The sequence below is a fragment of the Sylvia atricapilla genome, chromosome 22 (assembly GCF_009819655.1).
Source record: "Sylvia atricapilla isolate bSylAtr1 chromosome 22, bSylAtr1.pri, whole genome shotgun sequence".
Classification (NCBI taxonomy): domain Eukaryota; kingdom Metazoa; phylum Chordata; class Aves; order Passeriformes; family Sylviidae; genus Sylvia; species Sylvia atricapilla.
Genome location: NC_089161.1, coordinates 3,088,604 through 3,224,826, shown reverse-complemented (window position 1 = coordinate 3,224,826; position 136,223 = coordinate 3,088,604). Strand labels below are relative to the sequence as shown.

Sequence of the window (136,223 nt, the reverse complement as noted above, 5' to 3'; positions counted from 1 at the left end):
ATCGTCATCTACCAGGTAATTGAAATGGTTTTGCCTAAGCAGAATTTTTCGGAGATCAATTATTTACTTCCAGCAGAAGGGTCTGGTTTCAGGCTTGTTTATGATGCAGCTGTTGCTACCGCTGGTTCCTCAGCCTTGTTTATCCCTAAGCAGATAAAAGCTGGCTGATTGGAGATAAAGTTCTTGATTTTCCCAAAGTGCCTGATGGATCTTGTTGGCCACACTTGGAAATTGGGATGCAATGCCTTCATTACGCTGTTGTTTTCCCTCAATTGCTGTTCTGCAAAAGAGCAACAGGATGGTGGAATAAGTGAAGGAGAGCTGGTGTGGAGACAGGAAAATCCACTTTGATGTCTCACCCTGAAGAGCAGCAGCCATGGATGCATGAGGACATGCTTCTCTTACCTGGGGAAGCCCAAAATCCCCAGCTGGGAATCTCCCTGCTCTGGATTTGCCTCCACTTTTGTTGCCCCAAAGGCAAAGAGAGAAAAGTGGGAAGTCTGCCCGGGAGGGAGGGTGAAGTGCAAACAGATCTTTCTCTCTTTTCATGAATAATGTAATTACCAAGCAGGGCCAGCATGGGGAGGGTGAATGTTCATCGACACCAGGGAACTGCACAGGGTCTGAGGAGGGGGCTGGAGGCACGGCAGAGGCTGTGCCTGCTCAGCTCCACTCCTGGGCTTGCTGTGCTGAAAACAAGCTGTATTTGACCATATAAATGGTCTTATTCAAAGAGGAGAATTAAGGTAATAACAGTTCTCCAGGAAGGAAAAGGAATTCAATTTCAAAGCCAAATTAAACAAAGCTTCCAATTAGAGCAGATAATGTTTGCAGTGAGCTGAATGGCCTTTCTTCCAGCTCAGCCTGAGTTTAATTTTTCTAATCGGCTCTATTTTGCACCTCCGTTTCTTCAAGGTGGCCAATTTCTTAGGCAGCAGCAGATATTGACTGAGGATGCTGGGCTCAGAATTGGGGTGGTTTTTCTCCACCACTGAAGCCTTTGATCACTTGCATAGAGCTGGCACCCAGCTGGGCTTCCAGCAACAAACCCAGACTGGGATCCCAGCACCATCCCCCAGCTGGGATCCCAACACCAGACTCTGGACTGGATCCCAATGCTGGAACCTGCATTGATCCCAGACCCTGGCTGGGCATCCAAAACCAGAACCAGACTGGGATCCCAATGCTGGCACCCTGCTGGGCTTCCAACACCAAATCCTGGCTGGGATCTCAACACCACACCCTGGATGGGATCCCAGTGCTGGAACCGAGCAGGACTTCCAACACCAGACCCTGGCTGGCCTTCCAAAGCCAGACCCAGACTGGGATCCAACACTGTCACCCAGCTGGGATCCCAGTGCCACAATCCCTGTGGCACAGCCCCAGTCCCTTTGGCACAGCACAGCAGCTCCTTGCATGTGGCAGTTTTAACCCGTGCTGTGGGTCCCAGGGCTGCAGCAGGCAGCTGCCCTCACTCCTCCAGTCCACATGTGAACGGCCCAGATTTATGTTGTTACAAGTGACCCAAAGAGCTTACTGGGTTCATGTAGATGAAAATATTGATTTTTTGCTTTTAGGAAAAAGCCCAATCAAGAAGATCTAATGGAGACGCGACCCTTTATCCCCTCTCTGTCTTATCTACCAGGAGCCAATATTCCACTGTTTCAATGAAGGAGAAAATCTGATCATTTTTCCTCTATTTCCCTCTTACTGCTTGTGGCAAGAAAAACTTGCTGAGCATGAAGGAATTCACCCCAAGGACACCTGACCTGCTGACGGCTGTGCTGGGCTCCCAGTGGAGCTGCTGCCTGGAAAACACAGGTGGGATGGGAAAAAGCAGCTCCAGTGTAACTGGGTACCCCAGTTACCCCACAGCCATTCTCCCCCATTGCACAAACCAAGGCGTAACAGGAAAGACTCGTCAGGTTTGTCCGCTGCTCCCTGATTCGTTTTCTCATTGATTTCTCTCCAGATTACATGACAGAGATGCCACTTCCCAGTAAAGAAGGGCTCTCCTGAGAGCTCATCCACACTCCTGACACGATTAGAGCTTCCCGCTCTGGCCGTGCCGGGGGAAGCTGTCACGGGGGCAGGGCAGAGCAGACAACATGATTGCCTTAATACGCGTCTTTAAGCAACTGCGCTCGCTGGGGAATTGCGTGGGGCTGACAGCAGAAAGGATGATCAGCTACACTGGCTCTCCCACTGCGATTCTCCCAGTGGGAACCTGTGGCCAGGAATCTCATCCCAAATCCAAACGTCTTGCAGGGCTCCTGTTCATCAGCTTCCAAATCTCCCTGTGTTAAGCCAGCACCGGAGGGGCCATCTCAGGCTTGCTTGGTGCGAGGCTCTGCCCACCACAGCTTCTCTAAGGACCAGTTTGAGGGGTTTGCTGGATCCAAGGCTCTTCTCCCTGCTTCTGCTGCCTTGGGAAAGGCACGGAGCAATGATCCTCCACTGATGGAGCAATGCCAGAAGGAGGGCAAGCTCCAGGGCCCCCTTCCAGCCCCTTGATTAGGAGGAGGAGGGCTCGAGCCTGCAGTCCCAGCACTCGTTCTCATCCGTGGGACTGCAGCGCTTAAACCTTCCAGGGCCAATCTCTTCACTGGTTAATTATGTTGGAGGATTACACTTATTAAAACTTCCCACTTTGGCAGCTCATCTGAGATGAAATCCTCCGGCTTTGCAAAAATAATTCACATCGGATCTGCTGCCTCATATTCCGAGCTCGCTTGTTAACAGCGAGCTGGGCGGGTGCCAGCAGCCGTCATCCCGGACTCTCTGGGAAACGGATGATTTCCTGAGAATAAGCTGGTTTAATTTCTCCTGAATTGCTAAAGCACACACACTCCGAGAGTTTTCAGGCCACCTTCGGGGAGGCAAGGGAAGGTTGGTTTTCAGATGGATCTGCCTCCCGTGGGAGCGCTGGCAGCAGGAGCTGTGTGAGTGGAGGGACTGTGCTGTCCTGCTCCCACTCCAGGGGCATCTCCCCAGCCCACCGGGCAGGAGCCCTCCCAGCAGGGTGGCCGCAGTGTGTGTGGCATTGCCCTCTCCTGGGAGGAAACAGAACTCCGTGCAGGAGTTATCCACAAGTAAAGAGTGACAGTAAGTGCCAGGAATAGCCCAGCTCCTGGAGACACGGGCTCACTGCCTTTCCGCTCTTGGTCAGATGGTCACGGCTGGCACATGGATTGACTTCTGCCCGTGGATTCCGCCAGACAGGGAGCGGTGCTAACGGGGATCCCAACAGGATCAGGATCTGAGTGGCCCCAGCTCCTCATGCAGCTCACAAACCACATTCCGTGCTTGCCCACAGGTCAGATTCCTGGAGGGATTCGGCTGGGATGCCAGAAGCGAGCCAGGCTCCAAGCTGCAGCTGCCAGACCACCTGCCCACCTTCCACATCCCTTTTTTTTTTTTCCGTATCTTTTGCAATTCCAGCGCTGGCTCTGGTTCTTTGGAGCACGGGCTTGTGAGGACGGCAGGGCTGAGCAGCTGCACAGCGCATCCCAGCAAAGCTCTTCCCGAGGCTTCCCGACGGCAGAGCTCTGTGAGCCCCGTGCCAGGCATCTGCCTCCTTCGCCTCACCCACCGGGACGGAGCGGGAGCTGTGCCGGGAGAGGCGCCGGCACCTGGAGCAGCAGCTGCCGATGCCTCCAGACGGAGGCATCCCGTGGACAGGAGGATCTGCTCCTCACTCCTCACTCGGCTTTGCTTCCAAAGGATGGCACGGAGCCGGCTCCGAGCTGCCGTGCGGGAGGGAAAGCCGGGAGCGAGGAGTTTCTCCCGCTACAGATGTGGCGAGGACAGACACCGAAGGGCTCAGCCCAGGTTTATGCTGAGCTCTCTCCCTCCCGGGTGAGTTTCCCGGCACGTTCAGAGCCGCTGCCTGAGCGCACTGTTGTTCCAGCGAAGCCGCCCTCGCACGGCTCCTCCGCCGGGAAAAGTGATTTGCAATTAGTTCAAACGCAGGTTTATCTCCTCGCAGCACAAAGGGGGCTTCGCGCAGGGCTTTGAAATAAATATTGGAGAGAATAACCAGAGGCTGATAGAATAGAGCTGTCTACTCCGTATTTTACCTCTTTCAGGAGAAGAGTGTGAAATATGTTTATAGTGCCGACTCCCAGCCATCCCTAGGAGCGGCTCCGTTGGGCAAATGGAGCTGATGAGCAGCGGGGATAAATCACACTTCCCCACCGCAGTCAATAAAGCTCCATCTCGGGCTGCTTAAAGCCTAACGGGGGATGGAGCTCAGCTTAAATCCAATCTGGATCTGGCGGCTGGGAAAGCTGAAGGGATGTGAGCTGTATTGATTCTCAGGCTCTGCACTGGAAACACTGGGAATCTCAAAAAGACAAATGTCTGTTGGGGACAGATTTGGAAAGTGGAGGCCTGAAAACAATAAATATGCCTCATAAAAAAGGTTAAATGTGTTACTCATATCTGCATGAGGCAAACCAGTTTAGAACCTGCTTGGAAGGGGTGGCTGGCAGAGCAGAGCACGGCTGGAATATGGAAATTCCTGCTAAGAGACAGTGATGGATAGACCTGAAAGTGAAATGGAAGAAATTGGTGAAATATGGAGTTCCCCAAAGTCTTCAGGAGCAGTTTAGCTCCCAGGTGTGAAAGTTTTGAGAATGCAGCCAGCATGGCTGGTGCCAAGGCCTGGGCTCGATGAGATGGGAAAAAGCAGTTCCAGTAATGCAGGAGGGTGGGATGAGCTGAGATGAGCTGAGCTGAGATGAAATGAGATGAGACGAGACAAGATGAGATGAGATGAGACGAGATGACACAAGATGATGAGATATGACATATGAGATGCTCCTCATATGCTGGAGCAGAGGCAAGAACAAAAAACGGTGGCCTGGTGGCCTTGGGGTCAAGGTGTGACTCGCTGTGGCACTTCAGTCAGTGCCTTCTGCCTGTCACACGTCACTGCCATGAGATGAAGCTGTCTGGATGTCCTGAGGTCTCTCCTGTGCTCCATCATCCTCTCCTCCTCTGAAATGCTAATGGCATTAACATATTTATCATTAACAAATCTTTTAAGTCCCAGAACTGGATCAAACTGCTGAGTCGTAACACCTCATTTATAATTTTCGTCCCCGAGGATGCCTTTGGATTATAAATACACTCCCTGTTCCTAAAAGCACATGGAACTTTGGGAGCCTGATCCAGGCTCTCAGGAACACAGGGATGGCTTTGGGGAGTGAGGGGAGCTTGGAGTGCCCCAAGTGGAGCAGCAATGCCCAGTGCTGAGGTGAGATGAGGCTTCAGGCTGTGATGGATGAGTGACATGTTGGGGCTGAATTAAGAAGCAGGTAGGAATGAGAGCAGTTCAGCACAGTCATCCCTGATGTGCTGGTGGCACGAGAGGTCTGGGATTTCTCCTTTTTTGGGGTTTGCAGAGCAGCAACATACCCCTCCCTGTGCTTGAAAGTGGTCAGGTGATGCTCTTGGGATCAGTGGCGTGGCTGGTGTGGCCCCTGGGATAGGGCTGCTTCCATCACCCACCTCATGGGAAGGGGATTCCCTCCTACAGCAGCCTATCCCAGTGGGAATGCTGCTGGAAAGAGGCACCAGCACTGCAGCATCACCTCCTCCTTCTCCTCTCAGGATGCAGCTGGGTCACAGGGCTAAAGATGGGTTATATTTCCCGGGAGGGGTTATCAGGATGATCATCACTGCTCAGAATAATTGAGACAATGAGGAATAAGCACCGGATCTATGTATAGAAATTACAGAGAAATCTCGCTCGAGCCACAAACCCCCTTAATTGCGAATCTGCACAGATGTTTCCTTTGAATTCGAAAAGTGATTAATAAATAAATGAGAGTAATGCGTGTTTGGGCTGAAATAGAGTAATAAATAATGTCTGCAGCACTTCGTTACCAAAACATTCCCAGCACCGGGTGAGGGATCTGACCTGAGACAAACAAGAAGGAAACAATTAATTAAACCAGGCTCAAGCCAGGAATAAACTCAGTGTCACAAGTGGCAGTGCAGGAGTCCCTTGGGCCCTAGGGCACAGGCAGGACATGGCACCTGGATCCTGGCACCTCATGGCTTCACTCTGCCTCTGACTTCCACACCACAGGAACCTCCCCTGCACTCCCCCTCTTTGATCCCCCCTCTTCAAACCCCTGGCAAAGCCAACGTGTTTACTGTGCCGCTCGTGTTGACTTTTTTTAATTCATGCATAATTCAGGCTATATCTATAATTCCTGGGTAAACACAGACCTAACTTTTCTGTTGACTATTCCTTGACCCACTTACTGAACAAACATGCCTTGGAATGGAGCAGCACTGGAAAGGAGAGACCTTCAGAGGCATCAAGGGCTCCCAGGGGGCCGGGAGACTGCGGCCATGCAGCTCCAGTGCTGTGTCAGTGCTGTGCTGTGTTGGTGCCCTGAATCTGCCCACGGTGCCACTCTGTCCCTGTCAAAGCCAAGGCATTCCCAGTGCCGAGGGAATGACCAACCAGCCTGGCAACTTGCAAAACTGCTGTCAAATCCCTTCAGGTTTCCACTGAAATCGGAGCTTTTGTATTAATTTGTACTGTGATGAAAGCGTGTACCAGCACTGTATCGCAAACACAAACAGGGCAATCTTATAAAAATTTCATCTTTATCTATTTTGGGGAGAAATAGCCGTGTCTGCCTAATTGAAGCATCTGTCATTCTGACATTAAATAGTGCATCCACGGCTCTTTTATTATATTCCCTTGCATTTCCCATACACTGTTAAATTGAAATAACACCGGTGGCTCAGAGATAAAGGGAGATAATAGGTATTTTATAATGAGCAAAGAGCAGGATTCATCTTCAGTCGAAGCCCAGAATTGCTTTAGATTTTTTTTCTTTTGGTGTTGTTATTTTTGTCTGATGTTGTTATTTTGCCACCCTAAAGTGGGGATTCTGCCACTCAGCTTTCCCAGTGCAAGGAGGAGCATTTATCCACATGGGAAGGGACATGAGTGACAGCAGCTGCACATCAGCATCTGAAGTGACACCGTTTTGACTGTGCACAAAATTAAGTTTAGTGAGTGCCACTCCTGTCAAGCAGGAGCTGGGCCAAATCAATTCAGCTTTGCATGGAATAAATAAAAAGTGGATCCAAAAATCCACACAGTGCCTGCTCCACTCTCTGCACCAACACTTGTCACCTCCCCTCTGGGACAGGACTGCCCCAAGGACAGGGACACCTGGGCCAGACCTCCCCAGCTGCAGCTTCCCCCTGATGCAAACAAGCCCCAGAAAATTGAACTGTGCTGCGCTTTCCCCATGTGGATTCTGTAATTAAATCCCATGAAAAATGAAGCAATTACAAAAAAAAAAAAAAAAAGGCATTGTGTGAGTACAGATAATCATCAGCGCGGAGGCTCCCCAGGTAGCTGGCACAGAGGCTGTGACAGCCGCTTGCCCTGCCTGCTGCCCACCCACAGGGATGCTCCTGCTGCCAGAGAGGGGTGGCCTGGCCAGGTCACCTCACTGGCTTTGGGTGGCCCCCACTTCCAGAGCTCCCCGTGCATCCCTGTGGCTCCAGCTGGATCCAGTGGGCACAGGGAACCGTGGGGAAGGGAATGGTGCTTGGGGAAGTGAAGGAATAGCCACAGCTTGGAGTAAAAGCACAGATATCTAATTGAGATTTCCTCGAAACCCACTGGAAATAATTAAAATTGACTTCTAATACTTTACAAACTAATTAGGAGTATTGGACTGGATAACTACATTGAAGTATAAGTGGCGTTTAATTGGGATAAACTGAATCATAATTGGAAATAAATGTGGCCCAAAACAATAAACAGCTTGGTAGGAGAGGTTATGGGCAGCTTATTTCACTACAGGGAGTGTGGTGCTGGCTCAGAGGCTGTAAAAGCATTGGGACATCTCTCATCAAACCACAGAGTCTGCTGAGATAGAAGGGACCCACAAAGATCACCAAAGTTTGCCCCCAAGCCCTGCACAGACACCTCAGCAATCCCACCCTGGGAGTGGTGTCCAAACCTTCTGGAGCTCTGGCAGCCTCGGGGCTGTGCCCGTTCCCTGGGGAGCCTGGGCAGTGCCCAGCATCCTCTGAGGGAAGAATCTTTCCCCAAATCCAACCTAAACTGCCCTGATAAGCTCCAGCTATTCCCTGGGTTCTGTCCCTGCCACAGGGAGCAGAGGTTGGAGCTGTAGATCCTGATGAGCTCTGACCTCAGTCCCCTCCAGCTGAACACAGCAAGTGCCCTCAGCTCCAGCCCTTCCCCATCTGTGTAGCCTCCTTTGGATGTTCCTAAACGTGATCTCTGCTGGCATCTCCCCTGGCACACCTCTGCCAGCACAGGCACATCTCTCCTGGCACACCTCTGCCAGCACAGGCACATCTCTCCTGGCACACCCCGAGCAGAACACAGAGCCAGGGACCCCCACGCCAGGGCTGCCAGAGGCGCCAGGTTCAATCAGATCCATCACAACGCCCCCAGAGTTGCTGATCCCTCCCCAGAAGCCCCAAACTCCATATCCGGAGCCTGATGTGTGTAGAGCAGCCCCCAGCCCGTGCCTGCTGGGTTATTTATCCGAGCTTTAATAACACCACCTTTTCAGTGGTATCAAACAGCCGTCGCTGCCTCGAGCTTCTCATTCCCCTCAATGAGCTGGGAACAAATGAAGTGGGTGCAGAGCTGCCGGCCCTTTGTTCTCCCTCATCTGCTCCACTCATTACTTTGAGGAGCCCTATTTTCCTCTTCTTTACTGCTTTCTTCTCTCGAACAATGGGCTCTGAATGTATTCAAGTAACTCTTTTATCATTCACTTCTGCGGAGATCTTTAAGTTCTCCACCTGAACAGTTGGTATTTCTATTTATGAAAACTTTCTTGCTGACTGCCGAAATTGGGATTTTTACTCTTGAAACGACTGGTTAGCTCAATTATGGCCTGTTTCGTTCCCCCCATTTAGGTTTAATAGCTACAATTTATAAACGCCAGCCTTCCCTCTTGTTTCCTCCTCCCCCACACACCGTCAGCAAAGCCAGGAGCCTTCTGATCTCCCTCCGATGGGGATCCAAGGTGGCCAGGCCACTTTTTGTACATTTTTTTGCCCCACTAAAAGAAAACACAAAATAAATTCGGAAAACTCTCAATGCATTCCCTCCCTTTTCATCATTTTCCCAGCAGCAAACCTCACAAAGGGCTTTGTGGGATGCAGGAAAGCCCTCACTAGCCTGGGAGCCCCTCGGTTCCCTGGTAATTTAGAGGATGCTCCTTTTCACATGGTTGTTTGTTCTTCCAAGCCTGGTGCAAAATATTAAAAAGCTGAATGGCTTTTTCTACTCTCATTCACTTCAACAGCTCCTCTGAAGATAGTTCTGCTTCTTCCTGGCTCCTGGAAGTTTTCCCTCACCAGTAATTGCTGTTTGCACTTGTGGCTGGACAGCACTTGAGTACAAAACCTCCTGCCCTGCTTTTGGAACATCAGCTTTTTACAGGCTGTGCTGATGGCAGGTGCTGGATGCCCTGGGTGGCAGTGACACTAGGTGCTGGGTGCCCTGGGTGCTGGTGACTGGGGGTACTGGGTGACCTGCACACCCAGGGTAGCACTGGTGTCACATGCTGGGTGCCACAGGTGCCCTGGGTGACATTTCCAGAGGATGGTGTGTGCCCTGGGTGCCCTGGGTGGTGGTCACAGGGTGTTCTATATGCCCGCAGTGGCAGTGATGATGGCAGTGCTTGGTGGCAGCACTGGGTTTGCCCAGTGAAGGGGCATGTGGAGCCATGGATGGGATCACAGCATTCCCATCTCGGCGCCCCAGAGGCACTGAGAGGAGCTCCAGGGCTGCTCATACTGGCTCATGGGCCAGCCCAGCTCCTCAGCTGGAAATAATGTTCCTGTTAACTCCAGCCCATCTGTTATCCTTCTCCTTTGCCCGGGTTCTTTATGGTTTATTAATATTTATTTAGTCTGTTTGAAACCTAAGCCTTTTGCAGGAGACTTGGGATACATCTACAAAGATTTTATCTCCCAGCTCAGCTGCTGCTGCACCGTCAGAAGGTGCAGGGTGTGGCAAAGGGATTCCCCTTGGAGGTGACAGCTGGTGCTGAAACCCGAGTCCCTGGGGTCTGCTCCTGCACCGAGGGCACACACCACACCCCACCTGTCCCCAACGTCTGCTTCCCACCTTCCATGCCCTTCCATTTTTAGGCGTCTATTCTGGATAAAACCTCAGGGACAGCAGGGAGCTTGTTCCAGGACACAGAGGGAGCAGCATGCGGCAGGGTGACGAGACCCTGACCCAGAGCAGAGCAAGGTCACAGCATCAGTCTCCTTTAGAAAGAGCCCGTCAGTGCCCTGGGAAAGTCAAGGATGGGAAAGGAGATTAACAAAGGAGCTTTTCCATGAGTTTGATAAGCACATGCTGCAGGCTCGAGGTGAGCGGCGCAGACGTCGGCTATAACGAGCTGAGCGGCCTCTCAGGAGGCTACAGGAAATCAAGTTTAGCATCAATTTTTAACTCTTGCTCTGCATTATTTAATAAGTGGTTTGAAACCTGTCTGGCATCACGAGAGGTTGGAACTCGTTCCTGCACTGGAAGGAGAAAAAAAAAAAATTTGTTTTGCAATTAAAGGAGCGTCCCCTTGGCCGCAGAGGCGGCATCGATCGGCTCAGCAGCCCGGGGTTTATAAAGAGCCCGCGGCAAAGCTTTTCTTTCTGCTCCTTTAATGAGATCGAGCAAAGGTGCAAGATGCAGGAGCTAATCTCAAGCAGGGCGCCCTGTGCCTGTGTCCTTGGCTGGTGCACACAGCTGGAGAGGTTTGGAATGGCCGAAAAACGAGTGTCCTGTCCTGTCTGGTGCCCAGCGAATGGAAGCAGCCCTTGCTCTGTGTTTCACCTTCACATGCACTGGGACTAATACACATCCTCATTAATTTACCTCTGCCAAACTGTTACATCACCCAAAACTGCTCTCTGAATCATCATGTTGGGGTGTTTGATCTTTATTTTCCCCGGCTGATGGCTCTTCCCAGGAAGGAATGCCCAGCTCTTTGCTGTCTGCAGCTTGTCATTGCCAAAACCCCACGTGGAGAGTGCAGCAGTTCACAAAGGTGCTCAGTTGACCCCAAAACAGAGTGTTTTTGGCAAAGTGGCATTTTCCTGCTGATCAGACCAGGAATAGTGAGAGGAATCGTGTGCAGCATCACTGGTGTCCCCAGAAAGATGGGGTGTCTGTGTCTCTCTGTCACCAGGCAGGACACAGGCTTCTCTCCAGCTCCTGCATGTGAAAGGTTTGACTTTTCAAAGATCTCCAGGTATTTCCCAGTTGGAATAAAACTCACCTTTAATGTTTTATGGAGCCATGAAGCCGTTCGTGCTTTTCTATCCCTCTTTTAAGGGAAGTTTTATTAGGTCAGCCCATGGATTTTTCAGTTAAAATAATTGGTGTTTTACACCATGGGCATCAATACAAATGTAAACACAAGCAGAAAGAGCAGCAGCAGTGTTGCATGTCCTGGGTTGCCTCCCTGGGCTGAGCTGGTCTCCTGTTCTCTAAGTAGAGATAAAAGAGTGTATAATGGGACTGACCACCTCTCCATGGATCTTCAGCACCAAAGCCCACCCTGTGCTGATCCTGGAGTTCTCCTGTCCCTGCTGGGACCTGGGAGCTGTGACAGGACCCATCTGGTGGCAGGAGATACTCTGAACTGAGGGGACAGGGATGGGTACTGCAACTGCTCTCAGGTTGAGAGGGCTGAGTAGCTCTTCCATCCTCAGGAAGGAGCTGGATAATAGCTTCCAGCAGCTTCTGAAAGCACAATTCCAGTTGGAATGTCACACCAGGACATGGCATTCACACATACTGGTGCGTCCCTCCCTACCTGGGCAAGTGAACTCACACTGGGCTCTCTGGCAGAGGGGGAGGGAGGCTCTATATGCTATTCCATACTTCCTCCTCCATTTAGATGGATTAATTGACCTTTAAAAATGTGCCCAGAAAATAAATGACCTAATAAAATGAATTATCCTCTTCCACAGTGCTCGAAATCCACTGTAACTTGAGAGGAGACTAATGAAACATTGAAAGCATTGAAGAAACGACTAATGAAAGAAATAACCCTAATAAAGAATAATTGATTAGTCATTTGAAAGCACTGCAAAGGGTGGGGTGAAGGCTCAGCTGGGCCACAGGCCCAGGGTGGTGTGGACTGTCTGGGAGACCAATTTTCCCCCCATTTTCTGGTCCTCTGGTGGCAGGCAGGAAGGTAGGAGCTGCTGCTGAGGCTCATGTGGGACCCGAGTGCTACCAGCATGTCCTCATCTCAGATTATCCTTCCTTGCAAAAAATGGAGGGTTAAAGAAAAGCTGGATGAGACTTCTGGAACTGCTGCCACTTCTTTAATCATAGTTTCCAAGAATTTAGCAAATTGAATGTGGAAGAGGGAAGCTGGCACTGCTGCCACAGCCTCCTTGGGCTGCAGCAACTTTGTGCTTGGTTTTTGGCACCACAGAGCCTTTATCTCACTGACCTAAGCCTGTGCCTTAATTTTTATGAGCTCCTCGGCGAGGCTGGTGGAGCAGAACGACAGCAGTATATCCCGGTTCAGTGAGGGGATATTGTTCCCAGGATGGGAAATAAAGGTGGAAGTGTCCGCAGCGAATTTACAGCCAGCGATAAGCAAGGTTTCACCAACAGTCCCCCAGCAAATTCTGTTTATTGTCAGCTTCTCACTGCCTGGAGCTGCGTCCAGGACGGAGCAATTCAGTGGCACCACAATTGTCTCCCATCGACCTGCCCTGTGCTGCCTGGGAATGCTCCTGCTGCTCCCCTCGACCTCCCTGGAAAAAGATGCTCATCCTAATACTCATCTCTCTGGAGCAGTAACAGGAGCAGGGAGTCTCTCCCTGAATGCAATCTCTCATTCTTGATAACCCAGCTGAGCCGGGGGAAGAGAAGCATCTCCTCTGTCCTGACTCCCGTGGTGCTGGAGCTCCCTGCTAATGACACCTGACACCGCGTTCTCCTGGCACAAGATATTCCAAAATTGTGGGAGGAAACTGCAGACTCTGGCTTGGATTTAAACAACCCCACTGCTCCTGCCAGAGCCACCCCTGCAACGCTCCCACGGGCAGAGCCCTCGGTGTTACCAGCACAGGCTGCCAAAGCACGGACACATATTTACGTATTTTTTCAAACAGTCATTAGAAATTCTGCAAAAGGAGGTCCTGATGAAGCGCTCATTAATAATCCCCGGCCCGCAGGTTGGCGATGCAGTTGTTTGCACAAGCAGCCATGTTCCACAATCCCAGTAGGATGTTCTCCCACAATGGTGCCATCCATAACTCTGTATTAAAAGTGTCACACGCAGCGTGCTCTCGTTCCTCAAACCTGTGCCTTCTGTTTGTTTATTTGTTCTTCCAGCACAAAACAATTCAACCTCCGCAGTTATTTTAAGCAAATCAGGTTCCGCTCAGCGTTTCATTTCCATTTTAAAATATGTCCTTGCAGGAGCTGCGGGAGGTGAGGGCGTTTCCAGCAAATCCATCCATTCTGGTTGAACTGTTTTTGTTAAGGGTGTTATTAACACTGGCAGCCAGAGATGGGCTCCACAGGATGCCAGCCCGCTCTCCCACAAGATGCCAAGTGTGGCAGAAAGTGGGGGCACGGGAGCAGCCAAGGCAGGGAGCGGAGCCCTCACTGGAACACAGCTCCAGGCACAGCACTCATCATTTCCTCAGCCTGATTTTCTTCTTGTCCCAATCACAACTGCCAGATTAGCTGGAGGTGAAAGGAATATTAAAACTTTAATAAAGTCGTCAAGACTGAGCCACGTCTGGGCTCTGTCCTTGTCTCAGTGTTACCTTTGGTTGGGGTTTAAATTTTTATAAAATATGTCAGATCTGGATGGAGCTGGGAGGAAGAAATCAGTCTCTCATGTAGTTACTGGTATCCCAAAAGGGAGGTGCAGCAGCACGAATGAACTCTGTGCTGGTGGTGGGAATGCAGCTGGGTCTATCCAGGGATGCTTCTATGTGAGAAAAGGCTTTGCCCTCTGCCCTAAAGTGTCCACAAATCCCTGTAAATCTATACTTTCCATCATTCAGGGCTTCTGCTGGGAAGATCCATGGCCTGTCTGCACAAGGCCCCTGAGAATTGGCTACAGAAGGCATTGGGAAGCAGCTTCAGCTGCTGGATCAGTGTCCATAACTTCAGTTCTTGCCATTGATTTTCCTCCTGCCTGCTTGGCACATGATGTATCTGGCTAATAAAAGCCAAGTGGGAGCTACTGCTCATTCCACAGAGCCCTAGTGCTGGTATCCCTGGACATCCTCATCCCCAGCTCCTGATGACTCCACTGACATCTCCTGATCTCTCCCCAGGGCTGGCGAGAGGCATCACACTGCCAGTGATGGGGACCCTGGGGTCTCTCACAAGGTGCAGTGATTCCCCGAGGCTGTTATTACACCTGAAGGTCCTCACACCCTGCTTGGAACCAAAGCCCAGCCTTCCCCAGAGGGAAGGGAGCACTTCTCCTGCAGGTCTGGGATGTGTTGGCAGGGTTTGGGATGCAGCAGCTCCAGGTGCTCGAGATGCTGAGCTGTGCACCCAAACACTCTTCCCTAATTCCCCTCCACATCCCTGTTTGAGCAGCCCTGGATGTTCCAGGCTGGTGATTAATCACATGCGGAGTCTCAAATCACAACAAGCAAAAATTGAACCATAGTTCAAAACCAGCACTGAGGTCATGGTTCAAGGTATTGAAGAACTGTCTGCGAGGCACCATAAATCCTAATCTGGTTTTGTTAGGGCTTTATTAGGAGGGCACCGTCTTGGCTGGGGTGCTGTGGCTTTGCTGCTGCCCATGTGTCTGCTCTGGGCTCCCAGGGAGCAGGAGAATTCCCCAGCCCTTCAGAGCCAGCACCAGGCCCCCTCCTCGTGGCCTCAAGTGGAGACTCCTCATATTTCACACAGCAACTCGTCTTAAAATCTTAGCATGACGAGGGCACTTGGCACTAATGAAATGAAAAATGTTTCTGTTAAGCAGAGAAACTGTTAGGACAGCTTGAAGTATTGTGCTCCTCTGTCAACTCCAAAGTGGACCAATTTTCCACGAGGTTCTTATATATGTTTGTTCTTAACCTTAAGAATATGATTGCAGGGATAATAACTCAATCCTGCAAGCAGGAGGGAGAGCAAACAGAGAGCTGTCCCGCTGTTTGCCTTGGGAAGGAAGAGCCCAGAGCTGCAGCTGCCTTTGCCCTGGGCATCTCCTGAATGCAGAACTGGAGACCTGAAACAGCCTTTTTGGGGGTCTCTGGCTGTAGCCCCCCTTGGCTGAGTCTCTGGGGAAGAATGAGTGTGTTCTCTGTCCTGGAGTGAGTAATGCCATGACTGTAGGCACAGTGACAGAGCCTCGCTATAAATGAAACGAGATCATCCACCAGGTAGAGCGTGGGTAGGGAGTTCCTATTCATCACAACAGAAATGACATTCCAATGCAAATTTCCCAGCTCTGTTGGCAATTCTTAATTGGCCAGTCTATCAAAACAGGTATCAGTGCTGTTCCATCCTCGGGAATATGATACTTCCCTCCAGCTCTCAGAAGTGGTTTTATGTGTTTTCCAAATTCTTCTTCAGCTTTGAAAAACCTAATGTAGCCTGAACAGCTGAAATGAAGGGCTGCAAACACAGTGCTGCCTCCGTGCAGGATCCAAATCCCCGAGCAGCAGCATCCTGGTGGCTGGGGAGCAATAGCACAGAGCAAGGGTTATAAATTACCCAGGATCTCCTGCTTCTATTTTTTCCCCCTTTTTTTAGTAAAATGTGGATTTATGAACATGGACTTTGAATTATTACCCCAAAAAGGCACATTAGGTATTTTACAGCATATTTCATGTAGTTTCTCATCTAAAAAAGGCAGACAGGCAGAGGAGTGTAAAGAACAAACTGTTCTTCACTAATAAAGTGTCGCCAAAGATAATCGGCAATTTCCTTTCACTGTAGAGCCTGTGCATGGGCTGGATATTTATAGTTCCTTGTCCCAGGCTGGGCCCTTCTGTGTTCCCCCAGTTCCAGCCACCACCAGCCACTCAACCCCACTGGTTGCACTTGTGGAGGGAAATTTTCCTTTCTCCCAAGCTTCACCAGGGTGACAAAAATCTCTATTAGCCCTTCAGCAGAGCCTAAAGCCTTTGGATCTGCCTGACATTATGATATAGCTCGGAACAGCTCAAAATCCACCCTCGCAAAGTCCACGGGAGTAAGAGGATTAGAAGTGATGGGAAATTAAATGCCAGTTTCTCCAGAAGATGAGCAGAGGAGGCTCTGCTGGTGCCCTCCTGGCTGTGGGCTTGGTGCTGAGAGATGCCGGTTGACAAAAAATGTCCTTCCTGGGGAGAAGGAGGCAGCATTGATTCCCTGAACTGTCCCCTCCCTCTTGCCCTTGGGTCTGTCCCAGCTGAGCCTGGCTGCGTTTTACCTCTCCCAGAGATGTGGCCCTGGCATTAGGCTTTGCCTGTCCAGCCCAAGCTGCTCCTTCAGTATGAAGGGACAAGGTTTGCCTAAAAACATGTGGCTGAGGCAGCAAATGTAAATTGGATGTATCCATCTGTCATGAGCTACTTTACCTGGAAAAGAATTATGGTGGCTTTGGGAGCTCTTGGGGAGAGGAGAAACATTGGGCAGATTGGTTGGAGCAAATGGTAACGAGGATTTATGGGGTTTGCTGGTGGCAACAGTTTATCTGGGCTCCTACAAAGTGCTCCTGAGAGAGGGGTATGGATGTGTAACTCGACAGGATGGCAGAGGCCAGCAGCAGTGTCGCTCAGTCCAGCCTGGACACAAGCACTAAACTGGCCTCAACAAGAAATTAATGAAGGTACAAGACTCCATGGTAGGTTCTCCACAGGAAAGCTGCTCATTTTGGGGTTCTTTGGAGCGTACACAGCACACAGGCACCAACTGGGCTGGCTGCAGCTGCCAGCACTGGCGTTTCCTTCTGCTCCTCCGAATCGTGGCCACTGGAATCCGCCTCCCCATATGTGGCAGCTTCCCAAAACTGTGCAATTAAACAAGTGGCTGGAAATGAAGCAGGAGAAGGGGCAGCTCTGCTGTGGATGCAGGAAAGGAAACAAATGTTTTCATATAAAGGGAGTTTACACTGCGTATAAATCTGAATGCCAGAAGCTTAATACATTGTGGACAGAAGCTGTTCCATCATTCCAGGGCTATTAAATTTTTTAATCAAACGCTTTAGCTATTAAACTGCTGAGGGTTGGCAAGGGCTGGCTCTTCCTGTGGGTTAAACCCACCGTGGTCCAAACAAATACAAAATTAATTCCAGGTGCCAAAGGAATTGAGGAGTCAATATGAGAGTAATATTTCCTTGGGCCTTGCTGGTCCCATCTCACCTGCTGGGAGGTGACCTGAGGTTTGAGGGCCTGGGTGTCTGTCCAAAGCCACCCAAGGAGCATGTGGTGGCAAACCTTTGCAAGGACTGGAACTCTCCTGCCCTGCCCTGCCTCCTCCCAGCAGGAGCACCTGGGCACTCTGAGGGGGATGCTGACCACAGCTGTGACTGCTTTAATGCTGTGTCCCAAGTCTGGGAGGTCTCACACCAGGAAGACAGGAGCTTCTCCTGGACTGTCACAGCCCAGAGGATGAGCTGCTGCTGCTGGTGGCTGCTCTCATCTGCAGCTCTGCCCTTGTCAGCTGTGCTGCACACATGGATGTCCTGCTAGCCCTAACCAAAATATGCCTGTGAAAGTCCAGCTCCCGTGTCCAGCAGAGCTCCAGCAAGGCCAGTGCCACAGAAAAGCTCCTGCCTGTCTCGGGAGCTCTGCTGGCAGCCAGAGGCTCATTCATCCATCACCGCTGAGGAGCTGAGGGCACTGACATGCTGTCATGGAAAGAACCAACACAGAGGAAGCAGTGGGAGGGACATATCTGCAGCCTGGTGGTTAAAGTTGGTTTTAAGGACACAGAGAAAATTCGTGGTGGGTGAGAAATGTAGAAGTTCACCTTGATTAAGTCACCTGAAACACGGTGGTTTGCTGCACTCCTGCTCTGGCAACTAGGCTGGTCATTACTCCTCATGACATTGCCCACATTTCCTGAGCTGAAAAGATGCTGGGAACAGCTCTCCCACCTTGAGATGTGCCTGCCTGGCCTCTCTGCTGCGTGGCCAAGGCAGGAGCGTGCCCGTCACCTCAGGTCTTCTCTCCCAAAATAACCCATAACTGATGGCACAGTGAAGTTTCAGGGAAGGAGGCAGCAGGTAATTATGAATTCCCGCCTGGACCTCAGCTTCTTCCCTCACATACTGATACCCTCACAGGTTTTCCCTCAGGCAGAACTGTAGCTGTGGATTTGCTCTTTATCCCTCTAAACACATAATCCACCCCGAACCCCGCTGGTCCCTTGCAGCTCATCCCAACAAGGCAGCACTGCATGTGCCTAATAACCCATTCTTTTAAAAAACATTTGATTTTATCCTTTCTAATTGTTTTTCCCTGCAATCTTGAGAGGAAAAACACATGTAAAGCTGTCAGCTTTCAAGCCTAAGAAGCTGGGTCTTCGAGCTCCCTGAGTTCAGGAAGGGAGCTGTGCAGATGTGGGATGGGTGGGTGGACAGATGGATGGACATGGACAGAGCTGAGGTGTGGGGCATGCTGGCCTTGCCCCATGTCCTGATGTTTCTTTGGGCTCCAAGCCTGTCTGGGTGCCCCAGCAGCTCCAGTACTGCTGGTGTGCTGCAGCAAAGACCCATCTGGGAGGTCACTGGTGGTGGCCAGAGTCACTTCCTCATTGCAGCTGCAGGTAAAGCAGGAGAGCAGAGTTGGCATTCACCCACCAGAGCCAGCTGCACACCACTCCCATCAGATCCCTGACTTCTTTTTTCCTTGCTGACCCCAAAATATACATCATTCTGTGTCTTTTCACATACAAACACACACACAAACCCCTAAACTTTTTGTCCTGGATTTCCAGGCACTGAAATAAGTCTGGAAAAGACTAAAACCTAATTTTAAGGTCTCCTGGGTGGAGGAGTTGCTTTCTCTGCCCTGAAGCTTTCTGCAGGTGCTCAGCTGGTAAGTTTGAAGTTGTGATCCTGTGGATCCAACGCTTCCCTTGGCCATCCTGGAGAGCCCTGCAGGTGCTGTCACCTCCTGATGGTGCCACATGGCACCTTCCCATCCAAATCCCATCTCCCATCCCTGCCCCTTTGGCGCTGACATGCTCACTGCTTTCATTACATCCTGTACAATTAAGCTTAAAGAATGTAGAATGTTATCAAATTAGAATAACAGCCAAGAATAGACGGAGGCACTTAGCTGGGAAATGGAAGCATGAGTGTTACAGCGGCGCAGAGCACAGACAGGCCCTGCAGGAAATTGAGCTGAGTTTCAATCACTGTAATGACACCTTGTCCAGCCACGCAGGGAGAGCAGGAGCTGGAGAGTGGAGCAGCCAGCAAACAGAGAATAGCTCTGAAAAATGGCCCTGGGTTATGGGCAGGAGGAGGGATTACCTAGGGAACACAGGCAAGGGAGTTGAGGATCTTGGGCTGTGAGCAGCTCTCCTTGTCCTTCCTCTGGCATGCACAGACCTTGTCAGTGCTTAGCATCCCCCCAAAGAAAGGTCACTCAAACATTAATGTTTTACCATTCATGGAACAGCCTGGTGAGCATAGGCCACCTTCAGAACCACACAAATTCCTGCAGGATGTGTCTCAGTAGCCCTGAGATGGGTGAGAACAGAGATGGTGGCTGTATGCTTATCCCTGGAGTGGGAACATCCAGTGGGATTTGGAACCATGCAGCTCTTGGGTCTGAGCAGCTGCAGCAGCAGAAGGGGTGATGCCCTCAGCTCTGGCGATTAAATGGGGCAAGGTTCAGAACACATTGAGCTGGTGCTGGACCATTGCACAGGTGATGATTGACTGGCTGCTGTTCATGGCTCAGGAAAACAGGGCACTGTGTAATTGATGTGTGCAGGGAGGGTGATGTGGTTACTGCTTATCAGAGATCTCTGGCCGAGCTGAGGTGATACATGTGGCTTTAGGGACAGGGGAGTATTTTTCTTTTAAATAACAGCACCTACATGTTTAATTTAGGTAACACAATAACCATAAACCCTAGAAAGCAATTCTTCATTTTAATAATTCATCTCCTCAAGTTTTATTGTGATTGATCAAAGATATTAAATTTAATAAGAGAATTTATCAAGGTTATCTGATGTCAAAATAAAAGAGCGCCAGGTCTGTGTTCTCTGGCCAGGGGACGCTGTGTGTTTGTGCGTGCCCACATCGTACATCCAGGCATCACATGGAGGAGAGGTAAAACTGAGGTTAAGCTGCTGCAGCTTCTTGGAAGAATCCTTCAGGAACATCTCCTTGGGCAAGTTCTCCAGCTCTGGCTCCAGCTTCTCACCCAGTTCCCAGTGGAGGGGCTGAACCATGTCCCCTCTGGCTGCAGGCTCCAGTTCTGGGGTTATTTTTGCATCAAGGCCGGACCCCTGCATGGTGCCACGGACCTGTCAGTGTGAAGGTGCCTGCAGATCCAGCAAGGAAAGGAATATCTCAGGAAATGACAGGGAGAAAGAGCTGGCAGTGCTGGGGATGCTCACGGGCACAAGGGCAGCAAGGAGCAGTCAGGAGCTCACAGGGGGCAGAACCAGAGCCCAAGCTCTCCCCTGGCACTCAGAACTGGGTGAGGAGAGCAGGAGCAGAAATCAGGATCCCTAATTAATGTCCCCAAGCACTGGCATTGACACCAGGAGTTTGCATCCATCACCCAGCACTGATGGTGATTAACATAATTTTGCCTTCAATGCTGTAGGTGTGACTCGATTACGGAAGGGAAACCCCACGACTTTAATGCAGTTATCAATCTGAATTACATCAGGGCATTTCTAATCATGTAGCTCATTCCAGGAACCTTTCCGTGCTGGCTTTGGCATCATCATCCTTCCTGTATTTCTATAAACAGCACAAAAGGAAGAAACAAGCAGAGGCTGTGTTTGCCTGCACACCAGCCCAAGGCAGGTGAGGACAGGTTGGGTGACACCAGTGATGTCACTATGCTGGACAGAGCAGCTCCTTGCTGTGCTCCTGCCCTGCACAATCAGCCCTGACCAGGAATTATTCTGGTCGTGAAGAGGCCAAATTACATTTTATATTTCTTGTTAATGCTTCATCGTCTCCTCAAGCTGAAGGATAAGCTCCCTTTATGAAGGAGGTTCAAGACCCATCAAGAATTGTTCAGACAGGTCAAGTGGGAACTGATGTATTCAAATAATGACTGTAAAAAATGTCCATTATCTGTAAATTAAAGCCAGGATGGCCACAACTCTTCTCACCCCTCTGCTCAGGAGCAATTCTATTTTGGAAAGTCACATCTTCCAGCCCAGGACTTAAAAAAAAAACAAAAAAAACAACCCTTAATTTGCCTTGCTACAATATTGAATTACCATTACGCCGCTGAATAAATAAAGAATGTGGTTTCTGGAAATTCCCATAGATCACCATAAAATGCCTCATTATTGTCGATGTGGCTTATGACAGGGGCCATTAACAGGGAATGGGATCAATAATGAGAGGGAGTGCAGGGAACAGGCTGTGATGGGAAGCCCACAAAGAAAAGTGGGTTTTAGGGGCAGGCAGGGCTGGATGGGTGGGTGCCTGGGAGCTTCCCTGCTCTGCCATCCTCCACCCTCCACTCCCTAAAACCCCACGGACAGCACCATCACTTGCTGGCAAGAGTCAGGTGACAGCAGGCTCTGGGCAAAGCTGCTTTTCAGGTGCAGGAGGGGGAATTTGGGGGGGAGCCCCAGGGCACCTTTGCCAGCTCACCCAGACAAAGCCAGAGCATGGCCCAAGGCTTCCCAGATGTAGGATGTTTTCCAAGGAAGTAGACCCGCTGGCCAGAGAGGTGGAATCATGCATTTCAAAGACTAAAGTACATTCTGCTAATCAGGATTACAAAGAGCAGGGATAAAGAAGCCAGCAACAACTCTGTCCTCTAAGTGCTGAATTTGCCCTTGGACACAAAGAACAAATTGATAATTATTGTTCTAATTCTTTTCCCTGAAGGCCTGGCTAGAGAATTAAAGCCTTGAGCTTTCTAGAGACTGAATACCCCAGTTTATAATTTTTTGCTTTCCAAATCACATTGTTTTGTGTCTTCCTGCTTGCTCCAACCGAGCTCCATCAGCTCCCGCCACCCTCGCTCCTGTTAAGGGGTCACAGGGAGCCCCTTCTAATTTTTTTTCTGTGTTATAATGTGTACATAAACTCAGCTGGTGATCCAGAGCATGTGGAGATGAGGGGTGAGCACAAAACTCAGGTCAGCATCAGGAGGGGAGCTGGGATGGGCACTGCAAGGGCAGGATGCTGGTGGCACCAGGGAAGGGTTGACCTCAGTGTGTCACCAACAGGCAGCATTCCTTAAAAATCTCACTTTGGGAGTCATTTCCAGACACACTACTCTTGCAGAGGGGGGAACCGAGTGCATAAAGCTCACCCAACCCAGAGGGGCTTGATATTCCCTGGTCCCTAACAGCACCTCAGGATGCTTGGGTATGGTGTGGCACTCTTGCCCAGGACACTTCTTACACCAGCAAAGGGAATTGCTGCTTAAACGTGATTGCTTTTCATGGTAGAAAAGAAGCTCCAAAGTGTGAATTAAGACTGGCTTAAAACCCCTGGAACACAAACGCTGAGGTGGCAAAGCACCCATGGCTGAGTGACGGCGAGGACAGCCTCATCCATCTCCAGGCTCAGCCCCTAAAATCCAATTGGGGGTGTTAAAAGAGTAGATTTGAATGATATGCAGAGTCCAATATTATTTAAAGCCTCATAAGTCAGTAATAACGCTTTAAAATCCTCCCTAAATCTTGCCAGCAGCTGGGGCAGGTTGGTTTGAGCCTGGGAGAGGATGAGCTGCTTTTGTTGTGCTGTGAACAGGGATGGAAGGGAGTAGAGAGCATGGTCAGTGACTGGTAACACCGGGGTGGGGAAGAGAGAGAATGTGAGGTGCTGTGGACAGCTCCTGGTCTGTGTGGGACGGGCTGTGCTGGCTCGGGCAGCAGGCGCTGCTGCGCGGTGCTGACACATCGCAGCTCCTCGGCACCCTCTGCCAGAGGCGTGTCCAGCTCGCTGTTCCCACCGGCTGTCACCGTGCCCTTGTGCCAAGCACGGACTCTTGGGGACAAACTCATTTTCCTCTGGGCTTCAGAACGCTGCCACCGCCGGGCCTGTCACTGCTGTGCCGCGCGGCCACTCTGCTATTTATAGCCTGGAAAGGATGTCAAGCGCCTCGGAGACAAGGGACAGCGTCTGGGGATGGGAACAATACGAGTGCATTATGTGGCCTCCCTGGCAGCCAAAGCTGTCTCTTCTCCAGGGGGCTGAAGGCAGCAGCTCCTCTGCTGTGCCCGCGGGCGCTGCGGTGCTGCCGAGGACCGGCACGCGTGGCACAGGACGCGGCACGGAGCCAGGCGACTGTCAGGATCCTCACCGCCGCCACTCGCTCGTCACAACGTGGGCCAGAGATGGGAGATCTGTTTTTCCTGGTTAATAAGGTTTATTTTTGTTCTGAATGAATAATACATGATTAGTGTCAAAATAAATTACAGTCCTTCCATTATAAACCACTTTGCTGTTCTGTATCTTCTCCTCTCCCTGTCGTTCTGTTTCTTTCAACTATCTTTCTTCTTCTTTGGCTTCTTCTCTCTCTTTAAAGCTCCCTCTTCCTCTTGTCACCATCACACCATTCATTTCACAGCAGCAGAACAGAATATAAATGCACTGCCTTAGGGCTCGTCGAAGTTAAGCGCGTGTTGCGTGAGGAAGCGCTGATTGGCCTAAATTATGTAAGAGCAACCCGAAGCGGCTGGGGATTCACTCCTTTGATAGAAACAATAACAATTTCAAGATTTAAATGCCTGCATTTTCCAGCTGCACTGGGGTCCCAGGCTGAGGGAGGGAGCACGGCTGGGTGCTCTCTCCCACATGTAGCCCGCCCAAGAGCTGGGTCACCCAGGGTTGGAAGTTCAAGCACACATGTGCCTCTGAAGGCATCTTTGAAGCATTTGACCTTTGAAAGAATAATGAAATCCCAGGATGGTTTGGGTTGAAACGGACCTTGAAGATCATCCACTCCTCTGACACGGGGAGGGACCCCTCCTCTCAACAAGGTTGCTCCAAGCCCCATCCAACCTGGCCTTGGACACTTCCAGGGATCCAGGGGTCAGCCACAGCTTCTCTGGGCACCCTGTGCCTCCCCACCCTCACAGGGAAGAATTTCATCCCCCGCTTCAGTTTGAAGCCATTCCCCCTTGTCCTGTGACTCCAGGCTCCTGTAAATAGCGTCTGTCTTTCTTGTTGTTTCCCACCAGACACTGCTACCACTTGCATCCCCACAGCCCTTCACACCATCTGGGGTACAAAAAGTCTGCCTGGAGCTGAGGGGACATACCTCCCCTCTCTGGAGCACACCATCATCCACCACCAAGGATGTCCCAATGCTGTTTGGCCACTTTTGCCAGAGCCATCACCTGCTTGTGCACCAGGACCACTGAGGCAGGAGGGAGCTGCTAACTCTCCCCTGGCAGAGCCAGGGCATAGAAAACTTCAATCAGAGTCTGTTCACTAGGGCAGCTCTGAGATGTATAATTTAACAGAGGATATTCCATTGCAGACTCCTTGCTAAGATGCCTGGAGCAGGTGACTCAGGTACTGCAGGCTCTGAGGTGGGATTGTTCCATTTCCCACCTGTCACTGAAGAGCCAAGTGGCCGTATTTTCCTTTATTCCATCATTACAAAAAGAAGCAGCTTCATAAAATATTTATATTTCTAAAAATAATTGATTTCCTTTTAAGATCCTTGAAGTGAAACCTTAGGGTGGTATAAGAACTGTCCAGGTCACATTCCAAAGAGAACAAACCATAATGAAACTGCTGGCACAGCCACTTCAGAGGGAGGACCGACGGCTTTATTTAATTACTTTATATAATCCAGGCTCTACTTCTCAGCCTCAAACAATGAGAAATGATCAAAATCTCTGCAAGGACCCACAGCTCAAGGCTGCTGTAGTTCCTGATTGAGCTGTTGAGGCACATGGGGCTTCAGCAGCTTGAGAATTTGGTAGTCTGAGGGGAACTGGGAACCTCAGCCTGGCCAGGGGATGCAATGAGGTGGTAACACTCACATGTTAACTTGCTCCAGGGGGGAAAAAAAAAAAATTCCTTTAGGTCCTCTGAAGTTTCTTGAAGTTTTCTCAGTTTTCCCACATTTGAGGGCTGGCTGGCTGGCACATGGCCTGGCAGCAGGTGCAGCTTCTGATCGCAGCTTCTGTGAGAGCAGCACAACACACAAACACTGCATTACAGGGATTTTCTCTGCAAAGGGTGGGCTTGCACGGGTTGGTCTCACCTTGCTTTGCCCACACCAACCTACCCAGAATAGCCCTGCCCCAGTGAGGGCAATCCATGCCTGCTGTATGTGAGAACTGTGGGATTCATAAGGCTGCCAAGGTAAAATAAGACAGGAGTAGGCTCACTGTAAGGCTGAGGTCCAGACTTGCTCTCCATCATTTTACCATGAATTTCCTTTCACCTGAAGGTTTCCCAAACAAACACTCACTCGCACCCCAGGGCAGCTGCCCTTGGTCTTTCGTTCTCCATAAAATGAGGCAGACTGCGACCTTTCCCAAAGGGGAAAGACAATCTCAGTTTGATAAATTCCTGGGAACAATGTGCATCTCATTCCGGTTTATTACCCTTGTCAGAAGGTTACAGAAACGCTCGCTTAGATTATGGTGCTTAACCCACTGCCAGCCCCAGCCATAAATCCCAGCCACTGCCTGTGCTGGTACCTGGGGCAGCGTTTGGGCATCAGATGGATCTTTGGAGCATTGAAAGCCTGAGCCAGTGGGTTAGATACCCACCACTGCTTTAACCTTTTCATCCCAATAAATCTCCTCTAGGGCATGAGGATATCAGAGCCGATTTTTTTTTTTACAGGCATGGTATTTCTGCCTTCCTGAGGTACAAACCCAGCCAGGGAAACATCTCCCGGGTTGATTTGTGCCAACAGCTGAGTCATTTAACTGGTGGGATTTATACAGGCAGGGACAAATTGGACACCTGCGCTGAGAAAGCGTAGTTCAAGCCAAAATAAAAATCAGCCCCGGATTGTTCGGAGGTGGCTCTGCTATTATCCATCAAGGGCATTGTCTTCGGGGAGACAATTCCTTCTCTGAGCTCGTCCCCACATTGTCTGTCACAAATCCATGTCCATTGTTGGAGATGACGACACGTACATAATAATCCTGTAAATTCCAGCGCGTTTCAGCTTTGCTGTTTAAGCATCAGCAGCCGGTGAGGGATGAAGGTTTAACACACGAGTGTTACCTAATGTAAAGCTCTTGCTGCCGTGGAATCGGGAGGCAGATGGTTCCCAAGCTGCAGACTCGGCCGTGCTCTCGAATGGCTCTTTTTGAGGATGGCTGCACTGGGGTGCTGGGCAGGAGATGAAAGGTGCCAATGACTGAGCCCTGTTCAGAAAAAATAAAATATCAAGGCAGAGAGTGGTGGCCACAGGCTCTGATTTCTCCTGCAGCTGCACAATGGGCTGAGCAAGGCTGGAGGATCCTGTGTGGGGCAGGAGGTGTTGGTGCTGGGCAAGTCGGGGTCTCTGGGGTCTTGTGCTTCCAACCCACAATAGCTCCAGCCTGGACTCCTCACACCAGGGCTCCTTGCTTCCCTTTTAATCAAACTTCAAACCCAGGGTAACGACTTAAAAATCCGCAAAGGAAGCAGCCAAGGGAGACATAAGGGCTTGTTTGATCTTTTTCTGAAAGGAGAGTAGAAATCAATTCCTGAAAGAAAATGCATAAGGACAGTGCTGGAAGGAAAAGCCAGGACAGAGCTGGGATCAGTCACATGGGACAGGTTTGTGCTCCCAGGACACGTTTGGCACCTTGAGGGCACCAGCCAAGCAGGTGGCATGACCAGAATGTGAGTTCAGCACTCATTTATCCTTGGATTTCATGTGCAGGCAGGGAAAGCTTTAAGGATGAAGCCAAGTTACCCTGCTGGGGTGGGGGCCCTACCTGCTGGCAGGCATGTCCTCACCACAGCTTTCCAAAAGCTGCTTCAGCAGGAGCTGGGGCTGTGTGGAGGAGGAGAAGGAACAGGAGGAGGAGGAAAAGGAGGAGGAGAAGGTGGAGGAGGGTAAAGCCCACAAAATGTTGATTCTTGCTGGCAGAAGGGCGCTGCAGGCGCGGGGCTGGCAGGGAAGCAGTGCCAGCTCCCCCGGCATGTCCTGAACACATCCCCAGGGAGCTCCTCACCGGCGCTCCCGTCTCCACCAGCACGAGCCTCCAGTGCTGCCTGGGGTGGTGCTTTTCTGTGCCAGGATTTAGAAGAATGAAATCTAAAAGCTGGCAAGAGACATGAAGGGAAGTCGCTGCCTCCAACAATAACGGCATATTTCAGTAGCTGAATTGAGTGTGACCCTTCCTATGCAGCAGGTCAGCAAACAAAGCAGGGGATTAATTGCTGCTGTCGATACATATCTCAGCAGCATCCAAACATTTATAATTGTGAGTTAGTGCCGTGGCCACACTGCTGGAGCTGGCGTGTCCAGGCCTGGCACTGGCAGCTTACTCCGGCTGCTCTCAGGGACGTTGTCTGGGTCACTCCACTCTGCTTCCAGCCCCATGCTGCACTGATCTGGTCTACTTCCAGAGCCAGACATGCTCAAAACAGGGTTTCCCCAAGCTGTTTTTGGCCCTGGACAGTCCTCTCTGCTCTCTGCATGCCCACAGCCCACAGCACCTCGGTGGCTGTCCCCATGTCACCCTGCTAATGACCAGGCTTTCAGAAGGGAGTGGATAATAATCACAGCACGCTGTTTCTCACGTTCTCCTCGGCTGGCAATCTCTGCCAGCAGCCTCAGCCACTACGTCAGAAGCAGGAAAAGAGCAGGGATGGCTCAGCTGTGTGCTCCGAGTGGAGCTGTGGGCTGGGGAGCAAGGACACTCTGGAGAGCACAGAGGGGAGCCGGGGGCTGAGCTGGCAGAGCTGGGCTCTGCTGCACTGGCAGCCCACCCCTATCCCTGTCCCCATCACTGTGAGCTGGCCTTGGCAGGGACAGGGACAGTAGGGAGCCCCGGGACGGGTCTGCATCCTGGAGAGAAGCTGCAGGCTTCAGAAAAACAGTACTGCTTGCCTTTTTTATTTTAATTTTGCACCTTAGATTGTATCACTAATAGAGCCAAACAGTATTGAACTGGAAACGCTGTTTAATTATTTTTCAAAAATAGACCAGGGAAGGGCAGTAAATGGAAATACCAGTGAACACGGAGCACGGCACCAGTCTCACAGCAACGAATGGGGCCCCGCTCTCGGGGCAAGTCAGCTGTGACTCCATCGAGCCACTCGACTGCAAATTATTCCTGTCCTCTGGTGACCATCGTCAAGAAATCACAAGCCCTTCTGCTCCTGAAAGAGCTCATAGACAGCTAGAAACGACCTGCTTGTTTTCATGTATTCAGCACGGGGACTATTAATTAATATGCTTTATTGGTTTTGTTAGAATCACCTGGGCTAATTTTAGGGGGGATTTCGGCAATATCATTGCATTAAAGGCAAATAACATGGAACTAAGGGATTGCTTTTGTGAATGTGGATATTAATGCCTCTCCTGGAGCAGAGCTGTGGTGAGGAGGGGATGCACTAATGGTCCCATTACGCTGTGTTCCACAAATGGCATGTTGCCCTCATGGAGGGGATTTAATGGCTTGGTGCAATAACAAGCTAAAAGCTGGCAAGGGTAAGATAATGGACTGTAAAAAATATATGTTTATTGACACTTTTCCTCATTGTTTGGATTTCTGCAGGGTGAATCTCCTTGGTGTGCCACGCAGTGCTGCATGGGAAGATGCTGGCACAGGATGAGACTCTGCTCCAGTGGCTGGGGCAGGTGGGAAGGGGCCTGGCATGTGGCCCCTCTGAGCTGCACTTGCCAGGCATGATCCAGCTGGAAAGCCACGACAAACTCCCCCACACAGCACTGAGTGGTGCAATGAGCCCCTGACTAAGATCAGATGGATGCACTCCATAAACTGAAGGGCACAGCTCAGCCCCCTGCACCTGCACATGAGGGATGATTGCCCAAAGGAGGGGCAGGTCCTGATCCCATTTTCCATTCCCCTGCACACCCAGGGAGGTGGGAAGCAGCCCCAGCCCTGTTGGCAGCCAAAATCTGGCCAACACCTCCCTGCAAGCAGCAGCTGATGCTGAGGAGAGGCAACCTCAAGAACTTGTGCAATGAGTGTTCCAGCACTTGCTTTAAACACCAACTTAGTGAAGAGGCTGTGACACCGCTGGCTCCAGGTCCTCAGAGCCACTTGATCATCTCCTTGACAAAACACAGAGCCTCCCAAATCACACTGCTGTGGGCGAGGAGATAAAATCCCCGCTAAAGATGTCGCAATCTGGAACTGTCTCATCTTTCCTGCACAATGAGATGTCACCACTTGGCCTCTGAAGTGAGGCCCAAAAAGCATTTTCCAGACTTCTCCAGAATGAAGTTTTGTTTAAAGTCCCAGCACCTGGGCTGGTCTCCCAGGGCGTATTTCCTAACCCATCCATGGAGTCTTCCACCACTGAAGTCCAACTGCAGACAAGGGTGTGTTTGTCTTCATCTTCTGAACATGGGGCTATGAGGGAAAGAAATCACTTGGCTGCTTCCCCAAGCAAGAAAATGTTCTCCCAGTGCTCCTCTGGTCCTGACAGCTCTGGTCCCAGGGCTGGCAGCTGTGGTGGAGCACTGGAGCTCCCCAGAGCTGCATAGTGTGATACAAACCAAGGGGTGGGAGATGTCTGGGGAGACCCAGACAGTCAGTGATACGGCACTTGTGATGATTGTTCTGCCTGGAATCTCATGCATGGGTAATTATTACTCTCCTAATTCCATTATTCACAGTTGTGATAGGTGGTTTCACCTCTATTTCTCTCTCACACACAAAACCCCTTATTAGCATTCTCTGCAGTGAGAGTATTCCCCACCCTGCAGCCAAAACAAGCCAGGAGCAGAATGGTGCACAAGATCACCGTGTCACTGTTGCCCTTCTGTGGCTCCCATCTCCCATCCCTGCTCTGGGGCCAAAAGTGGTGTCATTGGAGGGTGGTGCAGGGCCATGGCACAGCTGTGGGACACATGTCCCTTCCCAGGGAACCAGCAGCTCCCCTCCACCTGTCACTGCTCCCTGCTCCAGACCACACCAAGCCATTCGATTTGGAGTGTTTGATCTGCTTCCAAAAAAATATAAAAAAGGGAAAACTTCCACTTAGCCTTTCTTATGATCCATAAAACCCAGCTGGAGGCTGAGACAGCTGCTCATATAAAAAAGTTACATTAGGGAAGGAGAACTTATTGTGGCTGCATGGGAAGCCTGGGACTATGGATCTGGGACTGTGCAAGTGCTGGGCTGCTACTGCTGGAATAGAACACTGCTGCTGCTGCTGCTGCCATCCCAAATATGCTCCCAGAATGTCATGTGCCAGCAGGTCTGGGTGCCTTGGGACTGCAATGGCACTCATGGGTTTCTGACTCTCTGGCTGGGATGTCCAGTGCTGTCAGCACGGTCAGTGCAGAATGACAGACTCACAGAATAATTTAATTTTGGAAAAAGCCTCCAAGACCGTCGAGTCTTCATCTCAGCTGGAAAAGAAGGGGGAAATTGTAGCTGTGTGGAGGCTGAAGGAGAAGCCTGCCACCCACCTGAGTGGGCCAGAGGTAAGGCTGGCCAGGCTACATGCAGCACAAAAGAAGTCCCTGCAGCCCTCCCCATTCACGTCAGGGAAGTCAGCAGTTCCCAAACTCACATCCATGATCCATCACTTTGTTTTGCCTCCTGGCAACTGCAGAGGGGGAGGCATAAGGTGGGAGGAAGGGGTGAGTGGAAGACTAATTGCAGCTACACCTGGGGACCTTGGGCACTGCAGGTATTTCAGATGGAAAAAAGTAATTTTCAACAGCAAATTGGTAACTGGCTCCTTAATGTCAGCCTTCAGCTCCAGAAAGAACAATGACCTGTGGTGATGCCTCGGCAAGGTGTGCCAGGCAGGGAGGAGCACAAGCTCCTGCAGGAGGGAAGGACCAGGACCAGGACCAGGACCAGGACAAGGACCAGGACAAGGACCAGGTCCTGTCATTACTGTAGCCCCTGTGACGAAACTCGCAGGGGACTCACGATGCTCGCGGAGGCCTCGATGCAACAGTTTAACAGCAGTGTTTAAGAAGAGGAGTTGCCATGGTAACTGCTACTCGGGATTTTGTGTCCTGGTACGGGAGGTGCTGGCGCTGCGTGTGCCCGGCAGTCACACTTCCCCGCCCGGGACAGCCCGCGGTGCCCGCTGCGCTCCGTGGGCGCTCCCGCGGGGGCTGCTCGTGGGCTCCGTGCTCCGGCGGCTCCCGCAGCCCAGCTCGCAGCGAGGCTGCCGCTCCGGCTCTTGTCTGAGCTCTGCTTTCCTCGACGAACACTTCCCTGCCCTCCCAACTGCCCGGATGAGCACAGCGGGAAGAAGTTTTCACTCTTCAGGACACGGTTTTCCCTCCCTAAGGCAGCGTGTGTGGGTGCGCGGGTCCCCAGCCGCTGCCCTCAGCACAGGCAGGTGACATGAAGGCAGCGGGTTTATTCCCCATTTGGAATTACCCTGTGAGCTGTGTTAACAGCTTAGCTGCTAACTAAGACTAGATCTCTGGTAGTAATAAAAGCAGTCCCTTGGTGGGTGGGTTTTGGCATTTCATCTCGATTCCAAAATGAATAATTTATACAAGGCTTTATTGGAGCCCAGAGTTATACAATAAATGTTCCATGCAAACACGCTCACATATTTCAATGTTAGTATCTCTCCAGTGAATTTGCCTGGCAGGCCAAGCCAGGCTGGGATTGCCACATTGCTTATTTACGTAAAATATCATAATCTCACTTTTATTTGCATTTCTGAAGTGCCATTAGGGTGATTTGGAACATATGAGCCCAGCCAGTCGATCGCAGCTGCAGCTCCTGGGCCAGGGTGGGAATGGCTTTCAGGCCTCCATGGCCAAGAGTAGGAGTGGGTTTTGGCAAGCTGGTGCTGCAGGGAGGCAGAACCCACGGGGTGAATGTCAGGGCACAGGGGATGAGCATTTGGGGGTTTTTAGGAGTGGTGTGTTTGTTCCCATCTCCATCTGCTCAGCCCATGCAGTGTGTGTCACTGGGGGCTGCTGCCTGAGCCTCCTCCTGTCCCGCTTTGGGGAACAAAGCCTTACAGGCAGGTTAAATCAAAGGCAGTTCTTAAAAGAGAAGGGTGGCAGCTTTCAGCAGTGATGGGCTGCAACCCACCCCTCCCCAAACCAACTCTTGAGGGATTTCTTCCTTTCTCAGTGAGCTGAAATAGAACCCATCTCCAATGATTTCGTTGCTTAAAACCCAGTTGTAGCCTCCAGAGACTAATTACTTTCTCCTCGCATTTGCATCGTTTACATTCAAGTCAGTTTAAGGGATGTGTCATGTTTTGGAAGGAGATGAGAAGCTCAGAGGCAAAAATCTTCTCAGAAGCAAAGGGCTCGGGAGGAAGATGTGGGAACAGGCATGTTGTGAGAGCAGCCATTCCCTCTTCCACCCTCCCTCCCGTCAGGGCAGGGACAGGGGAGGTGGAGGAGGGTGAGTGTCCCTCAGACGAGCCCTTGCACTGTTCCAGCCGCAGAGGAGGATTCTCCAGCGGGAGCGGAGGCGTGCGGCGTGTGCTCCCCCGCATCCCTCGGCAGGAGCTGACAAGCACCAGCCTGGCGGTGCGGTGCCTGTCTGATCCCAGCTGTCTGGCTCCCGCATGGAGCTGCTCTCACAGCACAGAGGCAGCTTTGAGACAGGCTGAGATGATTTCCAAGTTGCTACTCTTGTGCTCTGCTGCCCTCAGCCATGCCAGCTGCTGCCGTGGGTCTCTGACATTCTCTGTGAGACGGGGGTCTCGAGCTCAGGGACATGCAGCCACAGAGAGATGGGGAGGAGGGGATGATTCCCTCAGCCAGGATAGTTATGGACATGACCTCTGTTCTGTTCTGTTCTGCTCCAAGGCAGGTCAAGAATTCTCCAGTTTGTGCCTGCAATTCAAACCTCCAAACTTCCTCCGTTGTCATCTGTTTTTCTTCTGTCTCTGCAATTTCTACCTGGAGCTGATGATCCAGCTCAGAGTTTTCCTTGCTCATGGAGTGAGGGCTCTGCAGAGCGAAAGTGGCAGAACTGTCCCCTACTGTGCCCAGCTGGGTGGCCAGCAGCCCCCTGGGACACTGCAGCTCCTCTCCTCCTGGCTATTGTGGCTCTGGGGAATGGGAACTCCAAATTTAATGGGTGAGCTCTATGGGAGAGATTCCAATGAAAAGCAGAAAAACAGTTGTTTGAGAAAACTAATTGAATTTATTTGACAAATACTTGCAGATCCAGGGAGCAAGTGCACACATACCTGGAAGAATTGCTTCAAAGAAAGCCTATTGTGCTGCTGCCGCTTGTTCTGCTCCTTTTTCATCTTCTTTTTTTTTTCTCTTGGAACTGCTCTGAGCCAGAGAGCCGGTGACAGAGGAGTGCATTTCATCCACAGCCAACCCAGCAGCACTCGGCCTATTCCAGAGGATCTCCACAGGCCATCATTGTCTGGCCCTGCCGCTGTCTGGGCAAATTTAGCACATAGCCAGTGGGCTGCTTTAATAGGAGTGCTGAGATTTCAGGAGAGCTGAAAATTTATATTCCCCTGTAATTGCCACAGCACACCTTAGTGCTGCTGCTGTAGCAGGAAAATGGTTGTCCCCAGTACACCAGGGACTCAGCAGAGATGCTGGCACAAACAGGATAATGAATGCTAAGGTACCTCGTGTGTCGCACAGACTGAGCTTAAATATTGAACGAGCAGCATTCCTGAAAGAGCCATATCCCCTCCTTGGAGAGGGGCAGAATGTTATCTTAAACCTAGGGAGCATTTTGCCCCCCGCACACTGGGACTTGTACTGGGACCTCACTTGAGCTATAATGAGATTTGAGAGTTTGGAACACATCTTAATGCACTGTGTCCCTCATATCTCTTGTCTGAGTAAAATGAGTTTGAATTTTTCATTTTAATTGCAGACTTGTGATCTGGAATAGACATTCTTGTACTGAAAAGCATCCGCTTTTAGATCCACTCCTTGGGGCATACGATGACACAGGCACCCCGTGTCAGGCACTGCTTGTCAGAGCACAGCTGGATCCCCGAGGTGGGCACAGCTCCATGGGCACTCCAGCGAGGCGGAACAGCTCAGGAAAGCCTTGTGGCTCAGGAACGGCTCCTCTTCTCTGGACAGGCAGATTCAAGCAGGGTTTTTTGCACCATGACTGACTACTGAGCTTGGAGCAGCATTCTCAGAGCCCAGCTGATTGCAGTTCACATGAATCACAGAATCCCAGGATGGTTTGGGTTGGAAGCTCATCTTGTTCCAACACCCTGCCAAGGGCAGGGACACCTTTCACTATCCTGGGTTGCTCCAAGTCCTGTCCAACCTGGCCTTGAACACTTCCAAGGATTCAGAGGCAGCCACAGCTTCTTTGGGAAACCTGTGCCAGAGCCTCACCACCCTCACAGGGAAATTTTTTTCCTATTATCCTATCTAGCTCTGCTCTCTATCAGTGTGAAGCCCTTGTCCTGTCACTCCGGGCCCTTGTAAATAGTCTCTTTCCATCTTTCTTGTCAGTTCCCTTCAGTACTGAAAGGCCACAATTAGGTCATCCCAAATCCTTTTCTCTTCCAGGCTGAACAATCCCAATTCTCTCAGCTTTTCCCCAGAGGAGAGGTGCTCCATTCCCAGTGGGGAGCAGTAAAACTGGTGAAGGCTGAATGGCACCAAGCCTGGGGATTCCCCATCCTAGGTCAGTGCCTGACCAGCTGTACCATGTTGGTCAGTCCATCATATCTCTTGGGATCACACTTTCCTGGACTCAAAAGTGAGCTCAGGGGTTTGGCTGTTGCTGCTGCCCTGTGAGAGTCCTTAAAGTCACTGCTCTACTGGAATAAGAAGTTATCTCTAACCCTGTAGGGATTTGGCAAAGATGCTGGCACGAAAATAGTTTGTAATGAGCTTTAAGACATATTAATGAAGAGAAGTATAATTATTATTACCGAGTTCAATTACAGCCCTTGGATTACAAATACTCTCCCACAATCCCTCAGGAAAGCAATGCATCTTGTCTCCGCAATTAAATAAACTGCGTATCAAGGGGAGGGAAGAGGATTAAACTACAGAAGAAAGAATTGCTTCAACTTGACTGTGGTGGCCCCTCTCCTCCTCCCGCCCAGCTCTCCCTGCTTTGAGGAGAAGAATCCTCACTCAGCACAGCCCAACGGTGATAAAATATTCCTTGAGAAACTGGGGGTTGGCTTCCTTCCAAAGTCTCCGGCATCTGTAATGCAGCAGTTGCCATGCTAGTGGAATCTAATAAACTGTCTGCAGTACTTATGGAAGTGCACACCTGTACAGTTCTGCTGCCCAAAGATGCAACCTAGGCACTCCTTAAGGGTTTTTTTTCCTTCCGTGGTTACTGAGCGTGGAGACAAAACTGAGGGATGTGCCTGTTCCCTGTGCAGGAGTGTGACTGAAAGCACAAAGCCCTGAGAAGCGCGGAGCTGCAAATGCAGAGATCGCTGTAGGTCAAGTGCGAGGAAGCTGCACACGGAGCGAGGGAAGCTCGACCTTGGCAACACAGCAGAAACGTCAGCAGTGGTAAAAAACAATGCTGTCCCCAAGGAATAGTGTAATCCAGGGGCTGCTCCAGCTTCCTGACTTCTTGGCTAGAGCAGCTTGTCTCTGGAGAGCTTAGAGGGGAGGAGAAGCCAGTGTTCAGCTGTGTATGAGCAAGAAGGGGCATTGCACTGCTTTCTCTCGTTGGAAGAAATCCATTACAGAGAGGATCACCCTGCCATGGATGCCGGCTGGCACAGGGCCAGGCTCACTTCCAGGGACCAGAGCAGCTCTGCTGGCTCTGATGCTGGTGGAGAAGTGCCTGACAGTGTCTGGAAGGTGGAATGGGGAGGTTGCACATGGGACAGGAGGTCTGGGGAGGTGGGACAGGAGGCCTGGAAGGGAGGAAGTGAGACAGGAGGGACAGGATGTCTGGAAGGAGGGACATGTAGTCTCCAGGTAGAACAGGAGGCCTGGGAGATGGGACAGGCAGTCTGCATGTGGGACAGGAGGTCTGGAAAGTGGGACAGGAGGTCTGAGAGGAGGCACAGGAAGGCTAGGAGGTGGGACAGGAGGTCCAAAATTGACAGTGCTGCTGTCTCTGGCCCCTGGAGCAGTGCAGGATGCTCTGAGCTGACCAGAGGAGGGGCTAGTGCTTTCTCTCTCTCTCCCATCTAAAATCTATCCTGAAACACTTCTGATACCAAAACGCACCAAGTTAAGCACAGGAACAGAAGTCTCAGGTGACGTGTCTGGATTTTGGCCGGACAAACCTTGGCATATGGATGGGCCTGGAAACCATGCCAGTTGTGCACAGGTAAGTTAAGTTACCCACCACCTCCCTGGGCGCTGCCTAGGAACATGGTTTACTTCTTTTCCTATTAAACAGGATAACAAAAGCACAGCTACACAGTGTAGCAGTTTCTCCTTAAACAGTGCTATTGTCTGCAGATGAAGCAGGGCCAACGCTTGTTTCAATTCCCTCAGAACTCTCTCTGAATGCGTTTCTTGTGCACCTGATTGTTGTTCAATCTCTCCTGCCCAGCCTGGTGTACACACGGTTCCGGGGCTCGCTTTTGATCGTGCTGGCTGCAGGACACTTGTTCCTCCTGTGAACCCTGCTCCTTTGTTCCTGCGAGTGTGCCACCCATGGGGAAACCTTTGTCCAAATAATCTCAGATTCCCTGAAGAGCGTGAGCTGCCAGCTTTGCTTTCTAGTTGAAGTGACAGCAAGGAACATATAGATTTATTCTTCTATTCACTGGTGGCTTTCTATTCGTGTGTCCTCGCATCAAATCAAAGTGTCAAAACAACATCCCCAGCACTCCAGTGGAAGCTCCTGCCCACCTGACAGACATGTGAGGAGCAGGTATTTTTAGCTGAAAAGGATAACCAGCAAAGGTCATGTAGTGAAGAAAATGACCCAAGACAATGGTAAGAAGAAACCAAGGCACTTCTGCTGGAACCTGGGAGGATTGGTATTACACCAGTCACCCCTCTGCCCTGGGAAGAAGTACAGAAAGGGACAGGAAGATGTGGCAGTCAAGTTTCTGGCTCTGTGACAGACTTATTAGAATGCTCTGAGCCCTAAACCCTCTTCCTGGGTGGTTTTTAATTCTGACTCTGTGTTAAGCATTAAGCACTATCAGTGCATGCAGAAAAGAGCCCTAGAAATGTGCTGCTTGAGCAGGAGTGCCCAGCTGAAGTCTTTCTCCGCTTACATGATTAATCTGTCTCTGAAGAGCAGCTATTACACACTGGGATGGTGTCTGGACAGTTGTGTGACATCTTCTGTGCAGGATGCGAGCAGTGCAGATGACAAAGGCATGCAGCCAGCCCTGTGGAGAGGTGGGAGATGACTCAGAGCTGTGGCATCGTGTAATGGAGCTGCTCCTGGAAAACCTGCTTCAAAAGAGTCGGGACACAGGAGATCAGCAGCGATGCTTGATGGAGGCAATACCTGATGTAGGAAGTACTTAAGCAGATTGTAATGAGGATGTGGGTTCATTACCAGAGCCTCGCAGGGCTGATAACGGAATCGCTCCTGTTGCACTGCAGTCCCCAGTTGGAAGGAATGCGTAAGAGCGCGGCGCTCCGGGCCACTGGAGCCGCTGTCCTAGCGTGATTCCTACCAATGGAACAATATTGCTTGCTGTTGCATGAACGGAACATGTCTCCTCTGATTGTTTTTTCCTGCTCTTTTGAAGACAGATGCTGTCTGAGGATCCCCACTGGTAGGAGGTCCTCTCTGAGGTGCAGTTACAGCTCTTTACACGTAACCTCTGGCACTGGGAACCAGTGGTAAAAAAATAAATCCAAGTAGGGATCTTTTGGCACAGAGTTTGCTCTGGTTCTGAAAGAAGTCGTGAGAGTGGACAAGGGACTGACCTCAATAGCCTGTTCCATGGCCCTGCTCCAGGGTGTTTCAGCTGTAATTATCCTTTTTTAATTCAGGGAGCTACTGAACTGTGATGAGATTCCTGGAGTGGCTTAAACTCCCCATCCTGTAGGATAGCAGGGAAAGAGACAGGTATCCTCCTCTTCAGGAAAATGCTGATGGCTTCTTGCTCTGCTAAAAAAATGCCACCTGGCCCAGCTGTCTTATCCATCTCAGGTGCTCATGCAGGGACATGTGCCTTTGCTTGGACCAGCTCTGTCCTGGGAGATTTCATATGCCCAGAAATTGGTGACTCTTAAATGCCAAGAATTAAATTGTTGAGGGGGTTTTAAACTTTACGTATTGAATTACTGCAAGACAAGTGACAGAAAGTAAGAGTTAATTATGTGACAGGGAGAGAAAGTGCCACTGTGCAGCAATCCTTTCAAAGGCAACAGAAATATTATAGACTCAGGACTGCACAACTTGCCACACTCTGACTCGAGATGTGCTACTGATTCACGGGGCAGCACTTTCGGATGGGGATGTGGTGTGGGCCACATCTCTGCTGAAAGGTAGGTCTCACCTCAAGCTGCGTTCAGAGGCAAGTGCTAATGAGAGAAAATCTGGTAGGATTTTGTCAAATCAGAGTTTAAAAACATCCTGGTGATGTCCTCTTTTCAGTCCCTCGGTGGATTTCCCTTTCTGTGTGGCTGGTAGAGTGGCTGTGAGTGCTTGCTGAGGTGACCCGAGCCCACACCACACAACCAGCTCTGTGGGGACAGTGCCCTGGCCCCTCCAGATTTGGGGCACACACACAGCTTGGGCAGGTGCTCATTTCTCATGTGATTTCCCACCAGAGCCCGATAATCCTGTTCCATTCTGCCTTCCAAGCAGAGCTGCAAAGTGCAGCAGCTGAGAGAGGAGACAAACACGACTGAGATCAAACCTGATCAACATCTGCAAGCAGCCACCCCACAGTCACCCTCCTGTGGGACATTCCCTGTCCTCCCACACTGCTCTCAACAATTATCCCGTGCAGAGCCACCCTTGGGGGGCACAGCCTCAGCTGTGTGCCTCCCACAGCTCGGGGCCTGGCCAGGCTACTGTCGCTATTTCAGGGGCTGACTAATCCTGACGGGAGCAGGGAAGAAGCTGCTGTTACCTGCAGAGGACAGAGGGAAGGAGATAATTCATCCCATCCCCAAGTAATCCCTGCAGGCAGGTTTTGAGTCAGATTTCCAATCATCTGCCTTTGGAGACCACCAAGCAGGCTTTAAAGAAATCCTTATATTTTTAGCAGTAACATAATGGTGGGAATTTAATAAAATTCACCATCAAATATTTATCCCATTACATTGGCTTAAGTAATTTAAGATGCTGAAATCAACATGGTTGGGTTTATATTTAATGAGCCTTGTGTAAAACAGCCACTTCCATCCTTGTCAGGTGTGTAGAGAAGACACTTGCACTCACTCAAAGAATTTTTATCTCCCCAAAGATATGGTGTTAAATAATGTACAACACTCACCAAAATGTTACCTGACACTGGTGGAAAATCAGGTTGGGGCTCAGTGAGCTTGATGTTCACTGGCATGTAGGACAGAGGAAGGGCATTTTTTAATTATTATTATTTTAAATCTAACTGAGCAAATTATGCTGAGAGCAGCCTGGGCTCAGCTTTTGGATGAAGTTCAGCCTTGCTGATTGTGGTGTTCCCAGCCTGTCCCTCTGACAGCTGGGCAGCGTGGCAATGCCAGGACCAGGCTCAGCTACCTGCGAGCAGGGGGGCTGGAGGAAACAGGGAGAAACTGTTTGTTCCTGAGATCCCTCTGTGCCAGCTGGGAGCAGCACACTCAGAGCTGCAGAACACAACTGTCCCAGCTCCCTGGGGTGCCCAGCAAAGCAACCGGTCAAAATCTGGGCATCTCTCCAATGGAGACAGGCTGGGAGAACTGGGGGTATCCAGCCTGGAGAACAGGAGGTTCTGGGGAGACCTTGGAACCCCTTCCAGTGCCTGAGGGGGCTTCAGGAGAGCTGGAGAGGACAATGGACAAGGGCATGGAGTGACAGGACAAGAGGGCATGGCTTTAAACTAAGAGGGGAGAAATACAGATTAGATTTCTTCTTTAGGATGAAATTCTTCCCTGTGAGGGTGGTGAGGTGCTGGCACAGGTTTCTCAGAGAAGCTGTGGCTGCCCCAGCCCTAGAAGTGTCCAAGGCCAGGCTGGACGGGGCTTGGAGCAACCCGGGACAGTGGGAGGGTGTCCCTGCCCGTGGCAGGGTGTCGGAACAGGATTAAATCCCTCTAACCTCAACCATCCTGTGTCTCTCTGATTTGGGCTCCTGGCAGGAAGGCTTGGTGGGGGCTGAGCCTCTCCTACGAGAACTGGAGAGAACTCCTTGTCCCTCCCGTGTCCTTTGTCTTGCCATGTCCCCCCGTACCTCCCCATGTCCCCGCGTGTCCCCCGCGTCCCCTAGTCCACGAGCGGCGCGGCCACACCGCCGGTCTCACACTGACCCCCAGCGTCGGGCGGCGGCTGAGCCCGAGCTGCTGCCCCGGCCGGGGACTTCGGTGAGAATTAAATCCTAATTAAAGCCTGTAGCAAAGCGACGTGACAAAGCGGGAAACGGAGGGGCGGGAGTGCCGGTTCCTACGGCTACAGTTACTGCAGCCGTTAAACTGAGCCAGGAAAAGGTTTCTGTAGCTGAGATGCTTTTTAACAGCCAAGCCAAGTTGCCAGTAAATCATTAAAATCCACGTAATCGGTCTCCTGGAGCAAAGGTAAGGGTTTGGACCCAGTGAGACGCTTTGTGCTGGGAGAGATTTACTTGTAGTTTGTGAAACACTTTAAAAATCAATATGCCCGGAGCAAGAGGGGCTTTAGGAAGGGCAGGAGACCTGGGGCAGGTGGAATTCACTGGGCAGTGTTTGGAGGTGCCTTGGGGAGGATTTGCCAGGCAAACACTAGAGATTGTTACAAGAAGTGCATCAATAGCAAGGAGACAAAACCATGAGCAGCAGGGCTCCAGGCAATGGTTTGGGGAAGAGTCCTGGCAGGGCTCCAGGGTCTCCAGCAAATCACAGGAAGCCCAGCGCCAAACAGCCCCTCAGACAGGTACTGCAGCTCCCCAGCCTGGGCAGGGTTCTCTGCACTCGCTGTTCTCCAATGTTCCTTATGGTTTGTCATTAACGAATGTCACAGGTTTCTTCTTTGTTGCTCTTTCTCACAAAGCCCACGTACAGCTCTGTCGTGTTAATTAATTTCTTCAGATACTGCCTTTCCACGTTTGGTCCTTGATAAAACGCTTGCAAGAAATCCAAAATAAGACTCAAAGAGATTTCTCACATGGCAAGCATAAAGTTCTGTTATGTACCGTAAATTCCCTGTGATTTCTGTGTCAAGGCTCACCAACTCCTGATGTGAGCACTCCTCTGTGATGGAAATGAGCGGTTTATTCCATGTGAGTGGTGCAGACGTCCTCAGGTCAGCAGTGCTCAGGGCAGCTGAATCGGAGGGCGGCAGATCCTTGTGAATATTCAGTTCTAGGTGGGATATCGATTCCCAGAGTATTTCCCAGGACAGTGCCTCTGGGAGCCCAAAACTGGCAGTTCATAGAATCATGGAATCACAGAATGGTTTGGCTTAGAAGGCACCTTAAAGATCATCCAGTTCTAACTCCCTGCCATGGGCAGGGACACCTTCCACAGACCAGGTTACTCAGAGCCCCATCCGGCATCAATGCTCACCAACATTACCTGGGCTGGCACAACTCCACCATGCGATGGAAGGAAATAGCATCTAAAGATTATTTTCTTCAAATCTTCAACACAAGACCAACTCTTCCTGCTGAGGAAGCAGAAGAGGCAGTGAGAAGGATGCAGCAGGGAGCAAGGCTCTTGGTCCTGGTTATTGGGAAGTGGATCCTCCTCCTGCTTTTTCCCCAGAAGAATTCAGCCACTTGAACTGAACCCACCTCTCCCGTGGCAGGAAAAGGCCAGCCAGTGCTCCTGACGGATGGCTGTTCAGTATGACAGACCTCACATTCAACAGTTAACTGCCAGCATGTTTACAGGCAACATTTTTTTTGGCTGCTGTCCCTGGCATGTCAGTCATGTTTAGCCAAATGAACTGGGAGGATTATAACAGACAGGGACACTGGTGCAAGTGACAGGCGCAGAGACAAGTGCTGCAAGAAGCTCATTTGCACATTGAGTTTCACAGCCCGGCTCTCCCTTCCTGCTCCATAAGCTCATCAGCTGCTGCTGCAGAGCCGCCAGTTTTCACAGGAATGATGGAGCTCACAAACCCCTCTTTTTATTTTTTCTCTCCTGCCTGCTTAGACAACAGATTCTAACATAACCCATTTTTTTTAATATTTAGAATAAGCCCCCTTTTATGTGGAAATGTGGGTTTAATGTAAATAGCTCGTGCTGCTCTGATTCTCTCTGAGGGCTGTTGGCTGTTGGCAGTCCCCCTGTCGTCTTTCAAGTCACTTGGGAGTCACTGCTGCTGAGATGGGGATGGATCTCAGAGGGATACGCAGTCTCTCCCGGGTGCTTCCTGAGCTATGTGACAGTTTTTATCTCGGCCGTATTTCAGGATATGCAGCAACATCTGCGGCTGTGAAATTGTCACCACCTGCCCCCAAAATAATGTGGTTAAAGGAGAGAACAGGGCAAGCGTAACATGAGAGCTCTGGAGGGAGTCCTGCCATCCCCAGCTCCATCTAAGCTGCTGTGTCCCTTGCAAGTGTCCAAGGCCACCCCACAGAGTCTGATGTGCTTGTAGTTGTGTACCTCACCCCACACCAGGTCACCAAAGGCCATGGGACTGCTCAGGGCTTTGTTATCAGTGCTCAGTCACAACAGCTTTTCCAAAGCAGCAAAAAACCTGAGAAACATACAGTGTTGTGAAAAGTATCTATTAGAATTGTCAACATTAAATTTCCCTTTACTATTTTCAGTTTGTTGTGGAAATTAAAACAAGAACCACGTTTTCCAGCTGCAGAAATGCTGCTTTTCAGCCAGTTTTAGTCTGCGTCTGTTTACAAGACAGTGTAAGTTTTCACTGCCTAATAAAAACAATCATCTGTATTCCATGGCTGCAAGCAACAACACTGTGAGAGAGTGGAGCAAGTCGAGGAGGTTTTGGAGAAGAATATGAATTATCTCACTCAGAGAACAAAGCCTAGACAGACCCTGAGCACTGAGGGAAATTGCATAACAACGTGCAGGCGAGTCTCCAAACCTGCATGGTTTAACTGGGGGATTTTATGCTTTTGAGAAAAAATGTATTTTTTGAATATCCCCATAGGTACAGTCTTGCCACTTATTCCTGCAATTTAAATTGTTGCTTCTGTTTTTTAAGGCCAGGCTGAATGGACAAGCATTTAATCAGCCAAGTTGGATAGAGGAGCACAGGTACCTGTGAGACTCGTGGGACGGCTCTGCAATGAGCAAAGAACATTAAAGGCTGCTATAAAGAAACAAGCTCCTCTGCCCTCAGATGGACAGAATTATAAAAATCCCCACAGCATCCCCAAAGCACTGAATTAACTGGAGAAGGAGCTGTGTTTAATGTGATGAATTGAGCCCGTGGGCCCCATCGTGGGGACGTGGCCGTCAGGGCACCAGTACCTGCCATCGCTCCCTGCAGCACCTCCCCGGGAACATCAGACAGGATAATTACGTACTTAAATCTGGGTGCTTTACTACACAGAAATTCATCTGCTACCCTCAGAGTCCTTGAAGTTAAAGAGGGATTTGAGTTACTGACATAATTTGTTCCCTGAGGGCTGTGGAAAGCAGAGAGAAGCACATCTGAATAATAACTCTCTGACCACGTCTTGAATGGGAGTGAGTGCTGCTCCAGAGTGAGACACAATGGGAAGCAAATAATTTCAAATGTTTATAAGCTGCATAGTTCCCAGGCAGGATGGGGTTGGGTTTTTTTCCCCAGGCAGCAGCCAGGAGAGAGGTGAGCAAGTTCTGTTCAAAAACTGTAATTGCAGACTTCCAGTACTCGAAGGGAACTTAGAGGAATGATGAGGCAAGACTATTTACCAAAGCATGTAGTGACAGGGACAAGGAGGAATGAGTTTAAACTGATAGAGAGTAGGTTTAGATTGGATATTGGGAAGAAAATCTTGGCTGTGATGGTCCTGAGGCCCTGGCACAGGTTGCCCAGAGAAGCTGTGGCTGCCCCTGGATCCCTGGAAGGGTCCAAGGCCAGGTTGGATGGGACAGGTGTGGGACTGGGTGATCTTCAAGGTGTCTTCCAACCCTACGCCATTCTGCGACCTGTGATGAGCTGCTGTGTGCTCAGTTTGCCAAAGCTTCCGTTGAGTTGATGCTGCCTGTGGTCCAAGCCAGGGGCTACTGAGTGTGAGGGGCCGTTGTGTGTGAGAGGCTGCGGGTGTGAGGGGCCGATGGGTGTGAGGGGCCGTTGGGTGTGAGGGGCTGCGGGTGTGAGGGGCCATAGGCTGTGAGGGGCCGTTGGGTGTGAGGGGCCATAGGCTGTGAGGGGCCGTTGGGTGTGAGGGGCCGTTGGGTGTGAGGGGCCGTTGGGTGTGAGGGGCCGTTGGGTGTGAGGGGCCATAGGCTGTGAGGGGCCATAGGCTGTGAGGAGTTGTGAAGTGTAAGGGGCTGTTGTGTGTGAGAGGCTGCCGGGTGTGAGGGGCCGCTGTGTGTGAGGGGCCGCGGGGTGTGAGGGGCTGTGGGCTCCCCGCCCTCACTGGGTGCGATGAGGCTGCCGTTTGCCTGCAGCCCTTCGCCCAGAGCCCTTTCCCCGGTACCCAGTGCCCGGTGCCCGATGCCCGGTACGCTTTCCCCGGTGCCCGGAGCCCGCGCTCGCCGAGGGGTCCCTAAACCGAGCTCCACAAGATGGCGAGCGCGGGCCCGCGCGGGGCCCAAGATGGCGGCGGGCGGCGGGGCGCGGGGGCGCAGGCGCTCGGACACCCGCGGCCCCGCTCGCCCGGCCCGGCCACGGCACCGGCACCGGGGCTCCGCGAAGGGAACCCCCGCAACCCACCCCGCACAGCCCGCGGGGGAAGCAGCCGACACGGCGAGCCCGGTACGAGGGACGGGGCCGGGTGGGATAGTGTGTGTGGGGGGAAAGGCCGCGGGGCCGGACGGTCACAGAGTGGGGGGATCTCAGGTAATGAGTAACAGCTACAATCTGAGCATCACCATGTGGGAATTATCAGGATAATTGAAGTAAATTTATCACCGTTCCCGCTCCTCCCACGACGTTATTTGTGCCAGTGCAGAAATACGGAGCAGATTTAGCGGCTCACCCTGAAGGGTGATGACAGGCCTGGCACAGTAATTCCCATTAGTATCATCCTTAAGAAAATAAGAATACGGTGATTGACCTCGCACGGTGCTAGTTTATTCTCTTGAGCAAAGTGTTTCTTGCTTGCTGGTGATGGTCTGTACATTGTGGTTTATGTAAGCTGTCTGCTCCTCTTTTCCTCTCTTTACATGCACTTTCTACTAATTACTTTTCTTACAAGGTTTGGATCAAAATGCCACTCGTGTGATGGAGCCCTTCTGTTCCAAAGCCAGCTTTGCAACTAAAGAGATAAGGTGATTTTATTCTTCTTTATTTCATGTGAGCTTTAGCATCTTGTCTCTTTTTTTTTTTTTTTTTTTTTTTTTTTTTTTAACAGCGTTCATCACATGAAGCTGATGAAGGACAACCTGCAAAGAGGATGAAATGCGAAGAAAGCAGTCTAAAATCGGAGCCAGAGGGACTCACATGTGAAAGTGGAAACCTTGCAGCCCTGGGGGAAACACCTAAAACTCCTGATGGGGATGGAGGTTCAGAAGATCCAGGAGACAGCAGTATAACCCAACAGGAAAAAGATGAAAGCATCCCAGAGACTGAGGAAGGGAAGCAGGAAAAGGAGCACAGTCTTTCTCTGGAGCCACACGTGGTGAAATCCAGCGGTGCTCCATTAAGAATGGGTGAATATCTGCACCACTATCACGTGTTCAGTGAGGAGGAGAGCAGCTGTGGGAGCTTTGATGGGGCCACCTCAGAGGACATGGATCACCCGCGGAGGCCGATGCTCCTGGAGCCCATCAGCGGTCTCTCGGATGAGGACAGCAACCAGCCCATGCCAGTGCACCGGTTCTTTGGGGATGTTGAGCTGGTGAGATGATGAGTCTGTTCCTGCTTTAAACTTAGCCCTGGTCTGCTTAAGATTTGCCTCAAAACTCTTGGTGAATTTGCCCAGTATTGTTGGGCCCTGTACCCCAGATAAAACTGTCTCCAGCCAGAGATGAAATTACTTGCCCAGCTAAATTAATTTCAGGTGTAAAATCCTTCTTATTTAGACCTTTTATCCAATTCCATGAGATAGGTATTTTTACTGATAATGACATTATGGAGACACAATATTGTTGGCAAAATAGATTTTTGCTGGTCTTTGGTTCTTAACAGAGTCATAGAACACCTTGGGTTTGAGGGATCTTAGGAATCACCCAGTTCCATTGGGGCTGTTTGGAATAGAAACTGGTTTCTGTGTACCTCAGCTTTTGAACTGATCCAAGGGCCGGAGCTTTAAATTTGAATCCCTTTAACAAGCATAACTTTGGGGCAAGCGATGCTGCCATCTTTTACGTGTTTCTTGTGGTATTTAGGGAGCCCTTCACCCTCTGCCAGTCCTCCTCACACCGGTGGAAGGAATGCCAGCCCTGAGACTGCCCATGGATCTGGTTTGGGCAGACTCCCCTCAAAACCCCATAGCTTTAGCTTTGGGTTTGTGCCACTGCTCCCAAGCTGAGGGTTGGTTCCTGTGTCAGCTGAGGGAGGATGGGAGCTGGTGGAGGTAGGAGTTCTGCCATATGCCACCACAGACTTTTCCTTGTTGATTTGATCTTTTTCCTCCAGCATCTCCCGGCAGTTGAGCTCCCGAGCGTGACGAGGAGCAGGCGAGAAGCCAGGAAGCTCCATTTCATTGCAAAGGAAGATGATGATGAGGAAGAGGAGCAGGAGGAGGAAGAGGCTGTTGTCTAACAACAAACTGTAAACAAATTAAACCCTTCTTCTTTTTCTTTGTGACCACATGGTGATGGCTGTGTCAGTAACATGAGGTGTCTGTTTGCCTTTTCTCAGGGAGACAACTGGGAGAGTTTTTTTGCTGGAATTGGCAGATACAGTATTACAGTGATTATCTGGGGCAAATACTGAATTTTCAGTGATTTGGAAATAAAGTATAATTTAGCATTTTACCACTGTTATTTAGGAAAAAAACCCCAGGGAAAATGGAAGTTCTTACTGCTTTTTTGTAAATTTAAGCCTTCATCTTGAGGAAGCATTTGGTTTCACTCTTTTTTTTTTTTTTTTTTTTTTTTTTTTTTTTTTTTTTTTTTCTCCCCCCAAAATAGTCAAGAAAAGGATGCTGGAACAAGGTTCTTTTTCTTTTAATTCTGTGATGTCTGTGGCATCCAGGTTATAAAGGGGCAAACGGACTCCCTGGTACAAAAAAGGTCCAATATCTCCCTTGTGTGGGTTGTTTACACCTAACCCAGGACCAATTAAACCTCTAAAATGCAGTTCTGCAGAATGAAATGCAGGATGTCAGAGTGGGCTCAGTGTGCTCATCTCTGGGAGTTCAGCACGTTTTCATTGCACATCAACTCCCCAAACACCCACCCCGTGGTGCTGCCTCCTCCCTCTGCCTGCTGCTCCAAGTGTTGTCCTTCCTCCATTTTCAACTGGTTTCCAGCAGGGATTTTGGAAACAAATGCTTTGGTGTTGATACACAAGGAATAACATCCCTTGGATTTCATGGACAGAGGAAGATTGCTAAGGCTGTGGGGCAGCTCCCTCTGCATGTTTAAAAAAAAAAAAAAAAAAAAAAAAAAAAAAAAAAAAAAAAAAAAAGGCAACCTCAGCCAGTTCCAGGAACTGTTAATTCACCCAGTGTTTGTGGGTATATTTCTTTGAAAGTGTGATTATGCAATAAGCTTCTAGATATTTATTGTTATAGCTCCTTCTATGTTTCTAAAAATAGAGAGAAAATGTTATCAGCAGATGGTTTAAATAAATATTAATTTCTACAGCTCGAGCCTGTTAAACATTCAAAAGTTGTAAGGCAAACAAATTGCATATGCATGGCATGGTAATGCATTCCCATTTCCACTCCAGCTGATGCATTGTTTCTGTCAAAGACATTTCTTGGCTCCTTTTCACTCTAATTCTGTAACACAGAAAAATCCAGATTTTTAAATTGCATATTCATAGTTCCAGCCCAGCTCTGTGTTGCAGCAGCTCCTCCCATTCCTTCAGTGCTGTGTTTGCTGCTGGCTCTTTCTAGCAAAGACAGTTTCACACACACAGACATTCATTTCACTGTGCAAAATGCGTTTTCAGTCTGGGGGACACGTGCCACACAGGTGACACTGGGTTTGTCACCAGAATCCTGCCAGTGCTGCCCTCCCCAGTGTCAAACAGTGCAGCAGGGGAAGCTGGAAGGATCGATTGCATGCAGTGGAATTAGAAACCCTGTGTTTAAAATGCACCTCCTTGCTTTTCAGATGGCAGTGTTTGGGAGGGGACTAAGTTTGTTGTTTAAAGTAAATCAATACTCTCTGTAGCAAAGCTTCCAAGACCCAGCAATTTGGGGCTCAGGCAGAAATACCATTTCCACACAATTCCATGTGGACTAACTCATCCAGGACCAACAATATAAGGGAAAATAGAGCTTTTCCTAGTTATTTATAGAGCATTAAAGTAGCTGGTGCTCAATTCATAAACACATTTCCCTTCATGCTCCATCACACCTGATTAATCTCTCATGCACCTCCATATACTCACACACACACACAGAGGTGGGGGCATTTTTTTATTTAAAAAGTTCACACGATTTTACATTGACAATCCCAAAAGTTCAGTTGCTTTCAGCTGGTATTAAAAAAAAATTCAAGTAAAAAATTAAAGTATTCTTGATTTGTTGCCTGAGGTAGGAAATGTTTTACCACAGCAATATTCTCCAAGGCAGTCAGTAAAAATGACTGTAAACATGATCATTACAGTGTCCTTGCTGGTGGTGCATCAAGCAATCTCAGGCTGAAGAGGCAGAAAGTATTTGAAAGGAGAGGGAAATCAGCAGGGAAGATGGCAAACAAAGGTGGGAAAAGTAAAAATGTGGGGATATGCCATGGCCTTGCTTTTCTCTCTCGGAGATGCATTCTGAAGCAATGGCAAGGGGCAGGTGGGGATGAGGGCAGGAGTTTGGCACAGGTGAGGTGGCAGCTCTGCTGCTCAATCACCTTTGGCATTCCTGAAATACAGTGGCTGCTACCTGCAAAAGGCACAGAGTAAAACATGATTCTAAATCCTTCTTTGTTTGGCTTAATCTGCAGAGGAACAGGAGTCCATGAGCCCCTGCAGGTTAGTTTTTGAGAAATGTTTTGTCTGAGTTTTATTTCCATGTACTGTGAGTTTTGGGCCAATGCTGGCCAGAGATGACAGGGTAGAATCAGTGTCAGCCTCTGGCTCATTCTGTACCTTTATCACACTTGATTTAAGCTGAGGGAAGCTTGTAAGGAGTGGGAAGACAGGAGAGGAGAATTAAATGGGATATTGGAGTGTGCTTTGTGAGGCTCTGGTTGGGTTACCCAGCCAATCTTGTGCCAGGGACTGTCAAATAGTTCTTATTTAGGAAATTGGAGGAGCTATTTAGAAACAGCAGACTGACATGATTGAAAAAAGCAGCAGGTCCCCTCCAGAGACAGCACTAGGAAATCTCATAGGTTTGCTTCCTCTTTCTGTAAATTCTGGTTTTGTCGCAGCTGAGGTTATGATTGGTTTTCTTATGGCAAGCAATATGTACGAGTTTTAAATTATCCAGGGTAAACAGCAGCTGATAGAAATATTCCCAGTTCACTTCTCTCCCGTCTCGTGTTTTGACAGCTTCTGCCAGTTCTGGGACAACAGCACGTTTCTTCTCAATTCTTGGGGACACAAAAGAGAAGACAATATTGCCATCAGGAGTTTTTTCAGAATAATCAAGCCTCCATCTTTCTTTCAGAGCCAGGCAGAACTGGAAATCTTTCTCCATAACTAGGCATATGATTTTCTTTTCCCCCCAAGGAAATTAGTTTAGCAAATCTTGTTTGCTTCACACCAACATTTGAAATGGGTCAGAGGGGGTTTTGCCAGAGAGGAGAATTCACATGGGTAGTGCAGTGAGGAGGGGTTTGCTTCCATACAAAGAAAATCTGCGCAGAAGCAAAGCAGCTAATGAGAAGCAACATTTCATCTGTCTCCAGGGTTTTGTTCTCAGAACAGCTGCAGCATCCCAGCACCTTTTCTCACAACATATTCACAGCAGAGCTGACTGCAGAGCGGGGAGAAGGGACTAAGGCTAAACCTTTCTGATGAAGGTGAAGGCCACGAAGCTGATACATCTGGATTAACACTTTGTACATACATGTGGTCGAGATTCCAGGTGCTGAAGAGGATCCTGCTTTCCCTGTTGCTGTAGGGGTTGATGGAATGCTTACACGGGCAGTCATCTCTGTCAAAAGGTCCCTGTGAAAGATGTCACACTTGTCACCCCAGTGTGGTCCTGCCACATGCTAGTGAACTAGAAAGATCCTGCACCCCGCATCCCCCCCAGCCTGACACTGCACCCAGGAAGCTGTTTCCTTCCTCTGATGTTGAGGGAGGAATGGGATCAAACTTAAAAAATAGGAAGTTTAAGTCAGGTATTCAGACGAAATTTTTCCCTGTGAGGGTGGGCAGGCCGTGGCACAGGCTGCCCAGAGAAGCTCTGGCTGTCCCTGCATCCCTGGAAGTGTCCAAGGTCAGGTTGGATGGGGCTGGGAGCAATCTGAGCAAGTGGAAGGTGTCCCTATGGCAGGGGTGGAATGAGATGATCTTTATGGTCCACTACCAACCCAAACCATTCTGTGATTCTTCAGGAAGGCTGCAGGTACCTGACAGGAGAACCACCCCTCTGCGGTGCACAGACGTGCTGCCTCCTCCTCCTCCCTTCTGTCAAAGTAGCACCCGTTGTACTTCACAGATTTCAGTTTATCTGCCATCAGGTCGATAATCCCTCTGTAGGCATCTCGTGCTGCAGGATGAACGTTTGAAATAAAACCACTAACCTAGAGGGGGGAAACCCAGCAATCACTCCTCAGTTCCTGTGGCAGCCTGAGGCTCTTTTCTACAATCACAGTGTTACTCTGTAGAAGTACTTTATATTCCTACAGCCACAGAATTACTGTTAAAGTTTGACACAAGTTACTTCAACAGAAACTTTTACCTCTCTCATGTAGCCCCGCATTCTGCTCTCACAGCTGTGCCGCAGGTAGCTGGATTTGTTCTTGAACCGAGACTCCAGCCCTGGAGGGAATGAGATTATTTTGTACCTGAGCACAGCCCCACCCAGCTGGGACTTCATCCTGGCTTTTCACTGACTCAAGTTGTACAGGTTTTTTAAATTCACATTTTTTTTTAACTGGTTCAGGGCTACCTTGCTCTTAAGCACTTAAAAGGATGCTGTAGAGCATCTGCTGAGAGAGCAGTAGCTGGTATTGTTATATGTTTCCTGTTGCTGTCTATATGGAACACCAAGAGATTGTGAAGGGAATACAGAACTGTTGAGGAATAACTGCAGTAATGGGTTGGGAATGGGAAGGGAGACTTGCAGAGTGTAAAGAGAACATAAAGCATGGATAGCTGACAGAGATGTGCAAGTTATCCATATACTACCCGCAAATCATTAAAACATCGTAAATGCAGATTTATATTAATGGGGGAAAATAGGTTCCAGAGCTATCTTTATTAAAGCAATAAAGATAAAAAAGATTATCTGATAGTAAATGTGCATAAACTTTAAAGAAACCTAAAGAAACGTGCTGTGCTAATGGAAGAGATAACTGAACCCCTGACCAAGTACCCAATCCCACCAGCCAGAGTAGCTCCTTTGCTTTAAGAGCAACAAAACTGACAGAACTGACTTTTCAGAGCAGAGCAAGACCTGGGGGCCCCACAGCAGCTTCCTACGGCAACAAACACACCTTCAAACCATTTCTTGTCGTCTTCCTTGTCCTCGGCCAGGATGTTTTCACTCAGGTTGTGGATGAGATCCGCCAGCAGCTTCTGCCTGTGGGGAGCCCGCTCGTCCGTCAGCAGCCTTCGTGCAGCCTCCACCACAGCGCCCTGCTGGCTGCAGAACGCGGCCAGGAGCCGCTCGATGTCGCTGGCACCTGGGGCAGGTGAGGCGGCACCGGCTGAGCCCCCGGGGCCGGCGCTGCCCCCGCGCCCCCCGCCCGGCCCCGCACTCACAGCCCCGCCAGCTCTCCCCGGGGCCCAGCAGCACCAGCTCCGTCTGCGGCGGCAGCGCTCGGAAGTAGCTCTCGGTCAGCTCCGTGCCGTCCTCGTAGAGGCAGAGGCGGCTGCCTGCCAAGGGAAGCTGCCCCACGGGCGGGTGAGCGGCGGGCGGGACCCCGGCTCCGAGCAGCCCCAACCGCAGCGGCTGCAGCTCCGCACGCGTCCCAGCGGGCAGCTCCTGCCCGGAGCTGCGGCACCCGGTAGTCCCGGTCCCGTCCAGCAGCTGCAGATCCGCCCCGCATCTGTAAGCGGCATCCCCCGGCTGGTATCGTCCCGTCCCTCTAGCACCCGACGGCCGCCCGCCCGTCCCAATGCCGCCTCCGGTCCGCCCCGCACCTGCAGCAGCCGGCAGCCCTTCCTCAGCAACCCGCGCAGGCTCCCGGCCGCCACCCCGAACTTCTGCGGGCCGGCGCACCCGCGCAGGCGGAAGGGCCGCAGCGGCTCCGCCATGGCCGGGCCGGGGCCGGTGTCGGTGTCGGCGTCGGTGTCGGGGCCGGGGCCGGTGTCGGGGCCGGTGTCGGTGTCGGTGTCGGGGCCGGGGCCGGTGTCGGTGTCGGGGCCGGTGCCGCCCCGCGCAGGCGCCCCGGGGTCGGCGGGGCGGTCGCGCCTGCGCGGCGGGGCCGCGTTGCCATGAGAGCGGCGATGGGGCCGCGCTGAGCCAGGTGGGGCCCGGCCCGGCGCTTCTCCCCGCGCTCCGCTCTCCCTCCGCTCCGGGGAGCCCCCGACGGCCCGCTAGGCCCCCGCGCGCTTTGTCCGCCGCCCGTCCTGCCTGTCCCCCCGAACGGTGCGGCCGTGACCCTTCCGGGCCTGCGCCTCCTGCGGGGCCGGCGAGGGGAGGGAGGGAGGGACGGGGCCGGGGTTGGTGCCATAACACCGGCAGGGCCCGGGGTGGGCAGCGGTGGTACCGGTGCTTTCGGGCCCAGCAGTAGCCGCCGTGGGTGCGTGGCTTTCCTAAAGAGACTAAACTGACCTTGTGCTTTGCTTTTTGTTCCTCTGACTCCAACACACAGAGCATGGTGCGGGTAACAGGTTTGGTACAGGTTGCGCCTATATGCATTTGGAACTCTTAGTTTCAAGGTCCATCTTGGATAAGCAGGTTTAATTTATTGGCTGACTGCTCTGCGGGTGATCTAAATCCTGGTTTCGCTCAGCACTAATCAAACCCTCACCAAAAGAACATTTATGGTGCCAATGCTAATTATAGAGAATATATATTTGCACTAATCATCTCCTGACAGATCACAGGATGCAGTTCTTTGACTGTAGTGCCTCAGTGGGTTTTTTGTCATCCTTCCAGGGATGAGTTTAAGCTTGAAGGCCGTGGCTGTGACCAGCTCAGCTCCCCAGGATGCCACACAAGATCGGTTTCACCGTGGTCAGTTCGTCGGGACACGAGGATGGGTTCAGTGCTCGGGAGCTGATGGTTCACGCGCCGACAGTGAACGGGTGGCGATCGCCCAGGTACTGTGAGGGATGCTCTTGGAGCACTGAGTTTCTGAAGCACCAGGTTTAAAGCGAGTGGCAGATGTACCAATGCATAGTCAGAGCAGTTTACAGTATCCCACGCCGAACTGATAAAGTAAGAAAAATTACTTTAATTCCATGGAACCCTCATCCTGAGGGAAAAAAGTACCTAAAGGTGCTGCATTGTATTCAAATAAAGTCCTGGAAAGTGAAAATGGGAACTGTGTTTGTTCTTGGCAGTCTTGGAGTCTTCAACTGCTTTGGTTTAGTATGAAAAATCCATTTGACTCAGTACATCTTCTAAACATGTGCAGGGCACCTGAACACATGCATGCAGTAAAGAGAAGGCAAAAGTGTTTCCACTCTAGTCTTGGGATTCTTAAAATATTTATAATGTTGGCTTACAGTTAACAACTTGAAAGTTCCATGATTAAGTGTTGCTCAAGTTGGAAGTGAAGTCTGCATTAAAATGATGATTGAATTCAGAAACTGTGTCTCTTTCAGGCTCTGTCAGTACCCCCAGGAAATCATCCTGCAGCTGGTGGAGAGGTGTCGGATCCGGAAGCTGCAGCTGCTCGCTCACCAGTACATGATTGCAAGCAAAATTGAGTTCTACATCAGTGAAAGTCTGCCTGAATACTTTGCTCCATATCAGTCAGAGAGGTTTCAGAGACTTGGGTGAGACAGAAAGTTCTGGATCTGTTTATTGTTTTAATCAGAAAAGCTTCAGGGGAAAATACTACTACTCACAGAGGGTTGTGAGTGATGCTTTGTGAGAGACCCTGGACTTGTGTGTATCTGTGACAAAGCTGGAGATGCAGGTGAATTGTCAGAGGACAGCACACACTGTTTCAGTTATGAGGGCATTTTAAACCTGAGGGTCAGAAATCCACCTGTGTGTTTGGATGTATCTTTTGCTCATGTGTTACATTTTCCTTCCCAGTTATGTCCCTCTCTCAGACAATGAGAAGACTGATTTCAGAGCCCGAGAGCTGAAATCTGTGTACATGGATGCAGTTGGCCAGTACCTGAAGCTGATCTTCCATAAAAATTATGTCAACAAATACAACTTGTATGGGCAGGTGAGTTAGAAGTCCTTACCTGGTAACCCAGATGACACTTCCATAGTAAAGAGCAGGGACAGAAATCTGCTCCCTTGATTTGTAGAATTAAAAAAAATGTTGGTTGAAAGCTCCTGTGCTTATTTTAGTTTGTTTTAAAGCACAAAATACAAATAAAAGGTTAGAAGTGAGTTGAGATCAGGTGGATGCACCTCATCCAGAATAAACTAGTCAAGAGCATATTCTGTCACTCTTGTTTGTGCTGAGGTTTAGTCCACACAGCAGAGTATATATTGAGGACAAGGAATTCCGTCTGAGAACAGCTTTGGGGTCACAAAGCCACTCTGAGTGTTTTGGACCTGTTGTGGCATTAAGTGAAGATGTTGCACAGCCACAGTGGTACAGACACACAAACAGCTGCCTCACTTCTTCTGGGACTCATTCCAGCACAATGGAGTCATAGATTTGGTGACATATTATCAATGGAGCAGGAGGCACATTTGGCACTCAGTGCTTCTCTCTGCATCCATATCACCCTCCTGACCACAGGCCCTGGTTTTTGTTCCAAGAAAGAGGAATGAGCTTACACTTTGCCATTTCCTGTGAATTTCTGCAGGTTGCCCTGGTAGCTGTGAACATCATTGGGGATCCAGCAGACTATGGCGATGACAGCATGACCAGTGTAAGTCCAAAGCATCCCTGTCCTTTTACTGTGCTCCCATTCTTCAAGTACAGGTTCCTGGAGTAATGGGGTGAACCTTTCTTGTGCCAGTTTTTTGCTTCAGCAGAGATGTGTTGCATTAATTTTTTATATATATGAGCCTAATATGGGAATACAAAAATTAAAATGTAATTAGTTGGGACATCAGTGTGCCCCAAAGCATAAGTGTTCTACATTGCAGAGCTGATGTTGGTTGTGGCAAGTCAGAATTCTGTCTTGAACACACACCTGATGTTGGTGAATGTTTTTTTTTTCCACCCTTTCAAAGCCTTCCAGAGAGAAGCTGATAGATCACTACTTGGGAATCAAATCAGATGACCCTGCCTTAGATGGAACTTACCTTGGGTAAGTTTGCATATGCCCTGGCAAAACCTCTGCTTGGTGTAAAGCAGTTGTTGATCTCTGTGTTTTCTTAATTCCCTGCTAATGAAAAGAGAAGCCTGCTTTGCTGTGGTTTACTTTGTTCATTTTATGCCTTCAGGAAACATGACTCCATTTCACCTCTGGACGATTTGGCCTTTGACATGTACCAGGACCCAGAAGTGGCTCAGATAATCCGGAGGCTGGATGAGAAGAAGCGGGAAGCCGTGCGTCTCGAGTGCTATGACCATGCCAAGAAGCTCAAGCAGGCCATTGCAGACTTGCAGAAGGTGTTGTTGGAAGATCTTTTGACACCTAAGTGGAGCAGGGCTCCAGTGGCTCATCAGGGCCTTGCTGTTTGTGTGGAATCGTAATAATTTCTGATATGGAATCGTAACAATTTTTGATGTATTTCCCAAAAGAATAATTTTGAAATCAGATTGCTTCACTGAGTAATTTGGCTGGAAGCAATGGAACAAGTAGAGTGAGAAGATTCCAAGGAGTGTTCAATAAGATGACTCCAAGGTGGTTTTTACCAATCCTAGGTGGGCGAACGACTGGGCCGGTACGAGGTGGAGAAGCGTTATGCGGTGGAGAAGGAGGATTATGACCTTGCCAAGAAAAAGAAGGAGCAGATGGATGAGTACAGGCTGAAGGTGTACCAGCAGCTGGAGCTGCATGACCTCCTGGATGCACAGCTGCTGGTGGGTACTGTTAGTCCAAACTCTGGAGGGTGTTCTATGTAGAAATGGCAGAGCAACTAAACTTTATTTACAGGTCAATGGAAATTTTGAGATCTACTAAAGCTTTTCAGTTTTCTGTTTGAATTGTGGATTTCTCCAACCTGAGACTCTCAGTGTGGTGTTTTATGAACATGCTTAGTTCTCCATAAATCCCATTAAACCCTCGAGGTCTCAAGAAAATGGCATTTTGCATATTTTGCATAATTTCAAGACTATCTGGTGCAGATGAATAAGGTACTTTCTCCTATTTTGGAGGGGTGGAGGAGGCTTAGGCTGGTATCAAGGCTAACCATACAGAATCCATGTGATTTTTTTTTATACGTACAGTTATATAGTGTTCTCAGAGCAGGAAGTTTTATAATCTCTCCACACACGGACCCACACAGAATTATTTTCTGACTGTTTAATAAAGCTGCATCCAGTGGGAATGACGACACACCTGTGAGCCAGGTTCAGTGTTTAATTGAAATCTCCAGAAGCTCGTTTTAGCTGTGCTGGCTGATTTTAGCACATTTTGAGCCTTGCTGTAAAAATCTTCTTCCCTTTTTCAGATCCGAAAGCCACTCGAATTGCCTTTGGGATCTGTGAGTGGCATTGAGAGCCCCAAGAGCTCCCCTCCTGAGGCTGCAGAGCCACCCCAAGGAGAGCCCCAGAGGGCAGAGCCTATGCTGGAAGAGCAGTTGGTGGATCTCACTTCCTCTGAGCCTCTTGTACCCTACCAGTCCCCTATTTCTCCTCGGACTCAGCCCACAACCTCCAAGGAAGTGTTTTCCAAGGAAAATGTGAGTAGTGTTCTCTCTGTTACTGCAGAAACCTGTCAGAGGAAGCAATCTGATGTCTAACCTTCCAAATAATGTGGTTTTTTTCCTCATGGTTAACTGGGGAGTGATGCTGCTTTTATGTGAGAAAATTGCACTGAGGTGAATCTAATTAGTGATAAAACCACATCTGAGTCATTTCCAGAACAACAAATTTTATCTTTTCTGCTAGATTGAGTTTTTACCTTATGATGAGAGGCCTCTCCCGACCGTCTGCAAGCAGGTGGATGAAGCTGTGTCCTACCTTGAGCCAGAGGTGACTGAAGAGGACATGGGTGACACTCCAAGGACTGGCAATACTGGGGAGCCCGAGCCACTCATGAAGAAGGCACTGAGGGAAGCCAGCCCTGTTGTGGAAGTTTTTGGAGAGACTTTGGTAAAAACCAGTACAGCAAACCCAAAACCCAGCAAAAAAACCCATGGGCTATGGTGCTCTGTGTAGAGTTCAGAGGATTTTTATGTGTTCAGAGCTGCTATTTCAAAATCTGAGCTTAAAATTTGACTTTGGCTCTGTGGATGCATGTTTACAACATTTCTGCAAATCTGTAGCTTTGATGATTGATACTTGATGTGCTGATTAGCAGACAGGATCCAGAAGACTGCTTTAGAGTATGGACCCAGAACAGCCATAATTTGCCACTGTCTTTTACAGTGAGAGAAAGCCTCACTGTTCCTGGAAAATGTGTGCTTTTAATAAAGCCAGATTCCTGTGGGGAACACCTGGGGCTTTCACGCTTCAGTTCATATATTCTTTTGAGGCTGGCTCTCTATATAAATGTTAAATATGTATTGAAATATCTGTAGGGACCTTTTAAGAGATAGACTTGTTCTGTGCTCAGGTTTCAGGAGCGTATTCCAGGACTTGGTCGTGTCGAGAAGACGCTTTACTGACTGTGTACAAGATCCTGATGGAAGCATCAGTGCACACTCCAAAGGAGGATTTAAGGAACATGCTGAGGGCTGCTGTTTTCCTTGTGAGGAGAGCCATCAAAGACACTGTGTCTTCAGTAAGTTGGGATAGGTTTGATGCTCCAGTGAAGAACTGGCAGACAAAACTGCAGAACCATAGCGTTAGGATGCTTGGAACAAATAGTTTATGAGTCTACTGTTGAATAAATCTAGGATCAAAACCAAGCCCCTCAAAACTCCTAAAACAACTGGGCAGTGTCTGGCGTTAAACAACAGATGGAGAAAACTGTCCTGGGCTGAGCTGTGAGCTGATGTAGTAGGGTTGATCCTTTTTCTCTGTGAAAGCTGAAATACAGCAATGAAGTAACTTCTAGTTTCCAGCTCAAGGGGCTGCACTTAGCTGAAGGACACTTGGGCTTCAAATAAACCTTAAATACGAAGAAAAGAAGAAAATTGAGAGGGTACTCTTTATGAAACAATTTCTGAAGCCTTTCACCTAAGTCCTAGCAACAGGTTTTCTGGAAGGCAGTTGTCTGAGGTAGCTTCCATTAAGGGTATTACTGTAATTCCACATTAAGAATGGATCTTACTGTATTGTCTGAAAACAGGGCTCTGTGTTATTTTTGCTCAGTGTTTCCTATTTCTTTTTTTTAACTTAGGTTTTTCAGGCTTCCCTGAAACTTCTAAAAATGATCATTACCCAATATATACCAAAACACAAACTAGGGAAGCTAGAAACTTCTCAATGTGTGGAAAATACCCTGCCACATTTGCTTTCTAGAACAGGAGACTCTTCATCCCGTCTTCGTCTTCTGGCTTCAACCTTCATCCAGGTGGGTGTTTCCATTCAAATTAGGGAGCTCATAGGTGAGAAACACCTGATCAGAGGGGACTGTGAGACCATGGTTGGCTGCTGGAAAGTGTTACAGCTTATCACAGAATCTTATCACAACTTGTCACAAAGTAGCTGGGGTTGGAAGGGCCCTCTGGAGATCATCTAGTCCAACCCCCTGCCAAATCAGGGTCACCTGGAGCAGTCTTGGGGTACCTGCTGCTGCTGCAGATGTGACTCTTGTGTTTTTTACTGCAAGTGACCTGCAGAGATGAGGAAACTCTGCTTTGCAGAGACAGGTAATTGTCCTTATCCAGCATCTGCGTGCTCACTGACTGTGTGTGTTTCTAGGAAATAGCACTGTGCCCTGAAGTAAAATCTCTCCAGATTATTCCAGTCCACCTGGTTAAAACATTAAAACCAAACTCCCCAACACACCTGGCAATGAGTCACGTGGAATTGGTGGAATCTCTCTTGGGAGCCATGGGGACTGAAAACTCTGGGTTTACCATCAACAGTGTCATGAAGGTAAGAGGTCGAGGTTACAGCACATGGAGGATTTTCTGATGGTTTTCTGGGGGCTTGCCTGGCTTTTTTTTTTTTTTTTGAGTATTTGAGAATTCCTGAAGAGGTGTATTCCCCTGATCAACAGTGCTGGTAATTTTAGACCAGGTTGAACAGGGCTTGGAGGAGCCTGGTCTAGTAGGAAGTGTCCCTGCCTATGGTGTGAGGTGGAGTGAGATGAACTTTAAGATGCCTTTCAACCCAAACCATCCTGGGATTCTATGAAGCTAGATGTTAATATCTGGGGAAAAAAAAAAACCCAACCAATGGGTTAAAAAGTGCTTGCAAAAACCTCTTGAGTGGGAAGATTTCTCCTGCTGCAGGAGAGTCTTGGACTAATAAACCAATCCCTAAAAATGTGAGAAAAGAGAGATGTCATTTTTTTTCTGATTACTTCCAGTTTGCCACAGGAGCTTTGGAGCACAGGGCCCAGGAAGTGCGTGAGGTGGTGCTGAGGATCATCTTTGCCATGTACAGGGAGCACAGGGCAGCTGTGCTGGAATATCTCCCAGACGACGCCGGCGCCCGCAAGACCATGCGCTACAAAACACTCTTGGAGGGGTTTGCCAAAATCGATGGGAAACCTTCTGAAACTGAACTGAGGGTATGTAATGAGGGGCAGAATATACAGGGCCACTTCAGACATGGCATTTGGCTGAGTGGTATCCTGATTTCATGGCTGGATTAGACACAGGTAGCAGAGTGTCTTCGGGTGTGTGGTTCATGTTCTTTAGTGTGGAAAGCTAAGTGTGTTCCCTATACTCACTCTTGGGAATAAACCCAGCAAAGAATACTGAGATGGGCAAGCAGTTTGAAAATGCACAAATGCTGTTTTCTGCCATCAGTCCTTGAGAACAGTAAGCCCAAAGGCTGTGCTGTGTGTTTCTTTCAGATAGTGCAGAGGAACTAGGGAAGAGGGAGGTGTCACTGTATCACACCCATCACTTAACCAAGCAGGACATTTCCTGTCCTGCATCAACCATGAGTTCTGTGCTGATGTGTTTTGCAATCTCTTGTGTATGAGGGATGCTTCCAAAGCCTTTGGAACTGACAGAGTATTTCCTGCCAGGCACAGAGAAAAGCAGCAACAGAAGCAGAGAAACAGAAAAAGGAAGAAATGAAAGTTCTAAAAGGCCGCTCATCAGCTCTAAAGTTAGAGTTACAAGCAGAGGTTGAAGCTGAAGGGGTGAGCATGTTTCAGTTTAAGGTTGTTTTAATACTTTGATCTTTGGATATCATGGACTTAGATAATGAACTTTGGTGTTGTCTAATTAAAAAGAATTATAAACTCCAGACATACCCTGGGTGATTTTTCTCCTCATCAACTCAGCTTAAAATCTGGGGTGTTGTTTTTCCTAAGAGTGTAAAATTTGGATTCATTATTATAATATAACAATATAATAATAGCTTTATAAATAAAATAATACCTTAATACAAGAGGTTTACCCTAGAACCAGAAGCACAAACGTTGTAGTGCATTGGCTCTGCTTCTAGATTTTAAATTCCAGACATAAATCAGAATATAAAGTGTTCCCTTTCTCTCTGGAAGGCAAATTTCTGAGTTAAATTTCTTTGTTCGATAGGAGAAAGAATCTGATTTTCAGAAGACACAGAATCAAGGTAGGTAGTTTCAAATAAGAGTTAAGAAATGTAGATGAATTAAAATATGATCTTGGTTTAATAGTTGTCTCCTTACAGGTTACCATGTATATGAAAGCCCCCGGGCCACAGCAGCAGAGATTCAGGAGGAACTTTCCTCTGTTGCAAATTACCTGGATAAGTAAGTGAGATGAGCCTCTAATCACCTTAAGCCTTTAGTGTCACCTGCGAGCTCCTAACAGTAATAACGTTTTTCCAGTAGATCAAAGCTAATACCTTCAGCAGTGAAACAATAAAGACTGAAATCTCTTCTAACAGGTTTGGAATTATCACCAAGCAATCCTAGGTGCTTTTTTTTTTTTTAAGTTCTTGGGTAGTGTGACTTTGTACTTTTTTTTCCTGAGTATTTGCTTGTGGGATAAGAAATAGCCATGGTTTAAAGTTCAACTGCCAGTGTGAAATAAGGGGAAAATACGATGTTGTAGAGGGAGGGCATAGAAGAAGCTCTTGGAAATTCTGGAGCCAGGAAAGCCAGTTTTGGTGAGCTGCTCTCAGAACTTCCGTGGGATTAGTCAGTCAATAAGAAAAAATGCTCTATCGTTGTATTTACCCTAAATTATAACCTGCCCCATCCTAAGCTCAGCTCTACACAGGGAAAAGAAACTCTTCAAGATATTGGCTGTTTTTGAGAACAGCTTGGAACAGAAGGAACAGGGCCCATCCATTTCTCTCTGATGTCACTGATATTTGTATTTTTTTCCCAGCTTGTGTATTTTTTGTGGTGAAAGGAACGAGTCCTTCACAGAGGAAGGGTTGGATCTGCATTACTGGAAGCACTGCCCCATGTTAACCCGATGTGAGCACTGCAAACAGGTCAGACTGAACTTCCCAGACCTACTAAGACGTGAACTGTTGTTATTCTGGTTTAGAGGCACTGCAAGATATTTAACACTTGGGCAGGTGAATTCTGAACACACCCGTGTGGTTTGGGTAGTGCTTTTGGAAAAGAGCAGCATTAGAAAATGAGTTAATAAGTGGACTGAAATGGAGTTTTCTCTTTGTCGTTTTGGGAAGGTGAGGCTAAACTGATGTTTTATTTTAATCCCATCCCTGTTAGCTCGCACAAACCTTGCTGGCTGTGTTGCAGATGCTGGAGATCGCCAGCCTGACGGAGCACCTGCTGACTGACTGTGACAAAAGGGACAGCTTTGGGAAGTGCCCACGCTGCAGAGAGGCTGTGCCCAGGGATGAGCTGCCCAGGCACATAAAGAGCAGGATTTGCCATCGTGAGTAGCTCCAGACAGGAAGGTGGAACATCAGAGGTCCAGACTTTCAAACACCAGGGATCTTTGGCACATCAGGCTGCTTGTGTTTTGGACTTAGCATCTAAGTAAATCCTCAGGAGGGAAAAGATTTGGGATAAATGCCTGAGTTGTGTAGTGCTTGGCCTCTGTGAATGTGTGTGGGGAGGGTGAGTGAAAAGACTGGAAAGTCTCTTCCCTATCCCTGTAGATTCAGCACTATTCCAGCACAGAAAGGACATGGACCTGTTGGAATGAATTCAGAAGAGGCACAAAGTTGATCAGAGGGATGGGTCACTTCTTCTGTGGGGAAAGGCCAAGAGAATTGGGATTGCCTGGAGAAAAAAAGGCTTTGAGATGACCTAATTGTGGCCTTCCAGTAGGGGCTGAAGGGGCTGCAAGAATGGTGGAGAGATGCTATTTACGAGGGGCTGGAATGACAGGACAAGGGGGAACTGGATGATCATTAAGGTTCCTTCAATCCATGTGATTTTGGATTTCAAGATTCCTTTTCATCTTGTTTTGATGGAGATGATTAAACACAGGGCTTTTTTGGGAGCAGTTAATGATAACAGGGCAGGAACTGAGTTAGACTTGGGGTAGTGTTATGCTACTTGCTATGCAAATTCTTTTCTTGTATGTCTCTTCCTTCAGATTCTGAAATTATCCTCTCTTTTTAATTTTTACATTATTTTTCAAACAATTACAGCTGCCAAACCAGAAAATGTGGCAAACCACTGCCCTTTGTGCCATGAGAACTTTCCCCCTGGAGAAGAGGTGAGGCCACCCTTTGAATTGGCAGATGTTTGTTATGGGTTGTTTTAATATGATGGACCTTTCAAGATACATTAAAATAATGGAGATACTAATTTCTGTTTCATAGCAAGGAGTTCCTACTTTGAAAAAGCAGATTAAATTGATGTTGATATAAGTCTGTACACTGTTAAAATTTTGCCCATGTGACATTGGCTAATCTTGCTGGAGTTCTACTATCACTTCTTTGTAATTGACTTCAGGCCTGGAAATCTCACCTGATGGACAAAGATGGCTGTAAAATGAACCAGCGGAGGACATCCCCCATGAACAAAACCATTCTGGTGCAGCCTGGTAAGACATTAATTAATGATATTAACATTTATGCTTTCTACTCTGTTGGCTTTGCTTAAGGAAAGTGTTTCATCCCCAAGAGCTGGGTCTGTGCAACTCGTGGTTTGCATTTGGGTGAACTAAGTGTTAGTTCTTATGCTGGAGCAGTGTGCTTGGGAAGCAAATTCCTAAAATCATGCAGTAATAGTCATGTTAAAAGGAGGACACAAACTCAGCTGGTGGGGAAAACTGGCAGATTTGGTAAGTTGATCAGTTTAGTTTTTTTTTTTCTGCAGAACAGGACAACCATGAATAGAACTATCAGCTGAACAGTGTTCTGGAAAGCTCCTGAACGCTGACACAGGGAACCAGAGCCTGATTTAGCTTTTAGTGTCCAATCAAAGGTTGTTAATCTGATCCTAATTACAGGGTGAACTGAATAGTGAGTGCTGTGCACTGCTTTTCCTTTCCAGTCCAGACTCAGGAACCTGACAGATTTATCATTGTGCAGCATTTTCAGCATCAAAGAGACATTGATGATGTCAGGTGGTGTGTTTTTCAACAGCTGCCTTTATGAAGGACGTGGAAAATCCTTTCATTTCCAGAACACAGAAGTTAAACTGCCTGCAGCACCAGAACTTTTGGCCAGTCACATCCAAACCTTTCCTCCTTCAGACTCTGGAGTTTTTTAGTCAGCTGTGTGTTTGGAGTTTACCTGCTCTGAGCTGTGCTCTGCTCATATCTGCATGTCACTATTCCAGGTTCCTGTGAAGAGCTGTGGAATTGCCCATTCCACCTGACCTAAATGAATCATAGGGGTTAAACTCAGCACTTTCTGGAGTTAAACTGGATCCACAGTCATGTCTGTCCTCAGCTTTGGTGGTTGTGCTGGCTAATGAGATGCCAGTCAGTTGTTAGTTTGTTGCTGCTTAGAATTTGAAACTGAAGCAACGCCTGCCTGGTTAAGCTCCGATTCCATAGATATTCCCTAGAGATAGGAAAGGAACCCTGACCATCCAGCCTGACCACTGCTGGTGTGGAACATGCTGAGGCTCAGTGCCTGCCAGCTTCTAGTTGCTTCAGTCATTCAGACTTAACAAATCTTGGGAATCAGAAGGGCGGTCTTGGTTTTAAATTCCTGGGACTAGATGTGCTTGCAATAATGATCTCTGTTTTTCTCTTCACAGCCAAAGTAGGTGGCTACTATTTAAGGAAGCCGGGTCCTTCAGGAGCAAAGTTACAACCTCCTTCAATAGGAAGCAAGATCAGAGCCCGAGGGGGCCCAAATAAAAGCACTGGCAAAACATACTCAAAGCGATGACAGGACAAGTATTTCTTCCTTTGTCTGAATAACTGGGCATGTGGCTATTTAAAAATTGTGGGCAACTTGTATCATATTTTGTGTGGGCTGTTTTTAGCCTTGAGCAGTGCCTGGTGTGATCCCCGTGGTGTTGCTGTCACTGCGGTACTGGGCTTTGCTCCTAGGAATGCTCATTTTGAAAATACCAAATGTTCTGGGACAAAAACATTATTTTGATAGATAACTGCTCTCTTTTCCAATCTCTTGTCTGTAATTTAATAGGTTCTAGCACATTAATTCTGTCAGGGGAGTGATATCTCTTCCCTGGGTCCCCTGAGGTGCTCGAGGAACAGGAGCCACATGTGGGGAAATCTGGCCTTATTTGTATGTCAGATTTAGGGTTCTAAAAGCAGCAGAGCTGTACCCAAAGCACAGCACAATCCCAGGAATTAACACCAAATGGAAAAGCCAGAGGGCTGGTTGGATGTTTTCCTGGGTTTTGCCACTGTGCAGGAGGGGGCAGGACATTGTGGCCTCTCTCACTGTGCACCAAGTGCCTTATGAGCCCACGTGGCAGGAGGGTTAAACTAAACCCTCCAAGTCTTTATCTCCAAGAAATGGCCACTCACAGAAATGGAAAAATAATCTTGGTTGAGCCCTGAAGAGCTTGAATTAGTAAGTTTAGATGTTTTTGCCTGGTTCAGTGCACTTTCAGCTCAAATACTGAGCTTTTCTAGTTAGATATTGATTAAAATAACCATCCACAGACTGGAGCACGTGTCTTTAAAAGCTTCAGAGACCAAGTCTATTAAGACTCAAGGCATGAAGCTTTGTACCAAAGCAGCAATTCTTACATCTCTACCTGTAACACTCCAGTTGCTTTCCAGTGTGGAATTGGTACCTTGGGCACAAAAGTGGGTGATCATGATAATACGAGGGGAAATTCGGGGGTTTTTGCTCCCATGGAGTGACGTTGTGATGTTGTTTTGTATATACAGAGCTGATTTTGTAATACAGTTTTTCTAGTTTCCCTGCAGCCTGCCTACCAGCTTATGGGTTTTCCTGGTAGATTAGTGTGTTTGGATTTCAAAAATCTTTGTCTAAATTGCTTCTCTAGCTCTTCCAAATACATATCTCAATACTTACACACATTAGGAACATATATATAGGTATTTTTATTTTCCCTTTGGTGACATGGGTTCCTGTTTGAGAGCCTGATTCTGTATGCTGAATAAATAATAAATATCTCTAAATAACCATTGATCTTGCTCAGAAGTGTACGGATGAAAACTACTCTGTGGTGCAATTAGGAAATAACTTAGCAGTGATAAAATTGCAATTTTTTAAAATGTGAAAGGAACCCTTTGGAGTACAGTCGTACCACTAGTGTCATGTTTAAAGGTGGATTTACTGGGCTTGCTCCTTAATTTACAACCTGTTTTTGCTGCAGTGGCAAAATCAACTGGAGTAAAAAACAGTGTGAGGTTTGGTGCTGTGCCACCAAACCTTGAGCAAAATATTCGAGAGAAAGTTCATTGCACAGGTGCAAGACTGGGCAGTGAAAGAAGGTCTGCAAAGTGTTGGACTGGAACCTGGATTTGGCAACAATGGAAAAGAGTGTGGTCCTGAGCTCAGGGACCTGAACTTCTGTATGATCTCTGTCCATTTAAACTGTGCCTGAGTGTCAGCTGAGGCATTTTCATGTGACACTGCAGAGATGATTCCAGAGCAGCCCCTGTCCATGCATGCAGGGGTTGATCTCATCCCAAAAAACCTCTTGGTGTTCCACTACCCCAAGAGAGCAATTTATAGTGACTGCATGTTCCTAAGTGCTGGATGAACAAATCAGATACTGAAATCTGAGAGATTTTATCAAGAAAAGGAGTCACTTGTATATTAAATGTCAGTTATTTTTATTGCACATATTTAATAAATTACTTTAGCCAGTCTGGAGAGTGTGTCTGCATTTTCCACCTGCTGCAATGGAAATCAGTACAGAGTGGGGTGAGGCTGTGGTTCCTGCAGAATCTGTGAGTACCTGTGAGTGCCTGTACCTGTGTGAGCCATGCCTGTGTGACTTGTACCAGTGTGTGCTGTATGTGTATGAGCTGGACCTCGACCTGTGTGAGCCGTGCCTGTGTCAATTGTACCAGTGTGTGCTGTAGCTGTGTGAGCTGTACATGTGTGTGCTGTAACTGGACTTGTACATGTGTGAGCTTTACTTGTGTAAGTTGTACCTGTGTATGCTGTACCTGGACCTGTGTAAGCTCTACCTGTGTAAGCTGTACCTGGACCTGCGTTGAGCTTTACCTGTGTAAGCCGTACCTGGACCTGCGTTGAGTTTTACCTGTGTAAGCTCTACCTGTGTAAGCTGTACCTGGACCTGCGTTGAGCTTTACCTGTGTAAGCCGTACCTGGACCTGCGTTGAGTTTTACCTGTGTAAGCTCTACCTGTGTAAGCTGTACCTGGACCTGCGTTGAGCTTTACCTGTGTAAGCTGTACCTGGACCTGCGTTGAGTTTTACCTGTGTAAGCCGTACCTGGACCTGCGTTGAGTTTTACCTGTGTAAGCTCTACCTGTGTAAGCTGTTCCTGGACCCGCGCGGCACCGCTGGGGCAGACCCGCGGCTCAGCAGCGATGCGGTTCTATATTTTACCCTTGTTTAAGGCATCACTGCATCCAGGAGCAGCGCCCAGCCCCGTCCCGGCGGGACCGTGCCGCCGCGTTCCCGCTGCTGAGCTCCCGCGGCGGGTTCGGGCGGCGGCCGGACCCTCCCCGAGGGCGGGACGCTGCCGGGGGCGGCCCCGGGGCGGCGGCACCGGGCGGGGCTCTCGGCGCGATGGCGGCGGCGGCGGCGGGGCCGTGGCCGGAGCTAGAGGCGGCGGCGCGGGAGCGGCGGCGGGAGCTGTCGCTGGCGGGCTCGGCGGTGGCCGAGCGGGTGGCGGCGGGCGGCGGGCGGCTGCCGGAGGCGCTGCTGGCGCTGCCGCTGCTGCAGTCGCTGGAGCTGAGCGGCTGCGCGGCGCTGCGGGAGCTCGGCCCGGGCGTGGCGGCCGCGCTGCCCGCGCTGCACACGCTGGTGCTGAGCCGCAACGCGCTGGGCCCGGCCGGGCTGGGCGCGGGGCTGGGCGGGCCGCTGCCCGCGCTCCGCCTGCTCGACCTGTCCGGGAACGGGCTGGAGGCGCTGCCCGCCGCGCTCGGCGGCACCGGGGACGGCGCGGGGGACGCGGCCCCGGCCTTCCCGCAGCTGCGCAGCCTCAACCTGAGCGCGAACCGGCTGCGGGAGCTGGGCCCGGGGCTCGCCCGCGCCGCGCCGCAGCTGCAGGAGCTGCTGCTGTCCGGGAACCGGCTGCGGGCGCTGCCCGGCGGCCTCCTGCCCGCCGCGGGGACCGCCGCGCCCTTCCCGCTGCTCAGCCGGCTGGACGCGGCCGACAACGAGGTGGCGGAGCTGGGCGCGGACATCGCGGCGCTGCCGGCGCTCAAGGTGGGAGCCGAGCCCGCCGCCCCGCGCGGGTCCCCATCGCGCAGCCCTGACCCATCTCTGTCTCCTGCAGAGCCTGGACGTGGCCAACAACCAGCTGCGGGAGCTGCCCGCCGCGCTGGCCGACTGCCCCCGCCTGAAGGAGGCCAACTTCAGGGGCAACCAGCTGAGGGACAAGCGGCTGGAGAAGATGGTCAATGGGTGCCAGACGAAGGCTATTCTGGAGTACCTACGGGCCGGGGGCCGCGGGAAAGGGAAGGTCGAAAGTGCCAGAGAGGATGTCAGAAAGAAGAAGAGGGAGAAGCAGCAGAAGAAGGACGGTGGAGATGGGGAGCTGGATGAGGTGGAAGAGGCGAGCAAGCTGCTGGTGAAGGTTCTGCACGTCTCTGAGAACCCAGCGCCTTTGGTGGTCAAAGTGAGCCCAGGTGTCAAAGATGTGCGAGCCTTCATTGTGTGCTGTGTGCTGAAAGGAGTGAACTTGAAGCCAGGAAATGCTCTCAAGAGGTTCCTGACCATGCAGGTAACAGCTGCAGCTTCGTGGTACTCATTTGGAATGGGAGTATTGCTGGCAGAGTTGGAAATAGACTGTTCTAGGCCCCTTCCAGCAGATGAGTTTGTGAAACTTAGGGTGAGCTCCTCACCCAGGTGTGAGGGTGCAGGCTGAGTCGTCCCTGCCAGCAGCACATGTCCAGTCAGTCCGAAATCAGCAGAACTGGTTTTTGGGAAGGACCCATCAGAGCTTAGGTATTGCGGTGAGGGCAGTGGACACACTCACATTTGTGCTGTGACTGTACAGAAGCTTGTTAGTGCTGTGGAACCTGTTGAAAGCTAAAAATAACCCCATGTCCATGTGTAAAGATCCTCTGGATTGGCTCCAGCTTCCCTAATCTGTTAGAACCATGTTACACACCCAGCTTTCTGGATGAGGTGTCCTGCCCACAGACCTGTCCCTGGGCCTGCTGCTCACCTGTCCCTTAGGTGGCAGGTGGGAGCTCCTTTCAGGTTACAGGACTTGAGTATTTGGAATTACTTTCTGACTTAAGACATGGTTTCCCTGTAGAGAAATGTGTCATGTGTTGTCAGGTTTTCCTGCCTTTGCATTTGGGCTGTGATGGAGATGTAGGTGAAGGGAAAGGGCTCTGTTTCAGTCACCTGGCTGGTAGCGCTGGCAACATTAAACATAGAAAAATCTGCACGTAGGAGGGGTAAATCACAGTGACTTTTTGATCTATTTCGATGGCATCCGTTATGTTTCAGACCAAGCTGCATGAGGACATCTGTGAGAAGCGCACAGTGGCCACCATTGCCACCCATGACTTGCAGCTGGTCAAAGCTCCTCTGACATACGATGTTCAGCCTCCTGATGAGCTCAAGGTAGGGCTTAAGGATACTTTCTTACCCCACAGAGCCTAGAAAACAAACTCCAGGAGCTTTACTTTAGAGGTTATACTGATTTCCTTGCTGTCCTGCTGTACCATGTGCCTGGTGTGGTACTAGCGACTCAGCCTGTTTTTCAAGTGGGTGTTACAGCAGTCCATGTGAAATGGAAAGTATTTCCATGCTGAGAAAGGCATGACACCATGCAGGAATATTGTTTAAATATTGACTTACTTACAGGGGAGTGTTGTAACCCTGGTGTTTGAGTGCAATTGAATTCAAATGTTTTGTTTTCCTGTGTGGTGCAGATCATGCCCCTGGGTCGGAAGGAGATCAAGGCAAAGGACCTTCTCCGCCAGCTGCAGCTGGAGGCTGAGGAGCAGCGGAAGCAGAAGAAGCGTCAGAACGTCTCTGGGCTGCACAGGTCAGTACCTTGTTGTGGTTTTCTCACATACATTTAGGTGGCTGCACTGAGGATCTGTTTAGAATAGCAGAGAGAAGGGAAAGCAGAGAATGTTGAAGGGTGTGTGGTGCACGTGCTGTGAGCTAAGGGAAGCACAGATGAGGTGAACTTGACGTAGTAGGAGATGGGCTGTAAAGCAGCATGTGGCCCTGCCCTGTGCTGTTCACTGCTGGTGCAGAGGTCACACACTCATTCCTTTTTGTCAATACTTCTTGCCATTGTGTCCAGCTGCTCTCTCAGTCGCTCACTTCTTGCTGCTTTGTTTCTCGTGGCAGGTACCTGCAGCTGCTGGATGGCAAAGACAACTACCCGTGCCTGGTGGATGCTGAAGGTGCTGTGATCTCCTTCCCACCAATAACCAATAGTGAGAAAACAAAGGTACTTCTCATTCATGGAAATACATTAATAATTAAGCTGTGTTTCTTTCTATTGAGAGATAACTCAAAGACATAAACAGTTCTGTGAAACTTGTGCTTGTAGTGCAAGTGTAAACTCTTACAGTCTGCATCATATGGGCTCCACTGTCAGACTGAGAGGGATCTGGGAGTTACAATTTTACCTCTGGAACTGTGTTCCAAAGCAGCAGCCTACCTGTGCAAAGGCTTTGTTGAAGGGCAAGAATATGGTTTTTGACTTGTCAAAACCAGCAGAGCTTTGCCCCTGATTAAACTGAGTGAAAGTCTTCAGCTGTGTGTACTGGGATGAGTCCAGGGGGCTGTGGGTAAGCTGCTCTGACTCCTGACTTGCTTCATCTCTGAAATTTACAGATTAGAAAAGAGACCCGGGACCTGTTTCTGGAAGTGACGAGTGATACCAGTTTACAGATCTGCAAAGATGTGATGGACACCCTTATCCTGGTAGGGAGTTCAGGAAAACGTCCTTCTGTTCTTGGGGGGGATTCTACCAAATGTGTCATTATTCACATGCATTGAGAAGAACACAGAAGGGGATTTGTATTTTAGCAGTATTGTTACTCCCTCTCATTCATTCTCTGCCACAGAATTGATGTTGTTCTCTGTATTTTGCTTTTAACAGAAAATTGCAGAGCTGAACAGATCTGCCTTGGAGAACAGGGAAGGCTCTGGTTCAGATGTGGAATTGGATGCTCTCTGTGGACCAGGGAATATGAACCTGCCCTTGGTGGTGGAGCAGGTGCGAGTGGTGGACACAGATGGGAACTTGAAAGTACTTTATCCTTCAAAAACTGACTTGGCCACAGTTGCCTCTCTGCTGACTGTGATCCGTTAGCAGCTGTGTGAGCTGGTAGAGGATTCCATTTCTTTTTTTTTTTTTTGGTGGTTTTTTTTTTTCCCACATATTCAACGACGCAGCTGGTGCACAGTTGAGATGGTTTGGGTTTTTAAAGAAAAGATGCAGAGCATCCTACTGGGAAGGCAATGACTTCAGAGTCTGATGAGATACGGCAAGGAGATTTGGGCTCTTTCATCCTTAACAGAGATCATCAGTGTTAGGCCTGGGCAGAAAGAGCAGCATCTTCAAACGTGGACTGAAAGCAGAGAAGGTGTTGGATGTCAGAACGCAGTAGAGAAAATCATTATGATGTTTAAAACAATCACAGTCATGTTTTTCTGCAAGATCACTTTTTCCTCCTGGTGTTTCATCTGGATCATTATTTTGGTAGCAGAGAAATGCAGTAATTGACAGTGTGGAACTGAGGTCCTCTGCTGGGTACAACCTGGAGTCAAAATGCCAAAGCACTTTGCTGACATCTTGTTCTGCAGAATTGTATTTTTATCTGGAGCAACTGTGAACATTTAGTTGCTGTCAGAAGCATTTAATTGCTGTCAGAACTTGAGGGATGCATTTTAAAGTGACGGTTTCTGTGTTCAGGCATGAGCACAGCTTCCATTCTTAAGGGATTTGTTGAGACAACTGCAAGATTTGTGTGTCCCCATGCATTTCAGGGCCACCCTCCATCCCTATGGGAATTGTTGTGACCTTGTGTGTGCCTAGAGAGTTACTGTGATTGAGCAGTGGCTTTGTTCTTGCTGAGGAAGTTCAGATCCATTCAGAGCTGACTCCAGCTGACACTGCTAAACTCCCTGTCCCCCCAGAATACAGGCACTGATGCTCAGAGTGACCCTCCTGGAGTTTTCTGCCCCACCCACGTATTTTTACCTTCTAAAATACAGGCAGTTGGAGCAGTTCTCGTTTGGCAGTCTGTAGGTCCCCTATATGCATGGGTGAGCACTGGTGTGAACTCACCCCTTTCCCTAAGCCAGGGTGACCCCCAGATTGACTCTCACCTGGTAAAAATGATATCTCAGAGCTCTAACTGAACTGCTGCTGTGTCAAATACATCCCCATGTTGGGACTTGCACATGGAATGGAAAAATAAAATGGCTTTGGCAGCCCTGATCTCTCATTTTTGCATTGGTGGATGTTCAATCATGTCACTTAGAAATTTCCTAAAGCAAAAATGGGAATTATACACTCCCCAGCCGCTTGTAGCCAAGCCATCCTTGTGCTCCAGGCTTCTCTGGGAAGTCAAGTGTTACCACAGACCAAGGACTTACAGTGACTTATGCTCTGAGTTGACTGAAACAATTGAATCAGATACTCCCACAGAACTCGGTGTCAGTGAGGTGAGTTTAATTTGTTGCAAGGCACCAGCTCTGAGCCGAGCACCCAGAGCCTGAGGCAGGTGGTGGGTTCTGGCTCAGCCATCAGAGCCTTTCTATCCTGGCATAGGTCTTTCTCCTCCCTGCGGCGGGCGACGTGCGGCTTTCGGCGCTGAGCAGCGACACCTTGCTCCCCTTGCTCTTCAGCATGTGCTGGAACTCCGCCCGCTCATTGATGATTTTCTGAAAATCAGCGATGATGTAAACAGGTGGGAAGGCTGAGAGCAGCTCTGCAAAGTGTTCTCTTACCTCAGAAGTCCCTTCCTGGCTGCTGGAAGCTGTTTTGGGAGAGCCACATACCTGCATTGCCTCCAGCACCTCGTTGTCTGTGAGCTCCCCCACAGGGTCCTGGCTGCCCTCCACGCTGAACGTAGCCTGGATTATTTTGTTTCGATACCTTTCAAACTTTGGATAGAAGAGGAGAGCAGTGTGAATGAACTGTGTTTTCAGTCTTTATGTGCGACTCCTTGGCATTTGCATGGATTTATAGAGACTGTCCTGTCAGTCAGTTCTTGGGCAAAGGACTGGTGAATGATGATATGGAAAGTGTTTATGTGAAAATCAGGCAGTTTTCACTGAAAATGCTGTGGTAATTATGTGGGTCTAGGTGGGCCAAGGCTCTTCCGCCAGCACCAGACACATCTGCCTGCAAGAGATGACTTTAAGGTGGTTCTTGTTACCTTGAATCTGGAAGGATGTTAGAAACCTGGTGATGTAACTCATCTGAACTCACATTTCTCAAGGGTTTCTGGTACTTGAGGTCTGTTTTCTTTTTAGGTGGCACAACAGCTGCCTGCTCCACAGCTAGGGAGCAAATGGATTGAGATTCCCAAGTGTGTCCCAAGAGGGAGATGGGGCTCTGAGGTGAAAGAGGCCATGCTTACCTTGCTGGTGATTTGCTCCAGTGCCACTCTGGTTTGCAGTGCCTGGTGCTGCAGTGCATCAGCCTGGCTCTGGATGTCTTTCTGGGCCTGCTTCTGCTCTAAGAGGTGGAGGCGGGTGTTCACAACCTCGGCCCGCAGCTGGTTGATTATCCCCTGTAACTCACTGATGAGCTTGCCCTGCTCAGCCAGCTGGGATTCCTGTTCTGTAATGACCTGAGCAGATACAGAAATCCAGGGGTCACTGGGGAGAATGTGAGCAAGTTTGGCCTCATTTTCCCACTAGTTAATCAAATGCTTCCTGGGCAGAATCTATCGACTAACAACCTCAGCAGTGCTGATAGCTGTTATTATTTGGTGTTTTCTCTAAAACTATTTGGATTAAGTAGGGGTTTTATATGCCGAACTCCACCAGCCCTAAAACCAGCCCAGTGAAGCAGCAAGTACCAGACTTCTGTAGAGGCCTTGCACAAATTCACCTGATGAAGATTGCGGTTTTCCTCCTCCATCATCACCACAATTTCTTCCTGCCTCTGTTCTTCTGTCATGCTGCAAAACTAGAAGGAGAATACTTTACACTTCATTTTCGCAGTTACAGGTGCCCCCTCCTGCCTATAAGAGAGAGACATCCCAAAATCCCAAATTCCCAGCTGCCACCTCTCCTGCTAGCCATGGCCACCGTGCTCTTGGGCTGCACCTTGTCAGACACAGCTTGGAGCTGGACTTCTCGCTCTCTGAGCTGCTTCTGGAGCAATTCCTTTTCAGATCTGATTCTCCGAAGCTCGGATTCTTGGATCTCCATCTGTCTTTGCAAGGAAGAGATGGCACCTGTAAAGTGGGAGAGTACTCTGTTAGCAAAGCAAACCCTGCTGAATGCTCTGTGTCTGCTTTTTTCCAGGTGAGCATAAGCAAAGCCACTGTGGGAAAAATCTGGGAACAGACTTGGGTCACATTAATGCTGCATCCACAGTGATTCTGGGTGATACTGTGGCTTGTGGTGCTTTGCTGGGATGTGGGTTTGGACAGCCTGGAGAAGAAAAGGTGGTTTCACTTCACGGGGAGCTAATTGTAGCGTTCCAGTACCACAAGAAGCCAACAAGAAAGACGGAGAGAAGCTGTTAAAAGTGCCGGGAGTAACAGGCAAGGGGGAGTGGCTTCACACTGATACAGAGCAGAGTTAGACAGGTTATTAGGAAAAATTCTTCCCTGTGAGGATGGTGAGGCCCTGGCACAGGTTTCCCAAAGAAGCTGTGCCTGCCCCTGGATCCCTGGAAGTGTCCAAGGGCAGGCTGAATGTGGCTTGGACCAAACTGAGATAGCGGAAGGTGTCCCTGCCCATGGCAGGGGGTGGGACTGGGTGATTTTTAAGGTCCCTCCAACCCGTTCTGTGATGCCATGTGTATTTAAACAACCCGGCTTTGTGTGCGGTGGGCGCTGCTCTGAGGACACGCGGAGCGGGCACCTCCAACCCGGCTTTGCCACTCTGCTCAGGGCTTTCTCTGCTGCCTTTTCTCACGTTCTTCACTTCCAAGGCGAAAAAGAAAGTGTTTTCAAAACAAGTGGGTTTCCAGCCTGTGAGCAACACCCTGTAATGTTTCCAAAAGAGCCGAATTGAATGAGACCTAGGCAGGTAAAGGTGTGCTCTGGGCACCTCCCGCGGTACCTAGAGCCATGTTGTGGTCATCCTTGGCTTTCCGCAGCTCCTGCCGGAGCTGTCCCGTGGCTTCTTGGAGCGGTGGTCCTTGAAAGCCGCCTCCATATTCCATCTCCCGGGGCTGAGGCCGGGCCGGGGCTTGTCCCGGCGCCGCGGGGCTCGGAGCGGGGCCGCTGCCGGGCGACGGCGTGAGGCGGGCGGGCTTTCCGCTTCCGAGTCAGCGGGGCCGGGCCATGGGGCGGAGGAGGAAAACGCTGCACGACTACGCGGCCGAGTTCTCGGAGCTGTCGGTGCGGCGGGAGCCGGCGGGCCCCAGCGCTCCGGGCCCGGCCGTTGCCGTGGAGACGCTGTTCTGCACCCCGTGCCAGCTGCCCCTCAGGGTGCGCCGCGACCGCATCCTGGAGCACCTCAGCTCGGGCCGCCACTGCCGCAACCGCCGCCTGCTCCGGCAGCTCGGGCTGCGCTCCCCGGGGCTCCGGTGAGGCACCGACCGCTGCTCGGGCTCGGCCGGCCCTTCCCTGCCTCACCCGCCCCATGACAGCCTCACCGGACTGACCCCTGCTCGGGCTCGGCCGGCCCTTCCCTGCCTCACCCTCCCCATCTCAGTGTCACCCGACCCCAGAACAGTGTCCCCAGCTGGGCCAGGGCAATGCCCGTCCCCCTGTGCTGGCACTGCTGAGGCCTCTCGGGTGCCGTGTCCGGTTCTGTCCCTCGCTACGAGAGATGTTGAGGGGATGGAGTGTGTCCAGAGAAAGGCGTGGAGCTGGGGAAGGGTCTGGGCGGTCAGTCCTGTGAGGAGTGGCTGAGGGAGCTGCAGGTGGCACTTGGTGCTGTGGTTTAGTTGACAAGCAGGTGTTCGGTCAAAGGTTTGCCCTGATGATCTTGGAGGTTTTGTCCAGCCTTAATTAATGATTCTTTAATTATCTATTTCACCTGACGCCACTCAAGAAGCATTTGGACAACATCCTCAGACATATGATGGCATTCTGGGGTGTTCATATGCAGGGTATTCTTCTCAAGAGTTAGATTTGATGATCCTTGTGAGTCCCTTCCAGGTCAGGATATTCTCTGATCCTCTGATCTTTTGTCTCCTCAGCTCTGCAGGTCCCGACTCCAGCCTGAGCCTGAGCCTGCCCCTGCCACTCAACGTGCCCTCCCTGCTGTCCCATCCCTCCTTCCTCATCACCACTGGATCCAACACCGGCTACACCATGGTTCCCTCCCCGCCCTCCTACCACAAGCTGCTGGTTCCCCACCACCCCATCCCTGCTGCACACAGGGACGACCCAACACCCTCCACCTCCACCAGCCACCCCTCAGCACTCAGCACCTTCCCCACCGGGATTGCACCTCTTGGCCAAAGTGTGCCCACACCTGATGCCTCCAGCCCCACTCCCCTCCCATGTCACGGTGGCAGCGGCGTCGGCCTCGTGCTCTTCGGCGCAGGGCTCATGAGCGAAGCCTTGCTGCAAAGCCTGGGGGAGGAAACGGGCTGCTGCCTGCTGTATGTGGTGGTGGATCAGCCTGAGGAGGTGGAATGTGCCTTTGGCACCGAGGTCCCGGCCGGCGCCAGGGTGCTGCAGCAGCAGGACGCTGCCGTCGCGCTCGGAGATCCACGGTACTGATGGTCACAAACTCCCGTGTGTGGCCCTGCTCAGGGCAGGGGCTTCAGTACAAGCCTTGCCTTCCCCTCTGGGAAGCTCTGTAGCAGCCCCAGACTGTGTCTCTGGCCATCCCTGTGGGAGGTAGGGGCTCTTTTGTCACCTACCCTCCTTCAGGAGTGTCTGAGAAGCTTAACTGGGCTTATGTAGCCAGATTATTGGAAACTTGGAGGTGTTTAGTTACAGGCAGTTTTATTAAGAAATATTAAAAAAAAAAATTCCTCCATTCCCACAGAACAATTCCTTCCCTGCTGCCTGCCAGTTTTCCTGTTTCAGAGCAGTTGGCTGAGTTTGGTGGCTCTTGGAGCTCTGAGATTAGCAAGGCTTGGTGTAAGTAGGGAGGATTGTGGTGTTTTGCTTTACAGTTGAACTGAACAACTGTAACATCACTAAGGTGCTGTTACTGTCAGGTCTAAAATATTGCAGGAGCAAAAGGCAGAGCTTTTAGGAAAGGCTGGTTTGATACTTGAAAGTAAAGAATCACAGAAAGCTGAGACTCATTGATTAGCAGCTCTACCACATAAATACTTTGGATTTCTCTGTGTGTGTTAACTGATAAGATTTAAATCCTTTTTAAAGGAAACCTCTAAAATACTTTCTCCTTGAAGATGCAGGAAAAGCAGTGCAATTCCTTTGTGCCACTTGTGATTTTAACCTATGTGTGTCACTATATTTCATCCTTGAAGCAGGCACCGAGTTCCTTCTATAACCCAGCTGGGTCTTCCAGAGCAATGGGGTTTTAGGTTTCTTTAACCAAATAGAGCTTTTGAGCACTGTTTGATCTAGTGAAAACCTCATCCTCACTGATGATCTCTCTTGATTCCTGCAGAGTCTCTGGAGCTATTATTTGTTCTCCACCTGACAAAGCCCCTGAGATGTTAAGAGATGCTTTACGAGCAGGTAAGAGGAGCAGCTGCACATTCAGCTTTTCCCTGCGCCCGTTGATGTGCGCTTGTGAGTGTGTTTGTGTTTCAGCAGCAGTCCTGGAGCTGTGCAGGCTCTCTAACTGTGTAATTAAAGTGACTGAGTTCACTGCTGATGTTAATGGCTGGACACCAGTGGGGATTTTGCTATGCTGGTGCCAGTATGACTGGGCAGTGCCTCATCCTAAAATCCCATCAGGACTCATAGAAAAGCTGTCACCAAAACAGTCCCACTCCTGGGGGCTGGGACAGCTGAAACCACAGCAGGCAGGCAGAAGGGGGTAAATGCCATCAAAACCAGAAATGTAACAAGCTGTGTACTTTACTGCAAGATCAAGGTGTTCTATGCAGCTGTGTCTCCCCTGAGCCCCATGTGTGTCCTGTTTTGCACAGGTAAAGGTGTGTTCTGTGAGGGGCTGCCCAGCCTGGACAGACAGACAGCAGAAGCCTGTTTTGATGAGGCCGACAGGTGTGGAAGGCCACTCGTGTGTGGGTTCTACAAGTAAGACCAGTGGTTTTCCTGTGATTTCTTCTTGATAAAATCACATGTCTGGAAGAAGCACTGATTCCTCAGGCTTCCCTGACTTTGTCCTCAAATCAGCTTGGTTTCTCCTCATTCCTTGTTTCCCTCTGAAGGCGCTTTGACCCAGCCCTGCAGTTCTTGTACAAGAAGGTTCGGGACAGCCGGGCCTTGGGCAGGATCCACCGGATATCCACCATCAGCAGCCTCTATCCAGCAGCCTCTCTGAGCCTGCTGAAAGCCTCAGGTACCCCAACAGGTTCCTGCTGAAGAGTCTGGGCCTGGCTCAGAGTCATGGAGTAGTTTGGGTGGGAAAGGACCTTTAAGCTCATCTGTTCCACCCCTTGCCAAGGGCAGAGACACCTTAACCAGGCCAGGTTGATCCAAAACCTGTCCTACTTGGCCTGGAAATGTCTTGGTGTTCTTGTGGGAATTCCCCTGAGTTTGTATAGCCTTAAGATCCCTGGGGAGAAGTGTTTTTTGAGGAGTGTTTTCTTTACCAAACTTGATTTCTGTGCTTTTTTTTTTTTTTGTGTCCCTTTAGTATTATGTTTCTTCACTGTGGGGGCTTTTTTATACAATCTCTGCAGTTCAGAAATGTGCATTGGCACATTTGGGTTTCAGTATGGAGACCTTAATTCCCAGTTTTGGTTCTTCCAGGTGGAATTTTTTACAACGCTGCCGTGCATGACATAGATATTATCAGTTTATTGTTGGGAGAAAGTGTGCCAGATACAGTATTTTCCCTGGGCCATGCCTTCTGTGCAGGTAAGAATGAGTCTTTTGATGATTTATTGGGTACCTCTGGACTTCAGTGTTAAAAGTGGGAAGAAAGAAGGAACGGGGGAGCATGATAGCCATGGCAGTTGTTCCATCATGGAGCAGTTGAATAAATAGGCTGGTGAAACAAAAGGCAGGTTCCTCAGGGATATTTGGTAAAGATTTCTGAATCTGGTGAATGTCCTGTTGATGCGAAGCAGTTGCAGTGGAGTTATCATTGAACATTACCCTGCAGGACACTAGGTTTGGAACCAGAGTGCAGAAAAGGGTGAGAAAAGGCTTGAGCTCACAAGAATGTCAATGAAATATTCATTCTCTGCTTTCTCTGGCCCTTCCCTGTAGATCCCAGCACAAAGCTGTGCATTTGCTCTGGGTCATGTTGGGCTGACACACAGGCTCTGGGTTACCACACTCATTTAAACAAACCATAAAAGGTGGAAGCTGCCATTTTTGAAATGGAAATGCAGAGTTTTAATTAAGGTAATTGCAGCAGCTGCCAGGCTTGGCTACCTGGAGTGAGGAGGGGCAGGATGCAACGCTCTCCTCCATGGCACAGCATTGAAATGCAGCAAACAAGAGCCCTCCAGGAGGGTTCTGTGCCCTCTGCCTCACTCCAGCAACGTGCTGGAAGTTGCCCGATCCTGGAAGCAGAGGTGGGTGCCCTCATTAGGGAGAGCTGCAGGCTGGGAAGGAAGAGGTGGGTCTGAGGCTGTGTGTTTCTGCAGAACTGCCTGTTCTTCATCAGGAATACTGGTGGAGCAGCTGCAGTGCTGTTAGCAGGGCGTCCTGTGGGAAGGTGTCACGAAGCCGGTGTCACCTCCTGAAGGAAGAAGAGCAGTTTGTAGCTGTAGAACTGTGCTGTTTACTGTTCCTGGGGTGAGCCAGGCCTGTTTTGTCCCCAGACGTGGGCTGCCTGAAGGATGTGGACACGGCTGCCATCAGCATGAAGTTCCCCAGCGGAGCCATTGCCACTCTGGACATCAGCCAGCACTGCACCAGGAGCTGTGACCAGCGGCTGGAGGTGGGCTCCTGCTGCTCAGTCAAGTCTGTTTTGACTCCACAGCCCAGCACAAGTTTTCCCCTCTGAGTGTGCCTGCAGCACATTTCCCAAAAACCCTCTGTGACAGAATCCCAGAGTCACTGAGGTTGGAAAAGACCTCCAGGATCATAAAGTCCAGCCTGTGACCAATCCCCACCTTGTCACCCAGAGCAGAGCTCTGAGTGCCACATCTGTTTGTTGGGCCGTTGCCTCAGCAGCAGTGGCTTCTTGTCCTTTTTCAATCTACAATTCATTTTCTCTTTCCTCTCCCCCAAGTTTTCTCCCTCTTCCATGCATTATGTCGTGTTACAAGCTGCATGAATCATACCAGAGCAGCAACTAGTGTCAGCTCTCCTGAGGCTGAAATTGTGCAGATTTCCTTTGTCCTTTCCAGGCTGGTCTCAGCTGTGTAGCAGGAGTCCAGCATATGAAAGAAGAAAAGTGTAAATTCCTACAGTCATGAATAATTACAGCTATGGGGACTGGTCCTAGGGAGGAATTTCTGTTAAACACTTAGAAAAGGGGCTTTGATCAGATGAGGTATCACACAAGTGGAAGCCACTGTACTACAGCACATCCATGGTGTTTCTGTTGTGTCTGAGCCATACCAGGGCTGGGACAAGTGTGACTCCTCATTTCAGAACCTACTTTTGTCTTGGTTTTACAAACTAGGGCTTCCCCAAGCTGGCCTGGTGAGTGAAAGTGTGATAACCTCAAAATGTTCTTTCTTCCCTATTTTGCTCCTTCCCTCAGGTTCATGGGTCTCAAGGGACGTTAAGGGTGGACAACCAGAACCCCCTGGGCATCACAGAACATGGGACTTCTGTATCCATCTGTCCCCAAACCCAAGCTGAGCGCTACAGAGACGCATACAGGGAACTCTTCCGGCACTTCCTGAGAGCCCTGAAAGGTGGGACAAGGCTTAAATTGATGGCTGGTGTTGCTTTGGATTGGCTTTGTCAGGGGATGCACTGTGTCAGGGCATGGAGATGGGTGGGGAATGATGATCTGAAACTCTGTGCTGGGAAGAAATGAGAGTTGGGAGGGGAAATTGCCTTGGGTCTTACTGTGTTTTGTGAAGAAAGCAGCTGCTTGTGACAGCCAAGAGGTCCTCAGCCAGTTGTGGCTGCCCAGAAGGGATAAAAATCACACAATCATGGAGTGGGCTGGGCAGGAAGAGGCTTTGAAGATCATCTAGTCCAAGCTATCATCTAGTCCCTGCATTGACAGGGCAGGAGGAGGAGGCTGAAATGTTTTAAATCCTGCAGCCCCAACACCAGGAGCTGCTGTGGTGGGATCTGTGTTCACAGTGGGCCAAGGGTTCCATGCAGGGCTTTGTTGCTGTCCCACAGGCCAGGAGCCCCCCGTGGTCACCAAGGAGCAGTTCCTCTGGACACTCCAGGTTGCTGCAGCAGCTGAGCAGTCCTGGAGGAACGGATCTGCCGTGGACTTGCACAGCAGTGCCACGGATCTGCCAGGAGTCAAGGCTGAGCTTGTGTGACAACCATTCAGCTGGGACACAGGGAGGATTTCACACCCAGTGGCCTCAGCAGAAGCCTGGATGGTGGTTTTGATGTTCCCACTGGGAATGCCCAGCAGACAGAGGCACTTCTGAACCAGGAGCACTCCATGCTGGGGCAGTGCAGGGTTCCTACCATGTCAGCCAGAGCCTGCAAGAAATTCCATGTGGTTTCATCCGGGTGGTTTTTCCTCCTGGAGAGTGCTGCTGGCCACGGAGCTCTTTTCCTGGGAGAAGTGATGCTCCTTGGGCCAGGCAGGGTGGCGTAGCACCAATGGCTGGGATGAGGGAGAAGTCTCCCCTTGGAGAGGGAGCAGCCACTGCCTGCCTGGAGGAGAAGTCACAAGCAGGTGCTTTTCCCAGTGCAACAAGTGAGGTGATGTAATGCTCAAAAAGCCACAGGAGCATCTGGTCTGTGAGTATGTTTAGATTGGATATATGGAAGAAATTTGAGGGTGGTGAGGGGCTGGAATGGATTTCCCAGAGAAGCTGTGGCTGCTCCATCCCTGGAAGTGTCCAAGGCCAGGCTGGACAGGGCTTGGAACAAGCTGGGATAGTGGAAAGTGTCTCTGCCCATGGCAGGGAGTGGGATGGGATGAGCTTTAAGGTTCTTTCCAAATAAACCAGTCTGGGATTCCATGGTCTTGTTTGGGACACAGACCCCAGCAGAAGGCAGAGCCACAGGCCAGTCTCTGCCAGGAGCTTTGGACCTTTGTCATGTGTGGGGCTCTCTGCAGGTGTGTGGCTCTGGCTGCCATATGCCAGTTTTCAAGATATTTTGAAACTTTTTTTTGTATTTTTATTGAATTACAACAACATTCTTGACTTCTTCCATTTCAAGGCATTAGTTTATAAACTTCTTGCAAGAACCTTTAGTTCAATCAATTTCCAATTCCTACCTATGGAATATATATATAAAACTAGAAAGAGTTGTGACATTTGTGTTCTCTTTGGGAAATTGTTTTTAACAGTGTAATTTTTCAAGCTCAGAAAAACTGTCTTAATACTTGTTCTCATTTCACTCACTATTTTTTAGCCATTTATTGAGAAAAAAAGTTTTATGTATCCAGAATTTTACCTCTCTGTACTTGCTGTAGCAGTTTAGTACTCAATAGTGGGTTTCTTTTACATTTCAGTAGCTTCAGGCCCTTTGAGGTCCTACAGGTGAAGGTTTACTCCGGGTTAGGAGGGCAGTTTCTGTCCAATTTTAATTTCCAGATGCAGCAATTCCCACATGAGCTTTTATTGTGTTAAAAAAAAACAACCCCAAAACAAAACAAAAGAGAAACCACAGCTATAAAAATAACACATTTTCCAAAGATAACATTACAAAAAATACAATTCCTACCACGGAGTGATCCATTAATACTGCTGGGAACAGGCCTTGGAACGCTGGAAATGTGAGTGGTTGTTGCAAAAGCTTTAAAGCATTAAAGTGCTTTACTGAGCTGTTTCCTGGGGACACAGATTCACTGTCAGCCACGCCAGGGGAGTTCCAATCCCAAAGGTTCCCAATCCCTGTGCTGTGAGGGGTGGGATGGCCTCAGGGATGGTGACTGCACCTGCAGCTCACCAGTACCCGAGGGAGAGGAGGGGCAGGAGGCCACCTCTGTGTGCTGAAGGCTCAGAGCTGCTGTGGGACACCCAGACAGGGCCTTGGAGGAGGGTCCCAGCCCAGAGATGTGGGTGCAGCACATCCAGTGGTCACACTCCTGTCCCCCTTGGGGAGCAAACAGCCACTGCCTGCCTGGAGGAGGAATCATCTCAGGTGAGCCCTGGTGGGGCTTGAGCATTTCTGCTCTTGCTTAGAGGGTCCAGGCTTTGGGAAGGGTAATCCAGCCCCTTCCCCATCCCAGGGGTGATGGGAAGCAAGTGCAGGGCTGTCTTTGGAGGCCTCCAGAGGGAGAGTGCAGCAGTGGGAATGTGCTGGGCAGCATCATCTCTGTGCAGGTTCCCTCAGGCTGCCCAAAATCTTGAGTGACCCAGGGCTGAGGGGGCAGATGCAGCAGCTCCCTGCCCTCTCTCCCAGAGTGACAGCTCCTCTGACTTCCAGTGCTTTTCCAAAACCTGCTGTGGGACATTGCCTTCCCAAATGTATAGGGAATAAACATTAAGGGAGGGAACACACCTACTTGTGTCCTTGCTTTCTGTGAAGGCTTTTTTCCCTTCCCTTTGTATGAATCAACAAAGAAATTACAGCTGGGAGAAATGACCAGGACCAGAAGAGAACTGGGCAGTCAGTCCATGCAGTGCTCCAAAAAGATGGAATTTACACCATGGCATTCCAGCTTGTCAGGTCTGACCTGTCAAAACTCCCCAGGGGAGCAGGGAGGGACTATGCAGACCTCTGACTTCCCAGGACAGTCACTGGCTTTCTCCCTCCTGCACAACTACATGCAAGAGAGGCAGAGGAAAAAAAACCTTGAGTTTTGAATAGATAAGGCTGGAGACACTATTCTCTGCATGTTTATATGCTACAACATGAAATTAATTTACTTGACACTGCGGTGTCTCAGGAGTCAGTATCAATTTTTATAGCATACATGAAAATAAATCTTTCTCTCTCCTTACAACACAACGAGTTTACTGTATGTACATTCTCTTTATATACACCAACCTTTAAGAACAAGAACACATTGGTAATGGACAAACAGGGTCTTTCTGGCTTTACAGAGGGCTGAGGGAAGGGGGTGCGTTTGGCAGTCCATGGAAAGCAGGACGTGGCTTTACACCAGTCCCTGGCGATGCCTGCACAGGTCAGGGCTGAGTCCGTGTTGCAGTGACAAAGCCCTCTCAGTCTGGGGCACCACGGAGCACACAGCAGGGATGAGAAAAACGTGCTGTCCTTACACGGCTGGATGCAGGGATGCTCCAGGAAAACACAAACCAGACAGTGCCTCTTGTGCAAGGCAGAAATCCCGCTCTGGCTGCTGAGCTGGCTCGGCTGCCCTCCTCCTTTCCTTCCTCCTCCTCCTCACCTCCAGTTTCCTCCCCAGGGCAGGCACCTCCTGCCTGGCTCAGCGCCTGCAGTTCCCCTGGATAACAAAACCAAACTTCTCCAGGTGCTCGAGGCTGCAAACACTTTTCAAAAGCGAGGGAGTGTTCGTCACAACGCCGGGCGTCTCGCTGCCACCTCCGGAGCCCCTCAGTTGATCTCTCCCTCCGTGAACTCCTCCTTGATGGACTGTTTGCGGGATTTGCAGTCCGGGAGGTCGAAGCCGAAGTCTGCCCAGTCGTCGGCGGCGCGGTTGGGGATGGTGATGGTGTGGCGCACTCGGAAGTGCACAGCCTCCATCACCCGCTGCCGCTGCAGCTCGCCCGAGCTGCCGATGGAGATGGTGGAGGCGTTGCTGCTGGAGCGGATCAGCTGCTGGGCCCCGTAGTCGTGGCTCTGCTTGAGGTCCTGCAGACCCCGCCAGATGATCATCCGGTACTGCTCCGGGATCTTCAGTGCTCCGAGATCCTGCAAGGACAACGCGGCTGAGGCACGGCCGGCAGAGATGGGGCAGGAGGGAGCCCTGGACCCCCAGGTTGTCACCCTGATTCTTTAGCCTTCTGATGATTGTTTCTAGTTCTACTGGAGCTTTCTCACGCATTTAACATAAACAAAGAAAATTGTTTCCATTCCAGTCTGTGATGAACTGCTGAATGGACCACTGGGGTCAGAGAGGTGCTCCTCTCATCTCCCAATCCTTGATCAAATCCTAAATCCTATTTAAAGCCCAAAACTGCCTACCTCATTTTCTCTGCTCACCTCTCAACCTGAGTGAGTGCAGTTCTTTCCTGTCCCTAACAGCGACACCAGGTCACACTTTTGGGGGGACACATGGGCACGATGCCCGACAGAGCAGGGCTGGACCTCCAGCCATGGCCGTGGGTGCACCATCCTCTGGGTTATTTCTCATTTGTAACCCAGTTACTCAACTGCAGCTTTGCAGGTTGGAGAATTTTTGTTGTTTTTGGAGGGGCTGACATCAAACTGATGTAGAAATCAGTTTGGTGTGAGTCCTCATTTCAGAACCCACTTTTGTCTTGGTTTTACAAACCAGGGCTTCTCTAACCGGGCCAGGTGAGTGAGATTGAAAGTGTGAGAACTTCAAAGTGTTCTTTCTTCCCTGTTTTGTCCCTTCCCTCAGGTTCACGGGTCTCAAGGGAGGGAAGGAAGGGATCATTCCTCTTGCACACAGGTCTCAGAGCAGCGTGTGGAGCATCCTTGTGCCTGTGCACTTGGGATGGCCTCTGCTCTGGTCCTCACCTGGGAGGCTGGAGCAGCACCAGCCTCGAGCACTGAGGTGAGTGACACCAGGAGAGGTGGGTGACCTCAGACTGGGGACATGTGCCAGGACACACACCAGCACAGGGGGGAGCTGCCAGGGTTCCATGTTAATGCCAACACAAGACTCACGGGAGCGTTAACTGGAGCAGACAGCGAGTATGCAATTAGTAGCTACAAACGCCGACTCAGACACACAGCTCTGCCCTGACACAAGGTTTGGCCATTCCTAAACGTTTCCTTGGACAGCTGACAGATGGTCATGGAGTTAGTTCAGCAAATGGTCCAAAACCAGGCTCAGGTTACACAACTGGCCCCAGCCACCAGTGACAAATCATCATCTCTCCCGGGGGATGTTGTAGCTGCCAGGTAGAGACACTGCTACACCTGCCTGGGGCAGAACGGGGTCAAAACAGGGGGCAGGAGCTCTGTCTCAGCCAAAACACCAGCTCTTGGATTTACAGGCTTTTCCATGGCTCAAAGGGTTCAAGATTATTTTTTCTTTTCCTTTTTCTATTCCCCTGATGGGCTGGGGAAGCCCCAGCTCTGGTGCTGCCCCTGGTACCAGCACCACAGTGTGGCAGCAGCAGAGGCTGATGCTCTGGGCACACACAGTTATTTCCAGCATCCTCTCCATGCTTTTTCTGACAGCTTTTGCCTGACTTGGCCTATTTAATTCCAGACTTCCCTTAATAAAAATGCCCTGGGCTCAACTCCCTTGTTTCAGCCACTTTAATCTTAAAGATTACCAGGGGAAGGGGTGAGACCACATTAAACCTCCCTGAAGTGCAGTGGGGTGTCCCTGCTGGCTCCAAGGGATTTGGGGTGTTCCACTGAGCACATCAGCTGTGTTCTCTGTGTTAGGTGGAAAATCTCCCTGAGCTCTGGCCTGGGGATCTTTGATCTCTGTTGATTCTGAGAATCTGAGGAAGCACCTGAGCCTGTCTGTGTTTTTTGGGGGCTAGTTGTGATTTTTACACAAGGCCTGAGCTGTAGCTACCTCTGAAGGACCATCAAGGGGGCAGGAATGACAGGCATCAATCCTGGGAACACATGTTCTGTGTGAGGGGCTGGGGCACAGGTTTCCCTTCCTCCAAAACAGTTTTGGTTTTGCTTTTCAGACCAACAGCTGCTGGAAACAAGTGGTAAGAACAGATCTCCCCAAAGCATTTACCTCTATGGATAGGTTCTGCAGGTGGTAAATATTCTGTAACCCTTGTGAGGTGAAATAGTCGATGCAGTTTGGACACCCCAATCCTGTTAAAAAACTGCAGAGAAAGTTTGGAAAATAAAGTGGCATTAAGTTCTCATGAACAACAGCTGTGTCCCATCTCTGTGAGACAGACCATGTCAGATGGGGGACGTGGAGAGCTCCGTGGGTGGGACCTCCACTGCCACTAAGGTCAAAGCAAAGTGTGGGGTTTTGTCTACTCCTAAAAGCTACAGATGTTTTTCTCCTGATTGTCTGAGATTTTGGCTCAGGAGCTCATATAATATGAAGGAGCTCAAGCTACTGGGGAGGGGGATCAGGGCAAGCCCCAGCTCTGCCCTGTGTGGATCCTGGCCCAAGGTCTGTCAAAACATCCATGGTCTTTTTAAAGGCCAAAACCTTAAAAACCTGCAGAGCTGTTAATGCATTTCTGATTGAAATAAGCCACATGGACCCATTTCCAGGTATTTCTTGGCAGGGGAAGCTCATAAAGCTACATGCCATTGAAAATGTAGGACAAGACCCTCTTTTAGATGTACTTAATTTCTAGTTGATCAGGGATGGATTCTCAGGGGAGTGTATGAGGGCAGTGAGGGTTTCTGCCTAGTTGGTAGCTGGGCTTTGGCTGCTGAAGTGACAGGAACAGCAGTGATTTCTCAGTTGGGGCCAGTGGCCAGTTGACCAGTTGCCAGACAGATGGGAAGGTTAGAGCAAGGGACACAGCGAGGGACAGAGGACAAGACAGACAGGACAGTGGGTGCCTTCCCTACCTGACGAGGCTGGGGTCGGCGCTGTAGGGTGGTGGGGGTGTGCAGTGTGACCCCGACACCATGGACTGCGATGAGTGGCCCCCGTTCATTTCTCCATTGCTCTGCATGGGGTGGCTGTTCAGCATTCCAGGTCCTGAGCAATAAATGCACCCATTAGACACCACCCAGACCTGAAAACACCCATCCCTGGGCGGGGAGAGCCCTGTGCTCAGCCTGGTGCTGCAGGACATACCCATGGGGCCCAGGCTGGGTGCAGAACTGGAGCTGTGCTGGGCAGGCTGCCCCACCAGCTGGTTCACAGAGGGCAGCTTGTTGATTCCTCCACCGTGGACTTTATTCATGGGGGAAAGGACGGGGCCGTAGGAGGAAGGCGTCTGCAGCTGGCTCCTGTTTGATGAAGGAATGCACTGGTCAGACTGGGGGGAGTGGGATGGAGCTGCCCTGTTCTGGCCTGGAGCTGCCTTCCAGCCCATCAGGCCTCCCTGCCAAGGGTGCCCTGGGGGGGTCTCGAGGGCCTGCAGGGGTCTGGGGGGTGTAGGGGTCTCAAGGGCTGTGAGGGTCTCAGGGACTTGTGGGAGTCTCAGGAACTGTGGAGGTCTCAGGAGCTGCAGGGGTCTTGAGGAGCTGCAGGGCTCTGGGGAACTGTGGGGATCGTAGGGATCATGGGGGCCTCAGTGATGGTGGAGGTCTCAAATTGGGGGGAATCTCAGGGGGCTGCAGGGCTCCTGGGGGATTAGGGGGTTCTCAGGGACTGTGGAGGTCTTTGGGATTGTGAGTGTCTCTAAGGCTGGTAGGGTCTCTGGGACTTTGGGGGTCTCATATGCTGTGGGAGTCTCAGGGGCTGTGATGGTCTCAGGGGCTGTGAGGGTCTCGGGGGCTGTGAGGGTCTGGGAGCTGTGAGGGTCTAGGGGCTGTGAGGATCTCGGGGGCTGTGGCAGGACTCACTGCCTCTGCAGGAGCTGCTGCTGCTGCTGCCGGTAGGAATCCACCAGCTGCTGTGGGACCAGCTCCACCAGCTCCAGACTCTCCTTTATCTTCATCAAGAACTCAAAATTCTCCCGGCCTCGCACCTGAGGAGGGAATGAGACCAAGACTTTACTTTATTCCTGTCCCACCTGGCCAATTCCTTATGCTCCCTTTTTTCCACCCAGACAGATTGTCACTGTGGCCAGGGACGGTTTGGGATGCTGGAAACTCTTGGACATGTACATCCATGGATGCTTTTGCTCCTATTCCCAAGGCCCCTGCTGTCCTACAGGAGCCTGTGCAGCCCCAGCCTGCCTGACATCCCCTCCCCAAGGTGCTTCTGGCAGAGGGGACAGTGCCACCGCTGTCCCGAGCCAATTTCTGACCCCCTTGCAGCTCACCCACACTTACAGGCACGTAGTACATCTCCTCCTCCCCGTGCCTCCGTTTCTTAATGCCAGTGCCCAGCGCTGGGATGCCCTGAGGGCTCTGCTTGAAGGCTGCAAAGGAGAGGGGAAGAGAGATGGTGGAGTCGTGGGAGACAGGACATAGCAGGGAGCACCTCGAGCTGTGCAGGATGCTAAAACCATTCCCTTGGGGCCTGGAATGGGAGTGTCCCTTTGTTATTCTCAATAATAAATAAACGTATCTGGCCATGAGAGCCATGCACAAGCATCTTTGGGCTCTGCGGGGAGAGGGGCGGGGTCCAACTTATGAGATTTAGTGGAGAAAAGTCAAAGCATCATCCCTGAGTGTGGATTTGAGCCCAAACTTCTGTAGCGCAGGGATTTCGGGTGCCCTGAGCCCCCCACCCCCTGTCACGGGACTCACTGCGCTTGTTGGCATTGCCGTTCTTGGCCGTGCTCTCGTTCAGGGCTTGCTGCTCTCGGAAATGATCCTCGTCGGCTTTGCGGTCCCTGCCGGGACAGGCACAGATCCGCCCCTCGAAGGATCTCCTGCCCAGGACCTGGCCGCTGGGAGAACAGCGCAATCAGTGACCCTGCTTCCCCTTTTCCCTTGGGAAAGGGCATTGGGACTCAGATCAGCGACCCTCGGGGAGCAAAGGAGCTCCTCAGCAGCTGGCTCACTGGAAAGAGGCGCTCCTGGGGCAGAGGAAGGCTCCAGCTGCTGGGCTGGGTCCCTGATCCCTCCGTGCCCTTTTCCAAACAGGCAGAGAGGAGCATTCCTGTGCAACGAGCTGGGGCTGCCCCGTCCCGTTCCCTGGGGGTGCTCCCTGCAGGGGAGGGTTCTTTCCCCAGCCCTCCTGCAGTGGGATGGATGCCCATCCCTCCTCCCAAAGCCACTCACTCTCTCGTCTCCAGGGTGATGATGATGAGGATGGGCCTCCTGTTCATCCCTCCCACGCAGCTGCTGTTGCACATGAAGTTGTACAGGATGGTGGTGAACTCGGTCCCTACCTGTCCGGGAGAGGAGAGCAGGTGCTGAGCGGGGAGTGGGAGGGGAGGCAGGCTGGGATCTCCGGGGAGTGAGGAAGAGGAGGGGAGGCAGGCTGGGATCCCCAGGGAGTGAGGAAGAGGAGGGGAGGCAGGCTGGGATCTCCGGGGAGTGAGGAAGAGGAGGGGAGGCAGGCTGGGATCCCCAGGGAGTGAGGAAGAGGAGGGGAGGCAGGCTGGGATCTCCGGGGAGTGAGGAAGAGGAAGGGAGGCAGGCTGGGATCTCCGGGGAGTGAGGAAGAGGAGGGGAGGCAGGCTGGGATCTCCGGGGAGTGAGGAAGAGGAGGGGAGGCAGGCTGGGATCTCCAGGGATGAAGAATCAGGGCTGGACCCTCTGGCACAGGGCTTTGGCAGGATGAGCAGGGGAACATTAGGGATGGTGTAGGGATGTTCCCAGCTGGAAAGAGGGGACTGTACAAGAACTGTGGAGGCACCCAGGGCAGGACTGCAGGGGATATCCTGTTACACCCCACCTCCCAAGACCAGGCTGCTCTGGGATGTTTCACAGGGTTGGGAGATGCACGTGTTGGAGCACAGCTGCCCCCAGTGCCAGGGGCGAGCGCAGAGTGGTCTTAGATATGCCAGGGCAAGGGAGACGTGGGCCAAGCAGCCCAAACCAGGGAGGCAGGGGCTGCTCCCTGCCCCGAGCAGCCGGGTACCTGCGGGGGCTCATAGGGCACCATCACGCTCTGCCTCCCTGTCACCGGGTCATCCACGTACTGGGACAGGTTGTTGCCTTCCACCCGGATGAGGTGGCTGGCAGGGGCTGACTGACCTGCAAGGCAAACCTCCAGTTAGAGCCATGCCGTGGCCACAAGGGCTGTGACATAAGGGACATGTGGCCCCCCCAGGCCATGGGGACAGCTGGGTGCCCTCACCATCATTGAAGTCACGGCCGAGCTCATGGTTGGGGCAGCGCTTCACCACCTCGGTGACGTGCTCTGCCTTCTTGTAGACGGGCATGGCCCGGATGATGGTGCCCGGGGGAGGAGAGGTGGACACCTTGATCTGGATGGGGCATGTCTTGGCGATCTGACAGTAGAGCTTCTTCAGCAGTGGGGAGTACTGGAAAAGAGGAGACATCCCTGGGGTGAGTGTCACCGGTGGGGTCCAGGGTGCTCCCCTGGCCAGCCTCGGCGTCCTCTGCTGCTCTGGTGTAAAGGCAGGACTTCCTTCTCTTCCTTGCCCCTGGAAACACTGAAATCTGACCATTTCAACCACACTATGTGGTATCTGCTTTCCACGTAAACCAGATAGAGCCACCTCCTGGGGCAGGGAAGGGTCCCTCAGATGGACAAGTCCCACTGCACTGAGACAGAGGGAATCTCACTGAAAATCAGCAAAACTCTCATTCGTGCATCACTCAGCCCGTTTTGGAAACATTCCCAATTCTGTTTTCAGACACGGCTCCTGACCAAGGGAGCACTGAGGGCACTGACACATCACAGCCTGAGGAAATTGTGCTTGCTGCCATTAGCAGTGTCACAGCTGATTAGGCAGGACCTGGGAGTTTAGTTCTGACACAGATGGGTTTGTCCTGATCCTGACTCGACCCTTTGCAGCAGCCGTGGTTCAGAGAGGGGACAGGGTAAGGACATGTTAGGGACCTCTGCCCAGGCTGGCTGTGGGAGGAGGATGCTCTGTGGCAGCCGGAGGCAGTGCCAACAGTCACTCCTGAATAGAAAATGGTTTGTGGCCACCAAATTCCTCCCCGTGAGGGCACAGTGGGGTTTACACAGTGGCAAACTTCCTTTGGATGGAGGAAGCTCTGGAGGCTGCAGTGTGTGCCCCTCCAGAGCAGGGTTGGGGAAGGAGAGCCTGTCCTTCACCTTCCAGGAACTGCCCAGATGTGGGGATGTGCAATTCCCTTCCACCTCAGCCATGCCATGCTGTTTTCCATCTCACAAGGAATGTGTTTGCTATACACCAGCCCACCCCTGTGCTCGGAGCAGCCCGTCCCTGCATGGCAGGGCATGTTCCCGCTCCAGGTATTTTATCTCATCCCCACAACACAGCACCCGGTGCCAAAAAAATACCACCGTGCAGAGCATTTGTGGGGATGTTAAAGCTTGTCCTGAGCCATCCAAATACAGGTGTGCCGAGGAGAGGCTCTGCTCTCCCTGTGCCAGGTGGTTCCTGAGCTGGGGCTGCCCAAAACAGGGGCTCAGCACAGGGCTGGAGGGTGTTCAGGAACTGACAGTGATGGCTCTGTCCTCACTTTTCCTGGCCATGAGCATGTCCCAGTGCAGCTGTTTCAGGCAGGAAGGATTTGTGTCTCCCAGTCCTGCTGCCCTGGCTGCAGGAGTGGATCTGCCTGTGGCTGAGTGAGGTGCTCCCACCTCCAGGACTGGGACAGGCCAAACAAGAGAAACCATTTCCAAGTTTGTCTCGTTTAGGTGGTCTCTGTGGAAGTTCTGAGAAGACATAAATGGCAGAGGCTCCACCACGGCAAACAGCAGCAGGTCCTGCAGCTCCTCCAGCACTGGAGTGGTGGTGGACAGCAGCAGGCACTAACTCCCAGAGGCTCAATGGGATGTCCTGGATGCCCCAAGATCAGAACCTGCTCACTGCTGGAGGGAGCAGGAAGATGCTGTGGTCACTGCAGGGTGGTGACTGAGAGGTGTAACATGCACTTGAACCTGACAACAAGAATTAATCCTTATTTTTGTAGGCACTTGGACTCGCCCAACAAGAGAGGATGCTTGGAAACACCTACTGAAATCTCCAAATTTTGCACTCATACTGGATGATGCTGACTACACCTTGACTCCAAGGCCAGGTTAGCTTCCTGGGTGTGATCCTGCATCCCCAGCAGGGATTCTCAGGGATCAGGCCTGAGCTGGAAACTCACAGTGTGGTGACTCTGCTCTGCCAGAAACTCTCATGTGGCTGCAGCCCATGGAACCCACTTGCCCACCACGATGGGGTTTAACATCCTCATTTAGAGGAGCCACCATGGCAAAACAAGGGTTATTTGGAGGGGGCTCTTCCTTGCCAGGTGTTAAAATACTGACAACTCCTGTCAAAGGATCTTTTCATGTAGACATTCCCGGGCAGTCCTCAACATGCCTGGGAACTATAACTGCTCTGGGAGAGCAGAGGTGCATTATGGCAAGTTCTTTGGTAACAAATTCTCTCATTATACCATGTTATGACATGGATAAATCTCTGTTAAATAGCAGAGTGATGCCCTGCAGGGGGAAGGCGGCCGCTCCGTGCAGACTTGCCTCTGCTGATAACCTTATCATGTCCCAACAGCTCCGGGATCGCCTTCAAAGATCCCTCCACAATAACAAACTATTCTTTTAAGGAACTCCCTGCTGATAATTCTGGGCAAGAAAAGTCCAAGTTGTGCCCTGGGCGGCCACACTCCTGATTCTTCACTGTGTGGAGCCGTCCTGTGCTGCATCTCCAGCTGCAGCCAGGGCGGAGCATTCCTGGTCCTGCAGACCCAGGCTGCTCATGGCCAGGACAACCAGCATTGTGTTTTTGGGAACCAGGAGGTTCTGCATGCCCAGCTTGGCAATGCACATTCTCTGCAGCAAACAGCAAAACCTGTGCTGAGCAGTGTCCCTGAGCAGAAACCTCTCTCCTACATTATCTATATTTGATAATTATCTGCCCCATGCACATTTCTGCTGGGCTGTGCTGCATCCCCTGCAGCCCTGGTGCCTCAGCACAGCCATACCCTGCACAGGTCCCCTGCAGGGACCACAGGCACCACGTGCTTCTCAGGTGTGACATGAGGCAATGGCAGAGCACAACCCAGAGATCAAAATGCTGGGATTTAATCACAGACCAGCACTGCCACATCGCTGCTTCAGCTCTCTGTATGCCATGGCTGTTGTGTTCCTGCCACCTGCACTGGGGGAACCTTGCTCTGTTCACCCACATCCTTCCCATTCTGCAGTGTTTGGACAAACTGACCCCTCAGGACACGTGGCAGCTGGGTCACAGACAGAGCTCAGGTCACTTGAGCTGTGCCCAGCTTGCTGCCAGGGATAGGAACAACACGTTGGGGCACTTGAACCCCTTCCTGGGTACATTCTGCCCTGGGCATCTCCTGCCCGTGTCTCCACACCCTGCTCTGCCCTGGGGACCACTGGTGTCTATCTCCATGGTTACAGTAGGACTCAGGTCACCTCTGCTCCTGGAAAACCTCAGAGAGTGTCTGTTATTGGGTGCTACCATGTGTTTGAGGAACACAAATGGTTTCTGTGGCTTGTGGGTGCTGGGTTGCTTGAAGCAGCACAGAGCAGCAGCAGCACTGACAATCTCCCCTGGAGCTAATGGAAACACACAGGACCTCTATTCCTCTGGGATTTCCTGCAGCTTCCAGTGTCACCCTCAACTTCTGGGCTGATTCTGTGATGCCAGCTCTGTCCCTGTCCCTTCACTGCTATTGCTGTCTGCCCAGAGCACGAGGAATAAGTCAAAAAAAATGGAAAAGCCAAATTATTTAACTCCTAGAAGCCTATCAGCTCTAAGCTCTGTTTCCCCAAGAGCTTGGTACCACAAAGGGTCTTTGGACGTGTTTGAAATGTGGCTGCTTTTTGAGTGAGATGAGATCACGCTGCACCATTGCCAGATGGAATGGGATGTAAACCAGTCACCCCATGGTACCACCAGCCACTGTGAGGCTTCACCACGGTTATCCTGGTGCTGCTGCCCCAAGGAAACGTTCTGGACGCAAGATTCCACTCAGTGAATGCCCCACATTGGCTCGTGGATGCAGCGCTGATGTGGAATCTCAGCATCAATCACTGCCCACCCTGAGAGAGGACCAGGAGATGGCTCCAGAGGCCACCACTGCTCAGCCCCAGGGCTGCCTCCCCATGCAGGAAATGAGCAGGGAGAGGTGCTTTTCCCCATGGATGCTGACAGCCTCACACAAAAAATAACCTGACTCCTCTGCCTGGAAAGGCCTCCTGATAAAGTCCATCTCACCCGGCCTGGGCAGCAGAACCGCTAGGAGGATGTGTCCCAACAGATTTGGAGCTGATAAAATCTTATTTATCTTCAACTGTTGACACCGAAGCGTCTAGACTTGCCTGTTGGGGAAGGCGCAGCCAAGGCCTCCTTTCCCTCTAGAAGGAAATGATTTGCTCAACAATTGCTTTTTCCACAAATCCTCCCCCCCACCTCCTCCCTACCAGCCACCTCCTCCTCCTCTTCTCCTACATTCCAGGCTCCTCATTAGCTTTACTCAAGACGTGTCCAGGACTGCAGTCAATGGATCCCCAATAAAGCCACTGGCCTGGCAAGGCAGAGAGAAGAAAAGTGCTGCCTCCGGCTGCTAATTTCCTTACTCTCCCCGGCAAGCAGCTGCGGAGCTGCATCCTGGGACAGGTTGGGGCAGATCTCAGCCCAGAGGTGATAATAACGTGTCTGTCATCTTCCCCAGACATGTAGCATCTTGCAAACCGCAAATACCGTTAACCGGCTCGGACGAATCTGTTACGACAGATCCTGGAAGACGTGCCGGCGGCACAGCTAATTTTTGTTGGGTTTTTTTTTTTTTTTTTTTTTTTTTTTTCCTCTCTCTCTCCGTCTAATTTTTTTTTAATAACCATTTTTTAATCACCGGCCTGTAAACTCCTCACTGAGCTGGAAATTTCTCCTCAAGCTGCCTTGTTGCTCATTTATTAAGAGCCAGGTTTGAGTGTGAGCGGGGCCTGAGAGGGGAGTGTCCAGCAGGGCCTGAGGTACCTGTCCAGCACACAGACTGGCTGGACAGTGGGGATACTGCCCTGGGAATGGCTGTGAGGGGTACCCTGGTACCCTGGGCCTCCAGTCCCTGCTCCACAGTGGTGATGGATCAGGGTGATGGCCATAAGGGATGCCCCAAAACCCATCTCCCCATGTTTACAGTCCCTGAACCACAATAATGATGAGTTTGGATGATGGTCATAAGGGATGCCCCAACACTCACCTCCCTGGGCCTCTGGCCCCAGTCCCATGGCAGTGATGCCTTGGGGTGACATTGAGCCACCACCAGCTGTGCTCAGGACAGGGGGGCTCAAGGCACTCAGCAGAGCCCCCTGATCACCCCAGCCATCATCAGCTGCTCTGTCCTCTGACCTCTGTCCCCCACAGGTCCCCCAGCCCTACAGACCACTGAGGTCTCAGGGCCCTGCAGCAGAGCAGCACAGGGAGGTTCCCTGTGCTCCAGCTTCTCTTCTTCTACCTTAATTAGCATGCCATTACTGCTAATTAAAATTCCTTGGTTCACCCCCAAAGGACTCCTCTCCCTGCTTTCCCCAGTGAGCATATCCTTAAAATAACTTCCAGCTAGGATCTTTTCTCACTCACTGCTGATTCAAAGCTGGCATTCTGGGGGGGTTTAATCTTCTCTTGTAGGTCTGACTCCCTCTGTGTGGTGGATACTCAGATCCCCTGACCAAGCCAGCCCAGAGCTCCCTCCCACTCTAAAAAGGAAGCCACAGATCCAGCAAGGAGTTACTTCACCCTGCCAAGGATGCAGGCTGGGAGGAGAGGGAAGGGAAGAGGAGGCTGAGTTGGCCTTGGGAATTGCTGCTGGGAAGGAAGTGTGAAAACCAGCACAGTAGAGCAGGGTTTAGGGAGAAGCCACTGGCTCTGGAGCATCCCAGGAGGGCTGTGCCATGCAGGAGGGGCTGCTCCTCTGCTCTCTCTCTCAGCCACTGCCTGGAGTGAGCACGGGCAGTCAGTGGGTTTGCCAAGGGCACACCAGCATCCTTTCCCCCTTCCATGCACTGGAGATCAGGGCTCCCAAGCCTCTCCCACCTCTCCTGCCAGGGAGCTTTGCCTTCCCGATGGAGCAGCACCGCCAGGAAGCCATTCCCTTGACCTGTGCATACCAGACACGTTCGAGATAGTGGAGCTGATAGTGGGATCGTGTTGGAACATCACACACCGAATTCCTTTGCCTTTTTTCTTAATTCCATTGTGTCTGGAGCTCCTGGAGCCTCATCCACACCCTGAGAGAGCTGGTGGAAAGCCTCCAGTGGGTTGGCTTCGATGGGCTCTGGAGCAGGCTGGTGCTGAAGTTGCTTTCCTACTTCTGGCATGCCAAAATATCCACGCTCATCTGCACAGCTACTCAGAGTGTCCTCAGCTGTGTGCAGCCCAAATCATTCTCCATCAGGCCATGGCTGTTGGACAGCAACCTCCCTGGGATATGACAAGGTGCCAGAAGAGGTTCTTGGTACAGTGATGCTCCCTCTTGAAGAATTTTCCCTCATCTTCATATCTGCCTCTACCCCATAAAGCCACAGACAGTGACCAGCAAAGGAAACCTGCCTCCCAGCACGCCAGTTACTCCCACCCTCCTCATTCAGCGAGGACCAGAGAAAGCATTTCAGCTCCCCAGTGCCCTTGCTCCAGCCGCAGGATCTGTCAAACCAGCGGAGCCAGTTCCACGCTGCCACCTCTCACTGTCCAAGCGCTGGGATGCAGACTGGTTTGCTGTGGGTGACTGCTGCACAGCCATCCCCGGCAGCAGGAGCAGCTCTCCTCAGCTGTGGACCTGTCCAGCCTTTCCCTCGCAGGCTCTTCGCCCCCCGAAACAGCAACAAAACCCTGGGTGTGGTCCAGCCCCTTCCGTGCCTGTGTCAGAGACGCTCCTGCCCGCCTGCTCGGGGGTTTGTCCATTCCCCCCGGCTCCAGGGGCTCCGTGGGCCCGAGCCCCCCACATCCCTTTGCAGCCCGACCCGCGGGAGCCCAAAGACCCCATTAACACCTCCGCAACTCCGGCACACGCGGCAGCGTCCGGCGGGGAGCAGAGAGCCCCGCTCCGCCGCCAACCCGACTTGAGAAAAATCCTAATTATCCAGTTACCAGCTGGCTGCCGTGGCGAGGGGCTGCGGCGAGATGGGCTGCGGCTGCAGCGTGTCCGGGCAGCTCCGGGCAGCGGAGGCCCGGCGGCCGGGCAGGATGCCGGCGTGCCCCGTCTTGCCGCGCCGCAGCTCCCGGTCCTCGGCCCGCCTGCCGGAGGGGGGCTTCCAACCCGCAAGGAAAACCTGATTTTCGGCATCTGGCCGTTGACTCTCTGCGATAAGAAGGCTATTAGAAATGAAAAGGGGTGGTGGCAGAAGGCTGGAGGGTTTCTCACAGCACGGCTTGGCGCGGCTGTTTCCGTCCAGAGCTGGTGGTGACACTTCAGAGCTCAGCCCGGGGGTCACTCAGTGTCACCCACCATTGCCCAGAGTCCTTCTGAGGGGACAGAGCTGGGTAATGTCAGTCCCAAGGTTTCACCCTTCTCCATTCACCTCTTCTCTAAAATTAGCAAATCAGCATTTTGAAGCAAGAGAGAGCAGCTGATGATGTTCTGGTCCCACTGCCCACACTGCTACCCTCAGATCCCTTCCTCCTCCTCCTCCTGCATTAAGTCAAGGGTGTCTGCTAAAGCACATCTTATCTCTGGAGTGATATGCAGACTCCTCATTTGAATCCTTCAGGAGTTGGGAGAATCCACCACATTCCTTGGTAAATTGTTCCTATGGTTAATTATCCTCACTGCTAAAAAAAAAAATATTCCTCCTTGTTTCTAGTCTGAATTTGCCTGGCTTCAGCTTCCAAGTGCTGGATCTCATTATGTCTTTTGCTATTAGATTAAAGAGCTGGCTGCCATCAGGAACCATCTCCTGGGAACACCACAGTCGAGCCCCCTTGCTCTTCTTGGGGCGAACTTCCATGCAGAATGTTTCTCTGGTATTGCTCTACAAGGCATCTGTTCCAAACTGTTCATCTTCTTCACATCTCTCTCCCAAGCCACGTCTGTTTTGTCAATAGAGGGTTTGAAGTGTGGACAGGAGCACTGAAGTGTGGCCAGGGCTTGGGGACACTTTGCTCCCCTGCCCAGGTGACACTGATTTGCCCAGCCCTGCAGAGCAAGCACTTGTCCAGCACCCGAGGGGCCAGCTCAGCTGACCCTTCAGAGCCTCCTCTCCTAAGTGAAGGAGAATGGAGAATGCCACATCTCCCAGAGGGATTCAACTCAAGACCCTTCAAAACCAGGAGCCCATTGGGCTACACCTTCCATCAACCAAATCTCCTGATTATATCAAAGAATTATGCCAAATCTTTTGACAAGATGACACACACAAACCATTTCTTTTGGCATTGCCTGCTCACCAGCTGCCCTTTCCTCCGTGGCCAGATCCTCCATGATTCAACCCCAGACTGTAAGAGACGTTCAGCTGAGACTCCTTCCAGTTCAGTGGACCCCTTGCTGCTCCAAAATGCTGCCCAGCACGTTGGCTCTGCCAAGCTTGTGGTCAGTGCTTGGTGGAATCGACCATCCTGGCATAAATTTTTGGGTGCAGGAAAGCTCAGTGTATCCAAAATCCACGGGGCTATCCCAGGAGGAACAGGTTGGGTTTGTTCTTCCCAAGTGCTGTCCCAAAGCACTCTTGTCCTGTAGAGCACTGGGATGGTTGGTGCTGCTGTGCTTGGTGTGACCATCACTGCACTGTCAGATGTCCCTTTCTGTCCCCAACCCTCCTGACCAGGCATTTACCTTCCCTTCCCAAGTGCCTGCATTTCCCAATGGCTTTTCCTTATCTTACATGTGTGTTCCCAGCTCCTGTGAAGGCTCACAGTGTCCTACTCAGTGTTACCTGTGTGCTCACTGACAACACAGAACACATTTGTTTTGCTGAGCTCCTCTCCCTGTCAAACCAGGACGAACTCTCAGGTGTGGCAGTGGCACTGCAGAGCTCACGGGGAGTGGGAGGAAGGCAGCGACCTCATCTTCCAGCACTGACCATGCCTGTGACAGCCCCAGCCAGGAGGACACCAGGAGGACACGGAGTGACACCAGCTGTCACTGCAGCAGGACCATTCCTCACGTGGCACCTTGGCAACCCTGCAGGAATCACTGCTTCAAATGAAACCTCCATCCCCTGTGCTCTCCAGGGTGCCAGATGCTGCCAACCCACTGCTGCTCTCCACGAGGCTCAGCTCCAGTGCAGGTGGGCAGTGGCCCTGCAGCCATCCTGCTCTGGGGGATGCAGCCACCCCAGCATGGTGGCTCAGAGAGCCACACACCTCTGACTGCCTTTCCCGAGTGTTGAAGCCTATTCAGGCATTCAGGTCCTCACTCTGGACCCTTCCCAGGCCCTTCCTTGCAGCCGTGGCTCCCAGCCCCAGCTGGTGGGTACACCCTCCACAGATGCTCCCAGCCACCTCTGGAATGAGAGCATTCTCCTGGCAGCTCCGGGGTCCAGCTGCTCCTCCAAGGCTGGGAGAACATCGTGCAGCACTGCCTGCCCTGATCTACAAAGGCTTGGGAAAAACAGCCCTATCCTGTCCTGGTGAGCTGAGCTCCCAGTGGGACACAGCTAGAGGAGAACAGTCAGCACAGGGTGATGTGAGATGGTCTGAGCTCCCTTCAGTTAGAACTGTGGAAAGATCCCAGGGGAATGGGATGGCATTCAGGAGGGGAGCCCTGCTGTGCTGTGTCTGCTCCATCCCAAAGCCATCCCACAGCACTCCTAGCTGGGAACAGTGGCAAGAGAGCCTGGGACACGTTCTCCCTCCATCCCTACGGGCCGGGACAGGACACCCTGCAGTGCCTTGTTTCGGTTTCCATTCGGGCGCTTTAGCGGCACGGGAATGCCTCCCCTTCCCTTGCTGCTTTACCTGTGACTGACAGGAGTTATCCCCCAGCAGGGATAGGAGTGGGCTGGAATCACATCCTGCCCGAGGACCTCCGGTTTATAAAGTTCCTAATGAATCTGCATCACCCCTGAGCAACATCCCGCAAGGAAAGACAGCGGAAAGCGCGGAGACTTGACCACCCCTGTGAGGGCGAGTCGTGTTTAAGCACGGCGCTGTCCCAAGTCCCGGGGCCGTGTGAAGCAGCAGCCGCGGGGAAGCTGCCGGTCTGCACCAGCCGGGAATTCGGCTGCGTTCAAACGCCGGATCGCTGCCCACTCTCTGCTGCTTTCCCACTCCACGCACCCATTGGCTTCCACAGGACACAGCCCCAGCGCTGCGGCCGCTGCCGGAGCCCGTCGCCACCCGCATCCTCCCCAGGACAACCGGGAGCATCCCGCCGGCAGCTGCCCGGGTGTCCCTGCACGACAGCATCCGAGGATGCTTTCTGTCTCCCGCGGGCAGGACTGTCTTGGCAATTAAACACGTCACCTTCCGCAAACAAAGGTCATTACCACACCCGGGGCTTAAATATCCCTGGGCTGCTCTGCCCCTTCCATGATAATGTCAAACCGCAGCCCCGGAGGAAACTCTGCTGCTCCTGCGGGGTGTCAGTCGTCCCATCCCGACCTTCCTGCTGTGCCAGTGCTTCTCGGAGGAGCAAACCCGCCCGGCTCCAGCGTGGTGAGCTGCTCTCCCGGGTATTCCAGAGGTACCCGCTGCGGGATTGCCACTTGTGGCACTGGCCGCAAAGTGCTGGTTCTCTTTAAAACCCTGCGCTGAGCCAGCAGCAGGGATGCGAATTTAGGACCTTTTGCCGCAAAAAAGCAAAGCATCCCCCGTGCTCTCTGCCCGGCCCCTGGGTCCCCGCTCGCAGAGCTCTCCTGTGCCGGGCAGCAGGAGGACGGTCAGAGCAGCCGAGGACCAAATCCCGGCTGCCGAGCAGACAGCAGGAGCTGTGCAGCCATCCCTCTGTGCATCAAAACCTACTGCGCTTCAAAACCTGCTCTGTTATTTGCTGTGACTTGTAGGGATTAAGTTACTCCTCTAATACGGGATGGAGAAGGACTGTAAAATGACAAGCAGGCATTTACAGCACAGCTGGGAACGGTGCCGGGAGACACGAGCAGAGGACCCTCTCGCCCGCGGCCTCGTCTCTGACAGCACCCGCCGGCAAATACGCCGGCAAGCACCGTGAGAACAAGGCGGCCACTTCCCCAGGACATTTCTTTTCGGAGAACATTTACCGACAATTTAGAGAATTGGCGCGAGAGAAGTGACACCCCAGGCGCTGCGCTTCACCGCCCTTCGGGAGAAACTCTCTGGAAAGCAAGCACCGACGTTTCCAGCACGCTTTGCTTCCCAAGGCCACCACCTGTGCCGGTGAAGTCCCCGTCGATGGTGGCTGCATCCCGCAGCCGCCCCGTGCGAACCTCCCCACCGCCGTCACCTTTGGGTGTCGGGCGGTGAGGACGCGCCCGGCGGGTGCTGAGCATCTCCCTGGCCGAGGTAGAAGAACGCAACTTACTGTCCAGGTGGCTGATTTGGCAGTGCTGGATTGCTGGAAGGTCACCTCGAAGTGGTGGGGACCGGGGTAGTCGGTGTTGGAGGGGATGACGGGTGCCGGGGACATGGCGTCGAAGGTAGAGCTGGGCTGCGAGTAGGGCGAGTGCGTTGGGACATTGGAGGTGTGCTCGGAGCTGTAGGGGCTGGTGGAGGCTGCTCTGCTGCCGATGCTCTGATCCATGCTGTTGTTCAGCAAATTGAACTGGGACTGGAGGAAAGGAAAAGGGGAGGAGGGAAAAAAGAAAACACCAGCCAGTTTAGAGACAGGGAAACCTCAGCCACCTTTCTTCCAGGGCTGGGGTGTCCTGTTACAGCCTCCTTAAAGGGCCAGCGTGCGGGAGGGGAGCCAAAAGAGCTGGTCTGGGTGGCTCGGGTTTTCCGGCAGGTCACCACTTGTGTGAGGGATGAACTCCGTGTGCTTAAATCACCCCCCGCCTCGAGCTGCTCCATCCTCGCTGGAGGCAGCGAAGTGCCACAATCCTGGATTTCTAGCGCACCTGCCTTGGGAAAGCCACGCTTCTGACCGCGGGGAGAAGGCAGGGGTGTTGTGGGGTTTGCTCAGGGGTGGGAGATGTCCCGCTGCAGGCAGGGGGTGACAGCCCTGTCCTGCACTCAGGGCTCTGCTCCCCGCTGTCCCTCCCAGCAGCCAGAGTGTCACAGCTCGGTGAGATGCTCTGGCAAGGTGAGCAGCAATCCTTGGCCATGACATGGCTCCATGGGGACGGGAGAGCAGCAGCCGTCCTGTTTTCCAACCTCTTTTCCAACCTGTCCCTCGTGTTCACCGGTTTACGGACACACACCCACACACCACTCCCGGGCGTGCTTCCCCGAGCCAGCCAGCCCCGAGCAGTGGTTTGTAGCTGGTTTCCCAGCGGGATGTTTGCTCCCAGTGCCTGATGCAGCTCTAATTTGGGGAAAACCTCAAACCTACAAAGCACGCGGCTGCGATGCAGAGCACTGCAGGAAAGTCACAGGGCAAACAGACCCTCTCAGGCAGGTCTTGCCTCTTACTCCAGACCCGTTGGATCAAATAACGACTTTTTAACAATTTTTTTCTTATTCCTCTTCTGACCAATTACTGTCAGAGTCTCTCCCAATGAGAGCTGGCAGGTCCTTTACCCACAGGCACAACCCAAGCACAGCGACATTCCCAAGAGCTGTGTGGCTAAAGCGACCTTAGTATTTCATTAGAACATCAGACTCAAATACAACAGTTTTTCAGAGCAAGTGGGATGGATTTTTCTCCCCAGAAATCTGCAATTCCCGAGTTGCTTGGGGGTTGCTGTCACCCTGCAGCTCCAGAGGCAGTGGCAGTGCTGGTGACCACATGCAGTGTCTGGCGCATTGTCCGTGTGTCATCCTGGCTCTCTGCATTGGAGCACGGACACAGCCCCCCTCAACTGCCCTCGTGCCTGACAGGGACTGTCCCTGTCCCCAGCACGCACTGGGACAGCTTTGGGAAGCCAAGAGCTGCGGAAGGAGCCATGGGCACAGCCAGCAAGCTCAGCCTTCTCCAAAGGGCTGCAAGGCTCACGGCTCAGGAATCAGGAGACATGTTTTAACTTGGGATCCCAACCTCACCCAACCCTCTTCAATGTGGAATGGTTTAAAGGCAATCATCCTTCTCCAGGGAAGTTCTCCTGTTGCCTGCATCTCTCACAAGGTCGTTGGAGCCTGTGACTAACTGGAGGAATGCTGAACAAGATCTGGCTTGCTTTTATGCATCCAGCCATTTTCTCCCTTAAAATATGTGCCTAAATCCCTCTATTCCTCCTTGCTGCTCTATAAATAGCCCAGCCAAAGACAAGCCAAGCTTTCCTTAATCCAGGCTTCACCTGGAGAAAAACTTATGAGAAACTCTGGTAAAACAGGCACGTTAGGAAAGCTCCTGCCATGCAACTGGGAAATGCAGCTGCTGCAGGGACTGCAGGCAGGGCAGAGCCGGTGAGATGGCACAGGCAAAGCTGAGGGATCAACCGGGAGAACAGCAGCAAGGGAAAAGGGATTGCTTCTGGATAGGGCTGCTCAAAGCCCAGATGATCCAGGGGTATCAGGACTGAGCTGTTTTGCTCCCATGCTGAGAGACAGGACCACTCATGGCTGAAGCCTGTGGCTGTAAATGGACAAATGAATGGGGACCCACCACGGGACGGAGCATCCTGAGCTCTGTATGGGAGAAAACCTTCCCTCAGGAAGAATGGTGAGATATGAGACCCAGGGTATCACCTCTACCAGCCAGGCTGGGATGCCTTTAGCACAAAGCAAGAGGCAGCATCCCGAGTGCCCAGACTTTGGGAATCTGCTGGCAAAAGAGACCCAGAGTCAGGTGTGTGGCCAAAACGACACACTTGCTGTTCAAAAATGATGGAATTGTGGAAACATTCCCCTAAAAAATGAATTGAAGGCAGGAGCGTTTGTGTGTAAATATGTCCATACACACACAGGGATATTTATTCACACAACTGCAGCAATGACCTCACACAGAACAGCCCCAACACTGGGACACACGGGCTTGGTACCAACACACTTAAGATAAAACCCAGGAATGAAGTGATTTCCTTCTATCTCCGACCCCCTCTGTGCCTGGGCTGGACTGTTCCAAATGCCAGGGACAGATACAAACCCCTTTTCCCGAAGGAAACAACCTCAGCGCTTGAGGGCTGGAAATGTATTGCCTGCAGCACAGCTATTGCTTCACTTGCCCTGCCCTCCCAGAGATTTCCACCAGGGAAAGGAAGCCTGCCTGGGGAGACAGGAATGCAGTGTGGGCTCGGCTGAGGAGGTCCCCAGTGGATGACAAAGTGCTGCTGGTGGTGTCCAGCACCTCCAGGTGTTCCTTGGATGGATGCTCTGGCTGACACACCTGTGCACACACAGGTGAGGGACCCTGCACCCCTGACACCTGAGCTTTAAATCACGCCTTGGGCTCTGCAAGCACCAGATGGGGCAAGGCAAGAGGAGCAGTGAATGACTGCCGAGGCTGCAGCATCCTGCACCAACAGGGCTCGTGAGCAGCCTGGACCACCCCAGGTCCTCTGTGCAGCAGCAGGACAGGGACAGACATACACAGGGACAACCCCTGGAGCATCCTGAGCAGCAGCACCCAGGCTGGGCAGGCAGAGCCAGAGAGCAGGCGCCCCTAGAAGTAGAAGATAATTCTAAGAAGCGCATCAAAACAAACCCCATCCATAGCAAGCAGCACCTACCGTGGTGTAATGCTGCATCGGGTCGCTGATGTAGAGCATTTTAGTCGTCTCGGGGTTCACGGAGCACGGGGAAACCTCCTGCCACGGGAGTCATGGGGTCGGGGCGGCGGCCGGGGTGGGGCGGCGGGTGGGAGGAAGGAGAGCGGGGCCGAGGCCGGGCGGGCAGCGCCAGGGATGCTGCGCCGGCCACCCGTGTGCCGCCGCCGTCTGTTGGCTTTTTTGCTTTTTTCATCTCCCTTAGTTCTGTCAACTCGCTGCATCCAACAACAAAACGGGGCCCACCCCTTCTGTCCCTCATGACTATTCATTAAAGCACAGGGCAGGCCCCAGCTTGCCCAGTGATGGACTGGGCGATACCAACCATTGCCACTGCAGGGAGAGCGGGGGTCCAGCTCCACCACCAAACCTGCCCACATCCCGCTCCAAAAAGCTTCTTTCCACGGGGCTGGAGACCTGCTGGGCTGGCACCTGTCACCAGCACCCTGAGGTGCCCACCCCTCACACTGAACAGGCAGGACAGTGACTCTGTGAGTGGGTGGGAGACATGATCTCCATCTGGATGGATAGACATGTGAGGGTGAGGATGGATGGAGGGATGGATGGATGGATGGATGGATGGATGGATGGATGGATGGATGGATGGATGGATATCTAGAGGAATAGACTGGAATAGTTAGGGATAGATGCCTGACAGAGCATTGGGGTGACCTGCTCACTGCCCACCGAGCACCAGCACAACTCTGGAACCAACATGTGCCGAGAACAGCGGCAATCAGCCCGGATTGAGTGGTCCCTCCACAGCCTCTCCCCTCTCTTGCCTTTCCCTCGGGCCGCTGGCATCCCGTTACCAGAGCATTCCTTGTCGTGCACCCCAGGCTGCCCCGGCCCCGCCGGGTTTGGCTTTGCTTACAGCGGGAGCGAGGGGAAAGGCGAGGGCTCGCTCAGCGAGAGCCACAGCCCCAATTAGCAGCGCTCTGCCCAGCTCCTGCCCGCTGTGAAAGGCCGGGGAAGGGAGGGAAAACGAGCGGAAAGCGAGGGAAAAAAGGGCTGGGGGAGGGGAGGCAAGCTGTCGGCGAGGGAAACGGCGGCTTTCTGGAGGGAAGCAGCGGCTCTCCGCAGGGAGATGCAGCCGACAGCCGGGGCAGCCTCAGGGATGCTCCCGGGCGCCACCGAACACGCACAGGATGCCTCGCACGCCCGCGATGCTTTTCCAAGACTTTGTCTCTGTTAGAAGCAAAGGCTTCTCACAGGAAGGGCAGCAGCACGGACCTGGGGCTGTGGTGGGAGCAGAGCTGCGAGCACGGGGTGCCTCTCCAGCAGCTCTGCCTCCCCAGCAGCTCCCAAATGCCTTTTACTCCACACTGTCTCGGAGCAAATGGCACTCTGCTGCTGTCCTGGTACTCCCTTAGAGCTCCGAGCCCCCACTGCTGCCTGCACTAATGTTATCTAACAGTAAATAGCCACGGTTTTACTGATCCTTGTGCCATTGATTGCAGGTGACCAGATCCTGCACCAGCAAGGTTTGGTTTATGAACCAGCAAAGCCCCCAGTGCCTCCCCCAGAGCCCCCAGCCTACCCCTGTGGGGAAATCAAGTCTGCGCCTGGTTCAGGTCCCCATCCCTGCTGTCTGAGCACACTCACCATCACCGAGTCGGGGATGCCTCTCATCTGGAACACATCCATTGTGACCTCTGTGCTGTTGGAGACCTCGTTGCTGCCGCTGGGGTTGGCTGGAGGGAGGTCGAAGTAGGTGCTGTCTGGCTCCCTGAGGAGAAGGTGAGGGCACAGTCATCTCCCCAGCTCTCCAATGCAGCCTGTGCCACCACCAACCCTCCAGCAACTCGCAGTCCCTTCAAACCTTGTCCCTTTCCCAACTTCGTCCTCCATCCTCTGCTTTTATTTCCACATGGCAGAGCAGGCTTTACCTGGCAGGTAAAGCAAGCAGAGACATAGGGAATTTTGCATCCACCCAGCTACTCCAGCGTATCTGTCACCTTGGGATGTCTTTACATGAGAGGACCAAGGACCAAGGAAGGAAGGAAGGAGATTAAACAAAGCACAGCCCTTCTCCCTTGATTAGAGCGTGAGAGTCAAAGGCCAGAACACTTGCAAAGATCTTGGTAGGGCTGGAAGATGTTTAATTCTGGAATTAAGGGTCCCAGCTTGAGGGGAGCTCTGTTCTGGCCCTGACACTGTCCCCAGGCTGCCCTGGAGCACTGCAGCCAGGAAGGAGCTACCCATGAGACAGACAGTGCCATGTTGTTTGGCAAATGGAATGTGCTTGAGCAGAGAGTCTGAAACCAGAGAGCAAAATCTGCCAGGTCCAAAGGCGTCTGTGGAAAGCAGAGGATGCAAAAGGAAATTTGTCTTTGGCAAAGAGCCACTGCTGTCCCCAAACACCCCCCCATGGGGAAGGAATACACCCCACTTACAGCGTGCTCCAGATGTGCTCGAACGTGTCGCCTTCATCAGCTGGGGATGACTGAGACATCTTCACAGTGGGAGAGTCTGACAGAGGATAAATCACCCTGGGGGCAAAGGGGAACAGCAGGGTGAGCACTGCCAGTGTGCTGTGCTGTGCTGTGCCATCTCACTCCAGCAAAGCAGCTGTCCAAGGGCAGGAATCCCTCAATCCCAACTCACTCAGCAGCACGGCAGGGACCGGAGAGTCCCAGAGCCCATGGTAGGGGACACACAAATCAGGGACCCTTTGTAGGGGGACACACAGGACCAGAGCCCCCAGAACTATTGTGGGGACACACAGGACCAACCAGAGACCCTCTGAGCCATTGTGAGGGACACAGAGGACCAGAGTCCCCAAAACTATTGTGGGGACACAGAGGACCAGAGACCCTCAGGGCCTGTTGTGGGGGACACACAGGACCAGAGCCCCCAGAGCCCACCCTGAGGGACCACAGGACTGGACACCCCCATGGCCCACGGTGGGGGACAATGCCCACACCCCCAGCAGTGCAGGCCAGGGCAGCTGGCAGAGATGACCCAAGCTCAGAGGAATTAACCCATTTTTCAGCCAAAGCCTCCTGGATGCTGCTGCACAGTCATAACCAGATCCGTGCTCAGTCCAGTCCGTTCCCCTCACCCCTGCACAAGGATCCTTGGCCTCTCTCAGGCACGGGAGGAAAGCCCAGCCCAGCTCTCCCTGTGTGCCCAGAACCTCTCAGACCCAGCATCCGGAGCTGGAGGTTTCACGGAGCCATCTTGAGCCTCGTGCTGCCTTCCTCCTATGGGCAACCATCTTCTTCCTCCCTTACCCTCTCCCTGCCAGCAGCAGGACCCGTTCCCTGGCCTGGCTGACACGGATACACCCCAGGCACATCTGGCTGCCCCATTTACCCACGCTGGTGTTAGCATCCCATCTCAGCCGCGACATCTCAGAGTGAAAACCCGACACTTCCTGCTTTTTGGGTGTCAGCTGCTGAGTCGAGGGCAGCTGGTCTCTGAGTGAGGGATGCTCGGGGCTGCCAGGGCCCCTCTGACTCAGCTGGGGACCGGGTGGCTGCAGGGAGGGAGTTAAAATGAAAGCAGGGAAGATTTCCCCGCCAGTAAATCCCGTGAGCTGCTTTGTACAAAACACAGCATCTGCCCACGCTGCCTGGAGGAATTCCCACGGCACAAGAGGGCACAGGAGGGCACAGGAGGGCACAGGAGGGCTCATTCCCCACATTTCCCATGTCAGGGACAGCTAACACGTGGGGTCTGATGTCCTCCCTTCCCTCCTCATCCCACGTGTGACACACAGAGAAATGAAAGGATCTACGGGCAGCTCTGAGAAGAAGCAAAGCCTAGAAAAGATGCAGGTGACAGAACACGACTGCTGGCGGCCTTACCCTTCTTCCATGCTGCTTTCCCTGGCCCAGAGCAGCTTCAGGAAGTAGCCAGGCCTTTTCCTCCAGAGGAGAAAGCACCTCTGCACCGCCCCGGCTGTGTGGTCATCACGAGTGACACCAGCTCTAACCACGTGGCTGCTCTCGTTTTCAAAATGAAAGAAATCTGACTATTTTAAGGGCGTTTCGGAAGTTCCCTTTCACTCTTTCAAAGCGCAGCCTGGGTGTGTAAAGCCAGGCCAGCGTCTTCTCATGTTTGAGCTCTGAACTAAGGGGCACAAAGGGCAGCTGGGGTGGTTGGTGCTGTTAATGCACATCCCTGCTGCTCTGATCCCTGCTCATCCTGGGAAAGCACCTCTGCAGTAAGGGTGACAGCCTGGCATCAAGCACCTGGGTTGGTAGCAAATTTACCAACCAATTTACCTACAGAAATTGTTCCCCAAATTTTTTTCTGGTGCTGATCTAATTCCCTCTGAAAGGAGGTGCCCTTTAGAGCCCTGTTTCAGGGAATGCTGGAGGCATTCACATTTGGGAAGGTGGGGAAGCACTGTGATGGTGAGGGCCTGCAGAAGGAAAAGTCACCCTGTGGGAAGCAGTGGGAGCTTTGTGCAACATCAAAATCAAAGATAAATTGGGAAGAGCCTTAAAGCCTAATTCTGCACTGCTCTGGAAACATTCCTGGTGGCTTGGAGGCAATTCCTGTGCCCAAGGCTGAGCAAATGGCACCTGGGACTGAGCCCAGCTCAGCTCCCTGCCCCTTCCAGCCCACAGTTTTGAGCCTGTTCTGCCTCTGCCCCTGTCTGTGTCAGCTCCCCACACCAGAGGGAAGCCCTGGGCTTTCATCCTGACTTCTTCCAGCAAGAGTTCTCCAGCCAGACTTCACCAGGAGGATGATCACCTCCAGAGACCCCAAACTACTCATTCAAAGGAGATCTCCTCGCCCAGAGAAAGGGTGCAGCAAGGAATTCTCCATCCCTTCTGCCTCGACACGGCAGGGAGACAGCGGGGGATGCTTGGCACAGCTCGGGAGGGACCTGCACTGGATTTATTGCAGGTTTCCAAGGGAAAAAAAAAAAAAGACCAAAATGTGCAAACCAGGGGGTTGGTGCAGGGACTGCCGGTGGGATTTGCCGGCGTTCATTGGGAGAGCTGCTCCCCGAGCCGGCTCCGGCGTTCCCTGGATTGCTGCTTCCCTCTGTTGCTAGTCAGGGCATTGCAGGGAGGCTGCACACGGGAAAAGAGCCCGGCAGAGAGGAGAGAAAACCTCTGCTCACACCTCTGCTCCCCGTGGGACCCGGCTCAGCCCACGGCGGGGCTGCCACCCCCGGGGATGTGGGACCCAGCGGGGTGGCACTGGGTCCGGTTCCTTCTGCCCATGAAACTTCCCCATGAACGGCCACTGAAATAGTTTCCAAAGATTAGGATGGAAAAGCTCCACGCACTCAGTTTTCCACGGCGCTGTGGAAAACCCCAGCCCCAGAGATAGAGGGAGAAGGAAAAGCATGGACAGAGGTCCCTGCAGCCACCCCAAGGTGGGAGAACAAATCCCTGGAGAAGCAGAGCAGGTGAACCTCCCTCTATCCAACTGTGCTTCACTCACGTGTTGTGACCACAGAGCCTGAATAAATTATTAGAATGATGATAAACTCAACTTTTTTCATCACAGTGAGGACGGTGAAGGGCCCTGTGGGCTCTCAGCCTTGCTGGGAGCACTGCCTGCACACTGAGTTTCTGCACTTTGGAAGGAGCATCTTTGATCTCACTGTCAACTTTAGGGCTCAGGTTTAGCACCAGAAATGCTCAGTATTTGTTATCACTTGGTGATTCACTGCTATCCTGCCACTCCAACAGCCCAGAACAAAACAGAACAGCGTTTTGCAGCCACCTGAAAAGGAGATAAATGCACAAACCGGGTGTAACAAGGCTATGACTAATTCCCAAGGACTATCTGGGAGAGCAGGATTTCTGAGAGCCATTTCCACCTCTCAGACAGAGCTGCTCCATGGCTTGGGAGCTGGTCCTAGACCTTCTCTCCTCTGCACAACGAGACCCACCAGGCTCATCCAACCCACAGCAAACAACTTCATGTCTGCAAAAATGCTGCCAATCAACGCTGCCCTGTGCTATCATTCATTTGTCCCGGACTGTTAAATTCACACCTGCAAAATGAGCTCTGTAAAAAGCAATGGAGAGCGAGTGAGCTTTCCTGCAGCACATTTAGAATCTCAGGACCCCTCTGTGGGGTCCAGCAGCTTATCAACAATTTTCTTTCCGAGGAGGAGGAGGAGGCAGGATGGACAGAAGTCCTCTCTGGCTGCAGTCACTGGGAGCAGCCGGTGATGGGGCAGGAGGCTGAGGATGCTGCTCCCCTGCTCTTTTTGGCAGCCCAGACTCAGCCCTGCACAGGGACCCGGGACAGCCAGCCCTGCATCCCTCGGGGATCCAGCCCCTCCTTTGCTTCTCCCAAAAGTGCTCCTCTAAAAGTGCTTTCACTCCGGAGTTAAGGCACTTGGGAGCAAACTTTCCAAGACACTTTAATATCGTGTCACAAGCCCACGAAACAAAGCGGCCGCGAATCATCTTCCCGCTGCGTTATTCGGGAGAGGGTCGTGCCGAGGAACTCACACACACCCAGAGCAAAGGGGTTTCCTTTGGTGGATTTTTTTTTTTTCCTCCTACCTGCGTTTTGAGTTCCCCCGGAGGTCTCCCGCAGACAGGAGTGGCCTGGGATTGAGGATCTACGTTATTTACTGCACTACACTGGAGTAGCGTCCCGGTCGCCAAGGCAATGACATTGGAGCTGCTGAAAGCTGTGTGAAAAGTGAGGCAAAAGCTCCTGCGCTCCTTCCTGGAATAGGAGGCAGTTGCAAGGGGGTGGGGAGTGCTCAGCCAAGCGTGCCAGGGAATTAAAGCTGGTCACCAGCGCCAGAGTGACGCCGGGACAAGTTGGCTGTGGGGGCTGTGACAGTGGCGGCCCCCCGACAGCATCGCTGGGCTGTAATCAGTCCCAGAATCAGGGAATGGTTTGGGTCGAGGGGGAGCTTAAAGATCGTCTCGTTCCATCCCTGCCGTGGGCAGGGACATTTTTCACTGTCCCAGCTTGTTGCAAACCTTGTTCAACCTGGCCTTGGATAGTTCCAGGGATGGGGCATCCAGCAAAGGACACTTAGGATCAAGGAGCTTCTCCCGCTCATCAGATGGGTGGACTGAGCAGGTTTTTTGCTTGTATTTAGCCAAGTGACCAGATCAACTCTCCTGGGGCGGCCGGGACAGACTGGGGGATCGGGAAGGGCTCCGGGATTCCCCGCGCTGCTTCCCCCGGGAACAGCGACTGGCACACGGAGAGGAGCAGTGGGTGAAAACTGAATGTTTCTGATCAAAAACCATCACCCGCAAGGTTATTATGGACTCACAGACACCTTGTCACACTGACACTTCCCTAAAACTCCCGTGTCGCTGGTTACTTGCCCTGGGTCACCGAGCAGGCAGCGAGCACTGCTGTTCCTTGGGCAATCACTGCCGGTGTTGAGGTCCCCTGTCCCCACTGGGGGACCACCAGACACCCCGTGTTCTCATGTACCCCCCATCACACCGGGGGCCGATGGTGATGGCAGAGCAGCTGTCACGTCTGTCCCTTTGTTGGGGGGACAGAAAATCGATGTATTCACCCCCCGCCCCAAAAAAATACATCGGTGGGGCTGGAAACAGTTTTTCGAACTCAAGTAATCCGTAATGAAAGCAAAAACTCTGATCTTGCGGTTTTTTCTTTAAGTGATGGTGATTGTGGCCCCCAAAGAGGGAGCGGGGTCCCCCCCTGGCCGTGCTGTCATTGGGATGGGAGCCACCCAAAATTCCGGGGGTACAGACCGTGGGGACAAAGGGAGGCAGTTGTGCATCCCGCTGGCTGTTCAGCAGGGAAGGGATGCAGAGGATGCAGGGACCAGAGAGTTTTGGAGACACTGTGTTTTGGGAACACAGACATCCCTGTCACCCTCCTCGTTCCCCCTTGGCTCTTCTGCTCCCTGCCAGCCGGCTGCACCGGGAGGGGGATGATTCCCAAAGCAATATGCCCCCTGAGTGGGGTTCTCTGGGATCTGCCCCTCCCCTCGTGTGCCTGTATTGACTAACTGATCGATTGATTGATTGATTGATTGATTCCAGTCAGTTCGCATCCGTTTTGCTGGGCTATCTCTACTGCAATTGTTAGTTCTTCTCTCCAGGAAATCTGGCGGGACATCCCACCTGTGCTCCCGTTACTGTCGGTAATTAGCCGGCAGTAGTGATTAGCCCGAAGGGTTGATTAATTAGCCAGAAGGGCTGATTAATTAGCCGGGGCTGGCCCGGCGCGGGATGCTACCCGTGGAAAGGCGCCAAATCAGGGAGGGTTCCCTGAGGGTAGGGAAAGGAGGGGGAACGTGCCCCTCAGCTCATTAACCGCGTCATTACCTGGCTCATTAGCAGCTCATTTGCATACCAATGCGGCCTCACGCGGCGCCTTCCCGCGCGCTTCCCGCCGCCGGGCGCCCCCTGCCGGGCGGGGGCGGGGACCACAACTCCCGGCGTGCCCCGCGGCGGCCTGGCCCGCGAGGCCCCGCCCCTTCCGCCGGGCCCCGGCCGAGAGCAGCGGGGCGGGCGGAGCGCGGCGGGTTCGAATCCCGGCGGCTCCGCGCCCGCCATGAACTTCTCGGAGCTCTTCAAGCTCTCGGGGCTCCTGGGCCGCTTCTCCCCCGACGGAAAATGCCTGGTGAGTGCCGGCCGCGGTCAGCGAGGCCGCGCGGCCCGGGAAGGGGCGGTTGGCAGGGCCCCCGAGCGGCCGCGGCGCGGGGCTCCCCCGGGCCGGGCCGGGCTGAGGGCGGACACGGAGCGGGCAGCGCTGGAGCCCCGGAGCCTGCGGGCCTGAGCTCAGAGGCTGCTGCCGAGAGGCTTTGAGGCAGTTAGAGTCAATACCGGAGACCTGAGTTAAGTTAAATTAACCTTAATCGGTCAGATGAATTAGTGCTTTAAATGAAGTAGTACCTGAAGGGAGCCCACAGGAAAGATTGGGGGGGGGGCGTTTTACAACGGTTTGGAGAGGCAGGGCAAGGGAGAACAGCTTCAAACTGCCAAAGAGTAGGGTTAGATGGGATATTGGGAAGGAATTATTCTTTGCGAGGGTCCTGAGGCCCTGGCACAGGTGCCCAGAGAAGCTGTGGCTGCCCCATCCCAGGCAGTGTCCAAGGCCAGGTTGGACACTGGGGCTTGGAGCAGCCTGGGACAGTGGAAGGTGTCCCTGCCCATGGGAGAGGGTGGGACTGGATGCACCTTAAGGTGCCTCCCAGACCAAACCATTCTGGGATTCTGTGAAATAAAATCATAGAATAAGACACAAAGTCATTTTTTAAAAACTGAAGTTACTTTCTCAGCAGTGATGGAATCAACGAGGATTCTATTTATTACTATAAATAATAGTAATATTTTGATTTATATTAATTACTGATTGGCCACTATTTAATTATTAATTAGTAATTAAATAACCCCTTTTCCTTGGCTTAGTTCTCACTGTAGTTTACAGTGGAGCTCAGTGCAATATAGAATAGAATTACAGAATCCTAGACTGGTTTGGAGTGCAAAGAGCTTTAAAGCTCATCCAGTTCAAAGCTCCTGCCATGGGCAGGGACACCTTCCACTACCCCAAATTGCCCCAAGCCCCATCCAACCTGACCTTGGACACTGCCAGGGATGGGGCAGCCACAGCATCCCTGGACAACCTGTGCCATGGCTCACCATCCACAGGGAGGATTTTTATTTGTTTTTAAACACAACATTGACCCTCTGTGAACTAAACCTGGCATCACAACGAGCCTGGCAGGGGCAGCCCCAGTGCTCCATCCAGGATGCAGCCCCAGCTCAGCCCTGTCCCTGTCCCCTCCAGGCCTCGTGCATGCAGCACCGTTTGGTGGTTCGGGACGCGAGCTCCCTGCAGATCCTGCAGCTCTACACCTGCCTGGATCAGATCCAGTACATCGAGTGGTCCTCGGACTCCCTGTTCATCCTGTGTGCCATGTACAAGAGGGGCATTGTCCAGGTGAGGATGAAAGCAGGACAGAATGTGTTTCCTGCTGAGGTTTGGGTGTGATGTGAGTGAGAGCTTAACAGCCAGCACTAGTCTGAGGCTTTGCTGAAGCACCTGATGTTATTGATAACACAGTTTGAGGATAGCCCAGCATGCCAGGATTTTGAAAGCCACGGCAAACATCTTAGTTTGAAAAGGAATATTTAGCATAAAAATATCTAGCAAAACAGATCCGAATTGGAGATTATCTTACCAGTTTCTTACTCTAATAGGAAATAAATAACATGCGAGGTTTTTAAACAGACTAAACCTGTTTAAATGTTGGATATCCAGAATATTTGTCATAGGAAAAAAACCCCCAAAAAACCAACTCCACATCATTTGCCATTTCCATGATCACACAGAGGTGCGGGACTCACTTTTGCAGCGGGATCCAGCGCCAGTCCTTCATGGCTGCGGGTGGTTGGGTGTTGCTGAACTCCCTGAGGTGGGATGCAGGAGCCTGTTGCCAGCTGCAGAGAATCCTCCTGAGAAGTTAGGCTTAGCTGATGCTTCCTGCCCTGTCTGGTTGCTCCCTGCCCCAGGTCTGGTCCCTGGAGCAGCCGGAGTGGCACTGTAAGATCGACGAGGGCTCCGCGGGATTGGTGGCCTCATGCTGGAGTCCGGACGGGCGTCACATCCTCAACACCACCGAGTTCCATGTGAGTGTCAGAGGCAGGGCTGCTCCCCTCGGGTCAGATGTTTGCTGTCTGCCCTTTGCCTCCTAAAATAACCCAAAGCCCTTAAAGCTGCAGCGGTGGTGGAGAGTAGCTCTGTGCTCCTGTGTGTAACTCAGGTTAATTCCAGGTTAGGTGTTTGTTATTCCACTCACGTTTTGTCCTCTTACTTGTGGTGGTAAGATAGAAAATGGATGCTTAAATTTCAATATAAAATTGTGTTTCAGAACATATCCTGATGTTTTTGATTTCGATGGCATTCATCTAAGCAGTCTTAAAAATACAATATGTTGCTTGCACAGTGAGAAAAGCTCAGGATTTCTAGTTAAAAAACCCCCAAACCATTAATGTTTCAGAGTGATTTTTAAATTAAAACTTACAGGGTTATGATTATTGACCTATGAGATGAGATTTAGATCCATATCCTGGAAATATTTTCCCAGCTGTTTGATTTGACACACCGGAGCCAGACTGCTGGTGGAGCCACTTAAAAAAAATAAAATTATAACACCTTTAATGCTTATTAAGACCCATATTGGGGAATGCTGCTAATGTGGAATCTAGATTGGTTTGTGGCTGGTTGGTTTGTTGGAAGCCTTGTGGATTCTGACTCTTCCACCTTTTGGATTAGAGCTGATGATTCCTGTTATTCAGTACAACAGTGATGGGTCAGAAAATAGCCAAGAACAGCATGTGAGACACTTGTGTTTACTCTTTCCAAACCTCTGGAAGGGTTTTAGGTGACAGGATCTTGTGCCATAACACTGGTTAGCACAGAATTCACATGCTGCAGTGCAAGGTTCCCCCTTTTCCTGGGCAAATCCCAGTGTTAGTGGGATATGGCTGTGGACTCTGCTGTGTGTGTACAAACCCACTCCCCCATCCCTCTAAATAGGAGTGGTAAGTTTAGGCCTTGGTTTTCCCAGGTGTGAATTGCCCTAAAAGCAGCAATAAAAATTAAAACCAAACCCAGAATTCCAGCCTGGAGGCAGTGCAGCCATCCCTGCTGGTCAGGCAGAACTGCAGGCTGGGGCTGTGTGAGGCTCCCAGAGAGGATCTCGTGGCACGTGTGTGTGGGGGTGGAACAGCGAGGATTTATTGCCTCCCAACAGAACTTGGTTTGACCTTAGAGGATTTCATTAAGCCTTTGCCAAGTTGGCATCTGTGTTGGGATAAGTTTCCTTTCCAGCTGTAAACAGGTTGCTAAATTAGCTGTTGTCAGACAGCTGCCGGGGCCAGGCCGTGGTTGGAGCTGTGTTTACTCCCTCCCTGCTAAATCCACAGTCTGGGGGGATGGATGTGGGCAGTGCTCAGGATATTTAATATCAGTGTGTTATCAAATCCAGAGATTGCCTAGAAGGTTTGGGGGTTCCCTGTCAGCCAGCTCAGCTGGGCTTTGGTCACTTCCAAACAGCACCAAGTAACCACTGGTTCTTGTTCCTCAGGTCCATGTGTGAACTCCACTGAGAGCTCACAAAGAACTTATTCCCTGAGTTTTTTAAAGGTTATGGTTGTGCTAATTTCTTTCTAGCCATCTGTACTTACCAATGCCTCAGAAAAATCATCTTAGAATAGTTGGGGTTGGAAGTCCCCTCTGGAGATCATCCAGTCCAACCCCCTGCCAAGGCAGGGTCACCTGGAGCAGGTGACACAGGAAAGCATCCAGGTGGGTTTGGAATGTCTCCAGAGAGGAAGATTCCATGCCCTCCCTGGGAAGATGTTCCAGTGCTCTGCCACCTTCCATGGAAAGAAATTCTTCCTCATGATGAGGTGGAACTTGTTGTTATAGTTTATGGCCATTACTCCTTGCCCTGTCACTGACAGCTAAGAAAGTAGTCTGGCACCATCCTCTGACACTTCATCAGCTGATTTTTAGGGTTTCTTTGTGGTCAGTGTTCCTCCCCTACTCTGTGAGGGAGTTCCACATTATCAGTGACTTGTGGAAGGTGTTGAACCCCATGTGACTCCTTCCAGTGCCATCGTTCCACCAGAGTTTACAGGCACAGGTACAGCTTAACCAACAGCTGCAGGTGTAGGGTCTGAAGGAAAGCAAATGGATCCTCTTCACATTTCTGAAAGTGCCCAAAGCCAGGTTGGGCAGGGCTTGGAGCAACCTGGGACAGTGGAAGGTGTCCCTGCCCATGGCAGGGGGTGGGATAAAATGAGCTTTAAGGTCCCTTCTAGCCCAAGCCATCCTGGGATTCTGTGATTCTCTGCTTCTTCATGACACTTGTGTTTTGGGATAAATAGCGTGAAGACGTTCTGGAGTGTTTCTCTGAAGAGCTGTGCTTATAAACTACATACTTTGTACTTTGTCTCATTCCATGTCAGGTCCTTAAGCCTTAAGGAGCTTCTCTGGAACTCCAGCAGCAGGGAAAAGTGTGTGTTTCTGTGTGTATCCCAGCTAATCCTTAGTAACTGTGCGTGGCTGAAAAATGCTTCCTGGCGAGGAATGTACTCCGAATAATCTTCTGAAATCCGGTGCTGACAGACACTGCTATGTAAGGGGGCAGAGTGACCCAGTCAAGTCTGGGACAAGAGTTGACAGTCATTTGAGCTGTAGGTTGTTTAAAAGTGTGTTTTTGTCTGCTGAAAATCACCAGTCCTACACCTGCCTGGAGCTGTCAACATTGGGCTGTGGTCCTGGGCCTAGTGCTGGAGACTGTTTATCACGTTACCATCTAAATACTTTTTATTTCTCAGCTGTTTTTAGGCTATTTTAAAAATGCTTCTGCTTTTGGTTTGTTTTTCCACTGCAAAACAACAGCTGAAAACTTCTCAGACACCATTATCGTGAGGATTTGAGTTTGACAAACTCCACTCAGTTGAGTCATCTATGCTGAAGTGAAAGTATCCCCCAAAATGAGCAGTGGAGAAAGGCTTGCTGCAGACTTAACTGACCATGGGTGTTCTCCTTCTATAAAAATAATTGTTCCTTCTCCATGAATTCCCTGAGAAAGGCAATGAGCAGCAATGGAAATTTCCTGTAATTTTTGAAGTGTTTGGTTTCTTTTCTTGCCCTCTCTGTTTGGTGTTTCTGTTGCTCCTGATCCTGTCTGCAAGCTGTGACATAATCCTTCTAATCTTCTTCATCTCATTTATGTTGGCAACTTAAATGAGATTGCAGAATGTTCCAGGTTGGAATATGAAGGTTTTCCCTTTCTGTCACAATTCAGTTGTAAACACAATGTTAAGGGAAGGGGATGGGAAATCCATACATTAAGCACATAATGTGAGTTTCTCTGTAGGAATGTCTGGGTGGGCACAAATGGAACAACAGAAAAGGATCCTACTTTCAGGAAGCAAAATTACTTGGTTTTGAACGTTCCTAGCACTAGGCCAAACCATCAAGTTGTGTGAGTTGGGTGAGAAGCTGCAATAGAATTACAGGATGTATCTGTGTGCTTCCCTCTGAGCCTGCAGCCCTGGCAGGGGACAGAGTGGAGTTGAACAGGCAGAAAATGACAGGATGAGAGGACACAGCCTCAAGCTCTGCCAGGGGAGGGTCAGGTTGGACATCAGGAGGAATTTCTTCATGAAAAGGTGGTCAGGCATTGGAAGGCACTGCCCAGGGAGGTGGTGGAGTCCCTGTCCCTGGAGGTGGCACTTGGTGCTCTGGGCTGGGTGACAATGTGGGGGTCAGGCACAGGTTGGATTGGACTCGATGATCCTGGTGGTCTTTTGCAACCTCAGTAAATCTGTGAATAGAGGATTTGAAAGATGATCTTTAAGGTCCCTTCCAGCCCAAACTATGCTGTGATTCTGTGACCTTATTAGATGTTAAAGGCATGTTGTGGCTGATAGATGGAGTTTTGCTTATCAGACACTTAGAGGCATCTGGTTTAGTCTGGGTTTTTGCAGGTGTATTTGTGTGTGTGACTGTGCCATGAAACATGTGCTGGCTGTGCTCTGTGGGCTCTCCCCAGTGCTGCAGAGGCACTGGGACAGTTTGTTGTCCATGTTTTGGGGCACAGAGGGCAGGGCAGTGCCCCCTCAGCAGTATCAGGGTATGATGGCACTGAAACATCCAGAACAGGAAAATCATTCTTATCTTCCTTGAGGAGTCACAAAGCTTGACCCTTTTGAAGAAGCTGCTGTTTTTACAGCAAATGGAGGTTTAAGTTGGATATTAGGACAAATTTCTTCGTGGAAAGGGTTGTCAAGCATAGGGACAGGCCCCTCAAGGGAGGGGTGGAGTCAACCTCCCTTGAGGAATTTAGAAGACATTTAGATGTGGCACTTGGGGACATGGTCTAATGGGGGCCTTGGCAGTGCTGGGACTCAGTGGAAATAGCTGGACTCAGTGGTCTTTGAGGGCTTTTCCATCCTAAATGATTCTGTTCCTCTCTGATGGATGGAGCAGAGATGGATGCAGAAATATTTTGAAACAGAGGTGGCCTTGCCTTTTCTTTGGCTGAGCCTCAGGCAAGGCAGGGGTGACAGTGAGAACTCAGCACGAGTTGTGCTGTGTCCCATCTCCAGAGATTCCTGTGCTCTTGAGCTCAATATGAGCAGCAAGGTGTTGCCTCCTGAGGCTTGGAGCAGCCAGTGTGGTCCAGGATGGCAGTGTGTTTGATGCCCAGCAGGCCAGGGGAGCTGTTCATGAGGCCGAGTAGCAGCATTCAGATGCCTTTGTCAGGAAAAAATGATGATCCAGCTCTCAGCATTTGAAGCCTGCAGCTGCTAAGCTTGTATTAAGTGGCTGGAGAATGTGTACTGTGTGTTTTGCTTAGGGGAGGCAAGGCAGCCAGTGCATTTAGGGCTGCAATTAATAGTCCTCAGCAGCATTTCAGTGCTGCAGTTGCTGCAGAAGAATGTGTGGAGGCATTGTGTTGGTATTTTTAAAGTAAATCTTGCTTGAGGAGCAGACTGACAATGCTGGATTTGGGTGGCCGGAAGTGAGCGGCCCCAGGGATAAAAGTTGATTCATGTTCATCTTGCGGATTCCTCCAGGAGCTGCTGAACTTAGAGGGGCAGAATTTGTTCTGCCTCTCTGCCCTGCCCAGGTGAGACCCCACCTGCAGAGCTGCCTCCATCCCTGGGGTCCCAGCATAGGAAGGACCTGGAGCTCCTGGAAAGAGTCCAGAGGATGCCCCAGGATGATCAGAGGGATGGAGCAGCTCTGCTGTGAAGAAAGGCTGGGAAAGTTGGGATTGTCCAGCCTGGAGAGGAGAAGCTTTGGGGTGACCTCGTTGGCCTTCCAGTGCCTGAAGGGAACTTACAGCAAAGATGGAGAGAGACTATTTCCAAGGGCTTGGAGTGACAGGACAAGGGGGAATGTCTTGACACTGACAGTGGGCAGGGTTAGGTGAGATACTGGGAAGAAATCCTTCCCTGTGAGGTTGGACAGGGCTTGGAGCAACTTGGTCTATTGGAAGGTGTCTGTGTCCATGGCAGGGCTGGGACAAGATGAGCTTTAAGGTCCCTTCCAGCCCAAATCATTCTGTGATTCTATGGAAAAAGATTTCTGTGTTATTTCTTCAAATTTCTGAAGTTTGTCTGACTTGTAAGGCAGAAGGGACTGTTTGGGATTCTATGGGGCTCTGATGCAGAGGCAGTGTTTATTTGGATTCTGAAACTAGGTTTGAGCCCTGAATACTTTGAATTGTGCTTCCTACTAAAACTGATCATGTCAGCAAGGGAAAAACCTCCAACTTCTGTTGCAACACAGAGCCTGCAGTGTTACCAGTGAAGCAGATCCATAGGCTGCTCCCTCAGGATCCTTTGTCACCAGTGAACAGTGCCAGGTACTTCAGGGAAGAAAAAGGTGTGTCAAGGACAGACCTACAAAAAGCTGTAGGAGAACCTTCCTCCCAAAGCTGCTGGGATGCTGCTGGACTGCGTGGGATGTGGGAGGAGGAAATAATGGATCAGAATGAATTTTGGTGTTCAACGGTTCAGGGAAAGGCACCTTAGTGATGGAGGTGCTTCACTGCAAAAACTCCTACCTGTAGCTCTTCCTTGGTGCAGGAAAACACAAGTTACAAACCTGACCCTGGAAACATTCCTTGCTCCAGCTCCAAATGCGAAGGTTCACGTGCCATCCTGGTGAATGCCCATGTGTCTGGGGCTGCCGTTGCTACGGGAGAGGGAGTATTTGTTTTTAATTGGGTAATGTGCAGATGGCAAAGCAGAGCCTGGAGTGCAGCTGTGACCTTGGGGAGCTGTGGGGAGGCTGGGTCTGCAGCTGCCTGTCCTCTCCAGATCTTGGTGCTTGTGGAGGCACAGTTCTCCAGAAATCCCCCAAACACCAGTGTAAAGCCTTGCTTTGCATAGCAGGTTTTGGGTGTCTGAATTTTTCAGTCATTCTGTAAGGGTGCCTCCTTGTGTGTGCCTGAGAAGGGAAGAGAAAAACATGAATCAACCATCAAAGCTGAGGGTTTCTAAGTGTTGTAAAATACAGCTCAGTGTTTACACTTGGTAGCCTTTTCCCAAGGGATACAATGTTCTGTAGGGGCTGAAATTTGTCATCCATTCATAAAGACAGAAAATCCCCATCTCTCCTCCAGATTGTGTGATGAATCTGTTTTTCCAGTTGCAAAGTGACTCTGGGCAAAAGATTGGGAAGACATTTGTGCTAATGGCAGGAACTTCAGTATTTGTGAAGAAGTTTTCTCCATATCAGTGGTGTGCATTTTGTATCACTGTCTAGAGTACTCATGTAAGCTTGGGGTAAATTCACTGCTAACAGCCCAAAATTAGGAAAGAATTCCTCATAGTTGCTTCCCAGGACGTTGTGTTATTAAAAATAGCTGCAGAATTAATTAATCACAGAAGGTTCATTAATCCACTTGCTGTTGCTGAATTGGGTTGATGTTTTCCTATTAATTTTTTTCTTTTAAATCTACAAAAATAACCAAAACTGCTCCCTGTCTCTGTGCCAGCTGAGAATCACGGTGTGGTCCTTGTGCACCAAGTCTGTGTCTTACATCAAGTACCCCAAAGCATGCCAGCAAGGTAAGTGTGACACACCTACCTGGGGATGGTCCTTTAATGTGGCAGAAAGGGAAAATGACTTTAATTTGGGGAATTTAATTTCCATGTTTGGGCACAGGGTCTGATCCCATCCCTTCTAAGCAGCACCTGCAGCCAGGTTGTGGTGTCTGAGTGAAGGATTCCAGCTGATCCATGTGCCTGCTCTTCACATGTGCATATGTGTTGTGTTTGCCTCTGAGTGAAGGATCCTTTTAGACATTAAATTATGCTGGACGTGCTCGCGATGAAAAACATTAATCCAAAGCGACTTTTGTCATTTTCTGCATGTGGAAAGGCTGGAAAGGGAAGCTTGTGTCAGGGCTGTCAGAGCACATGGCTGTAGTGAGCAGTTTCCTGCCCAAGGCTTGTATCCCAGAGACGACAAAGACAATTATGTATTCCATGTAAAATCCAAGAGGACGGGGAGCAATGCTGGGAGTTGGTGGAGACCTGATGGTTGCATAACTGATCCATTTAGCCAGGCTAAATGAAGTGTTTATTTGGAATCTGTTGGGTTTATATAACAACTGTCAGTGGTTAGATATGTTTTGAAGAATGCTGGAGCACTGCATCCTGAGAAATTGTACATTCCAAGCTTAAAAATTGCTGACACAGTGAATCAGTAACACCGTGCTTTGCCTTGATTAATGTGACCTTCTGCGAAGAGATTCTATCTCCTCTTTTATTTCTGCTTTGAATTGGGAGGAACAGTTCCTCGTTGAAGCCTCATCAGCTCTTCTGCCTCGTTGTCTGGTTTCTATTTAAGCCAGTTTTAATGACTCTGTGCTGTGGCAGGGGTGGCTTTCACCAAGGACGGGCGCTACATGGCCGTGGCGGAGCGACGCGACTGCAAGGATTTCATCAGCATCTTTGTGTGCAACAACTGGCAGCTCCTCAGGGTAAGCTCTGCCTCTCCTCCCACTCTGCTGTGGTTACCTGCACATATTGCACACTACTCCACTAGGAACAGTGAGAGCAAGTGCTTGGCACCTGGGATGTGATATAAACTGTTCACATGTGGGATCAGTCCATAGAGGGTGGCATTTGCCATGGGCTGGATCTGAGCTGTGAGACCTCATGAAGAACTTGTCTGCATGTTGTGTCACCTCTAATTTGGGAATTCTGAGCCTCACCAGAAGGTCAGAGAAAATTTGGGAAGTACCACTGTCACGTTCTTGAGCTCTTCTCTACTGAACCTTGTAGTGGAAGCTGTGGCTGCCCCATCCCTGGAAATGTCCAAGGCCAGGTTGGATGGAGCTTGGAGCAACCTGGGGTAGTGGAAGGTGTCCCTGCCCATAGGATGAGTTGAGTTGTAAGGTCCCTTCCAGCTCAGACTATTCTGGGATTATGTGATCCTGTACTGGGTTTTAAGACAAGGAATTAGGCTTCCTGCATTTTTGACTGATTCAGTGTAACTAATTTAATTTTCTTATGAAATGCTGTTCATTTGAAGATACAGAAACTTTCAGCTTTTCTGTAGAGGGGATCAAAGATCCACTGGATGCAGCATGAATTACAGGAGGAAATATTTTTGTTGCTTCTCTGGCATACCCAAAGATCTTTTGTGTTTGTGGTAGCCCTTGAAAGGTCGAAACTGAGTATTCTGTCAGCTTAAATGAAACAGGATTTGTTGACATATTTCTAATGGTTTTGTGGTTTCTCTTTTGTGGGCAGCATTTTGACACTGAAACCCAGGATCTGTTTGGGATTGAGTGGGCTCCCAATGGCTGTGTGCTGGCAGCATGGGACACGTGCCTAGAGGTAGGAGGAAAAGCAGATTATTTTCTTGAAGGTTCAAGCTGGTCTTTGGCCATCACATATAAAGCAGAGACTAAAATAATTAATGTTTAAAATATTTCCTTTGAACATAAAAGGGTGTGAGTCCAGCTTTTTGTTAAACATTACACTTGTATTGGGATGGGCGTCCTTGCAAGTGGATGTTGCTGTTCTGTAAACCTTCAATGACAGCAAATTATTTCTCATTCATCTTGCAAAAAAATTGTAAACATAGCAGAATCTGCTATTGAAATAATGAAAGAGTAGTGGAAGAGTAATACTGGAAGAATGTAAGTCTTCTACGGCTTTACTGACATTGCACTTCACAGTGATTTTTACAGTTAATGAAAGTACTCATCCAAAAAGAGAGCAACGAAGCCTCTTAACTCAGATAAGAGACCATTTGTACCTTTGTATTTAACTTGCTGCATGTTAAACAGGCAGAGTTTGGCAGGGATGATTTGCCTGCCTGTGGTTTTTAGCAGCATTGCTGGATTTTATCTGTGTCTCAGTACAAGGTCCTGCTGTACTCCCTCGATGGGCGGCTGCTCTCTTCTTACCGCGCCTACGAGTGGCCCCTGGGCGTCAAATCCATCGCCTGGAGTCCCAGCAGCCAGTTCCTGGCCATTGGCAGCTTTGATGAGAAGGTGAGACGTGTTTCCCTGCCTCTTTTATCGAAGGCATTTGGAGGACTTTGCCCTAACAGTCTCCCCTTGCCGTGCTTCCTGAGCCAGGTGCGTATCCTGAACCACGTGACGTGGAAGAAGATCACTGAGCTTGACCATCCAGCAACCATTTCCAACAAAAAGACTGTGAGTGTGGGTCCCAAAGCCATGGAGTCCTTAGCAGAGCTTGGGTGCTGCTGTTTGTGTCTGAAAGATGCTGATGAATCCCTTTCATTCTGGAGACTTTGCTTTTTTCCCCGCTAGGGCTTGGGAAATTACATGGCAACCTGGGAATGTAACAAAAAAGTGGGAATCCTTTCAAATTTGATGGAATATGTGTCTATGATAGTCTCTCTTGAGCAGTAATAGATTCTCAGATGCTCCTGTCACATGCCAGTATATTTTGGTGGCTGCATTACAGATTTGGGTGTGCAGCTCGTGGCAAACTGGAAAACTGAACAGGAGAGATTTGTTTCAGCTTTATACAATTCCTAACTTAAAACAGTGCTGGAACTGGATTGTGTTCAGATTTTTCATCCTGTGTGGACTGGCTCATCCAGCTCACCTGATGGGCATTTCCTGGAACATCTGTCAGCATTGATTTTTATCCTTTATACCTGTACCTGCAAGGTCTGACAGATTCTGGGCTGTTGGCAGCAGGTGCAGAGCTGCTGTTCCCAAAATCCCAAGCTGATCTCATCCCTGGAGGTAACAGGAACAGTGTGTGGTGCTGTTTGCACTGCAGAGAGACTGAACAGACCTCCTGGAAGAGTTTGTGTGTGGATTGTAAGCCTGCAATATTCACATGACTCTGCCTCTTAACCAGAAGCAAGGCACAAGCCATTAAAGCACCTCAGCAAAGCTTCTCACGGCTGAAAAATGCCTTAACTTCCAGTTAGGTGTAAAATATGTCATGGAAAACAAATGGAAATAGCTCTGTTAATCTCCACTACACAGACACGAATTGCAGTTGCTGTGTTTTATCCTGGTGCTTGTGTTTGGGAATATGTTGCAGGCACACTAAAATATTTTTGCTATTTTCCTTCTGCAGCACTGCACTTTGTTGGTGATAGAATCAGATTAAAGATTTTTGGTTGCAAAAATTAGATTGCTGTTCCCACTGTAATGGGGATAATTTAAATTGCTGTCAAAAATAATGAACGAGGTGCAATCCCTCAGACCTGTTTTTTGCAGTGTTTTTTCTGATCGTGGTTCCAGATGGCCCACGATTCACTGGGAATACTGGATTCCAGATCTGCCTGCTGAACCCCTTTCCTCTGTTGATGAACCAGGGGATGCTGAGATGTACTAAACGTGCAAATGAGACAGTGGGATGTGGGTATTTGGTAACAGCCCGTGTTCAAACTCTCCAAGGCCCTTCTGTAGAGCTCTCACTTGTTTCTTTGTAGATTGTGTATAAAGAAGTGGAGAAATCCCCAACTGTTGACAGAGAGAGACTTTCTTTCCCTCCAACAAGAGCATTGGCTAGTTCTCTCTTCAGCACACAGAGTAAATGTAAGCCAAAGTTTACTCAAACCAGACACTTGAGTTTGCCTTGGGAAGTCTTTAAATAAACATTGTAGGTGAACTCTGCCCCTTGGATGGTGGATCAGATCCTCTGGATGTTCTCTAGGGCAGTAAAAATCAGTCTCAGTCTTTATGGCACTGTAAATCACCTTTGGTAAACAGTGTTTGAAATATTACTTAAAAGGTAGTAGAAAACTTAATCTCTCCTCTTTTTCCTGATTTAATCTCAGTCTTGCCTGAATCTCCAGCCTTTTTCCTTTTCTGTAGGAGGGCAGGAATAGTAGTAGTAGGGTGGCTGTGTGAAGATGTGATATCATAAAGCAATTGAAATTTTGATTGGAACATCTTGGAGAAGAGTAAAATGTGGTCCTGTCACTTCAGAGATGAGGGGTTTTAACAGTTGGATGTAAATGCATCGTCCATCCAGGCTCACTTAGTGAAATACTTTTATTTCCTGTTCCAGATGACATTTCCCAGGTGCCAGTTTCTCTACAGTACATCAAACCAGTTGCTGACAGGGCAAATCCCAAAGTGGGAGTTGGGATGTTGGCCTTCAGTGCAGATAACTGTTTCCTGGCAACCAAAAATGGTAGGTTCCGACTGCCCTGCCTTAGAGGGGAAACCATGTGGGGGGTTTCCTTAGCAGAAATGATCCTTTGCACTATAAAAAGAGTCATGGCCCTGTAAAATCAGCGCTGTTGTGAGATATGAATACTACAGAGGAATGCCAGCCTGTCTTCCAGTATGTGCTAACTGTTGTGAACTGCCAGAACTGCTGATCAGGGCATGAAATCAGCCTTGGCTCTGTAGTTAATGTAGTTAGTGGGGTTTTATGTTTCTTCAAGTTTGTGTGAGTTCACTGTATTGAAAATGAAACACATCTTCCCACTTACAGCCTGGGTCTCTTAAAAGGCAGAACTCTGCACAGCCTATAGCAGGAGGAATTCTGGCTTCCTGAACAGTGAAAGTCATGGAATAATGTTCCATTTTTCCCTTTGGCCCTGAGGAGCTGTTTGTGCCTGGATGCCAAAGCTCTGGGTCAGGTGCAAAACCCATCAGACAGACTAATGTGACAAAAGCCAGGGAAGGACTGGAAGATGAACTAGATCACTTCTTTTTTTTTTTTTTTTTTTTTTTTTCAATATTTCCAAGGCTGAATAGTTCCTGAAGGTTCTGCTTGGCAAAACTCAAGCGGGGTGTACCTAAGCGTTTGTGTCATATGAATTTATTTGTTTCTGTACATTTAGAAAAACCAAGTGTGATCCTTTTATCCTCCAGCTCTCACTATTGCTGCTTCCTCTGCAGATAACATTCCCAACGCCGTGTGGATCTGGGACATCAGGAAGCTGAAGCTGTCAGTGGTGCTGGAGCAGCTGTGCACCATCCAGTATTTCCAGTGGGACCCGTGCCAGCCCCGCCTGGCTGTGTGCACTGGCAGCAGCAGAGTGTACCTGTGGTCCCCAGCTGGCTGCATCGTCGTGCAGGTGCCTGGGGAAGGTGAGCAGCAGCTGCCACAGCCTCAGTGACAAAATATTGTTCCCTTTATAAATTGATCTGAGTGTTAATCCTGGAAACAGCTCGGGGGTGTGTTCTTGGAGCTGCTTAAAAATGGGTGTTTTCACCCTCTGGAGAAGAGGATTTCATAGTGAGACACAGGAAATGTCTCAAGGACAGCACAGGGCCAGCAGGGATTGGTGTGGTTGATTCCAGCTGCCTTTTCCTCCAGCAGGAGGATGGGCTGCCAGCTCCTGGCTGACACACTGATCTCTTCCTGCAGGTGACTTCCAGATCATGTCTCTCTCCTGGCATTCCAGTGGGGACTCCATGCTGCTCCTGAGTAAGGACCACTTCTGTGTGTGTTACTTGGAAAGAGAAGAGGTAAAATAAAAGAACTAAAATGCATTAAAAATGCTCGCAAGTCTGAGGAAGAAAGAGGAAAGGAGTCAAAACCTGTTGCCCAGTCTGAAGTGTTTGTATTTATAAGTTATTTATTTGAAGGAGCTCCAAGCTCAGTGTGTGAAATATTGTGACTGCATTTGAATGAAGTGATGTAGCAAGTGAAATGTAGGGGATGAGTGTCTATTGCAAGAGAACCTGAGTATTGATGGAGTTGAACATCTCTTTTTCAACTCTGAACCCTTATTTTCTAAGACTGTAGCTCTTTGTGTATATAATGTATAGCTATTTAAATTTTCTATTTCCAATAAATATTTTGATAGTTACAAACTATAAACCTGCACCTCTGCACTTGAAAGTCTGTTTCAGTGTGATCAGTGATGTGATGATGTAGTGATTTATCCCAGCACAAGGAAACTGTTACTTGCAAATAATTTTGGGTGACAGTAACTGTGCCTGGGCCACCATGAATTTATTATATGGAATCTTTGCCAGAGGGATCACAATTGACACTTTAAGATGCTGAATTCCAGGTAACTGAAATGGGAGTTTTTGTCCCAACTCTAGTGCCAAATATGAGTGGATGGTTTGGCAGGGAAGGAGCACTTTGATATCCTTCCTTGTTTTTCCCTGTATCCTTCCAAAGAGGGAGCCTCTTGTTTAGGAATTTACTGGATGTTTTTTCTTTTGCTACCTAATTTCACAGCCTCAGTCTCCAGAAAAAGAAGAACAAATACCAAGTAAGAGTTGAAATTTAACTTTACTGCAAGGTTAACGAAAATTGAACAGGTAACTTAGAAAATGTATGGAGAAGCTTGGAAAACTGGAGTCAGGACAGACTGCAACAGGAGTTTCACCAACACTCGCCTACATTAAGGTCAAAAAACCCCATCACTGCAGCACAGTGTTCATCCAGCAGATAAATGCTCTGATGAAAGGGCATGGAGAGAAGGTCATGCACAAGGAAAAAGCTTGTTAGAGTCACCTCCTGAGCAATTACAGCTGTAATCTCTTGGGCTGCTTCTGAATTTCATCCCTGGATGAGAGGTTCAGGAATGTATGAACCAAGGCTGACACACAGTGCTGAAAGTTTTCTCTGTCTCCATTAAAACATCCTGGCCCAAACTAGAGTAGATTTAAGAAAAATGGCTAAGAGTATCAATCTAACCAAAATAGAATTCGTTTTCAGTTCTACAAAGAACAGCTTTGAAGGCAAATGTGCTTGTCAGGCTTTTTGGCAACGTTCTCTGACAACAGTCTTTATTCTGTGGCTGCAGCAAAGAAACAGAAGTAGAGAAGAAGTTCCAGTAAGTTCTTAGAGGAATTTTTACAAGAAGCTCAGAAATGCACATTGAGTTCACAAACCACCACTGAGCAGGTGGAACAGCGCAGCTTTAGCAAAAGCCAGCGAATACTGTTAAAGACTGACTGACAGCTTTGAAAATTCCTAACAGGCATTAGTCAGAGCACTGAGATCATGGTGATGGGAACAGCAATTCCTCTTAAGAACACAAAGCAGTCCCAAGCACACGACAGGATTTGACACTGCACACGGGGATACAGCAGGGTCGTGGCACAAAGGTTCTGCTGTGCACTGGGAATTTCAGCAGATGCCAGTGGCACTTCATGGACTGGGGAGAGGAGGCACTGGGACACAGAACACTGCATGGCTCATTCACCCTGCATAAGGACCAGCGAGGGCTGCAAATCAGGTACAAAATACAAGACTGACACCACCCTGTGTCTGCTTCAAATCCAACCTGTGCATTCCCCAAACAACCTGGGAACTGTCACACAACATCCCCCTTTCCTTCCCTTCCCCTGGCAACTTTGCTTTATCACGTGCTCTGCCCTCAGCACCATCTCCCCAGGGAAACTCACTTGCCCTTGAACAGATGACACGCAAGGGGGTTTAAAATCCAATTTTGCCTCTTGTCATGGAGTAGCCCAGCTTGGCCTCGTTGTTGATGAAGGACATCAGCCCCAGGTAGGTCTCGATGAGGATGGGCCGCTCCAGCACCAACACCCCGTTAGAACTTCCTGGCACTGGGCCCTCCTTGTGGGCTTTCTTCACAGCCTGGATCAGCTGCGTTTGAAAGTTCTCCAGCTGGAAGAAATCACCTTGTTTTTGCATTGTTTTACAATGACTGTTAAGACAAGCAGCTGCTGCTAGGGAATGGTGAAGGATTGGCATTAAAGCTGTAGCTGTCAGGGCTCTATGGGCTGTGATAGTCACAGTCTGATATTTAACCTCAATGATTCAGTTAATTTCACGCAGGACACTGTTGATGTGTGATTTAAACACTGTAAAGATTTATCAGTGACCAGGTTTTTATTTCTGACTGTGGTTCTGCCCTGATCACTGATGTGTTACACTTGATAGTGTTCTAATTTTAGGCAAACCTTCAGAGGGAAGCACCTATTACAAAAAGAACAGAGAACCACCTTGGTGAAGGTTTTCAGTGAGCAATTAAACCATCAGTTAATTAGCTGGCAGTCCTAGATGAAAAGTTCATCAGCCTGTCAGGTAAGTAGGAGCAGAAACAGCCCAAGATCCATTTGGTTTTGGGTTTTACAGGACTCTGCTCCTTTGGAAGTTTTGGCTTCCTCTGTGTTTCAGCCAGTTATGGGTGTCTGGCAAAAGTGGACAGTGGCACCCCCCTGCAAGTCAAAATGCAGTGGAGACTGGGAAGATGGAGCTCCCAGCTCTAAGTTCTATCTCTCATGTAACTGATTTTGTTTGATTAACTGATGTATTGCTTAAAAATAATCCAAGTTGTGTCCACCCTACGAGCTCAGTGCGCTGCCTGAAGCAGCAGAGGCCGTTCCTTACCCGGCACAGGGACGAGATCTTCTCGTCAGCATCTGCCATGGGGTGCTCAGTGAAGGTCACATAGGGTATGTTGGTGGACCAGGGGTTCCACCTGTTGATGAAGGAGGCCCGGCTTTGCTTGTCCCACTGGATTCGGATCCCGACACCTTCCCTCCTGACAGTGCGGAATGAACAGGGTAAAACTCCCCAGTCTTTGAGCAAGGTTAACTAAAAATGTTCTGTCTGAAAAAGACCTGCCTGAAACTAGAAGCTATCTTGAAATACAAATCATGGTAAATTTTACTATAGGTAAGAAATGCAATAAGTCAGCCCTGAAATATGCAAAAGGCCATTCTTATGAACTGAGAGCAAGAAGGTGAAGCACCTGGGACACCCTGGTCATCCTTCACAGCCTGCGACAGCCCCTGTGTACAGGGGACCTGCCACTCAGCTTTCTACTCATGCTAAGGTGGTGTTACCACTAATTACTGCATTATGTAATAGTGATGAGTTTCTGCTCCCAAATCTATTCATCTTATCTTGAAAGGCCTTGAGCAACTTGCTGTTACTGCAACTACTCACTACCACAGCAAACCAGCAGCTAAAGCTGCTTCAGTAATTGTTTGCAAAGTTAAGCAAGAACAAGGAAGAATTCTCAGACCACTCCAGTGGGCAGGCTCACAGCTCAATCTGTTCCCAATAACTCTGCAAGACTTACATGTGCCTGTGGCTGCTTACTTGTTCAGAGATTTGGGTGGGAACTCAAACTCCCCCACAGAGATGGTGTCCACGGCGCTGAGGGCAATCCTGGTCACATGCTGGCACTGCAGGCTGATGAAGTTGTACTTGCAGACCAGGAGGGACCAGTCCGTGATGAGGACAAGGCGCTCCTTCTCATTGTTCCAGTGATCGATTCTGGGGAAAGAACATGACTGAGTGGTTTTGACTCCTGGCTAGAAACACAAGAGCTTGGCAGACAGAAGAGTTGCTGAGGAGAACAAATATGAAGTCTTAGTGATGGTATTTTCTGTTTGGTTTTTTTTTTTTTTTTGCTTTGCACTGGCAGGGCCAGTGCAGGGCTGAGGGTCTGTGCCCTGCTGCACACACGGGGCTTTGGGGCACTTTGTTACAGCTATGCTCGCGCTTTACCGCAGGAGTGGGTTCTCTGTGGGACTGGATTTCGTAAGGGCTTAACTGGAGAGCGTTTGTCTGGATCTGGAGGGCTGGGTTATAAAGAAATAATGTAATAATGATGTCTGCAGCCAGCCTGGGCCATTCCGGGCCTTGTGCGCGCGTCAGTATTCACCAGGTTTAACAGAAAAGAGCGCTGTGGGATGTGCGGCTCCGGACCCACCCCGCGGGGCCGAGGCTGCGCTGCCTCTCCTCTCCCCTCTCCCCTCGCCCGTCCCGTCCCATCCCACCGCGGAACTCACTCGGTGAGCAGCCACACGCTCTGCACCTCCCCGTCCTCGGCGGGCAGCACGACCACGCGGATCTCGCTCACCGCCTGCTCGATGGTGCCGGGCTGCGGGGGGAGAAGGCAGAGGTCAGGCCGTGCGGCCCGGGCCCGCGGCCGCCCCCGCGCCCCTCCCGGCGCGCACCCGGAACACGAAGTACTGGCGCAGGCGGCCGGCGCGGCCCGCGGTGCGGACACTGAGCGGCCGCAGCGTCTGCCGGGCCGGCGGCACGGCCGCTTCGAAGGGCGGCCCGGCCTCCGCCGGCACCAGCGTGGCGGCCCCGGGGCTGCCGGGGCTGCCGGGGCCCCCGGCCGGGCCGGACTCGTCCGCGTCCCGCAGCTGCAGCATCGCGGCGGCGCCGGGCGGGCGCTCCGAGCCTTCCGGGGCGGAGCGGGGCGGGCGGAGCGGCCAGGGCCGCCTCTCGCTCCGCGGCGGGCCGGGAGGCGGCACTGCAGCCCCGCCCGGGATGCTCGGCCGGGACCGGGGCACGGGCCGGGAGGCGGCACTGCAGCCCCGCCCGGGATGCTCGGCCGGGACCGGGGCACGGGCCGGGAGGCGGCACTGCAGCCCCGCCCGGGATGCTCGGCCGGGACCGGGGCACGGGCCGGGAGGCGGCACTGCAGCCCCGCCCGGGATGCTCGGCCGGGACCGGGGCACAGGGCGCTGGTCACGGCAGCGCTCCCAGCTCCGCTGGCCCTGGGCTTCGAGTGTTGTCATCGTCACACACCGGCTGCTGCTGCCACCGGGGCTGTACAGAGTGCTGGGTGCTGTCGTTATGGTCTGCTCAGAGCTGATTAGATACCAGGGACCATCACCATGCCCTGGGCTGTGCCAGGTGCTGTGACCGTCGCACACCCGGGTGGTACAAGGTGTCAGGTACTGTCACCATCACACACCTGGCTATGCCAAGTGCTGGGTGCTGTCACCATTGTCTGCTCAGAGCTGTGTTAGATACCAGATGCCATCATTGTCACACACTGGGGCTGCACCAGGTACTGGCCACTGTCACCATCACAAACCTGGGGCAGTAACAGATGGTGGGTGCTGTCAGCATCTCCTTCCCAGAGCTCTGTCAGGTGCTGTTGCTGTCCCACACCTGGGGTTGTATGAGGTCCCAGGTGCCACCACAGTTGCACATCCAGAGGTGTACGAGGCCTGTCTGAGCTCTGCTGTGGATTTTCAGGGCTTAGACAAGAACCCAGATGCATCACACAATGTACAGTGGGAGGCCCTAAGCTCAGCCAAAATGATGCTCTGCTCTGTCCAGGTGGTCTGGGCAAGACTCATATACGGACAAAGGAACAAGATTTGTAGGTCTACAGAGGCCAGGCAGAGCTGCTGTGAAGCAGATCTGGGTCAGATGTGCAAGATCCTTAAATACCATCAGGACAGAGCTCAGGAAGGCACCGGAGCAGTGTGGGATAGGGGCAGGATTGTGCATGGAGAGCCCTGGCGCCCGTATCACATCCAGCATGCTTGATAGCGAAGATTAAATAATGCTGGGGAATGAATGGCACGTTAATGTTTCAGTTTCTGTGGTCTCTGGCATGACTGCAGATATTATCATCAGTATTTATGGAACTGTATCATATCTTGGACCACTTTCAGGGCTGTTTTACCCAGAGCCAGAGGATGACATCCTCAGCGGGCGGCTGTGCTGGGAAATTATATAAAATTGAAAACATACTAAATTGACTTCACAGACAGGGTAGGGTTTCAGATATCTGTCTCTCACATGTGTCCCATGAATCCCCCGCTGTGCTCTCCACAACCCCTGCTCACACGGGCCTCTTTAGGTGGGAAACCTCACTGCTGGCTTTAAAGGGACTTTAAAATGACTGTGAGCTGACTTTGTCCTGGGTCACTTCCCAAAGCTCAGCTTTTCCCATTGGACCTTCCCTTTCTCCCTGCAGGCAGCCTGGCCAGGTTGGCTGTGGCTGGGAGAGTGGCCCATGCCAGGCCAGCCAGGATCCTGCAGTGAGTTGTGTCCTACCTGTGTGACAGCCAGGATTGTCGCCTGAGGCAGCGTGGGAGCTGTGGCTGGACCGATCAGTCGCCATCCTTGGCCTCGAGCCGTGTCCTGGAGAGGGAGCCCGACTCCCGGCTCTGCCCCATCCCTGCCCACTGGGAGGAATCCCTGGAAGTCTAACTGAGGACAGCCTGTTTCCTACTGTAAGAAACTCCCAACGTTTTAATCCCAGATAGAAAAAGAGAGGCCTGGTTTTATTGTATCCTGGAGCTCTCTCTGTTGTTATA

General features: G+C 50.9%; 9 protein-coding genes across 13 annotated transcripts; 5 read left to right on the top strand and 4 right to left on the bottom strand.

Moving 5' to 3' along the window:
• Positions 1–45,006: 45,006 nt before the first annotated feature.
• On the top strand, positions 45,007–47,472 carry C22H1orf174 (chromosome 22 C1orf174 homolog). The gene is made up of 3 exons (XM_066334235.1): positions 45,007–45,186; positions 45,785–46,270; positions 47,011–47,472. Exons 1-3 carry the CDS (start codon positions 45,028–45,030, stop codon positions 47,134–47,136), a joined length of 771 nt encoding a protein of 256 aa, XP_066190332.1. The 5' UTR covers positions 45,007–45,027; the 3' UTR covers positions 47,137–47,472.
• A 1,482-nt stretch (positions 47,473–48,954) lies between these two features.
• DFFB (DNA fragmentation factor subunit beta) lies at positions 48,955–53,099 on the bottom strand. Of its 2 annotated transcripts, XM_066334234.1 has the most exons (8): positions 53,009–53,099; positions 52,804–52,940; positions 52,423–52,549; positions 52,155–52,343; positions 51,398–51,477; positions 51,066–51,239; positions 50,558–50,658; positions 48,955–50,078 (listed from the first exon to the last, which is right to left on the bottom strand). In XM_066334234.1, exons 1-8 carry the CDS (start codon positions 53,097–53,099, stop codon positions 49,862–49,864), a joined length of 1,116 nt encoding a protein of 371 aa, XP_066190331.1. In that variant the 3' UTR covers positions 48,955–49,861. The 2 variants fall into 2 exon arrangements, with proteins under 2 accessions (XP_066190331.1, XP_066190330.1); XM_066334233.1 differs by lacking the exon at positions 53,009–53,099 and having other exon boundaries at positions 52,804–53,006.
• On the top strand, positions 53,058–67,171 carry CEP104 (centrosomal protein 104). Of its 3 annotated transcripts, none has more exons than XM_066334232.1 (22): positions 53,058–53,129; positions 53,765–53,928; positions 54,436–54,609; positions 54,875–55,013; positions 55,609–55,674; positions 55,982–56,058; positions 56,195–56,363; positions 56,619–56,777; positions 57,368–57,598; positions 57,858–58,010; positions 58,474–58,641; positions 59,203–59,376; positions 59,727–59,903; positions 60,340–60,543; positions 61,009–61,125; positions 61,523–61,559; positions 61,638–61,719; positions 62,303–62,411; positions 62,686–62,824; positions 63,549–63,616; positions 63,856–63,946; positions 65,113–67,171. In XM_066334232.1, exons 2-22 carry the CDS (start codon positions 53,816–53,818, stop codon positions 65,244–65,246), a joined length of 2,781 nt encoding a protein of 926 aa, XP_066190329.1. In that variant the 5' UTR covers positions 53,058–53,129; positions 53,765–53,815; the 3' UTR covers positions 65,247–67,171. The 3 variants fall into 3 exon arrangements, with proteins under 3 accessions (XP_066190329.1, XP_066190327.1, XP_066190328.1); XM_066334230.1 differs by having other exon boundaries at positions 57,807–58,010; XM_066334231.1 differs by lacking the exon at positions 53,058–53,129 and adding an exon at positions 53,188–53,259 and having other exon boundaries at positions 53,772–53,928; positions 57,807–58,010.
• Positions 67,172–68,065: 894 nt separating this feature from the next.
• LRRC47 (leucine rich repeat containing 47) lies at positions 68,066–72,930 on the top strand. The gene is made up of 7 exons (XM_066334226.1): positions 68,066–68,707; positions 68,778–69,224; positions 69,962–70,078; positions 70,390–70,505; positions 70,820–70,922; positions 71,312–71,401; positions 71,580–72,930. Exons 1-7 carry the CDS (start codon positions 68,066–68,068, stop codon positions 71,790–71,792), a joined length of 1,728 nt encoding a protein of 575 aa, XP_066190323.1. The 3' UTR covers positions 71,793–72,930.
• A 210-nt stretch (positions 72,931–73,140) lies between these two features.
• Positions 73,141–75,917, bottom strand: CCDC27 (coiled-coil domain containing 27). The gene is made up of 6 exons (XM_066334227.1): positions 75,731–75,917; positions 74,765–74,895; positions 74,547–74,624; positions 74,071–74,283; positions 73,487–73,591; positions 73,141–73,369 (listed from the first exon to the last, which is right to left on the bottom strand). The coding sequence occupies exons 1-6, from the start codon at positions 75,831–75,833 to the stop codon at positions 73,232–73,234; spliced, it is 768 nt and encodes a 255-aa protein (XP_066190324.1). The 5' UTR covers positions 75,834–75,917; the 3' UTR covers positions 73,141–73,231.
• A 901-nt stretch (positions 75,918–76,818) lies between these two features.
• LOC136370695 (myo-inositol 2-dehydrogenase-like) lies at positions 76,819–84,900 on the top strand. Its single transcript, XM_066334220.1, has 8 exons — positions 76,819–77,339; positions 78,212–78,282; positions 78,699–78,807; positions 78,942–79,072; positions 79,486–79,593; positions 80,508–80,626; positions 81,398–81,554; positions 81,997–84,900. The coding sequence occupies exons 1-8, from the start codon at positions 76,933–76,935 to the stop codon at positions 82,143–82,145; spliced, it is 1,251 nt and encodes a 416-aa protein (XP_066190317.1). The 5' UTR covers positions 76,819–76,932; the 3' UTR covers positions 82,146–84,900.
• Positions 84,901–85,205: 305 nt separating this feature from the next.
• On the bottom strand, positions 85,206–108,767 carry TP73 (tumor protein p73). Of its 2 annotated transcripts, XM_066334224.1 has the most exons (13): positions 108,679–108,767; positions 107,888–108,011; positions 103,003–103,248; positions 91,715–91,901; positions 91,496–91,611; positions 90,691–90,800; positions 90,214–90,356; positions 89,794–89,882; positions 89,362–89,486; positions 88,649–88,803; positions 88,417–88,549; positions 87,611–87,704; positions 85,206–85,626 (listed from the first exon to the last, which is right to left on the bottom strand). In XM_066334224.1, the coding sequence occupies exons 1-13, from the start codon at positions 108,735–108,737 to the stop codon at positions 85,309–85,311; spliced, it is 1,899 nt and encodes a 632-aa protein (XP_066190321.1). In that variant the 5' UTR covers positions 108,738–108,767; the 3' UTR covers positions 85,206–85,308. The 2 variants fall into 2 exon arrangements, with proteins under 2 accessions (XP_066190321.1, XP_066190322.1); XM_066334225.1 differs by lacking the exons at positions 87,611–87,704; positions 88,649–88,803 and adding an exon at positions 89,270–89,293 and having other exon boundaries at positions 88,417–88,531; positions 108,679–108,765.
• Positions 108,768–114,511: 5,744 nt separating this feature from the next.
• Positions 114,512–130,035, top strand: WRAP73 (WD repeat containing, antisense to TP73). The gene is made up of 12 exons (XM_066334222.1): positions 114,512–114,835; positions 116,003–116,155; positions 116,728–116,844; positions 123,744–123,816; positions 124,630–124,733; positions 125,509–125,595; positions 126,123–126,257; positions 126,345–126,422; positions 127,685–127,790; positions 128,266–128,391; positions 129,108–129,299; positions 129,580–130,035. The coding sequence occupies exons 1-12, from the start codon at positions 114,767–114,769 to the stop codon at positions 129,687–129,689; spliced, it is 1,350 nt and encodes a 449-aa protein (XP_066190319.1). The 5' UTR covers positions 114,512–114,766; the 3' UTR covers positions 129,690–130,035.
• A 404-nt stretch (positions 130,036–130,439) lies between these two features.
• On the bottom strand, positions 130,440–134,344 carry TPRG1L (tumor protein p63 regulated 1 like). The gene is made up of 5 exons (XM_066334223.1): positions 134,112–134,344; positions 133,944–134,035; positions 133,249–133,425; positions 132,532–132,685; positions 130,440–131,805 (listed from the first exon to the last, which is right to left on the bottom strand). Exons 1-5 carry the CDS (start codon positions 134,313–134,315, stop codon positions 131,611–131,613), a joined length of 822 nt encoding a protein of 273 aa, XP_066190320.1. The 5' UTR covers positions 134,316–134,344; the 3' UTR covers positions 130,440–131,610.
• Between the last annotated feature and the right edge of the window lie 1,879 nt (positions 134,345–136,223).

Coding starts and splice junctions, on each gene's coding strand:
- C22H1orf174 (XM_066334235.1), top strand. CDS start 45,028: ATGGCGGCGGGCGGCGGGGCGCGGGGGCGCAGGCGCTCGGACACCCGC. Junction 45,187..45,784: donor CAGCCGACACGGCGAGCCCG/GTACGAGGGACG, acceptor TTTTTTTAACAG/CGTTCATCACATGAAGCTGA. Junction 46,271..47,010: donor TCTTTGGGGATGTTGAGCTG/GTGAGATGATGA, acceptor TTTTTCCTCCAG/CATCTCCCGGCAGTTGAGCT.
- DFFB (XM_066334234.1), bottom strand. CDS start 53,099: ATGGCAACGCGGCCCCGCCGCGCAGGCGCGACCGCCCCGCCGACCCCG. Junction 52,550..52,803: donor AGGGCTGCCGGCTGCTGCAG/GTGCGGGGCGGA, acceptor CCCGTGGGGCAG/CTTCCCTTGGCAGGCAGCCG. Junction 50,659..51,065: donor AGGGGTGGTTCTCCTGTCAG/GTACCTGCAGCC, acceptor CATCTTTCACAG/GGACCTTTTGACAGAGATGA.
- CEP104 (XM_066334230.1), top strand. CDS start 53,816: ATGCCACACAAGATCGGTTTCACCGTGGTCAGTTCGTCGGGACACGAG. Junction 59,377..59,726: donor TGGCTTCAACCTTCATCCAG/GTGGGTGTTTCC, acceptor GTGTGTTTCTAG/GAAATAGCACTGTGCCCTGA. Junction 59,904..60,339: donor CCATCAACAGTGTCATGAAG/GTAAGAGGTCGA, acceptor GATTACTTCCAG/TTTGCCACAGGAGCTTTGGA.
- LRRC47 (XM_066334226.1), top strand. CDS start 68,066: ATGGCGGCGGCGGCGGCGGGGCCGTGGCCGGAGCTAGAGGCGGCGGCG. Junction 69,225..69,961: donor AGAGGTTCCTGACCATGCAG/GTAACAGCTGCA, acceptor GTTATGTTTCAG/ACCAAGCTGCATGAGGACAT. Junction 70,923..71,311: donor CCAATAGTGAGAAAACAAAG/GTACTTCTCATT, acceptor TGAAATTTACAG/ATTAGAAAAGAGACCCGGGA.
- CCDC27 (XM_066334227.1), bottom strand. CDS start 75,833: ATGGAATATGGAGGCGGCTTTCAAGGACCACCGCTCCAAGAAGCCACG. Junction 74,896..75,730: donor TGACCACAACATGGCTCTAG/GTACCGCGGGAG, acceptor CCCACTTTACAG/GTGCCATCTCTTCCTTGCAA. Junction 74,284..74,546: donor AAAACCGCAATCTTCATCAG/GTGAATTTGTGC, acceptor GTATCTGCTCAG/GTCATTACAGAACAGGAATC.
- LOC136370695 (XM_066334220.1), top strand. CDS start 76,933: ATGGTTCCCTCCCCGCCCTCCTACCACAAGCTGCTGGTTCCCCACCAC. Junction 77,340..78,211: donor GTCGCGCTCGGAGATCCACG/GTACTGATGGTC, acceptor TGATTCCTGCAG/AGTCTCTGGAGCTATTATTT. Junction 81,555..81,996: donor CTTCCTGAGAGCCCTGAAAG/GTGGGACAAGGC, acceptor GCTGTCCCACAG/GCCAGGAGCCCCCCGTGGTC.
- TP73 (XM_066334224.1), bottom strand. CDS start 108,737: ATGTCTCAGTCATCCCCAGCTGATGAAGGCGACACGTTCGAGCACATC. Junction 88,550..88,648: donor ACCCAGCCTGGGCCCCATGG/GTATGTCCTGCA, acceptor TTTATTGCTCAG/GACCTGGAATGCTGAACAGC. Junction 85,627..87,610: donor TGCAGAACCTATCCATAGAG/GTAAATGCTTTG, acceptor TTGTCCTTGCAG/GATCTCGGAGCACTGAAGAT.
- WRAP73 (XM_066334222.1), top strand. CDS start 114,767: ATGAACTTCTCGGAGCTCTTCAAGCTCTCGGGGCTCCTGGGCCGCTTC. Junction 126,423..127,684: donor CCATTTCCAACAAAAAGACT/GTGAGTGTGGGT, acceptor GTTTCTTTGTAG/ATTGTGTATAAAGAAGTGGA. Junction 128,392..129,107: donor TTTCCTGGCAACCAAAAATG/GTAGGTTCCGAC, acceptor CTTCCTCTGCAG/ATAACATTCCCAACGCCGTG.
- TPRG1L (XM_066334223.1), bottom strand. CDS start 134,315: ATGCTGCAGCTGCGGGACGCGGACGAGTCCGGCCCGGCCGGGGGCCCC. Junction 133,426..133,943: donor AGCGTGTGGCTGCTCACCGA/GTGAGTTCCGCG, acceptor TTCTTTCCCCAG/AATCGATCACTGGAACAATG. Junction 132,686..133,248: donor CCACCCAAATCTCTGAACAA/GTAAGCAGCCAC, acceptor CCGCACTGTCAG/GAGGGAAGGTGTCGGGATCC.